This window comes from Xiphias gladius, chromosome 23 (assembly GCF_016859285.1).
Source record: "Xiphias gladius isolate SHS-SW01 ecotype Sanya breed wild chromosome 23, ASM1685928v1, whole genome shotgun sequence".
Taxonomy (NCBI): domain Eukaryota; kingdom Metazoa; phylum Chordata; class Actinopteri; order Istiophoriformes; family Xiphiidae; genus Xiphias; species Xiphias gladius.
This window is the reverse complement of record NC_053422.1, coordinates 10075588-10217894: the sequence shown is the minus strand read 5'-3', so window position 1 is coordinate 10217894 and position 142307 is coordinate 10075588. Positions and strand designations below refer to the sequence as shown.

The 142307-nt window shown below is 40.8% G+C and overlaps 9 protein-coding genes across 17 annotated transcripts in view; 5 read left to right on the top strand and 4 right to left on the bottom strand.

The window, feature by feature from the left end:
* Positions 1-7092: 7092 nt before the first annotated feature.
* On the top strand, positions 7093-50491 carry glra4a (glycine receptor, alpha 4a). The gene is made up of 13 exons (XM_040120561.1): positions 7093-7137; positions 29997-30194; positions 30507-30535; positions 30814-30944; positions 32972-33039; positions 34522-34745; positions 36349-36431; positions 40118-40255; positions 40617-40831; positions 44021-44170; positions 44277-44359; positions 46638-46737; positions 49589-50491. Exons 1-13 carry the CDS (start codon positions 7093-7095, stop codon positions 49877-49879), a joined length of 1755 nt encoding a protein of 584 aa, XP_039976495.1. The 3' UTR covers positions 49880-50491.
* Positions 50492-68459: 17968 nt separating this feature from the next.
* Positions 68460-74008, top strand: gla (galactosidase, alpha). The gene is made up of 7 exons (XM_040120444.1): positions 68460-69405; positions 70402-70576; positions 71390-71564; positions 71960-72051; positions 72245-72406; positions 72919-73116; positions 73349-74008. Exons 1-7 carry the CDS (start codon positions 69245-69247, stop codon positions 73676-73678), a joined length of 1293 nt encoding a protein of 430 aa, XP_039976378.1. The 5' UTR covers positions 68460-69244; the 3' UTR covers positions 73679-74008.
* A 29-nt stretch (positions 74009-74037) lies between these two features.
* rpl36a (ribosomal protein L36A) lies at positions 74038-77049 on the bottom strand. Its single transcript, XM_040120445.1, has 5 exons — positions 76932-77049; positions 76055-76160; positions 75898-75965; positions 75692-75814; positions 74038-74117 (listed from the first exon to the last, which is right to left on the bottom strand). Exons 1-5 carry the CDS (start codon positions 76932-76934, stop codon positions 74097-74099), a joined length of 321 nt encoding a protein of 106 aa, XP_039976379.1. The 5' UTR covers positions 76935-77049; the 3' UTR covers positions 74038-74096.
* A 307-nt stretch (positions 77050-77356) lies between these two features.
* Positions 77357-87746, top strand: btk (Bruton agammaglobulinemia tyrosine kinase). 6 transcript variants are annotated; one of them, XM_040120438.1, is made up of 20 exons: positions 77357-77549; positions 77965-78053; positions 80793-80840; positions 81112-81270; positions 81414-81518; positions 82131-82212; positions 82416-82541; positions 82637-82701; positions 82801-82988; positions 83635-83697; positions 83905-83959; positions 84095-84174; positions 84510-84637; positions 84911-84982; positions 85258-85429; positions 85627-85846; positions 85995-86059; positions 86531-86649; positions 86812-86969; positions 87597-87746. In XM_040120438.1, exons 4-20 carry the CDS (start codon positions 81130-81132, stop codon positions 87666-87668), a joined length of 1911 nt encoding a protein of 636 aa, XP_039976372.1. In that variant the 5' UTR covers positions 77357-77549; positions 77965-78053; positions 80793-80840; positions 81112-81129; the 3' UTR covers positions 87669-87746. The 6 variants fall into 6 exon arrangements, with proteins under 6 accessions (XP_039976372.1, XP_039976374.1, XP_039976373.1 ...); XM_040120440.1 differs by lacking the exon at positions 77965-78053; XM_040120439.1 differs by lacking the exon at positions 80793-80840.
* A 2977-nt stretch (positions 87747-90723) lies between these two features.
* timm8a (translocase of inner mitochondrial membrane 8 homolog A (yeast)) lies at positions 90724-93422 on the top strand. The gene is made up of 2 exons (XM_040120003.1): positions 90724-90955; positions 92684-93422. The coding sequence occupies exons 1-2, from the start codon at positions 90845-90847 to the stop codon at positions 92843-92845; spliced, it is 273 nt and encodes a 90-aa protein (XP_039975937.1). The 5' UTR covers positions 90724-90844; the 3' UTR covers positions 92846-93422.
* Positions 93423-93457: 35 nt separating this feature from the next.
* zgc:101583 (uncharacterized protein LOC494104 homolog) lies at positions 93458-99418 on the bottom strand. Of its 2 annotated transcripts, XM_040120001.1 has the most exons (5): positions 98567-99418; positions 96378-96434; positions 95984-96074; positions 94919-95079; positions 93458-94784 (listed from the first exon to the last, which is right to left on the bottom strand). In XM_040120001.1, exons 1-5 carry the CDS (start codon positions 98697-98699, stop codon positions 94150-94152), a joined length of 1077 nt encoding a protein of 358 aa, XP_039975935.1. In that variant the 5' UTR covers positions 98700-99418; the 3' UTR covers positions 93458-94149. The 2 variants fall into 2 exon arrangements, with proteins under 2 accessions (XP_039975935.1, XP_039975936.1); XM_040120002.1 differs by lacking the exons at positions 95984-96074; positions 98567-99418 and having other exon boundaries at positions 96378-97244.
* Positions 99419-100390: 972 nt separating this feature from the next.
* mars2 (methionyl-tRNA synthetase 2, mitochondrial) lies at positions 100391-104752 on the top strand. Its single transcript, XM_040119274.1, has 3 exons — positions 100391-101009; positions 102540-102874; positions 103510-104752. The coding sequence occupies exons 1-3, from the start codon at positions 100736-100738 to the stop codon at positions 104686-104688; spliced, it is 1788 nt and encodes a 595-aa protein (XP_039975208.1). The 5' UTR covers positions 100391-100735; the 3' UTR covers positions 104689-104752.
* A 1525-nt stretch (positions 104753-106277) lies between these two features.
* Positions 106278-135150, bottom strand: med12 (mediator complex subunit 12). 3 transcript variants are annotated; one of them, XM_040119273.1, is made up of 43 exons: positions 134959-135150; positions 134079-134183; positions 133778-133969; positions 131557-131716; positions 131131-131306; positions 130605-130715; positions 129976-130248; positions 129641-129787; positions 129024-129123; positions 128777-128913; positions 128355-128486; positions 127485-127611; positions 127043-127272; positions 126868-126927; positions 126495-126668; positions 125476-125620; positions 124524-124642; positions 123152-123295; positions 122879-123042; positions 121622-121753; positions 119389-119616; positions 119138-119282; positions 118695-118815; positions 117426-117536; positions 117212-117325; positions 116941-117077; positions 116040-116219; positions 115605-115676; positions 115349-115512; positions 114878-115039; positions 114450-114651; positions 113400-113509; positions 113101-113236; positions 112421-112570; positions 111583-111948; positions 111307-111448; positions 110982-111187; positions 109804-109878; positions 109282-109511; positions 108905-109109; positions 107723-107917; positions 106820-106901; positions 106278-106706 (listed from the first exon to the last, which is right to left on the bottom strand). In XM_040119273.1, the coding sequence occupies exons 1-43, from the start codon at positions 135058-135060 to the stop codon at positions 106669-106671; spliced, it is 6501 nt and encodes a 2166-aa protein (XP_039975207.1). In that variant the 5' UTR covers positions 135061-135150; the 3' UTR covers positions 106278-106668. The 3 variants fall into 3 exon arrangements, with proteins under 3 accessions (XP_039975207.1, XP_039975205.1, XP_039975206.1); XM_040119271.1 differs by having other exon boundaries at positions 110973-111187; positions 134959-135060; XM_040119272.1 differs by having other exon boundaries at positions 107723-107914; positions 110973-111187; positions 134959-135060.
* A 3370-nt stretch (positions 135151-138520) lies between these two features.
* The window catches only part of wu:fb13g09 (multidrug resistance-associated protein 5), a 23252-nt gene continuing 19465 nt past the window's right edge, over positions 138521-142307 (bottom strand). Inside the window, exons 23-29 of the mRNA XM_040119882.1 lie at positions 142235-142307; positions 141604-141796; positions 141328-141487; positions 140493-140571; positions 140267-140380; positions 139652-139816; positions 138521-138695 (exon numbers count right to left, since the gene is read on the bottom strand). The exon at positions 142235-142307 is cut by the window's right edge and continues 17 nt beyond it. Coding sequence (XP_039975816.1) covers positions 138603-138695; positions 139652-139816; positions 140267-140380; positions 140493-140571; positions 141328-141487; positions 141604-141796; positions 142235-142307 — 877 coding nt within the window. The 3' untranslated portion in view covers positions 138521-138602. The remainder of the gene's footprint in view (positions 138696-139651; positions 139817-140266; positions 140381-140492; positions 140572-141327; positions 141488-141603; positions 141797-142234) is intronic.

The window sequence follows — 142307 nt, the reverse complement described above, 5'->3', positions numbered from 1 at the left end:
GGCGGTTTCTCTACTATCATAAGATCTTCGAAAGAATGGGGGGCTGTGGTACAGCAGTGAACTATGTGCTTGCTTTGTCATTTCCTTAATGGTGACCATGTCCGTCTGTCAAAGCCTATCAGGTATCTTTTGGATTGGCTATCTACTTTGGCTGGTTGTACAAATTGAATGGATACTTTATGTATTTAGATGGATGGTCATGTCTGTCTGGATTATTCCTTCACTTTATACATCTGCGAAGACCTTGGGTACATTTACCTCTACATGGGGGGGGGATTCATCCCTTACATGTAATCGTATGATACAAACAAAATATTTATGGCACACTTTCCTTTTAAATAAAGTTTGCCTAAAGTCAAGTTTTTTAGAGCTGAAAACATGATTGAGCAAACAGCAAAGGCCATGAGGATTAGGCTGAGATGGGCTGAGTCCCATATTTATGTATGAGGAGATTAGATATGACCAAGCACGTTCTTCATTGAATGGTGGGTAGTTTTTGGTTAGGTTTATCCTTGTACCTTTTAGAAAACCTTATCTAAAAGTTTCTTTTATATACACAAGATGATGACAAAAATGACAAAATGAGCCCACAGAGCACCACAGATTGTATCAAACCAAATGTAAAACTTCAGTAAATGAAATGAAAAATGAAAAGAAGAGCTAAAGCAAAAAAGGAAAACAAACCAAACAAGAAAAACCTAAATAAAGTAAACATTGGACAAACTGAGTAACAGTTCTGTGACTTCCCCTCTGAACTATTGAAATTTACTTTGTATGTATCACTTGCAAAGTTATGGATTATTGTGTCTTTGATACCATATATGCACTCTGTACTATTGTTGCTTATTGGATTTTGTGCTACATATTATATTCATTTATATTCATTTTGTAAAGCACTTTGCTACAAACTGTAATTTAAGTTTATTTTACTTTCATTTTCCTACTGTCATCAACAATAACAACAATAAAAATAAATGTTATTTGACCTACCATTCACATAACACGAGGATAGTTTACACAAAGAAGCACAGTACTAAATGATATAAAAAATACTAAACACTGAAAGAAATAAAAAGCTTGACTAAAAAGATAATTCTTAAGTCTAGGTTTAAAAACAAATTCAGTTAAAGCTGCTAAAAACATTAAAAGCAACACAGAAGCAGTGAACAAACAACATCATCACCTTCTCAGATTTGGGTTGATGTGACTATTATTGTGTTTTTTTCAATAAATGTTGAACTAGTTGAGGAAATAAAATATCTTAAAACACATTACTGATCATTTGTAGTGAATGTGAAAGAGATGCATATTGTCACCCTGACAACATCGGCAAAACCTTGACAAATAATTTGCACATGATGCAGGTCATCCAGAATACCAATCGATAATCGGTATCCAATATTGTTCAATGACAGGAAGAATCTTGTAAAAAGTGCAAAAATATGTACATGGAAGAAAGAGCGCAGCCGGTTGTTACCAAAGTCCTAAATCCAAACAGCTGAGATACAACCAGAGAAGACGGCACGTTAACCTTGTCTCCGTGTAATTTTCTCTAACCATTTTAAGGATAATCACCTCTTTAGGCCATAAACAGCATGGACTGCTGCACAAAGCTTTTTGTATTCACCTAGACCGAAAAACCCAGACAGCCATGCAGAATGCTATTTACTCTGCAGCAGAGGATAAGAAAGAGGTTAGTCCACAAGCAGGCTACTCCAGCCACAGGTCAATCCCTCGGGGGATGGCTCAAGGCTGGGATTTGGTGCCGGGCTGTGGAGCCATTTCTCTAGGACTAAGGGGGTGAAAACCTTCTAAGGTACAAATTTTCCAGCAAAAAACTACTTCACAGCATAATGTACAAGTGCTGAATGTGATGACAACATAATGGATAGTCGATAGAGAATTACACACACATTTTGGAGCGATTTCCACTCAACACTGTTGCTGGACTTAATCAGGGCCTCAGTGATTTCCCTCTTTCTTTACAGACTTGAAGTGAAGAAACAAGCCTGTGATTCCATGTGGAGAAAATTTAGAGCCAATCTCAAACACTGTCTCCTTAGGTTACTGTGTTAAAGGTCAAGTTTGGTATGTGACCATGAATAAAACAGAAGCATGGCTCATGGTTATATTAAGGTAGGTTGGTCAAACAACACTTTCTCTTCAGTTGTATGGGTGAAAGGGAAAAAGGTTGGAGTGATCACAACAGCTGGAATCTGACCTTTCACTGGCAAGCCGGCCATTAATCTACGACGCTAAGATCAGGGCAGGGTGAGAGGTTACAGAGTGACAGACAAGATGAAAGGGTTGACATTTTCAGCATTCACTACAGATATCACTTAGGTGGCTTATCGGAAGCTCATTTTCTTCTTGCAGAGTTGTTTATCTTTAAGTCACAACATTTTTTTTTAAAAACTTAACTTTAAGTAAGGTGGAAATACAGTAGGTCATTTTCAATTAATGTACAGTCTGGCTGGTAATTATTTATATTGTCCGTACTGTCAACAACTCGTACGAAAAGACCAAAACCAACAATGTTAATAATCAGTTCAATAGACCTAACGTTTTCCCCAAAATTAGAAAAAAAAAAAAGAAAAAGAAAAAAGAAAGCCAGAGAGAGCCACATTGTTGCACTGAGGGCTGGGCACATGGGCACTGTAGTTTACTTTTAGGCAGCCCCACATACACCATCCTACTACCACGCATACTCAATGGAGCACTAAATGTGTGTTAATCCACTGCTGAAAATACTCGCCAACAAATTCACTCCTGTTTGAGAAATTTTTGCTTAAACCTGCCCAGCTCTTTTAGCAAAGGTTTTTTTTTTTTTTAAAGTGAAAATATTTTGGGAAAATGTTTGAAATTTGCCTCCTCGTTGGGAATCCGATGAGAAGGTTGATACCACTTTTAAGACCACTAATTAACATGTTACCTCTCATTTGGTTTAATCCATACAAAAAATGAAGTTTAAAAACGGCACCTTGTGCTCTTATTGGGCGTTATGTGCTCGACTATTTCTTGGACTGGTATAGTGACAACACGTAACCCCACCCACCCACCACCCACATAAACTGTCCCACTGGATGGCTATGAGACTGGTGTCAATCTTCTCACCCAACTTTCGGCAAGAACACGAACAAGCACATTTCCCGAAAATGTCCAACCTACTCCTTTAAAGATTTGCATCTTCAGTAGGAATGAATGCTTGAGGCCGCGGACAGGGTAGGGAAGTCTGTAAATATTGAGAAACAGGCTAATGTTGTTTTTTTCATGGGACAATGCCAATAAGAAAAATATACAATGATCCAATCTTAACAAATCACGTAAACTAGCTTTGTCTACGACATCTGAAAATTTTGAAAAGCCCATAGAGATATATTGCAAGTGCGTCAAACAAACATCTCAGTCTGTATTGTTTTGATTTCTTCTTCCTCTCCTCTTAATGTCTGGCAGACTTGGCACGGGAAGGTTATTGCTGCCTCCTACTGGTTAAAAATAACAACGCATTTGGTCTTTGCAAACGTAACTGATGTACGTGTTTATTTGCATATAGAGCGGGGAGGTTCGATCCGATCACAAGCGGTCACTCAAGACGCACGTGAAGATGCATTCTAATGCCAGGTGTGAACTGACATACTTGAGGGCTGTCCACTTGGGCTCCGATCCCCCAAGACGTGTCTCAATGCCAGGTATGGACAGGGCCACGCTCTCTAGCCCCAGATGTCAGCACTTATTTTAGAGCTCCACTGCTCGGAAAGCAGCAACAGCAGTCTACCCGCCAGACTGCAGAAGCCCTCATCTTTTCAATTCCCCTCTCTGTTTCTTCTCTCATACATCGCCTCCACATCTGCTCACCCCATCTCCACGTCCCCTCATTGTCACGTCCTCGCTACACTACAGAGCGCGCCTCTCAAGTTTCTGCAGCTGGCAGAGTATAAGAAGAAATGCGAGACAGTGGAAAAGAAGCAGAGCATTACACCAGTGTCTTACACTGTTACCATTTCAGCTACCATAAACCGTGGGCGGCATTCTAATAAACTGATTCAATAAATATTTCACAAATCGTTTGACTTCTACTACAGGGATGAAAGTCTGCTTGCCAGGTCATGCAGCAGAGCTAAACATATTGCCATAATTTGGCTGATTTTAATAAAAACTGATGTAAATTAATTATCAGATTGAAAGAAGGCAAAGAAGCTTATGATTTTTCAGTCCTTCATAAGAACGGAGAAATGTAATGCATTTTTAAAACCCATGTCTCAGTGAGAGAGGAACGAGGAGATTGAGTAATTGTATAAGGAAAGGTTAATCTGCTCTATTTTCCTACGCTAAGAAAAAAAAAAAAAGAAAAAGGTGACACCGCTGCCTGCTTAGGAAACACTTGAGAAGATGAACGACTGCAACAGAAACAATTTAATGGTCAAACCCTGTGAATGATGTGTCACATTGTGCTACTGCCCTGTGATCTCTAATACAGAGCTTTAATGGATACTGACAGTGCAGATACACGGATCTATAACCTGAGTCACTGCACATCTGAAAGACACCTAGCAGGTATCTAATCGACACAGAGAGATTTATTCTCCGATGGAAAGACAGAGCCCATTCCCACAAGTAGAATGACGTTGGCCTTGTTTGAGACGTCCCAATTGCTTTGAGATGTCTGAAAAAGTAGTCATTCGTTGAACAAACTTAATGAGTTGTCGCCTGAAAGGCAACAACAACCACAAAATTTCCATTAGTGACTGTACACTAAATGCTTCTCCAACACAAATATGTCATTGCTCCTAAAGTAGGTTGGGTGCAGCGAATATGCATGTCGGTGTGTAACTTTCATGCCAGAGACCCCGGGTTTCACACCCATTTTTTTTATTAATGCTTTTTTTTTTAAAAAATGTCTCTAACCTAAACCATGCAGCCCAACCTGAAATGGATTTTTATAGGTTTTAAGCATTTCTAACTTTGGTAACCGCTATTGGTTGTATCAAATAAGACACAGTGTCAGAAAGCAATGCACACCGTTTCCATCAAGATGTTCAAGGTTATGTTCACTGCTAACATAAAATTTCATTTTATTTACACAATGATAAATGGAGCTACAATCAGCCACTACTTGCATAACACACCCAAATTTCTGACTGACCGGCCGGTGGTCAAATTGCAGTATGGGTAATGTAGGTGCCAGGTTTTGACAAAGAAAAAGGATGCAAAGAATAAAATAAAGATGATACCTCTGGTTCTGCTGCATTGATTTTGCTGCTTTATTTAACCGTCCTTTGTGAATTCAGCAGCGTTGCCTATTGGCACATCTGACATGGAGTCACATTAAGATTTATATGGAGTCATGTTTTTGTCTTTTGCTGGAAACAGCTGCCTGCTGCGGCTGGAAACAAGGCCGAAGAGAGAAAAAAAAAAACGCTCGGTGGAGCTGACAGCAAGTGCACAGTTAGGAAATAAGTCTCTCTGGGTTCGTCACTACGAGAAACTCCTTTCATATTAAGCGATGTCCATAGGTTTCATAAATTGTTTATTAGTGCAGCTTCAAGTCCTCCCCACACTGGATGTACAAAAACTATTTCGACATGCTCTGCCCTCTAGTGGCCAACAATTTTTGAGCCCTTTACACAGGCTCTGCATAGGCTGTACTCCTTTACACACACAAAAACACTTCATGCTCCTGAAGGGCCTCCCCCCCCCCAACATTTCCTACCTGAAATTTTTATTATTGTTTCACTCCAGATTGGGCATCAACCTGCGTGTATTCAACACTGCAATTTAGCCCATCAACAAAGCCATCACTCCCTCCATCACAATTAAAGCTAATTAAACATGAGGAAGCCATCAAAACAAAAGCTACTGTGGCTTTAAATCTTCACCCCTTTTTAATTTTTTGGAGCGGGTGTGTGTGGTTGTGTGTGTGTGTGTGTGTGTGTGTGTGTGTGTGTGTGTGTGTGTGTGTGTGTGTGTGTGAGAGTGTGTGTGTGTGTGTTGTGTGTGTGTGTGTGGGGGGGGGTACATTAGGAAAAAAAAAAGAAACCCTGGTGAACCCACACTTTCCCAAAAAAAAACCACACAGAGTGACACGCAAACCGAGGCTCCCCTTCGACACAAGCACCAACACACTGCCCGGCTGACCAGCGCCGTCCAGCTGCCCGAAGCAGAGAGCCTGCTGTGTGGCTGTGTGCAGCCCTCCGGACTTGGTGGGAGGGGGGAGAAGTTTCCCCCAAGACGAGCTTGGATCACTGAGAGAAGACGATGCCTTCCTCCTCCAGCCCAGTCTCACGAGCTGCTGAGTGGATTTGCTGATTCCCGAATTTATTTCCTGCAAGTTATTCCACGGGACTGGGGAGAGATTTTGAGCCAGAGGATGCTCCCACGGGTCGTTCGGATTCTGTCTGTCTTGTCTTTCTGCTTTTTCCAAGGAGGCTTTATCAGGTGAGGCGCGCTCGCATTTTCCTATCCCCCTTTTTTCCCCCTCTCAGCAGCTGCTTTGGGTCAACTTTTCAGCCGTCAGAGGCGATGTCCCGCGCGGTTCGCGTCGCGTCCGTCGTGTCACGGACTTTTAAACTTGCAGCTCCTCCGGGGAGGCAAGCGTGGCACGCCGAGGCGGCTCCGCGTCGGTGCGAAGGGTCTCGGCTTCTGGGTTACCTCCAGCTATCCAACCCCCCCCCCCAAAAAAATATCGGTGGCATTTCACCAGGTACACCCTTGAATGAGAAAAACGACACGTATCCTCTAATGCAGCCGCACGTTCGAGACGAGGTGGGCCTGGTTTGACAAATGAGAATCCAGATTTTGTCATTTATTTATTTATTTTGAAAGCACACAGCAAACTCTGTCCTCTCCAACTCTGAAAATCAGAATGTGATTTCACGGTCGCAGTTTGTAAACTGGTTATTAATAAATAAATAAATCAGCAAATTGCTAACAAGCTTATGTGCACAAATGAATGATTGCAAGATAGATCACACACCATGGCCTTAAAACCTGTCCTGGTGGCAAACTACCTGTGGAATCCCTACTTGCATCGCGGGGTTGATGTCTGGCTTTGTGAGGAGTTTAAAGGGCAACGCCGGGACTCCAGTGGACGACATGGTAGTCATGGGGGTGATCGACACTTTACCAACAACGCGTCGGGTACGAAGAGCTCATCAGGAAAACAAGCCAGTCACTGCGCACTGACCGAGGCGCTGAAAGATGTCGCGACTACTAAACATTTGGGTTCATGTCTTGTAGAGGGGGCAAGGAATAGAGTGGAGCGCGCACGGCACATGCGGAGAGCAGGTTCAGCTAAAGTAGAGTCATGTAAGAAGAAGATGGCAAGCTCCAGTCAGTGTGTTCTCCCTCCCTCCTCCTGTCTTTCTGTCTTGGTTTGCACTGCCACACACCTCATGTCTCCCTTCCTCCCCTCATTCACTCACTCAGACCATCTACAAGCAACCCAGCTCCCTTCTCTCTTTTCCTTCCTCCTTCCACAAATCCCTGCCCTCTTCCTCCCTCTCTCTGTCTCTCTCTCTCTCCCCCTCCTGATGGCAAAAACTTTTATTTGCAGCGAACACTTCGCTTATTTCATGCCCTGCCAACCTCAGGTGCGAGCGGAAGCGAATTAAGATCTGCATAATCCTGGAGCAGAACAGAGCCGTGACTCCGTGAACCCAGGGGCACGGGAGAGCAGCTCTTGGCCTGGAGAGCAGTCAACTTACAGCTCCTCCTCTGAGAAATTATATACTCTCCTACCAGCCTCTCTGCTCGCCATGTGTGGAGGGAATGAGAGGGAGGAGGGCAGTGAAAGGAGGGGATCGAGGAGGGCAGGTATAAAAGACAGGCAGAATCCGATAGGGGTGTGGGGAGGTAGGGGGGGAGAGATGGAGGGTGAAAATAGGAGTGGAGCAAACTGGGACGGAGAGAAATGCAAGGGTGATTCATTTAGCTGGAAGCAGTGGGCGAGGAGATTAGTAAAGTGGAGGACGGGCTGGGAGATGGAGAGAAATGGTTCAGATAGGAAAGAGGAGATGAGACGGGGGGTGGGGGGGGCAGGAAGTGTTGTAAGAGATGTGAAAAAAAGATTATCATGTAAAATAGTCCACAAGCTGGATTGTATGATAGGTTTCCGACTGGATGGTTGTCGACGAGAGGAAATGAGAAACAGGAACGAAGGCTGTAATAAATAACAAAGTTCAAATCATAGTCTGAGAGGGTGATGGCTGAGGGGTTAGGAGGTCTGTCTCTCTCTGTGTGTGTGTGTGTGTGTGTGTGTGTGTGTGTGTGTGTGTGTGTGTGTGTGTGTGTGTGTGTGTGTGTGGGCGTGTGTGGGCGTGTGTGGTCGCACACGCTTGTTTTACTACATTTCTGAGGTCCGAAACTGGGAGTCCACTATATTTGTGGGTTCCGGCAGCTTTGTCAGAACCAAAATGCTGGACCCCACAACTTTAAATGGCTGTCTGAGGGTTAAGACTTGGTTTTAGGGTTAGGGTTAGAGTTAAGCATTCAGTTGTGATGGTGAAGGTATGGTTAAGGGGCTAGGGAATGCATTATGTCAATGACAGATCCCTACAGATATAGTAAAACAAGGGTCTGTGTGTGTGTGTGTGTGTGTGTGTGTGTGTGTGTGTGTGTGTGTGTGAGAGAGAGAGTGAGAGAGAGTGAGTTGTGTCTTGTGTTGTATTGTTGCAACACTTTAGGTCTGTTAGACCTGAATGTAAACTCAAAAGGAAACCCTGAATCTTTCTGGTTGTCTGAGCCTATTCTGCCACTAGACTTAGTTGTCTGTGGGATGTCTCAGCAGGTTTCTTTAAGTGTATTCTCAAGGAAGAACTACAAAACTAAATCAATTTAAACTGCAAAGTTGTCCATTTACATTGCACTGGCTTTGATAGCTTCAGTATGCACAGGTTTGCCGGTGTAACTAGCTGAAAATGTCCTTTTTCTTCACTTTTCCCCAGTTTATATTGAATTCCTCTTTTCTCTGTGGATTTATCAGATTAACTAGGGGCTTAATCGAGTCTAGATTTGTTTAAAGTTAGGGTTGGGCGTCCGTTGAAATTTTTAGATACCTGTGCTTATACACTACCTACGTTATGTTACATTGAGCGATAAACATGTTTTCTACAAAACCCATTTTTTCATTCAACAAAATAAATCTAAATTCAGAAATGTTTAACGCTATCACGCCAGTTCTCAAAACAGTTTTATTTATATAGCCTGAAATCAAAACTCACACTGTTGCAGCCTGGAAGAGTGTTTTTTCTTTTCTTGTTACGTTAATACCTGGGCACTATATAATAAGCACCTGTGAAGTTAGTTGGTGTGTTTGAATGGCAGGGAGGCATAATCCATGCACAATAATCCGCCACTGAAAATCCACTGCAATCCTTCGCAAGAAGTGGTCTGCCTCAGGTTAGTATTTGTCAGGTAATGAACAAATCCATTTACCATAGTGCCAGTTGGCTAGCTTAGCTGCTAAACCTTTGGACTGTTGCCAACAGACCTTTAGACCTTAGTATCGCCTGTACTTTTTTACTCAAAAGAGTCACAGTCTGGGCTTTGTAAAGGGCCTTTTAGGTACCACGCATATGCTTTTGCAGCAAAGGGTTTTGTGGAGTTGCTTTTTTTTTTAAAATCAGGAAATATCGGATCAAATAACAAGTAACCAAACATTCAATCCGAGCTTTCACTCAGTACATGGCAGTTTTTGATTCAATGCTACTGACATATTTTGGTTGGCACTAAAAATGTTTTGAGGTGCGTCGCCCAACTCCAGTCGAAGTTGTGAGCACTCAGTTTGGGACTATAAGGACATTTAACCTGTCATACACTGTAGTTATCTCTGATTTGCAAGCTCCGCCATCTGGCATGGAGTTCAAGTTGTGCTACTCGCATTTGCTCACGATGGGACGGTCAGCAGCAGTCTGGATTTGTGCAAGTTCAGTTTTGTTTCTGGTACAATGTTGCCCTGAGAACATTAGCCCTAAAAGCAGAACTAAAATACCCTAGCAGCTCACTGGGAACTTTTGTTCCCTCTAAAAGTGACTGTATGTCATTAATATAATATAAACCCAAAACAATCACAAATGCTGACTTCACACAGAAATTGTACAGATGTATCTGGGTCCCCTGGTCATCTGATGTTTATCTGTTGGTTGGCAAATTAATAGCGCGGTGCATTGAATGGCATTGAGGTGAAGGGCAGAGAAGCGCGCCAAGGATCCCTTCTGTCCTTGCCTCCAGTCAGTGAGAGATCATGAGTCAAAACTGGAATTATCAGAGAATAAGTCTCATCATCATGAATTTTTTCAAGAGGCTTTACTTCATCATAAAGTTTAAGTCATCACATCTTCAAAGTGGGTCAGTAGCAGAAGTGTCATGTTAAACAAATTGCAAATGACATCTTTGTAAATGAACTTAAGCAAAAATTGCTCTAACCCAGTTACGGATATATAACGAGGAAAGTTATTTTTTTCTTTACTGAGAGAGTCCTCACTGCATTCCGAGGCATGCTCTGTTTCTCATATTTGGTTTTAAATATGTGGAATTGTTTTAATGTAATGTCACTGGGCTTACAGAAAAAAGTCCACCCCAAAAGTGTGAACATTGTTTAAAACTATTCGAGATTTGCATTTCTGGGAACATTTTGCTGTTTGGTGGCAATTTCTTGTATCCCCGTGGATAACTGGCCTAATTAAGGTGATGTATATACCACTGAGATACTTCTATCGTGATCTAAACAATCAACTTTAAATGTCAAATTACATGATCAAAGAGCAAAGCTTTCTAGACTCTCCAGTTTGCACCAGTGTTCAAAAATCAATGCATAAGGCTGGGAAGTTATTATTTTCAGTTTCAGATCTCTTATTTGATGAATACTTTCAGTAGGAAACTTAACAACTTTTTAATGTGTGGGATCATAAAGTGCATTTTCTTCAATGAAAGCTGGTAAAATTACAATGATGAGTCTTACTAAGGGTCCATTCATACACCAAATCAGCTGCCTATCTCTTATCAGGCATCATGTCTCATTCCATAATGAGAAGTTTGCTCACTTGTTCCCCGTTTGATTTTTCTCACAGTTTTTGAAAAATTACAAGTCAGAGAGTATAAAGTGCGAGTTAGGAAGGTCTGGGAGTGGGTCTGGTCAGTGTGAAGAGCGATGGGTGATAAAATGTTGAACTAAATGACATGTCTTGGGACAGCTGTCCTTGAACACAGCTAACTTTTGTCCTGAACAAACTTCTCATTTTAAGCACTGAAGGGCAAATGGTTGCAGGCTTAGTGGGATATATACAGCAGTGGAAGATTTTTCTTCAAATGACAGACCTGCAAAGGGTGGCTGCGGTTGATACATACACTGTACAAAAAACAACCTTCCCAATTGTTAAAGTGTAGAGTGTAGAGCTTTTTAAAGTGTCGAAGGGTTTAAAACGGCAAAATGAAATCAGTTAATTCCAGTGGAATCGCCATAATCTGTGGATGTGCATATGGGGTGAAGTAAATCCATGCTATTTTTTAAATTTCCAGCTCAACTTCAATTTTGACGCGCAAATTCACACTTGACCAGTAGCATACTGACTTGACAATGACCTTTTAGGGAACAGAGAGACAGAGAGACCAAAGAGGAAGCTATTATAGAGTGTTAGCTGTGTTGCACCCTATATAAACTGACCCAGAATGGTTTGCATACAGTTATGTGAGAGGAGTCAATGGTACAAATACATCTTTTGAATAAACTGTGTGAACTTACTGTTCCACTAGCAACTGAGCTAGCAAGTTTGCTAGCTGAGAGCTGGAAAACTTGACGGGCAGTTGAAAGCGAGCTCGCAGCTCCTAATGCTTTTTCCTCTTTCGTAACTCCTTATTGAATAAAATGATCTTCAGTCCGGAGAGCAAAATGCCAGGTGAGAAAACAGCCTAGTGCAGAGAAAATACAAAGAAGCTTACTAATTACCAAGCCTCTAGAACCACATCATTTGTAAAGACGCTTGGATGAAATTCACTGTGGCCTTAAAGCTGCTGATTTAGGACCTGGATCTTATGCAGCTGTTGCACTCATTGCGTGTCAAGATGTAGCATTACAAACTTAAATTTAAATGTATGGTGAATAAGGGTTTCCTAAAGAAGAGGGTTAAGAGATACTATTTTAAACACTGTGACCATATTTTAATATTTGTTTGAAATGTCCCATTTAAATTACTTGTATTAAGAAACACCTCTAAAGCAAAAGGGGAATAAAAGTGTTCCTTGAAGAAAACATTATGGAGAAGTAAACACAATTTAGCCAATCCAAACTTCAAAAGCGCAGTTGTTGGGCAAGGACACAATCTGTGTGTAATGTGATAGTTTTTAATTAAATTCTGATGGTAGTCCCAACTGGTATAGAAGTATCTACAACAGCAAAGTAATGTCTAGAGGCTAGTAAACAGTGGAGGGAAGAGGACTGCAATGATTGTGTGGCTTCATTTTACATGTTTCACAACGCACATGGAGTTGAAAATGTGGTTTGTCCAAAAAATGTGCATGTAAAAAAACTTCCATCATGCCATTTCCAACTGCGAGTTGTTTTACACAGGATGAACCTAAATAAATCCTCAAGTGGAGAAATGCAAACCTTTTGCATACCTGTTTAAACTGAAATTAACGCATATACGAAATTAAATAGTTTAATAAAATAAAGGTGTGGTTTGAGCTCACATGTAGGGTTTCAGAACAACTGTACATGCCAGTGGGGAAAAAAACAGTCAAACAAACAAACGAACAAAAAACTATCGCATGATTTTACCTCGATTTAGAGTGACACTCTTGGGGTTCTCTTATCCTTTCTGAAATCACAGGAAATCCCCACACACTTGGCTGATACACAGACTAGGGCAGCGTGGAGTGTTGACGAAAAGAAGCATGAAAGCAGGACAGATGGGATATTTACGTGAGTTAATGACTAAAAAATGAGAGCCAAGCTGGAAACCAGAGTCGAACAGACGGTTTGCTCTCCACAGCCAGCGCCACCATGAACAGTACTGGTATACTTATCAATGAAATATGAAGACTGGGATACAAAGAAAATTCATCAAAAGATAAAGAGTTTGGATTTTTGTGCTGGTAAGCTTTAAATTCCATTGAGGATATGTTGAGTATTTAATTGTAATTTGTTAAATAAAACTTCAATACAAGTCATTATTTTTTTCCGCTTGTTCTCAGAGGAAGGTCAAGATTTTTTTTTTCCACAACTAGTTTAAATTTTGTATAGTAACTGTCTTTGCAGCCAGAAAAAAGTCATTTCAACACCTACTTTAAGCCAAACTAAGGAACCTTTTGCCTGAAATTTGCTATGAGCAACTTTTAATAAAAAAGGGAGTTGGTGAGCACACAAAGTCTGATATAAATCCCTGACAAGAAAGCAGTGTCTGACACAGACCTGCCCATTGCTTCAGTGGGCATTAAATTTGTGTGTGGATATATGGTGGAGGAGACAGCTCACTGATGGTCTCTAGCAGTCACTGGCACCTTCAGTGTTAGGCTGAAAACCCGAGCTGAAAGATGTGACTGATAGTTTTCTGCCTATTTCAATCAAACCACATATGACCTTTCCCCGTTTCTTTTATAGGAAATGTGCGTTACAGTCTTCTTTTCCAACATCTTAAGACATAGTAATTTTCACTGAGATCCTGACGCTTAGGGATAAAGATAGTGGACTTTTCCTCAGGGAATACATATCCTGAAATGTGCCGATTATCTTTATGATCTTTTCTCTTAGTTGGAATCTCACCATGAGTTTAAGAGCTATAATCACTGACATCTTACTGAAGGTTTCCATCCTAGAAGAAAAATGGGTCTCTCTCCCTGCTTTTTCCTTGCCCACACTAAACCATGTATCTGTGACATGCCTCCGGTGCCAGCTGAAATCAAAACCCCAAGCCACTGAATAATAAATGCATCATGAAGTGTAACTGATGCGCATCAGCTCAGGGTAAACTTTTAATCTCTGCAGATACGTAGCTGGCTAATGCTAAACTGGAAGAGCATTAAAATACAACATTGAGCATTGGTCACGGAGGGAAGCACCAAAACCTTTCACGCATGCGTTCACAGAGGTTCAAATCAAATGCGTTTTTGTGCTTCCAGCACTCGCTTCACACACATGTAGGATAAAAAGTTATGCCAGGGGTAAAAGAAAGCATTGAGTTAAATTTACCACCTCTTGGCCACGAATCTGCAAACTGCAATGCAAGTAGACTTAAAGAAACATTAACTGAAGAAGTAAGAAAAGGCAGTGATCTAGGTCTTTGCTATTGCAAAAATTCATCAAATTAAAACTGCTCTAATCAATAGTTTTTTATATTTACAGATACACACACACACACACAACACACACACACATATACATACACATATATTAACACACACACACACACATATACATACACATGCATATACATATACATACATATACAGATATACATATACATATATTATATATATAAATATATATACACACACACACACACACACACACACACACACACACACACACACACACACACACACACACACACACACACACGCACACACCATTCAGATGATGGATCGGTGTATATATGATTTTTTTGCTTCACAATGTTTCAGTCTGACAAACTAAAACAATGCAGTATACAATGTGAGTCTTGCCAGTATCTAGGTAAAAAAGTCTGTGACACAGTGGAAGGTAATGAAATTAAGTGGACCTCTCCACTCTTCTTCTCTGGCCCCGGCAGATTAAAATGGCCACTTATTGACTAGAGCAGCACTTTGGCTCTGAGGTTCACCACTGTAGGTCATTATGTTCTCTGCAATTAGGAACATGAAGTGGGGGCCCATTATGTAAACCTCCATCATGTCATTATGTCTGACCATACAGTCCACGTTGGTTAAACTTCACTTTCAGGGAGAAGGCAAAGTCTGGCCTACAGAAACCAGACTTCATAATAAATGGTTGGATGAGAAGAAACCATGGGTAATGGAGTCTAACTGAAGATCTGCTTTGTAATTGAATCAAACTCTCATTAACTGAAGCATTTACAATGACCATGCTGCAATCAATCAGTAATTATATAGGCCTTTAATTTTTCAGCCAACTACTGCAGGCTAAAGCCAACAGTAGTAAAGCATGCTACACATACAATATTATTCATTAAACTCAGAGTAAAATTTACACCTCGGGCCTAACCCGTTAGCTTTAATTTTGGTAATTTTCGCTGTTTTACTTGTGTGCTACAGTTCAGTATATGAGAGGATTCGGGTTGCGACACTGCAAGTTTGACTCAGGATTAGACTAGTGAGAGTTTAAAAAAAAAAAATACAAATAGACAAGGGAGACATCAGATGAAAAAATTACATGTATGGACTTTTAAGTATCAATATTTTGTCAAACCTAACTAAATCTAATGATTCATTCAGAACACAGCTTTAACTCTTTAACGCCAGCCCCCTCCCATTTTGGGTCTCTCTGCCATAAGTAAAACAAATATTATATTGTTAGACCTTTGCAAAGACTTTGGACATTAATTTTTCAAGAATGTAATTCATTTTTGGATTGCTTTGAAAGTATATGTAGAGTAGAAATCATAACCTTGGCTTTCACTGGTATACTCATCTGTGAATTGTACCAGCATTATTTTATAGTAGGATATTAGTTTTGAAAAATGACCACAATCCACTAGAAGATGAGCGCCTAATCTTTCAGTTCATATGTTGCATGTTCATATGCATGTGACTCTTTATAGCAGCAGTTTGTAAATGTTCCACATACTGTAGTGCTAGCTGCCCAACTTCACCAAAATAATCTGTCCAAAGGAGTTGTGAGGGAAATATTATCACAGAGAAGTTAGCATTAAAAAGATGTTTAATGTCATACCATTAACATTTTTTGCAACGGTGCACATATTGTAGTCACTGGAGAGCATTCCTATGACTGTAATGTAACAGCTCACTGACTAAAGAAGCCACTGTGTGGTTAATGTACCCACTGTGGTCCTCTTAGAGACGGTACATAGTGACACCCAGGTCACTCATATAAAGAAACATAGGCCTACCTGCAGTGAAAATAAAAAGCCTTTTCCTCCGTTTTACTCCAGCTGAGGTCTCACATGACTGGTGAAGCAGAATTTGTCAGGCAGTAGAGGGAGTCGAGAGGGTCGTTGAGGGGGATTACAGCTGTGTTCGTCAGATAACACAATGGACGTAAGAAGGTCTCTGCTCTGCAGCAGCACGAAATGAGAGTGCTCCATGTTGGGATGCAAAGCAAAGCAGGAGCCTGTGTAATTTCTCTACACACTGAATGAATTATTGCCTGATGTTAAGGCTCACTCTAACTCACACACACTACAGGAAGGACCAAATTAAATACACTGGCACTTGTCATAGTTTCACCCTTGAGAAGGAAAAAGCTTGAGAGATGCATGGATGTCAGTGGGTTGCTTTGTGTATGAGGCAGAGTAGCTGTGCAATTAAATGTTTACTTTATCAATATTTAGCTCCCTCCGTTGTAACAGCAAGAGATCTAATAGTGTCTTCAATGATAAGTTTCCTTAGCTTTGTCTTGATGGTAAAATACACTATAGGTCTCCATTATCTGACATTTTGTGATATAAGTGGTCTGTTTGCCATAAGTGGCCTGCAGGTGACTGTCTTTGATGCACAGTGCAAAGCTGCTTCAAGGGTAAAAACACCACAGATCATGTACTTCAACAAATCCCTCGTGCTCTGACCTCTGGCTCACTGGCAGACCTTTTTCTCCCCACATTAGTGAGATGACTAGTTGTCCTTGACAGGTGAAGTGCAGTATTCAACTGTAATGATATCATGGTGTGATCAAAAAAAAAAAAGCTGACAATGAGAATAGCTGAACCAAGTTATTCATAAGAGTAGAACAGTTTGAGCTCAGGAAAAAATGTCTTTGCTAAGCCCTGGGATATTTTGTATTGGTAATCAGCTTCATAGAGAGGATGGTTTTGAAGGGATGTAACTTTGACTATGTCTCTACCAATGAAGTTTTTGCAAAATAATTTCCGTCTTCAGTTTACAACCAGGGGCACTCCTGTTAAGTAAACCTTATTTAGATGTCAAAGTTGAGCTCCTCAAGGTCCATGAAGCCGTGATTTTGCTCTGCTTTATTGACAGATTTCACTATCTTCATGGATCCCTTAAGCTGAGAAAGAGATACTGTAAGTAAGCCTCATTTTGGACAAAAACCATTTAAATGGATCTCAGTAAACATAGCACTGTTAAGCCAAATTAGTAACCCTAGTGAGTTTATCCATTCACAGCATTTAGAGAGCAAATATTGCTGACTAGAAGTTTGTGGGTTATGTGAGAATAACAAGATAATGTCACTGTAAAAAATATTTTCAGTTCTTGCTGCCATGTTTTTCTTTTTCAAATGTGCTTATTAGTGTTGTGCAGGTTATTTATTTGCCAGTTATGAATGGTTTAACACACCGACAAATATATGGGCCCAAAGTGAACATCATTGTTTTGCACCTCTTTTAATTAAATGGATGAAAGAGGGGATAGTAAATATTTTAAGCATTACCAGTATGGCAGGGTCTGCACAAAATGTCAAGTTTCAGACTGAAAGTAGTCTGGGCCATATTTCTCACAAAGTATGTGAGTAGATTAGATTAGATCCTGAGCCTTTAATTAATTCTTCCCCAATTTCTTAATTCAGTCAATGGCCCAGTATACATTTGTCTTCCCCTGAAAGGACAGATTCATGTTAGTTGTTGAAATCATGTTACTGGGGCTAGGCTGATAAAATTGTAGTAAATATGAATATGCTATTATCAATTAGTCACAATTAACGTTTAATAGTAATATTTATATTTTAGGCCCAAGCTAGACTGAAACTCACTTATATAATTCATTAATAATTAATTTTGCGTGTTATAAAGTTCATATGTCAATCTAGACAATAAATAGATTATACTTTTCTCCATTAAATAAATTTACGGACAGGCTATCATGCATGCACTTGATCTAACAGGGATAAATGAAACGACTTTTCTTGGCACCATTTTTGGAGTTGCCTTTGTACCTGCCCGTGGTAAGGTCAAAACGAGTCTCACTTTGTTTGGATTGCCATACAGTGTATCATTTGATCACGGTAGAGTGTGCTTAATGTTTATAACCTAACATGCCTTATTTAAAAAAGTCCATCTAACATTCTCCTCTTTACTGTATTTGAAAAGCAGCTCCAAAGTCGTTGTGAATTTCAGGTGATTTTGGACATACTGTTACTGCCACATACAGGATATAGGATAACAGAATGTGGCTGCTGTTTACCAATAAAAGAGGCTTCAGTGGTCACAAGCAACTTGTGTGTTGAGATGGCAGGAAATTCAATTTTAGCCCTGGCTCGGTCAAACAGCTAAAATGGTCATTTCAAGGTAAGCCAGCTAATATTTATATGCCCTCGTCTTAATGACTTCAGATTGGAAGTCACATTGACATTGGGTAAAGATATGTTGACATCACGGTCAAGAAGACTGGACGTGACATTTTTTTATGGCTCTTTGGAGGACAACATGGACGTCTGGGCTGTGTTCAAAAGACATGATTTTTATCGTGATTTTAGACTTGGTGACACACCCTCTTTTAGTCATGCATGGCCGTACCTTGTTCATGGTTATCTCATGCCACACACTAGGCTCAGAGCTTTCACTTTATCATGTTGAACAGACACAGTGTGAGTCTGAAAATGTATTCACCTTGGTGCCTGGCCACTGAGATTCCATTCATTTATCCGCATGTTCCCACAAGACTCCCACATTGTTTCCTGAGATAGTGTTGTTTCAAAACCATGTGGTTCTCCTCTTTGGATGAGAAATATTTGCTTTTCAATGAATGGGTGGTACGCTCAATAATTGTGTCATGGACTCTGTTGAGGGTTATGCTGTTGTCATTTATTCAACTAGTAAATCCTAGGCATGTATATGTATATGCCCTGGATATGTAGGGCATATTGCACCAACTAAAAACAATTTCAATTCCAGTGAAACCTGGAAGGATTTGCTTTTCTCTTATACAACGGAGTAATTAAATCCACCTGATAGTAAGACACGGACAAAGTACAACAGCGTATGTCAAACAGGATTAGTTTGTAGTCTGCCTGAACTTGTTTTTCCTTAACAGGCTAAAGGATTACCATAGCCATATGCCTTTGTTCTTTGGAGAAACAGCAAGACATGCAATATGTGTCCAGCACCCCAAGAGGCTCTTGTGAATAAGACATCACCCTGGAAAAAGTGCACAAAGCAAATGGAGCAGTGCCTGAGTTGTCCCTTGGACCCGAGCATCTGAGGAAATCTCACAGAGCCAGTGTCTGTCTCGCCTGTGGGTTTTTCAAATCTATAAGAAAGAAAACATGCGGACATTTCTATTTAATCGTCAGCTTTGTTCCATCACAGATTTCCCTAACAAGACAATCAGTGATTTGAGAATTGTAACATCAATACTGTTGTTCACTCAGACTGCAGTTAAAGCCTCTTGTGTTTTAGCACCTGAACTGTCAGCATGCAAAATGGAATGTTTTGACTGGTGCCATACACATGGACAGATGAAAAAATATAGCCTGTCTTTCTAAATACCTTTTACCATTTGACAAAACAGTCTCACCTCAAGGTCTCTTCAATACAATAGGTGTTTCTGGAGTTCTCAATTATATCAAATGACCTTAATGAGCAGATGGAGATGGCTCAGTTGTCATGTTATTATAGATGTTCAAATTTCTGTTTTTTTCTGATGAAGATCATGTCATACAATTGAAAAATCCAGAACAGCATCTTAATGGACCATGGGGTGAGAATGTTTTGTCAGCTGCTGTTTTCCAAGGTCAAGAATGAACTTTGAAACTACATATATAACATATCTACATATATAACTAAACTACATTTAAAATTCTTCAAGAGTAATCGACCCTACCCAACGGATTCTGTTGTGGTTTCCAAAGTTATCATCTGAATAACAGTGGTGGATTAGGCCTTCCTTTTCTCTGATTTACTCTGACTCATCCTTTTGGATTTGCCATCATAACATGACATTTTCTGACACCTATTTTTCTACCACTACAGTAAAAACATCTGAAGACATTTTCCACTCATTAGGAATTTATATCCCCTCGAATAACAGAAAACCTCATCCTCGTAAAGTGAATTTGTAGACACTTTTTTGGCTGACTAACTTGCCAAGTGCTGCACATGACCAGCTAGCCTAGCAATTGTAAGGATACAAACATTCCATAATACACAGATCAGCCACAACATTAAAACCAGTACTGGTTTACAAAAGCTGGAACTTATTCCTTTCAGTGAGTACATCTGCTGTTGAACTGTTAACTTCTAGTCCTCAAATTCTCTACTTTGTCAAGCATTAAACATCACTGTGTATTTGGCCAAAACAGTGGTACTGAAAATACAATTTTGTACAAATTTGGTTTCATTCTAAGAAGCTGTATACTGTGTTGAGAAAATGTGTTAACTGCTGTTTAGTGTTCAATATTTAAAGAACTGCAAAATGGTAAAGTATAATAAAGTGCAATAATAAATACTCCCTTGTTAATGTCTATATGTACAGAATTTTCCATTCCACATATCAGTTAGTGGGCAAGGATATACCAGAACAATAACACAAAATGTCCTAAAACAGTGAAGTCAAAGTTCTCTTCAAAAGGTAAAAAAACAACTTCTACTTTTAGACATAGTGAAATTATACATTAGCAGCATAAGTGAAATGAGGAACTGACATTTCAGAAAGCATTGTTAGGCTGCCTCCTTTATGGGTATGATTCAGAAAATCCCTGGTAGACTGAGCTCCATGGTGGCTTTGTCATGACGCTGTTGGTTCCAGCCAGAAGTTTGATCAAGCGAAACAGGCTAGCGGCTATGCCTACAACTTCCTTCCTCCTCACTGTCGTGTCCAAAATATAGGTCATGGAGAGTGCAGTGACTGTCTTTGTGTGTGTGTGTGTGTGTGTGTGTGTGTGTGTGTGTGTGTGTGTGTGTGTGTGTGTGTGTGTGTGTGTGTGTGTGTGTGTGTGTGTGTGTGTGTGTGTGTGTGTGGATGTATTGTGTGTTTTGGTGGGAACATTTTTCTGTATGACAATCTGCTTTACCACATCCTCTTGGGCTGAAACCTAACTTCACTATATAGATTGACAGCAAAACCCCAGTAGCTTTTATTCTTTGGTTTAAGGCACCAGTGGACCATAACTGGGGCCAAGCATACACTGACTCACCCGCCGGCCCTTGGATTTCTGATGTCTCTCTTACAATGCAGTAACTGCTATGGTGCTATGGTCCCCAGGGCTAAATGAGAAAGTCACAAACCTTATTTCCTCCATAAGCAGCAACAGGTAGCAGATAATAACCATGAGGTAGTAGCCAAAGGAAAGTCAGAACTGCTGAAGACTAACCAAAGGCTAATACCATATATACCATGGAAACCCCATCGCATAAGCAGCTTAAAACAGTTAGCAAATGGCTAATAGAGGATTATGGCAGCTGGAAATGAGCTAGGAGTAACTATATGGGTAACAGGAAAACAACCATATGCTATCAGAGGATGTGATTTGTACGGATACTGATGGGAGCTGACACCTCTATCCAAATTCATATAAGTGCACATAGCAAATGGAAGACATTAATCATCGCAGCCAAGCAGTCTACAGTTTCTAATTACATGTTCATTGTACACTTTTAGACTGTAGTCTACTTCTGTAAGAATCCAGCTGTAGAGTTTTCCCAGTGGCCTTTAAAGCTGGAGAAGGATGGGAGGGGTGTGCGGGGATGTAGAACCCAACATCTGGAAGCACATGCAGCCCTCTTTTTATATCTTGAAAATGCACATGCACACACTCCGTACTGCTTCATTATGTCATGCAATTACCATGGTTGCAACAAAAATCCAATCTCACTTCTCTATCCACTGAATTTCATTACCTTGACTGCAGTACATGGAGAAGATGAGAGAGACAAACACGCTGCTTTGATCAGAATGTTTATACCCCCTGCATCTGAACATAACCATTCAGCTTACAGCAGGGCTTATAACGACAGCATAAATTGACATGCAGGCATACATCAGCTATGATACTTTGAAGAAACCACAAAAACTGTTTAATGTGCAGATTATAAGAAGAGAGATGAAAGTATACACATGTATATTTATTATATACATGTGTATACATACATATATAGGCTGGGTTCTATTTGCATGAATCTAAATGTGCTACATTTTGTGTTTCAACATAAGGGACAATTATTTTACTGCTTTACGGTCGAACAGAAACATGACAAAACAAACCTAAAGCTTATGTGGTGAGGAGCTGTCTACTGTATGAATTTAAAGCCGCAGTATATCTCAAGCCTCAAGCAGACACATCAAAGAAATCTTTTGCAGTCAGTACAGTCCCTTCTCTTTATCAGAAATCCTCTAACTGTGTTTCACAGAGACTGACAGGAGGCAATCCGCGCTGATATCAGATCTTAGATGTGGAAAAGGTGGCCTGAATACAGAAAGGCTTTGAGAGATAGCGGGAGGATGGGTGGGTCTGAGGATGCTCTATGCTAGAGTCATCTCCCTTGGGGGGAAAGGTCAGTTCCTCAGGTTTATCACAGAGATTGACATTTAAACTGCCACTTTTGGAAACCTTTTGTTTGTTTGATTTAGCTTCAGGGAGAGCCAACAGGAGGTAAATGCTGAACACTTCATATACAATTAAATACATATTTTTCCTACAATGTTTAATGCTAATGGCCAGTTGGAGAGGGGGCTGTAGATTAAAAGACCTTTGTTGGGTCACCATTTATACAAATGTCAATGATGACTGTAGGTTTTAGCTGAGAATATAGATTTGATACCATCTGTATTACAATAATAGTGCAAATTTAACAGGGGAAAAGTTATTAGACACAAGAAGGGCCCCTCTTCCAATGTGGTTAGCGATCAAGTATCCAACCAAGTAGTAGGCAACCATAACTCCTTGTTCCCACATATGGATTTCAAGTGGCAGTTATTGTCTCCCATTGCCACTATACCAGTGCACAATGAAGAAGTTCATTCACTGAGCAATGTGTATCCATTATTCAAAAAGGTAGCTCATTCAAGTTATATGGTAGAGAAATCAGAAGCTGTTGACCGTGACAATCAGCTCTTTCCCTCATTTTGATTACCATAGTTGAGCGGCGTAGAAAACAGCTAAATGACGAATAGTAATCTATCTAGTACGAGAATATCGAGGATATCAAAATGAGCATGGTTGGTTGTCGCCAGGTTGTCGCCACCATGCATAAAATTGAACCTCTTTCAACTTCCCCATGTTGCTCTGCTGGGATTTTGAGTCTTTGAGTCACACTGGGTGGCGTCAGCATGTTTTTTCGAGGTTAAATTCACAACGAATGGCATCCCGTTCCATCTCCATTGTCCATATGAGCAATGGGGTACATTAGCCCACTAAGGAGTCCATTTACATGGGATCTAAGGATTGGGGTGCAAAGAAACCAGGGGGCTCAAAAAGCACACAGTAGAAGTGACAATATCAGATCAAAATACAGGTTGATGGCTAAGATCACACTACTACAACCCTGATATTACTATTGTTTGACAGTTCCCGTCAATGTAATCTAAAGTAATCATGCAGTTTAACTGCAGAACTCTCGTGGATCTTTGATCTTGAACCTGTTTGACATTTCTGTATACTGTATGTCTGTTAGAAATTGAAATTCAGTTCTTTATACTCCCAACTTTAAATTTGAGAATATTTTCAGAGATTAACCCAAAAAAGAATATTTGCTAGATAAGGTGTGTGGGCTGAACAATTCATTCCACCATGGCAAATTTTGACGGCAGATGTAGAAATTATGAGTTGGCGAAAGTGAACGACCGTTCGCTTCCATTTTAATCGCACAGTGTTCAGAAACCCAGCAAATAAAAGAATTAATCACAAAGAGGAGGATATTATATTTCACACAAATATGAATGTCAAGTCACTAGAGTAGGATATATTAGAGTGCTGAAGATTACTTAAGGCTGCATGGGAAAAGCCCAGGGTGGTAGTTGGAGTTCAATGTAGTAGAAACAGGTCATCATGAACAAATCTATCATCAAGCCACAGCTCATTGTGCTCTTGTCATTACTGTGGCACAAGCCTGGAAACATCACTTCTGCTGGATACTCCAGAGATGTCAAGCCTCACTCCCACAAGATAAAAGATTGCATTATAAATTAGTACGCATGAGCGATGGCAAAAGGTTGCGATTTACCCTGGGTTAGCATGGATTAATCTAAATCATTAGACCCCAGGGTTTGCATTGAGACAGCTAAATATACTTTAGCAAGAAGTATATTCTACCATTAGCATTGGCTCATGGCTGAACTAATTACATTCTACTACAAAACAAAAGATCAAAAGATAACACTGTGGAGAATAGAAATAGTTCAAAGATAGGGATGGAACTGAAAGCAAGCCTGTAAACACCACGATATCTAGTAGGAATGAGTCCTCTGCCACTGTTTACAGTACACTAAATTCTCTGAGCATCGTTGTTCCTTTTTCAGCTCTAAAATCCTTATATCCAAACATATGCTGAGGTGTTTAAAAATAGTGATAAGGTTGCTGAAGACATCTGTTGGTGTCCAGAAATGGTTGAAAAACTAAGGAACCACACCGTTACACTGGTTGGCATGTTCCTTAATTGCGATGAACATGGGTACTGTAATTTATTTCTGGTTGATACCACGTACACCACACTGGTGCCATGTATACTTGCAAGCGCACTTGCAGATCTGCAGCTGGATAGTCCCTAACAAATGAACTGTTTACCACTGTTTGAATAACATTTGCTAAAAACTACAGTGCCCAGCTGTTTTAGGACATTATTAAGCCTTTTTTGAAAATCAAAGTATGTATTTGAGATATTTTTTAAAACTTTACATACTGTAAGTCAGAAAATATTAAGTGACAGACGAACGCATTGTTGGTTTTGGTCTTTTCATGAGCTTTACTTACAAAAGCAAAAACAAAGAATGTCGCCAGCTTTATCCTTTGACAAAAGCAGCAAAACAGAATGTAGCTCATTGTCTTATTTAGCTGCAGACAGTTTTTCATTTCACCACAGTCCTCTTAAACTCTGGCTTATTGTTGATATACAGAAAGTTTGTGTTGTACAAAGTGTGTCAGTGTGTATCTTGTCACCAAGTTATACATTTTGACTGCATCCATCTTGGCCTCTATGGTTTGTTTTGATGTTTTTACCAACCTCACAAAGTCTCAAGTTGTGATCCATGTCTCCACTTTACCTTGGAGACCCAAAGGTGGTTTACTAGTTGATGTTAGCCAGTCTCAGTGAGAAGCTTTTAACTGTAGGAAGCTCTATCCGTATCTATGTTTCCACACCTAGAGGTGTCACTGTGCAGGAGTGGCAGTGGTTATGTCATTGAAGACGAATGTGCAATGGTAAATTGCAGTGTGCTCCGAATCCCATTCCCCAATGAGCCTATTGATCAAAAAGGGGCAGCAGTAGCCATAGGCCATCATATACAGTAGTGTGAAGACAAGGGCTTCACAGGTCATTTAAGAAAAAAAAAAAGGCATTTCATTGTATTACCATAAAGAATGCTGTGGTTAGATGTATTTTGATTAAAGGCCTGTCAGTGGCAAGAGTCAATTCATATGGTCGGATTGAAGGTTGTGTTGATTGTCCAAAAGGCTTGCATTCAACCTCATAGTGAGAGCCCTTCTGAGAGCAGTGCCTAAGCCTCAAGTGGATGTCAAGGGCAATTTGACAGGTAGGAAATTAGAGCAATGTGTTTCAACAGGCGGAGAGAGCAGTTTTGTCCTCTTTCCCATTATGCTAATGGCACTAAAAAGTTGGTATGTTCATGCATGGATGTCTAATGGCCCTGATATCCCCCAGTGCTTCCTTGTACGAAAACAGGGAACAGCCATACTGCAAAATGATATGCTTTTCTGATGACCAGCTTCCTAATGAAAAAGCAATTATTAGGATATGTTTGCACTCCATTGGCAGAATCCCATCCCATCTAATTAGAAGTAATTTTGATCTGTTACTTCCAAATCTGAACAAGGATAATGTTATAAAAAATAAAAAGATAACTTACTGACAAAAATGCCTCATGTTTTTAATAAGTGAAAACCAATCAACCACTTTTGTGTATATCAACATACACCGATCAGCCACAACAATAAAACTGGTAACTGGTTTTAAGGTTGTGACTGATCGGTGTTGTGTAGAAAGTGAGAATTTTTTAAAAATTGCCATTGAACATTGAAAAAAAAAAGAAGAAAGAAAAAAAAATGTCATTGAGCATTGAGTTGTTATAGGGCTATAGTGTGTGGCTGAAGACATGTAATGTGTCTGGACCCACCCTGATTACGACATTTTACATTATGATTTTGGATTAACACCTATTACAAACAAATGTTGGCCACCATGACTATTGAAAAAGCTATCTATTGCTGAAAGAGCACTTTTCTCTGAGAAAAATTGGTAAACAAGGCAACCATAGCCAACAGTGGTCCATGCATCCATGCTGCAGAAAATGACTACATGCTGTATTTCTTGAACCATTGGTCATGTGTACACATACTTTGATTAAAACTAATGGCTGACTGAAATTTTTATTCAAGACCAGGTGGGGTGGAACAGTAATCAAAAGCTGACTAGCTCCTCAAATTATTTGCACATACAGTGGTTTCACATGGTTGATCTGCTGACAGCACAGTCCTGACAGGTTTGACATATGTAACAGCGTTTCCTTCTCATAGCTGTAGCCTACACTAGCTTGAGTTTAAGTGAGCAAAGGATGATGAAGAACTGCCATACAAACTCCATCCAGAATAAAAGTACTGAATCTTTACTGAAGTACTGAATCACTTCAGTATCTGGGCAGGATCCCTAAGATTAAAGCCGTGTTTTCAATGTCCACTTAGCCTTCTCCTCAGAGAGATTCAAGAATTAAAATGGAAATAAAATGTTCATAGAAGCAATAAAGACGTACAGTAAGACTGGCTGGCATACTGAAGTTTCAAAAGATACTAAAACATTCCTGAGAAGCTGTGAAGGTGTGTTTAAAAGTGGCATTTCTATAACTAACTTTTTCTAATACTTTAAAGTGTGTTTATACAATTGAATTTCATCTTTGACTCAACTTTGCTTTAAAAAGCCAAATAAAAGCCTTTGTTAACAGCAGAGTGCTCTATAAAAGGAAAGAAAGCCGGAGTTGTTATGTATTCTCGACAGCAGTCTGGCAGGGATGCTCAAATGAAAGAGATGTAAGGGGGGGAAAAAAAGGTCAGGCTCATTAAATGTCAGCAAAGAGCATCTTAATAATTGAATCATTCAGATGAACCACATAGTTTAGTTTCGATGGGTTCTGTGGAGCCATTTGCAGTTACACATGTAGTTTAATAGTCAATAGGAGCTGTAGATATAATTTTTGGAGTGACTATTGTACAGTACATTAACGTCAAAAGACTTAACATCCAAAAAAATTACCTAACACGCATAATATATTGTTGGTCAATAAAGACATCCATTTTTAGAATTTGTCCAGTTTTGTAACTGGCTGCAGTATATCTAAAAGCTCTCAAGAGTCAGTATTCAAGCACTGATGGCACCATACACAATAGGGAAGTGTCCGATTAGAAATGCATGAAGGCTGATGGAGAGGCGATGTAGGCCCTGAGGGAAAACAGAAAGCCAGCGCTACTCCCACAGCTTAGGGTGAGTAGTTCAGCCGCAGGCAGCACCTCAAAGAGTTTACTAAAGGCTCTTTAATAAAAACTGAACCTCCGATATGCATATCCCAAGATTTATCATCTAATTAATAACAGTTTTTCCTAAATGATGAATTTGTGTCTGTGATTGCAATTGCCATTACCAAAGAATTAACAAGTAGTCATCTGCAAGAAGCCATTTCAAATGTTAGATTGCTCACAAATAAAGAAATTAAGGATAAAAAATGTTTTTCATTTATGATGAAAGTGCTATTAATGGAAATTAATGCAAACTTAGTCTTCATTAATCAACCCAGAACCACAAAAAAGAAAGAACTACAACTGTGTCCACTCTGTGCCATAGAACAATGAAAAAGGCCTAAATGGAAATTTTCTTTAATAAAGTTTAAGATCATATCTGATCATTAACTATAAATGCATTTGGACCATAGTTTTTAATCAGTATCATGAAACGTCATAAAAATAATACTTTTTACATCTGAAGAATCTCGTTCTGCTATTTCTTGCATGTTTATTACCATCTACAAGCAGAAATGGCTCTCACACACAGCTCCACAGATCCAGGTTATATTTAACTAGAATTTTCTGTGGAAGTGTATATGTTGGTTAATAGTTTGGACTTCAGAGCACTGATTCATTGGTGTACAGTATAGGGGTAATAAGGGAACCTTGTCTTATTGACTAGACTTGCTATGCTTGGGTAGAACATACTGCTGGGAACTGCTTTGACTGTAGTGAACCCCTTTATGATTTTCACACCAGAGACGTCATCAAATGGACCCTTTTCATCAGTCTTGAGCAAGCCATGTCCAAAAGCGTTCACAAATCACTGTCAACACATGCTATTGCCTTAGCCCCTCATTCTTCTTCTGTCAATATTTCTTGAAGACTAAAGAGTTTACTCTCAAATATTTGTCTCTGAATGCTTGTGAGCACCTGTCAGAGAAAATCACACTTGAGACAAAACAGGATTTTTTTTGTTTTTGTGTTGGTTCGTAAAACAGGCAAAACCCAAGAGAGACCGTTCATTATCGATGACATACTGCAAAGCAGAAAGGTTTGACTATCAATCCACTGTGTGTGAAAGAGAGAGGGATGAAAGAGGTTCCAATATACTGTAACATCAGCAACCCTACAGAGTGGACTTTAGCCAGAAGCAGTGGAGTGGCATCTGGGGACCAGTGAGAGTTGAGCTTTATATTGTAAGAAAGACTGAGATATATGCGGAGCTCTACTGGGGAAATCAACTAAAGCTGCCGGGTGAGGTATTATTTTTAGCCAAACCAACTGCAAGGCTCCGGGGATGGAAACTATTGAATGGTTAGCAATGAAATTTCGTACGTTACAGTGATAAATGTTTGTGTATGTTATATGTTATCATGCTAATACTGTATGGTAGATGTCATGTGACATGAATTCTTCTGCCTTCCCTATGCCCGCATGGCTACTCAGCAAGCTAAACATGCTTCCAATAAAAGTTGAAGACAGGAGTTGTCCCCATTCGAAGTACAAACAGTAACAGTATAGTAAACACATAGAGTCCACAAGAGGTGTTCAGCAGTTATTCCTGGATTTATACAGATTTCTGCATTCATTTACATTCATACATTGCAGGACAGCACTATCAATTCAGAACATTGAGGAACTGACAGCATGCTGGTTTCCCTCTGAAGGCTGGGAAGCATTTACAAATCACTGGTGGACAAGGGCACTTCACGTGTAGGTGTGTCAGTACACAGACTGTGTGGAGAGCAAACAAGGAATGGTCAAAAAGTAAACTCCCTTAACAACATATTTTTGCTGGTTTATTCTGTAGAGAGGAATACTCAGCCTGAGTAGGTTTACAGGGGAAGTGGATGTCTTAAGTGGATCCAGATAATGGGGACAGCACCACTCATTCCATTATATTGCGTGTTACTCTGAGTCTAATCGTGTGTGATTAGCTGGTGAGCCCTGAGACCCATCTTGGGATATTTTACTGTAACATGCAATAGCATATTAAACAATAGCTTCATAATACATCACCGTGAAGACATCACAGTGATAGCAATCCCTACAGCTTAATTTCCAAATGATTTTTAATTGTAGTCTTCACTACTGCAAATGGAAGATCTCTTAGGATCAGCTCAGCTTTACTCTTGAAGTCCCAAACATATCCTTCGCAAATTCCCTGATCCTGTAGCCCCTGACAATGCAGTTTATGTTGCTCTAAATGCAGCTAAGCAGCCATAAGATTGGTGGATCAGAGACTGGCTCCACACACACTCATGAGAACACAGGGGATCAGCAAAGCTGTGCCTTGGAGAGGATTGAACCCGCTATCTGTACTCCAGAGTTTCAGATCATGACAGATCGTGAACTGTTAACAATTGTGTCAAAGCGTGGGGTGCAATCAGCTGTGCTACAGCAGGGGCCAGTAAGAAATCAAATCCTTAATAAACCAGGGTTTCCTGGCTTACAGAGCGTTTTCTTCTGTCTTCCTTTGCTTCTTCTGTAAGATTTTCTCCATCCCTCTCTTTACTTTCTCTCTGGCCCGTTAGTTATTCCTGTCAGTGGCCGCCTGAGCCTCACTGGAGCTTGTATCAACTTCTTCCTCTCCCCAGTGTGACATTCATAGCATTACAATTGAGCCATCTATCTGTCAAGCCTTACCCCTGCTAAGCCACGAGCAGCAGGAAGTACAGGAGAGGGACGCTTTTACCTCTGCTTCTGTTTTGCTTCTCTCTAGTTAGGGCCTAACAACCCCGATAAGTCTCAGTCAGGATGTGAAATAGATAAGCGTTTAGTTGCCAGCTGAAGCAAGACATTCAGTCTTCATTTTTCGCCCTTATTTCCCCATCAGTTGCTGGCTATTTTTTTGCCAATGACTGACTTGCTGATAGCTGTTTGCTTCTCATTCTGTTGTATTCTCATTATCCCCCCCACCACCCCCACTCCTACACCTGTCATACATATACACAGTCCTCTTCTGCCATTTCTCAAATCTTCTGTCTTTTCTCTCTGTATTTGTTCCCCATCTCCCTGGGTAATGTCAGACTGAGCTCCTGTAAGGAGGAGATAAAGCCCCCAAGCAGGGCAGGACCACAACTGTCACCTTCTGACTTCCTGGACAAGCTCATGGGGAGAACGTCGGGATATGATGCCCGCATCAGACCCAACTTCAAAGGTACAGTAGATGCCCAGGCAGACATCACAGTAGCCCTCAAGAGAATCCGATGGAAAGCACAAGCTCTAGAAAAAAAAACAAAGACGAGTGGATCTGTGCTGTGAAAGCTAAGCAGCTGACCATTCACATGTGCTCAGTGTTCTTCTGTCAGAAACTATAGTATGATTCTGATCGTTTCCAGCCTTCCAGCACATATATATTGCATCAGCTTGTCCTCATTTTCATCCTGTTTGGTTTCAAAGAGTACTATTAGATTAACATTTAATTAAGACTGTTTGTTTTGATATTGACTTAAATTTAGGAACAGATTATTTACCTCAGCTGAGGAGGTTATAAGATCACCCGTGTATGTTTGTTTGTTTGTTTGTTTGTCAGCAGCATTACCAAAAACTACAGAACAGATGTGCACCAAACTTGGTGGAGGGATGGGGAATGGGCCAGGGAAGAACCCATTACATTTTGGGGCAGAGCTGGATCATTTACTATGAATCAGATTTTTTTCCCCTGAAATCTGGTGTACGTTGTTGAAACTGGCCTTGGTGGAGGGTCTGCACTCTACTGAGCACATTTTCTAGTTTACCTTGCAGTACAAGCACATTGTCTCCTAAAAATTACACTTATATACTATTAAATTGTTTTTAAAATTATGTTTTGAAGGCGTGTACCACATGCAAGTCATAGTGAGGTAGTGGGGGTTCAAGATGTGCATACAAAGCAAAGGGCTTTTAACACCCTAGCACAGGGTCCTCATCCTGAGCCCTTTGTCTGGTTTGTTTTAGGCAGGGGTTTTCAAAGCCTGACACACAGTGATATCAAAAAATATATATACATAAAAACGTAAAAAGTTAATATTAATGGATCTTGTAACTTCTATTATTATTATTCTTTGTCTTACTTTGAGTTGAGGGATAATTATGTTCTGCGGTTTGCAACAGGGGAGTGAGTGTCTTGGTCCAGAGAGTAGACTTCAAAAATATAACACTGTGAAAGAGTATGAAGTAGTCACAAAGATTTTGGGATAATCATGCTCTAGGCTTTAGAATTTCATTTTCCAATAATTTTGGGCCTTTGGATGATATAAACAGGGAATATATTGGTGCTATGGATTAGTGAGTTAGTTGTGGGCACATGCCCAAGCCCTGTTTTTTAGCCTACATTTGCCATTTTGGCAAATTGGCACTATTAAAAGCATGCTGAATTAACTACTACTGGCTACCAGCTCCATAGTGTACCCATGGATGAAAACTTAAAAATTGTGAGGATTCTCAGACAAATTCTGGAATGATAACGAGTATTTTTTTTTTCTCTCTATGATTTCTAAGTGGATTTACGGACATTTGTGTGTGATGATATCAGATATAATCCTCGCAAATTTTAAGTGCTGATGAATCTATACTTTGCAAATACTTTTGCAAAAATGTTTCCTCATCAAAAAAAATAATTCAGATGACATTTCATGTATTTGCTGTTGCAAAGTAGTAGCACGTCAACATAATTTGGTGATGCGGTTGCACACTGATGATTTTCTCAGACACTATGCCAAAATGTGGGCAGACACATCTGTGACCTTCCTTGCTCTTCGTTTCAAGAATCCCAACGTTATCTATTTTTCCTCCGGAATTTTTCATAAATCTTTTTTTTTTTTTTGGGTTTAATTTTAGTAAATGACAGTGTTTTAGCTGTAAGTACGCTTGAAGTGACAGGCCTGTAAACACACACACACACACACACACACACACACACACACACACACACACACACACACACACACACACACACACACACACACACACACACACTTTCGCCTAGTTTCTTTAAAGAGCAGGCTCTTGAACAGCAGAACTGGAGCTGCTATGACTTTAATTGTAGCAACATTTTGAAAATGAATGGAGAAACGTCTGTAAATTTTAAGAAGCCTCAGGATATATACAGTATAATTGGTATGTTTAATGCGGTCAGCAGTGTGATCTCATAAATACCATCGGAAGTGAAAGATGTGAAATTCGGTCTGTTTTATATTCCCCCAGGTCCACCTGTGAATGTCACCTGTAATATTTTCATCAACAGTTTTGGGTCCATCACCGAAACTACCATGGTAAGAAGACCTTGGCAATTTCAAATGTTGCACATATAGAAATGCAAATGTGTTTTCTCAAAAGCAGTGTTATTTTGTTCAAAAAATCTCAGTGTAACTCATTTGTTTTCAGACATGGTTATGGATTATGATTTGTGCTGTTTTAGTTGCATCTCTCCGCTGATTTGTACAAAAATCTTGAAGCACGCCATCCTCCTTCTTTCATACCAACTTCTTTGCTAATCCACCCAGCGCCGAAGCCATTCCCTCATTTCTGTGTTTCCTGGAGCATAACAGTGCAACCTTCAGAGACCAGTGGGTCACTGACATACTGATAATGAACTGTCCGTTCTGCAATTAAAATGAAAAATTGAGAAAATGAATGGAAAGAGAGCGAGGACAAGGGGTTCAGGGAAAAATGGCTGCCCTCAAGTCTGCACTTATGCGTTATAACTGCTGGGTCAGCACAATACAGCCTTGAACTGTTTTAAGGGTGTGTCCAAGGGAGGCCCAGGAGGCCAGACCTCCGGTCAGGTTAGCCCACAGAATGACAACACTAATGATGTCATTGTATGCACTGGTGAAGCACGCTTTTTATTCCGATAAATGACGTGAACAAGCAAGCAATTAACAATCTACAATGCCCAAAGATTAATTCTGAATAATTGCACAGATTAGGATTCTAAATTAATTACTCATGTATGCTGGCTGCGGGCAGGAGTGATTATGTTCAGTACTTGTCCTTGGCTTGTATTCTACTGCCAACCCTCTGTTCACCAGCAGCACATGGCAGCAACGGATAAACAAACAGTAGTAAAATCTGACGAATATGGTCCAAAGCAGGGGCATCTCAACAAAAGTGATGGTCTTTTTATCTGGTATCACTAACGTCACTTTACAGTGCCTGTAAAAACTATTGGGCTCGCCCATTAATATTAAAAAATAAGTTTTATTTACAGAAACAACATTTTTCAAGTAAAAAACACTTATTTGCCAATTTTCTACTCACTATCAACCATTTGGCTGTTTCAAGTCATCTAAGACCACATGTTCACGGTGAACACTGCACCTCACTTCATGATGCTGCTCAGCTGCAATCTCCCAACAGTGGACATGAGTGCATCTATTTACCTATTACTTTTAGTAACGAAATTCAGCACAATGGAAAGGTGTACGTCACCGTCTATTTTCTGGTATTGAGGGATTCTATCCTTGCATATAAAGTAAACTGTTAGCTGGTTGTTGAAATTAATTTTGTATATCTAAAATTTAAAGTGATACTCAATCTAAATATGACAACTCTTTCATCGAAGCTTCATCTTTCTTTGAGTAGAATGAATTCTTGTCAGTAAGAATGGACGTGACCAGTATCAGACCATTACCAGAAACATCTCAAATCACTACAGCAAAATGATTCACTTTCTAAGCTCTCCAGCTGTACCACCAACTCGACCAATTATCTATTTTCCCATTATCCATTAACTACCCTGAGTTCCTCCACAGGACTACAGGCTAAATGTATTTCTACGCCAAAAATGGAATGACCCTCGTCTGGCATACAGCGAATACCCAGATGACTCCCTTGATCTGGATCCATCCATGTTGGACTCTATCTGGAAACCCGATTTATTCTTTGCAAACGAGAAAGGAGCCAATTTCCACGAGGTCACCACTGATAACAAGCTGCTACGGATTTTCCAAGATGGAAGCGTGCTGTATAGCATCAGGTAACTAAAGATAAATGAAGTGAAGAAAATAGCTCATGGAGGTGCAACTCTGTCGGACCTGGTCCAAGCAGGCAGATGGCAAACAAATCCCACCCATACATGTCCTCTTTACCACAACTCTAGCTGATTGCCCCCCCCCACTGCACCTCTCCGCCAACTTAGGCGCACTGCAGTTTATCAAAATACTAAAAGGGTGCAGACATGGGAAAAAAAAGCATGGAAATGTCAATTGGCAATAATGCAACAAAGTCTTTTGACTCTCTTTGTTAAAGGACACACTATATTGGATGACAAATTTGCAGATGGCCTAGGGAAACACGACATATTTTACATATTATGAGTCCCTGCTTGAGTTCCAATCTTCACAACTTTAAACTGAGTTATCTTAAAAAACAGCTGAGGAAAAAAGCCTTAAATGTAAACAAAGGTACATTTGGTGCAAAGGTGTGCCAAAATGTAGTTCTCAGCCTAAAAACACACATTTCAGGGATGAAAGCAAGCGCAACATAGTTTTTCTCCAAACTGATCATGTTGCCAGTTAAACACTTTCATCCCTAAAAGATTTGAGGCTTCGACCCTCTGTGGAAGCCCTCTCTTAGGTGCTTTTCTTTAAAATATTATATTGTTTAAAAAATGAAGTTAAAATTTTAATCATTTTTCAATATTTTCCAAAACATGGTAAAGCAAATATTTATATGTTTTAATACAGTATGATTTTATCATTTTTCTATGTTTGCTTGCAAATTGGCTACACATTAATAGAAGAGGGAGATACATATAACGCAAGTCCTACATTGTACTCAGAATAAGAGTACTGCAATTACAGATAATCACCACCTCCCTCCGCTGATTTACTTCATCCTCTAGATTTGCTTACTTACTGTTCGGTAATTATGGATTTTCTGTGCTCTAAATACATGACACGGTTTAGGCAACGTTAGCAGAGTCAGTCACTAGAGTGTTTGTAGTTTGTTCTTCTGGTGGTGAAAAAGATATTGTGTCATCATAACACTGTAGCAAATGGGTGCCTGTGTGTATACTGCTGGCGGCTCTTGTCTCGCCTCTGGGTGATGCATTACAGCAGGTAATTACACAGCTTTTCTCCAGACAGACTCCCAAATAGCTCTCCCTTTCTTCTCTGAGGATCCTTGAAGGCTTAATGCATCAACACCACAACAAATAAAAGTAAGGATGACTACACCAATTACTTTGCTATAACTGTGGTGCAGCGAGTAATCCGATGGCAGTAACATATATATATATATATATATAAATATATATATATATATATATATATACATACATACATATATATATATATATATATATATATATATATATATTTTTTTTCTTCTCTCCAATCTACTGATTTTAAAAGGAAAATATGTGTTTAGTTTTTTTCCCATATGTCCAGTTTTATGCACTGAGCACTATCATATAGACTCCTGATTCATAATTGGTAAAGCAAAGCTCCTTGGCACTGATTTATTTGACTGTTAACTTATCATTTTTGCTTGTGTTTAATGTTTTTCCTTGAGCCCTTTTGTGCGTTTTGACATTCCCTATGGCTCCTTCTCTCTTCCGATCTGTCTACCTATCTCAGGCTGACTCTTACCCTGTCCTGCCCTATGGACTTGAAGAATTTCCCAATGGACATTCAGACCTGTACCATGCAGCTTGAAAGCTGTGAGTCTTCTCTTCTTCTGCTTCCTTTTTTTTCTCACTTTCCTGTTTTTAGCTGTCCTCATTTCCCTCCTTTCTACCTTTTGCCTGGCTTGTAACTAACCTGTGTCTAACCTTGCTATATTCCAAGAGACAAGAGCTGTATCATACCAATAATATGTCTCATTTTTCGGGGTTATATTTACAAAATGGTTCCGTTGTGTTTTCTAATTGCAATAATGATATAGGGAATGCTAGTATCGAGGTAGTGAGTCATCGGAGGTTGTGGTGTTGGGTGGGGGCACAACTGACCATTTGCTAACCCCCTTCACCACCAATTGTTCAATTGTACCTTAGAAACCATAAACAGGCATGGCAGACCTGTCAAGCTTCATTCTGAAGTGAGATGCAGGGGTGGAGTAGTAGTTTTTTTACCCCTTCCAAAAAACATAAAAGAAAAAATTGTAAGGAATTGAATTGTTTGTGTTTGTCTGCTACAATATCAGAGTGGAGGGTACTGTTAACGCCTCCGTCCTGCTCCACTGGATTTGTGGAAGTCCACTCATGCAACCCCAGCCATACCTGTTATCTGAGATAGCTTTTTGTTTACCAAACGCATCGGCTATTCCTCTTCTTAAAAGCCTTATCTCTTTTGACACTGAAAGTGAAACATACGGCTTAAAAATACAAACAATAAAGAGCACATGATATTACATTTTTCCTTATCGCACTGATAACAAAAGGGGCTGTCTATCTCTACACTAAAATGCAAGGACCATACTGTTTCACTATTTACATGTCTTCCACATGGATCTTCATCTGGAGATTGTTCAAGCGTTTTGCCTGGAACATGTAGGTTCAGCCTCAGTCTTTTAGCACAATATTATGTATGTATCAAGCACATATATCGGAACCCATCACAGGGTTTTTGTCTTAACACAATTGAGCTGTAGACGTTGAGTCATCCTGAGACAACATCCAACTCACCAAGCTGATGCCCCCTTAATTAGCCAGCTAGCTGCCGCTGATCTGCTAGTGTCATTTGAGTCGGTAAAAATCAATGGTTGCAGACTATAAACAAGAAGTCTACTTTTTGCAGCCACTGTCTGAAATCAATGACACATTGTTTCAATAATTACTAATAAATATCAAATGGTTCATCTACCGCTGTTCTCACTGTAAACTGCATATGTACTGTGCGAGGATGGAAAGCTTGAAATGTGTAGCAACATTAAGTTGAGGTGGGGCTTAGCAAATGGTCAGTTGTTTACCATTTTTTACATTTATGAAAAGTGGAGAAATCAAGAAAATGTACATGATGAATCTGAAACCCTTTATAATGTTATTACAGTGATAAAACATAGGATAGGAATAATATTCTCCCTTTTCAGTCGTCCCTGGCCTTTAGAAGAGATAGTATTTGCCCTAGTGAAACCAATTTCACGGATATAAATAATGAAACTTTAATTTTGTGTCCCCTTTATTATATGTGACCCACCCCCTGTGCCTAGAGGTGACCTAATTTCCCTTCATAGGGACAAAAGAATTTAAGTCGAGGAAAAGGCAATAGACAAGAGCACTCATACCATGAAATCACTGCACTGCTTCAGAATCATTTCTCACAAACAAATAAGTCAAGCCGAGTGCTGGTATCAAGACCTATGTCCTTATCTGATTCGATAAGAACGAGAGGCATAGGTTTGTATAGAACTAGTTACTCCCTCTTTGTAAAGGAGGCGACATGATTTATTTCTGCAAATTAACACGGGGACAAACCGAAAAAAAAAGAATCCAAGAAATAGCGCAGTCGTATGCCAGCCAGCTTGAAAACAAAAATATATAAAGACATTTTACCGTTTGGGAGCGTGAGGAGAGGAGACTTTCAGCCAAACAGATGTGTGCTTAAGGCAGCAGTGTGTGTCTATACGCTTGTGTTTGGGTAAGTGTATCACATCAAACTTCAATTACAGGAGACGTAATCATTTCTGATTAAAGGCCTGGTGAGGATACTTGGCCTTGTGTTGACAAGTGCTGGTACACAACCCAAGGGTGTGATCACCTTGGCTAGAGCTCCATGTTAAGGGGACATTATAGTTTTTACTGCCACTGCTGGAGATTATGGCAACACCGTCTGTTCAGCACGAGAAAGAGAGAGAGAAAGAGAGGAGGGTGATGATGAAGTTATCTTTGGGGTTTGAGAGAGCCAAGGCCAATCTTTGCTGGCCTTTCATGCCACGGGCTTATATAGATATATAAATAGATTCTGCCTTATTCTCACACATCAAAGCCCCATATATGCAGCTTATACCACTTCGCTTTGCCTTGAGCTATTAGTGTCCAGTAGCCTCAAATCCACTTACTCACTATAAGTGAAAAGCAAGACTAAGACAGCAAATCTGAAGCATAACCGTGGCTACATTCAAACAGGGGCTCTCATCAGCTGAACTGCTTTTTTGAATGAAAAAAAAAAAAAAAGACTAACAGTCATTACTCTACCTTACTGAGATATTCCAGACGTTCTGTCTCATGAATTTCATTTTTATTGCACCTTGAACACTATGTCAATTATGTTTTGACGCCTCTGAGCTGTAAGCTGGTGGAAGAAAAAGGAGACCATTTCATCATCTCTTAAAGCAACGGTATTCCCCTTGCTTTCTTTCAGCAGGATGTCTGAAAGACAGTGAATTCTCCCCATGAACGAGATAAGTGTGTTTGAGTAGTGTTTTTCAGGCGTGCGGAACGGGAGAGGGTATAACATCTTGAATAATTGATGTCTTTGTAACTCAGGCCCCTAAAGGGTCCCAGTAGACGTCAGTATTATTCAGACGCGCGAGGAATTCTGCGTTGTTGTTGTATGCGGCATGTATTTTTAATATGCGTATAATCAGGCAGCTGTGAGGAACGCGACCCTTAAAAAGGTCATGCAAACCAACAGTGTACGTGTGTGTTTGGGTTTCAAGCAGGTAGGCAAAATAATGATTGACCTATCCTGAGTGGTCGTTTCTAAATGCTTCACTAATTGTATAGTCACCTGCAAACATAATTGACATTACAATACATTACATACGATATTGCACGTCTTTTTTTTTTAGTGGTGCAGTGACATGCAGTGCGTTGGCAAGATTACACACGCTAATCAGCTCAGTATGAGCGAACACGTACAATAGCTCCACTGTCCTAAGCAGATACGATCCTCATGTCCCCCTTACTCTGTGACCTTCAAGCAACCACGACAACATGACTAAGCTGTGGTGTGTGACCTTTACTGTGACAAACATGATGGCACAGGGTAGCTGGTAGCTGGACAGATGGGCAGAGAGACGTTACATCACCACAGTCCTCCAGTTTTATCCTCTCACTCTCCGAGTCTCATTAGCCAAGGTTTCGGAGGTTTCTGAAGCACAGATTTCATTCCATAGTAAAAAGATCCCAGTGAAAGAGGAGATTAATGAAGAGGAAGGGGAGCAAGGGGGAACACAGCAATAGTGATAATAAGGGTATGAATTTTTAACAGCTAGTGCGGCACATTACTTGACATCAGCAATGTATTGAAATCTAAACAGCATTGTCTTTGTTATTCATGTACTGAATACAAAGCAAAAGGAAATAGGTTATATCTCACGACTGATGCGAAGGCACACTCCTCTCTCTTTCTCCCGTATTTAGATGTCTTCTCTCTCCTCTTTATCTCCTCTGTTCTCTTTTCACAGTTGGCTACACCATGAATGACTTGATCTTTGAGTGGCTGTCTGAGAACCCCGTTCAGGTGGCTGATGATCTCACCCTCCCACAGTTTGTGCTAAAAGAGGAGAAGGATTTGGGCTACTGCACTAAGCATTATAACACAGGTACATTATAAATTCCATTTAAAGTGTTGAGAAACCAGTGACCTCGTGCTGGGATAAAAAAAGAAAAAAAGGAAATTAAAAAAATCGCAAATTGTAATTGAGCGCTTCAACTGATTTCTTTTTCAGGAAGGTCTGTAAAATTAATAAGGTGTTAGGCAGAAATTCAGCTTGTTCTTGTTGGGATTTAACCTATCACTTGTAAGGTTAAAAGGACAGTTGTTTTCAATCAAAACTTCATTTCTGCACATATTTATCAATTATATTTATCTTACATCTGCTCTATATTCTACCATTCCAACAGTGTAAATAAAAAAAAACAAAAAACACACAACTGTGCCTGTACTATGTCATGTGTCTGCAGGTAAATTCACCTGTATTGAGGTGAAGTTCCATCTAGAGCGTCAAATGGGCTACTACTTGATCCAGATGTACATCCCTTCCCTCCTCATTGTCATCCTCTCATGGGTCTCTTTCTGGATCAACATGGACGCTGCACCTGCCAGAGTGGGCCTGGGCATCACCACTGTACTGACGATGACCACACAGAGCTCTGGTTCCAGAGCCTCGCTGCCCAAGGTGAGTCTGGAGACTCCTACTTGTAAGTAGTGGAAGGTTGATTCTTTCGCTGCAGGCAGACTCTTTACTGAGCAAATTGATCAGCAAGAACCCAGAGGTGCAGGGGGAAATTTTGCATCCATGTATTTTTTTTTTTTTTTTTAATTTTGTGGGATATTTACAAAATTCACCAGTTTGAAAATGACACTTGGCTGTTTATGACATGTCTGAAATTCAGTGGAACAAAAGCAAAGTGTAAGTTCTCTGCTACTGTGAAAATAAATAATAAATCGTTGGTTGCGGAAATCAATGAGCATATTTTGTAACTGAACATATGCTCTCCTTACCACAAGAAACAAGTATATATTTGAAAGAAAACAGCATTACATGCAGTAATGCTAGCAGCTCAACAAAAAGGTCAGTGACTGCAAAAAAAAAAAAAAAAATCTAATAAACATAGCATGGCCTGAGTTTGGAGCTTGTAGACTATTCTGACATTTTGCTCTGACATATCCCTTTAAACTGATAGATGATTTAGAAATACCATTTTCTTTTGCACCTGAGATTACCTGACATGCTGACAAGGCAGACATAAATGCCCCATGAAACAAGCGACAGACGCACAGTGGATTTTTGGTTATTGTCAACTGCCAAAGGTATGCTGGTTTTGTCCCCCAAAGTTGGTTAAAAGATGCCTTTCGGGGGGAGTTTTGGAAAGGGACGACCTGTCAGGGCATATTTACTCATGAAATGCTGACTTTGCTTGAAGAAATGTCCTGATTCAGGACAAGGCTAGACACTAATTGGGGAGAATACAATACAAGGGCCAGGTCAGGTGAGGACACTGGACTTGGTGTGAAAGACATGCAGGGGCACATCTACTGGGCAGAGGAGAAAACATTGGAAGAGGTGAGGGACGAGGGGAGAGACATACACATCTACCATCGCAATGCAAAATAACTGTTTCTGGTTGGCTGGCAGGTGTCCGTTAAAATGTGTTTTATAATACCTTGATGAGTTCCAGCGTTCTTAATCACAAGGTACATTAGATTGTAGGTAACCATAGCAACAGTACTTCTGCCTCGTGCTAGGTTGCCAGTTGACGCTCACTGGTGCTTGTACATTTTGACTTCAACCAGTGAAGGAACACAGAGCTTTGCTCTCTTTTTCAGGAACGTCCTGTTCACATTCACACAGTTACACACATTTACACCTGGAAGCTGCCCACTACAATCGCACACCGTGTCCAAAACCACTCCTGTGTTCACTAGTTCACTCCTCCCTATATAACGGACACTAAACAGTGAGCAGTAAAGTTGAGATTCTGCACACTTATCATTTTAGCATCATCACAGGCAGCCGTGTAGAGTCATGCATCTGTAGTTTTCAAGCTTTTGGCTTGTGATCCCTTAAAATGAAGAGATGACTACCTGAGACCCCTTGTCCCAGGGGAGCGTGGATGACAGTTATTCCGTCTTAAATTTTTTTCTTTTAAACCCTGAAGAGGTCCAACTACCCAATGTTTGACAAGAAAAAAAATAAAAAGTATATGAAAGTTTTTCTTTCATATACTATGAATTCATATCCTTCATATATTACCATTACTAGTGAAAATCTGCATCCTTAAGTCATTTTGATCTATAAATCAATCCTAAAAAACTGATTTTCTTAAAATTACTGAAAAAAAAATCTGTAGGGACAGTGCAAGTTTCAATTTGTTTCTTCTAGAAATCAACTTGTTTCTAGAATTCGCAAGTAATGAGTTCTTCTGCATCGTTTCAAGAAACAGACATTTCTTGAAACAAGGCAGAAGACGACAAGTATGGATGGAAGAAAAATGAAACCTGAGTTACGGAAATATTTTAAACTAATTGACTTACATTTGAGAAAGGTAAAAAAAAAAATATATGATCACTTCACTGAATTCTTTCACGTTTTTGAAGAACATAATATTTTAAGGACTCAAGTTACAAGCAAACATGACTAGGTAAGGAGACTTTTGCAGTGATCTTGAGACCCTCTGGATTTTTCTTGGAGACCCGTGGGACCAGGGTATGGGAACCACGCCTTTAAGCCACCACTGGCTGGATAAGGTCAATACGCCTTCATCTTGTGTTCAATCATGTAGTCATGATAATAAAAGTTTTTTTTAACTCTTGCACTTTAACAAAGCACCATGGGCTTGGACTCCGTAACCTTTTTTGTTGAATGCTTTTTGTGTGTTTTTCAGCCATTCATAAATCACAATAGAGGTCTATCCTGCTGCATTGTACAGTATATAAATACTACTAATTTACACAAACTTTTTACAGTACCTAAAAAATGTTCAACCAGAAAAACATGGTCAATATGCCTGTTCAGTGTAATTGTATCAGATACTGTCCTGTGTTAAATACCTTGTGCCTCTTTCTGTGAAGCAAACACTTCTAATTTATTAGTGCTTGTTCATGTCATATGTTTATGGTAATTCTGAGGTGGTAGTTTTTCAGTGTCGATGTATTTTGTCTATTGTATTTGTATGCACATGGAGGAATAAAAAGGTATCACAAACACTTAATATAATACATTTCTTTTATTAAAAACTTCAAATGATTTGACAGAGAAATTAGTTTAGTTGTTTGAAAAAGAAATTTGTTTTGGGAAAACCATGAAGGGAAGGGATAGATTCATTTATTGTGTGGTTGAAATATTTGTATCGAGATTTTTACAAAGCCTAGTCAGTAGGTGTTAAATGGTATTTAACACAGCGAAAAAAGGCAAGGATGTGTGACAGCTCGAGTATGAGACTAATGTAGTGGAAGTGATGATTAAAACATGGTTGAGGTGTTTCCAGTGTCCACATGAGGTAACAGTTTGTACGCAACCGATGTGTCATCCCCCCCCCACTTCTCTGTATGTATCTGTAACAGTCGGCAAACTGCTGCTCAATTGAGTGAAGTTTCCACACTATGCTTGCTCAATGTGCGTTGCTGATGTGTTGTGACACCACTTCTCTCATGAACGACACGGCCAGGGCTCTCCCCAAGTCTTAGCCGTGACCTGTCTCGTGGCTGTGTGTCAACTGCCCACATCCCACTGACTCATTACAATTCTAGGTCATCCTAGAGATGTGTGTTGTTACATGCCAGAGCCGAGGAATGGGTAGATTATGAACAACCCACCTATTGTCCATGGGTCTCATTGATTGGCTACTGTCTTGTCTTTTCCCAGGTGTCCTATGTGAAGGCCATTGACATTTGGATGGCGGTGTGTCTTTTGTTTGTGTTTGCTGCCCTGCTGGAGTACGCGGCGGTTAACTTCGTCTCAAGGCAGCACAAGGAGTTCATCAGGCTGAGGAAAAAGCAGCGGCAGCAAAGAATAGTATGTGTAAATCACTCACACGCACAGACACACAGACACAGTGTCCTTGTCAGCCTCTATAACATTGGCTTATGCCTCTTGTTATTGTGGGACGGTGTATATTCAGGAACTGACAACATCAACACGCTACAGCTGGCTGTCATATTACATGAGGAAGATCTGCTCATTTCAGTTCAGCTTGTTTCCATGGTGAGCACTGACCTGTGAAGAGCCTTCGCGATCCTTACCCTCTGTCAATGCGTTTGACACAGAGCAACAGCCTTTTCTACAAACCCCCTGGGAATGGGATACCCCAACCCTGTATTTATGCTGCAACTACCCCGGTTGACATAGGCCTATTTCTATGTTCTGACCTGTTGTGGGCAGTGTGAGAGACCTCCAGTTCCTTTATTTACTGCCTTGTCATAAACCTGTCATAAACAATTTTATTTTGATGGATTATCATCATGTAGCAAGCAATGATTAGATAACTATTTTTTATTATCTTTTTTCCAGGTCCCCTCTTATACTTGTAAATCTTTGTAAACACTTTCTCCGTAATGTGCTCTAAGAAGGTATGCTTATAGCAATAGTTTAAAACTTTGGAAAATACTCTTATTTGCCATGAATTAGATGAGAAGATTGACATCACTCTCATACCCTAAAGCCAAAAGCTGAAAGACTGAAAAAGGGGCAAAATCTAGTTTTTCCTGTTCTAAAAGGAATAATGAATCCACCCAACATTACCTCTGAAGCTCACTAATTAACACATTATATCTCGTTTGTTTAATCTTCACCACAAAGTGTAGAAATGAAAATTTATGGTTTTATAAGGGTTTATGCAAGACACCCCCCACACACCTACACCCCCAAGCCAGGTTAGCTAAACTAGCCAGCTGCTGGCTGTAGCCTGATATTTAACAGACAGATGAGAGTGGTATCCTTAGAGTATTGTCATCTATCTCTGGGCAAGAAATCAATTGTCTTTATTAATGTTTATAAATAGATCAACAATGAAACCATTTGTGTTTGAGTTGCCAAATTGGATACTAAAAATATCTGACTTTCAGGAAGATATAAACAATGGAAAGTTTGACCAGTGACTCTATGGAAGGGAGCTGCAGACCATCCAAACCCAAATCCACTATTAACAAATTATTGATATTTACAACTCAGTTTTTCATGGACTATTGTGCTGTTAGAACATTTATAAATTTCTTACTATCATTTATAACTGCAGACCTGACAAAGTGACAAAGCAGTTACCCTTATATTAATGACTTGCTCATTTTCAAATAAGGCATCGGACCTGCAGTTATAAAGTAAGTGTTAGTGAGACCTTAATTAAAGGTCATGGGTTTTCATTTTCTAATACACAATAAATTCTGTAGTTGTAAACGTTATTACGATGCTATTAGATGGACGTCCAGATTGACAATTTCCCTTCTGCACAGAAGGACAAAGCAAGTTTCTCTGAAAGAGGGAAAACACCCAGACGTACAGTATGTCCGCTAAATTGTAGGATATATCCTGAATGAAGATTATCAAGGCAAACACCTTGTAGGTTGACAAATAAAGGCATTTAACAAGAGGTGCGAGAACTTCTTTGACAGAGAGAGGTTACTCTCAAGACAAACAGATGAGATGTCTTGAAAATCCCATTAAACAGTTCACAGACTGGGCAGCCTCCCAGACTCATGGCAGGGTTCCCTGTAAAGGCAGAGGAGTCCAGCGGATTTACTGGGCAGTCTGCCCGCCTGCATTGATACAAGAGAGAAAATGAGGGTCTGTAGAGGAAAGGACTTCCCCTGTCCTCCTCAGCTGCAAAAATACTCCAACCGAGGAGTTTGAGGTTGAAAACTATCCATCTGAGACGCATCGACACATGTGCTGTACTAGAGAGAGTCTGGGAATCTGATGGAGAGTACAAATCCCAGACTGACCAGGCTTAATCAGTGCACATTTCCAGCCTTGTGTTCGGCTCAGAAAACACCAGACATATCAGGCAACTACGATAAGTACTGTATATCCGCACAGCTACAAAAATAAATAAATAGACCTGTCATTCCATTTATAGGCTCTACAGAAATAACTTGAACTGGCTCCTTGAGGATTCTTTTTTCGTCTTCAAAGCCGTCTTCAAAGCCAGCTGCAGATAATGTCCTGTATTATCACATTCACAGTGCCTCTTTAATTAAAAGCTGAGAACGGCTGCTTTCGTTTGTTGTTTGGATTTGAAGTTTTCCTCTTTAATCACTTTCTTTTGGCATAGCACAGGTATTATAATTTTTTTTTTTTTTGTATTTAAATGAAGCAGAGGGAATTCTTGTTCCCACCAAATGTCCAAAACAAATACTTTAAAACACTAATGAAGTTCTCTTACAAGAGCTTTCAAACTTATTGTTTTACTTCAAAAGATGAAATAAAAAGGAGCAATAACTTTGATTTCAATTTGTCTGCCTTCCTTTCCAATGGAGGTGTTTGCCAGTCAGCCTGGGAGTGTTGAGTCGTTGCGAAAAGCGAATGATAACCCTGGTAACAACTCAAGCTACAGGAATCTGAATCAGCACTGCAGCGCCTGTGCCAGGGTAAAAATTGACCCCCGTGTCAACCCTGACCTTCAAACCTAATCTTTGTCCGTGCCTCCAGCCTCCCGGATTGATTGTGTTGTGCAACTTTCACCTCAAAACCTGAGTTTATCCTGGCATCTCTCCCACAACCAAACCCACTTTATGCTGGTCTCACCCTGTCACTATGACCTTCTTTCTGCCCCTTTGTAACAGAATCACTGACTTGGAATTCTGGCCCTTTATTCTTTCCCAATGTGTGACCTGTTTTTAAGGCTAATTTAAATTGAACATAAATTTCTTCCTCTTCTCTACTTGTTCTCAAACCCCCCAATGCTGTTGGCATTTACTAAAGACAGAGCTATTTTGTTTTTATTTTTTAAGATCATCCAATTGCCTAATTTAAAGTAATAGTTCAACATTTAGGGGAATAGGTCCATTTGCTTTCTTGAAAGGCGTTGGATGAGAAGCACGATACTGCTATTGTGTCTGTATGTTAAATTTGAAGCTAGCAGGCAGAAGCTGGTAGCTTATCTTAGCATAAAGACTGAAAATGGGGAAAAAAAACAAGCCAGTCTGGCTTTGTCAGAAGGTAGAAAAATCTGTCTACCACCATCTCAAAAACACAAATTATATATACAGGTTATATATCTCTTTTGTTTGATGCTTACAAAAACTGAGGTATAATAATTTAATTTGTTACCTCTGGTCAGAGCAAGGCTAGCTGTTTCCCCCCGTTTCCATTCTTTATGCTAAGCTAACTAGCTGCTGCCTGTAGCCTTATAATTACCAGACGGACATGTGAGTGGTGTTGATCTTCTTGTCTAATTCTCAGCAATAAAGCAAATAAGTGGACTTTCCCAAATTGTCAGGCTTTTCCTTCAAGTTTTTACAATTCTTTTAGCTGTTTGTTTGGATCATTTACACCTAAAGGGGCAAACACAGATCGGCACTGATCACTCGCCGAAAACATCAATTTTTCACAGCACAGAGCACAATCTGATAATCAGGGCTAGTCTAGACTGATCTTATGCCAACAAATCATAAAGGTGCGCCCGAGAGCACAGACTAAACACAATGAGCACGTATTGTCTTTAGAGAGACGCACCATTAGACTTTAGCACATGATGTACTGTATTGTTTAGGGAAGAGTAGGAGGGATAATTAAGTTGTGCTAGAAGAGCTACAACTCCCTACCCCCCCTGTTGTATGGTGCAATTTGTCATTGGGGCAACATATAGTTAAAACACATAGTTACTCACAACCAGGGAATTGTAAAAAGGAGGAAGTTTACACTAAATGAAGCTAGCAGCTTAGTCTTCGGCTAAACAGTGAAGGTGCAAGTAAAGGGCAGTTGGCTGAAACCAGAGGTAGGGGAAGGTTTTAAAAGGACTACATGAACGTAACAGTAAGAGACAGGTGGAGACAGGTGTGAAATACAGTACATTAGTAGCACTGGACCTTTGACAGGAGCTGGTAGTGGTCTCAGGGCAGTCAGGGCCGGGGGTCAGTGAAAGCGAAACAGAGAGAGAGAGGGGGGGGAGGGGACGCAGGGATCAGAGCTTTCAGGGCACTTCACACTGACTACTAATCGTCCAATTTAGATCCCACATCTTCACTTTCCCCCTGCTAAAGTGAATCTCTCAAAGTGTCAGAGGGCTGTAAGAGTTAAGCTGCTGTCTATTAATATTCTCTCCGGAGGGTGGGAACAGTGTCTCATTCACTGTTTATAAAAAAAGAAGCAGAAAAAAAAAGTGGCGCGCCATTCATCAAAGCATAACACCAAGTGCAAGGTTTTGTTTTGGGGTTTTTTTTGTGGTGGGGTTGAGATATGACTTTTTATTAATAGGCATTTTGAAAAGTCTATTACTCTGCAACTTGAAAGGACAGATTTAGGTTAATTCTCAGAATTATAACTTCCTTTATTTCCTCTTAATGAAGATGCCATCTGATTCCTCTCTTTGAGTTGTTTGATTAAAGAACGTTTATCTGAGGCTAGTGCCTGTTTAAGCCCCCTTCATGTGCCTCCCATGTATTACCATTACATTCAAGGTAAGCGTCCGTTAAATACATGACAATGTTTGAACAACCCAGAAGGTTGTTTAGCAGGATTTTATTAATGTTTTGAAGGTATTTTAAAAATACTCAGAGACTCTTTAAAGAATCTGAATGAAACATTATTCCATCCACTGCTCGATTAAAAAAAGTCTTCAATGTTTCCCAAGTTGTGACGTTTTTGAGCCAATTCACACCAAGATGGTAGCCGAAACTGGAATATGTCTGTCTAATTTATAAAATATATATAGCAGTTATATTTGACTATTTATTATTAGTTGGTATTATTTTATGAATGAATACATGAAGCACACTCATGTTGCTTGTGAGCAAGGACATGTGATTTCCCCCTTTTTTTATTATCGTGCAGGACACAGAATATAATTTTCAATTAGATGGTTACAAGAGTCTTTGAGGGTTTTGGAAATACATTCAGAACAGCGGTAAGTGTTGTTTAATGAGCTTCTGGGTTTTTTTGTTTTTGTTTTTTTTTTTTCTCTCCCCCTAACATCGCTGGGTTTTAATTGTTGAGAAAAATGTATACCTACGTCTGTGACTTGAATGTAATAGTCATACAGGAGAGGCACAAACCGGGAAGCACCGGTTTAAAAATCGTCCTTTTTCAAGAATGACCCAGTCTTCTTTTTTCTGTGGATTTCCTTAATCTGTTGCACTTTGCTCCTTACGCTGCCCTTTTGTGCTGTAACACCACAAACGCATTTGGGAGTCCGCCACCAAGCGGAAATGTGGAAATCCGTAAGCTAATTCTCGTTGACGGCGAGAGGCCAATCTGTTTTCCCTATGCTTGACTCCACAGGAGGAGGAACTGATGAGGGAGAGCCGTGGTTTTTACTTCCGGGGTTATGGACTGGGTCACTGCCTGCAGACCAAGGATGGTGCCGCTGTGGAAGGGGCCACTGTGTTCACCCCCCCACCTCCGGTTACCTTGTACGACGGGGAGGTGCTTCACAAGCGCTTTGTGGACCGGGCCAAGCGCATTGATACCATCTCCAGAGCTGTCTTTCCCTTGAGCTTCCTCATATTCAACATCTTCTACTGGGTCACCTATAAAGTGCTGCGACACGAGGACATCCACGCAAATTTGTAAAACGTTCTCTACCAACCCCAGATGCTACATTTTAGTTTTTTTTGTTTTTTCTCCTCAGAAAAAAAACAAACCAAAACTGCCTGTCAGATCTACATTACAGTGAGGTAATGCGTCAAGAGGCAGATCTGCTTCTTAAAACCACTGCTAAAAGCTTTGTGCTCAGGTGCGTCTTCAGGATCTCAGACGAAGATTGATTAAGAGGAAAGACAAGGTGAAGCTGCATGGATTCAGGCTGGCGTTGTCTGAGACTGCCCTCTCGTATCTGTCTGAGTTTGATTTGTCCGGATTACAACAGAGACAAAAACACTGCTGGTACTTGTGAGTTCATGAAGTTTGTTTGAGACGAGGAGAGTTCAGAGAAGTCAGTGTTGATCCTGGCTGGATGAGATATACTGACTTGAATTTTGACACTACGCATCTCTGAATGAATGTTTTTGAAAATTAAAAAAATACTGCGTTTTTTTACACCTTTAGATTATCAAATGGGTACAAACGGGTTTGGGGGAGGAAAGGGTCTTTAATATTCATGAATATTCAATAAGTGGTGATAATTCAGTTTACCTACTTGTAACAAGAGATTATATATAACAGTGTATAAAGTGTATATAAACAAAGCTGTTCATTAAACTGCACAAAGCACAAATATGTATTACCTTTTGTCTAAATTTAAATAAATTGTTATTCTGCCAGGAAATCAGAAATGATTTTGCTCCTCTTTAACTTTAAGATTCGGTTGGTTACTTCGAAAATTTGATTTATTTATTTATTTTAAATTGTGCCTGTAGTTGTTAACTGTGAAACCATACACTTCCACAATCAAAATCAGGGCGTAATCGTGGAAAAACTCGTTGAAGAAATGGCATAAGAGCTGCCATTTCTTTCCCAGTCTCAGGACTGGCTTTGAAGGCGCGGAAACAGGGACGCGGCGGTGTGAGAGCATGGCAAGCAAAGGAGGACAAATGGGTTTTTTGGGTTTTTTTTTTTTTTTTTTATTAATTTAAATGGGAAATCAGAGGGTTGTTTTATCAACTAATGAGTTTGAAAAGGGCTTGGTGTTCCACTGCTAATGACAATGAATTCAGAGAGGCAGCTGGAGCCTTCTGTCCTTTTGTCGGCAATCCTAATCAACTCCTCTGTATTTTATGGTTCCCCAGGTAATGAAAAGTGTGTGTGTGTCCGTGTGCGTGTGTATGTGTGTTGTCGCTTGGCTTTGTTTCTATTTTATCATCTCTCATTTTTTATATTGGAATATATTTTTAAGTTCTTCATATTATCTTTTTTTTTTTTTAAGAATCAAACCCCGGCTGGATCAAAAGCTGAAATAAGAACCTTCTGTCACAAAACTTTAAAAGGTTGATGGCATTTACAGCTGTGGAGCACAGATACAGAAAAACAAGAGGAGATGACTTAATTGCCTCAGATTGCTGAAGGACAGAGAAGCTTGACATATTCACTAAAGTGCCACCGACAGCTTAAGTAGATTTCTTCAACAGAACGTGAGGGCATGCAAAAGTCAAAAATATTGGCTGTAGCCTGTCACTGGCACCGCATCCCCCATCGTTTAATCCCCAACTCTTAAAGCAATAGTTCCACATTTTTGCTTTCTTGCCGAGAGTTAAATAACAAGATCAGTGCCATTTTCATGCCTGGCTCTGGCCTGAAGCTCATTAATCAACACTTTGTATATCATTTGTCTAATCCGTACCAAAAACAGTGTGTAAAAACGATACAATATGGTTTCATGGGGGGGGGGGGTTGTGTGATTTGACTATTTCAACCTCCTGGAGTCTTGTCAGCACTGTGAGGATTTTCCCACAGATGGAGCCACAGATTGAGAGACTTTATTGGTACCTGGTTAAGCAAAAGTTCAAACTGAATTTTAAAGCTCTAACTGTTGCCCGAAAAATGTCTCCCAAATCAAAAAAGGAGTATTATCACCTCAACATCTATTCTCCTCTCACTTTAAAATCAGTGATAGTATTGTTTCAATCATGAGGAGGAGGAGAAACAGCACATGGCATTTTATGGCAATATAAGACGCTTTTCAAAATCCACAAACCCTGACTGACACACGCAAAATAGGCCTGCGATTCTTTGCACATAACGCTCCTTCGCTTCTTCCACAGAACAGTGTGTCCCCTCAGAATGTGTATTAATTCGAGGGACACAGTAAGACTGATGGATTCCAATAACGCAAGATCTTAGCCCGGTCGATCAGATTCACGCACCAACTTTCATTATGCACAAAATCCCAAGAGTGTGATGACTTTAACAAACACACCCCCACAGCCCTCAACCCGTCTCCTGTCAAAAGGCACCAGGAAGAAAACCACAGCTATCAAATTGTCAGATCTATAGAGTAATCCTCCAATGGAAGGATGGACCCAATTGAGGACATTAAATATTCATTGTTCCAGCTGCCTTTAAACGCCTGTGATGCTTTGCTGTGTGTTGCATCTTATCCGAAGACCTCCTCCAAGGAATGCTTCATGTTGATGAATGACACACCTATATTCAAGTCATCTGATCGGCATACAGTAAGTGAACGTACAATGAGCAGGAAAGAAGAGGGTGCATTTGATGTAGCCGCTGGACATCATGTCCACGGCGTAGCCTGGCTGTCTCCCTTGGGCGTAATCAACGTCCTTTCCCCTTCCTCATTTCAGCTGAATGTCAATGGTGCCAGAGCTAAAACTGATGTGTGAGCTTTGAGAGAGCAGCCAAAGACCTGCAATCAATACCGCTGTCCCTTAGAGCAGCAGCTTCTCACACTTTCACGCATCTCTAGGAAACTGTAACCTGGTGAAAAACAGCTGGATGAAGAAATAGCAGCTAAGGGGAATATATTGCTTTCTTTTGACAATAATGTATTAATGAGACTATGCTACACATGTCGCCTTTAAATATATATGTGTAAACAGAGGAAACTGCTTGCTCCACACAGTATTATGGATGCAAACCTCATGAATGTCACCCAGCACGTGGAAACAGATATCCTTGTAAATTCACCTCTCTCTATGTGGCCACTTGAGACTCCACCACTGAGTGGGTTGTGCAAGGGTTTAATGCAAATGTTCTGTCTATACAGTGGTAAAGGATCTAATTATATAATGCTGGACACACATGCAATAGCCTCCCTGTGTTGGATTGGTTTCCATTAGGATTTAGAGTACAGCGGGGATGTAATGTTTGCTTTTTCCAAATTAAAAAAAAATACAATTTTAAAAGATCTGCACACAAAGATACTCAGATATATTTAGAAACACACTTCTACCTACATATACTAAGATATACATGTGTCCAAGTAAACAAGGGCTTGTGCAGGAGAGATAGGAAACTATAAAGCTTATACCAAGACCTCTCCTTTAAAAATGAAGGCAAGATAAACAAAATTGCATTAATTACTGTGCACTTACAATATTCAACACAAACTGTTCAGTAAAGGTTTCAGGTCACTATCTACATAAATAACTTGTCTTATTAGTATAATAAAGTCTAATCGCGGTTTTATGTATTTCCCCTTGCAGCATTAAAATTCAAACGTGAAAGTTTCACCCAGAAATCGGCGGCACCATGAAAGTGTTGGCTATAAGCTAACCATAACTCTGAATAATGAACTTTGGTTACTGTTATACCCATAATTACAACTCTCTGCAGAATAATATTTACGTAAGAGTGCATTCTCTACATATAAAACTATTTACGTCGTTAATTTTTCAAATGGCAGTGCCAGTATTTGCATGAGAACACACAGTATGAATTAAGTTAAAAAGGTACACATTAGCGTCATGTTCAGTGAAACTGCTCCCCACTCTGCTGTGAAAAAGATGTAATGTCATGGTTCTGATGTGGGTAATAAATACTGAGCAGAGCCATAGCAAACTGTAAACGGTGTATGAGAGCAATGCTGGACTCTTGTACCTTGTCCAAAACGAGGTAATAGCTGGATCCCTGAAATATGACTTCTCCATTTCTAAAACACAGTGCATGATGATTTTTATTGGCCAACGGAAAATTTGCAGGCAAAAGTTGAACAGCCAGAAGGTCGCCCCAAAACAAACAAACAAACAAAAAAAAACATATGCCAGAATTTGTAAGTCATACAGATGAATAGGAAACAAAGTGACACCGCGGAGAAAGAAATGTAACGTTATTGTACCTTTAGACACAGTACCTCGCTTCCAGACTGAGTGACACATTGCTCGACCACTAACACTGATACAAATGCATACAGTACAGTAGAAGCGTGATCTTTCAAAATCCAAATCAATTCTGTTACACAGTGCTCTATCACAAAACGATGCATAAAATAAAGAAAGGCAATATGAAAGTCATAATGTGTTTACTTTTCTATTTACTTCCAGAGGTTCCTCTCAGAATTTCATGCCATGTTTGGCCAAAAGATTTGTGCCAGACGATTTCTAAACGCAGAAGAGCAATTATTTTCCTAGTGTCACCTCATTTGACGAGGCCAGCACTCCCAGTGTTGGTGGCTCCAAACCCCAGGTAATTGATGGTGCTTTGAGGTAATAAAAGAAACAAAGTTTGTAACCACATTCCTGAAGCTGACTGCAGCGTGTTGAGAAAGGAGTGGACAGGATGTTGTGGCTACAGTCAGTGAAAGCAAAAGGCAAAGCCATCAGTAAACATTTCTGCTCCCGCTGCTCATATCTAGAAGTCAGAGCATCTTCACGTTTTTCCGTCTCGTCCAATTTGAATAATTTAAATCAAGAAAAACATGCATGTTCAACATGACATACTTTTGAGAACACAGCAGGGAAAACCTGCATTTCAAGCAGCCAAACTCAGACTCAACCTTTTGTATACTTGTACAGAAAATCCCATGTGGATTCATTTCCACTAATCTCTCACTGCGTCTCTACATTTCTGTAATTCCAACATCTGAGAGAAGCCTTACAGCTGGAAGGACTGCAGCTCGGGGTTTACGTGGATAATGGTTATAGACATCTACATGCGCACTGCATTTCCTTTGTGTGCAAACGGGAGGAACAAGGAATTAGTCCCTTCCCAGTCCCTTTGTAGAGAGAATAGGCACCAGTCGGAATTATGTCCACCCCTCGTCAAAAATCCCTCACTTTATTAGATATTGAGAATTTCTTGGGGAGAGCTTTGTTAAAGATTGAATTAGGTGTGACAGCAATTCTTCATACGGGATGGCATGAAACGCAATGGCTTCCTTGCAGTGCACTGTAGGGAATTTAAGTCATCTGTACAAGGCCAAAAAAAGAGATTTATTTTTAGGACTAGACCAAACACCTTCGATTAAACACCTGCATCATGCTTTTAAGACATTCACAGGTCCTTACAAAAAAAAAAAAGGCACGTCAACTTGTCATTTTTCAGATGTCGCAGTTGTTAGCACTTTCACTGAAGAGAAATTTACCCTCAAGACTGTTCAGATGGTTTCATTTAAATAAGTGTTTGAGACCCAAAGAGGTATATTTATCCATTATTTTACAAAAAGCAGAGAACCACTGGACTAACCAACCGAAATGTGTGCACAGTAGCTAGCGCCATCAGCTGAAGCAGGAAAATGCTACTTACCCCCATTGATGTATACGTGCATCCTGCCGTACTTTAGAAACTTTACCTACATTAACTACAATACTTCAGTACTTTCATTTTAATAGGATTTCAATGCAGATAGATTTTTACTTGAAATTGATCATTTTTACAGGGTGATATTGGTACTTTTACTCAAAAAAAAGGGGAAAAAAAGGGTCAGAATACTTCTTCCACCACTTATAAAAAGCACATCATTATAATCATGTCTCCTCCGAGTACCTTCTTTGCTTCAGACTTAATCCCATTTCTCAACTTTTACAGTGAAAATGTCTGCAGGTAAGCAGCGATGGACCTGAGGACTGTCATCTGGTGAGAGAATACTGTGTATGTATCTTCCTTAACACTGTGTCCATCCCTTATCAACCCTGCTCCCAGGCCTCTGCTCATCTGCTCTCGGTGCTATTTTAGGGAACTGTGGATTTTTCTCTACCTCCCTTTCTGCCCTGTCCATCAGACACGACCCACGCTAAGCGTTAATGCCCATCTCATAGATGTTTTCCTCCGCTATTCTGACACTGATTCAGTGCTGGAGGTTGGCTGGGAGAGGTGAGCCAAGGGGGAAAATATTTATAATCCCTGGGAGACCATGCATATATGTGCACATGCGCGTGCACGTGTATGAAGTTGAGGCAGCTGAAACTCTCCTTGGCTTCTAAACAAAGAGAAAATAAAGAGCTAAAATTGCAAACATGTTCTTTCTGTGGTCTTACAGAGCGACCGTGACTTTCATCACTTTTCGATATTTTCAATATAACACAAGAAAAAGAAAAGAAAACCTTCTCTGGGAGGGATCCTTCTCCTATAGTTATGAGGATCTTACAAGCTTGGTTGGTGGAACTCTGCAACTCTAACTCAAAAACCCTCATCTCTGCACTGAGGTCAGTCTCTCGGTAGTGCATCAGAATTTTACAGAGCAGCAGCCAAAAGGTTGCAGTCACACTGAAACAGTTTCCACATTTTTTTTGTTCAAAACATCACCTCAAAATGGTTCCCATACTTTTTAAAGGGCTTCATTCATCTGTGTCTGCTATACTTTTCACTGCTTATACCTTAATACAATATAAAAAATTCTTATCACAAGTCTGACTCAACTGTCTCAGCTGGTTTCGGCACAATCAGACCAACCCACTAGAAACTAAAGACTAGAAACTTCAAGGTATTTGGTGCAGTGCGAACCTTCGTCAACACAGAACAATTAACCTGACCTAAAAAGCTGCAGTATAATGGTATAATTTTTCTGTCCTGTCATAATTTCTCAGATTGGACATTTTATACTGATTATGTGGATCATTTTAACAAGGGTTGCATGGTGTAATAGTGGATGGCTACTACCTACCAGAATTGTCTCCATCGAGTACTTCATCTTTGATGGCTTTAAAAAAAACCTACCTGAGCAGCAGGTAGGTCCTGGTAGGCTTTCTGGGCATCTTCAGACACACCCGTAGCAGTGAGTCCAGCTCTTTTGACTGATGGCCAACTTCACCCAGGTAGCGGTCTTCTCAAACACTTGTAAGTACACTGGGGTGCAGTCCTCCCGTTACTTGGGGTAGCCACTGCCATGTCCTGCATCTCCTGCAGAATGCCCTATTAATGCAAGTAGTTGCTGCTGCTGCGCACGTAGCGTTGCCCCTGCAGGTTGTGTTCGGGCTACAGCCCCTGCAGACTCTGTGTTTTTGGTCATTCGGAAACGCTATTATTACAGACAGGGTAGGGGGCAGGTATATTCTCACCGTCAGAATTGTTTAGGGTATCAGCACATATGTTTACATCATACATCTCTGGAAAAAGAAACACTCCAATCTGTTGATCACTAAAACACTCTCCAGTCTTTCCTCAGACAAAAGTTAATATATTTTATATGGAATTCTCTCCATATGCCGTTGTGCATAATTTGGTAAAAGACTCCCAGGCATTTACAAAACCCATTTTGATTTGCAGCTTGCTCCTCTGTCACATGCTGTCTCATCAACCTGCTGAGCTACCCTTTATATAAACCAGGAGCAATTAAGGTAATCAGCCCCAGGTGCGATCGCCCAGCTCAGTTGTTATCAGGTTCCTGTTTCTTTCTCTTTACTTGGTAGAGCTAAAACTCTGAGCTTGGATGAACGGCAAGCCAACAGAAGCAGCGCAGATCACGCCGGGATTATCCGCAGGGCAGGTGGATGCCCCCAAAGCCCCTAGCAGCTACAGTTTCACAAGTGGATACATTTGCAGTATCTCGCAGTATCAGTACACCTGCCCGGATGTGTGAAAATTTCCAAAAAATAGACGTGTGGCTACATAAATGTACGGTTTAGAGTTGGTAACAATGTGCGGAGTGAACAACCCATTGCCACTCAAGTAAATCTTTATTATACTGAAATTCAAGCTGTTCATTATATCTATAGATATACAGTAGAGATTGAACAGATACTGCAGTGTTATGATGGTATGTGTTTAAGTGCTGTCAACTGAACATATTATTAGCACCAAAAACCATAAAACAAATGTATTTCCTCTTTGAAGTTGAGTGAGGGTGCGACAATTCAAAAAGGTCATTTTATTCCGTGCTAATTAAATGTGGAGCAAAGAAAAGTCCCTTTGTTAAATATCATGTATCTCAGAGAATGCCAAAGACAGTGTGATAATGAATGCTTGTGAGATATTTTAAGGTTAGCCTTTCCATCTTCGTCTTGCTTGTTTTCACTGGCAGGTCCAAAGCAAGTCTGCACTTGCACGACCCCGTCAGTCTGCGAATTCTTCTACTTCTTTTTTGCCTAAATTAGTATGCGAACAAAGTGTCTGACCTCATACAATTCGACAGATAATATCATAAAATAAGGGCTTTAATTGCAGAATAACAGAACCCCATACTGTTGCCATAAGTACCTGGATTGTTTACATAACCAATTGTGGTCTAAATGGACATCGCATTTTAAAATGTAACCCAGAAGTTAAATATACAGATAGCCAGACAGGATGCCAGCTGGCATACAAATGTGCCTACTCAAATGTGTGGCATTTCAAATTCTTAAAATTCAGACAGGGTGAGAAACATTTTAAAAGGGAAAATAGTGTAAGGAATGATGTCTTTATACACTGACCTAATAACAACTTATCAAAGTTTGTCTGTGTCATCCTCATTCTCTGTAAGTGGTTTGATTTCTTCCTAAAAAATTTTGAAAAGGACTTAATTGTTTTATAAGTCATTGTCTATTAGTATTTTTTCTGAATAGGGACGTGTGAATTCCAGAGAATCTGCCAGGTACAATATTGATTTTTGTTGTTACTGTTTTGAAGTTTCCCTTCATACAGACGTTGCCCTTCGGGGCCTAAATGCTGAACGCTTTGTATGCACATGAACAGGGTAAATTAATTCAACTGTGTATGTCTCGCCCCTATGTAAAGGCCAGGACAAAGGCCATTCCTCATTAACTTTTCTTCAGCACTCCACAATCAACACTACCAAGGCTGGCATCTTAGCCCAGACCTCGTGGGCTATGCATCAAAAATCCCCTAGCCCTTATCCATGTTAAGGTGACAGCAACGCTGAAAGCATTTCGAGTGCCTTCTTGATCTCCTGCAGCGATGTGATTACTGTCAGCGCGGTGGTAGGTCTCCCAAGCACAGCCCTGCTGCCCTGATATCTGATCCCGCACTGTTGACCTGCCCCCTTCCTGCTGAGTTTGACGATGTGATGCTGCTATGGTAAACCATAGATTATGACCTTTTTTTTCTTTTTCTGCCAAAATAGTACCATGTACCTCCACCACCTGCCTTGCCTCCCACAGTTAGTGAATGCATCACACTGAGATTGTTCTGTGTGCTTATTGCATGTTGAGGAAGTTAGTAAAATGGTGAACCTGGGAGATAGATTCACTGTAGTTTTAGTCTAATTAATCAGCTGTTGAGGAGGAGGTTCAGGGAGTTCAGTGTGGCAAAACAACAACTATTTTCACCCAGCGGGACTGCTATACTTCAGGAGTAGAGTAGAGTGATAATCCTTGCTTTGGCCAGGAGGGGACTTGAACTCACGAAGGGACTCTGCCAGAACGAAAGCAGCATTGGGGAGGATAGCCTCCCAAGTGTCAGTGATCACAATCACCCCTCAGACAGGTTGAGGGGTGACCTGCCTTGCGAGGTGAGCAGGTGGTGTGCGGCCTCCAGGGGTCGAGTTGTCACACCGGCCTGCCTTAACTGACAGTGGTGTTGGTGGTCCCGCAACACTTCAAACCGGGGACAGAAGAATGTGTTGGTGAGAATCTGCCACTGTACCACAGCAGCCACCATCAACAGGGTTGTGTCTGAGCTACCTGCAACAAACATTTCAGTCAGCATAGTCACGTCAAAACTTAAACGATTTATTGCAACGATATGTATTTATTGTAATGGCGGCGTGGCTGCGTTCATGTGAGCAAGCACGACACAAAATGTCCCTGAGCTCACAAACCCGCCTTCCTGAGTCTGAGATCGGCTAAATATCATCTCATGAACAAGAACTAAAATGAAAATAAACATTCAAAACTCCCATACAACTAAATGCTGATACATGAAGAAACTGGGAAGGTGGAGAGAGTCTGAAAAGCAGGCGGCGGTGTAGCAGCGATGATACAGAGCTCAGTGTTGCTGTATGTACACTGAATGAGCTCCGAGTTTTTAACTATAATTAATAGAAAGCACTAAATACAAAAGGCAATAAAAAGATTCTGGCTTTCAGGAACATTAAAGGCCATGTGCTTATTTGGTCTACGTATATGTAGCAAAAAAAAAAAAATGTTCCCATTTCTGTTGAACTTTTTATGTTAAGTTGAGGCACTTTAAAAATGCTGATTTTCTAGATTGCAGCAAACCCAACATCTCCACTAAGTCTTGTTGCCTTGGAAACAAAGGGCCTGCTGAGAAGCCAAGAGTGAATAATTCTGTGAGACCTTGGGATGGTGTTGGCGGGAAGGCAACCAGTCTACGGGGGCTGCAGCATGAAGATGTGATAATGTGTTTGTGTTCGTGCGAGCATACACAATACATATGCTCGTGCTGGAGTGAAGGCACTGTGGTGTTCGAAGGAGACGCACCAGGATCAACACCAGCGAGTTGAGCTTTCGTGCGCTTCGCTCACCTTTTTTTTTTTTCTTCCTCTCTGCTCTAAAACTACCATCGTCATCACTATGGGCAGTCTCTGCAGGAGCGTCAAAAACAAACACTGCATCTTTCTCCGTTACCTCTGTGTTGAGCTTTGCATCACAACACTCGGGGTGGAGTGGTTTCCTTGCAAAATCATTCAGCACGCTGAAATGTGAAAGACGAGACTCAGGAGGGAACACTCAGCAGGTGCTACCACACCCTTTTATTTACTGTCTACTTCCTGCTGAGTAATGATCTGTCCCATCCAGTTACCCACCACTACACACACCTCATCCAATGTGTCACTGTAACTGCGTGGGCCTAAAAATGCTGTACAAACTTCAGGCTGCATTTTTGATTCCCTGCCATTGCTCATGATATATAGATATTACATGTATAGTTGAAGGCTATTTGTCAAGTGTTCATCCCTGCTGCGAGCGCTGAAAGCTTTTCCAGACTGTCACCAGGATTTCTTTAACAGGACATATCTGTTCAACTCACAGAAAAAACTGACAAAATTGCTAATTGACGAATCCACAAAGGTTTATCACCCAGCTCTGCAGTTTTTCTCAGGTCTACGGAGCATTTTAACATCATTCAGCTCACTGTTCTGGTTTTACATTCCAACTTCACCGTTTTGGTTTCTGTCTCTCAAATCAGGAGGTATTACCAGTTTAAGAACAAGATATTTCCATCAGGAGTTTGCGCAGACCAAAAACAGACCTAAAGGGAAACTAAATGTTGGATTTCCATTCACCCAGCGAACAGAAACACTGCATGGTCCTGTTCACACCCGGCATCAAAATGCGTCTCAGGTGATCCGATCACAAGTTGACAGCTTTAAGTGCGTCAGTTCCCCACCCGGCATTAGAATGCGTCTCCAGTGATCACTTGTTATCAGATCTCACCTCCCCGCTCCATATACAAATAAACATGCACATCGTTTCCGTCTGCAAAGACCAGACGCGTTGTTGTTTTTAACCGGCAGGATGCAGCGATGCACTTCCCCGTGCACAGTCTGCCGGAAGTTAAAAGACGAAGAACAAGAAATCAAAACAACACAGACTGAGTCTATTCTTTGACGTGTTCCAGGCAAACCAAATTGCCCAAGATTTTTTACATACTCGTAATGGGCTTTTTGAAATTCTCAGACGGTGCGATTTGTACAACTTTTTTAATATTGCTTTGATGCGGCCCAGGACACATTTGTACACACACTGCTAAAAGTGGCCTTATGCCCGCACCACCTCCGAATGTGGTCTGAGCGATAAGTCATTTGAAGACAGCTGATTAGGTTAATACCCTTTTGGCTTCTTTTCTGTCTCAACAGAGAAAACAGATAGAATGCTCTCAAATTTTGGTTTTAATGTTGAAGTTCTGCTGTTGTAGAGGGCAAAGCAGACTGGGATTATTCAAGCTCAACGAATGCCAAAATGTCTCTGCATGTTTTAAATAATTTAATAACATTAGATGAATTATGAAGCCCCATACTAAAAGGCTCAAATCTTCAAAAACAGGTGAGGGTAGACCTTCTTCAGACAACCTTTTAAAAACTCACAAAAGCACACATCATTAGCAAAATTATTTTGCTGAGAGCAATAGCAGTCACAACCTTTAATCTCTGTGTCGGATAATTACAGAGCTGTGACTGGGTTTTGCTTTGACTTACCAATTCCTCATTAGCATTTAATATGAGAGGAACTGAGCATTAAAATTTTAGGATCTTCCAACAAACAGAAAATTATTCTAATAGGTTAAAATCTCATTTGAATCCAATTATGCCTTTGCCATTTGACTCAAGTGCCGAAAAGCTTACCTCTCAAGTGTAACAGGGGTAATGAGCTGAAGCCTCCATTTTAGCATGTCAGAGAGGTTCACAGGGCTGTAAACAATTGGAGAGGTGTTTAGAGCATGAGGACATGGACATGGAGTTACAATCATGGTCTCCTGAATGCACAGTGATAGCGATCTTTCTTTGGTTACCATGGTGACGGTGATCATAAAATCCTGAATTCTGCCTCACATTGACCATGTTCTTTTGTGTAGACCCTCTAAAAATTCACAAAGAACCTATATATTCTTGCTTACATGTGTATTTTTGTCCATTAAGGTCACATGTGGTCTTTTGCTGTCACAAAAGATAATGTTACTAGTGTAACTAAGGGGGGAAATACGACCTCGCAGGCTCTTTTAAAACCTTTTCCTTGGCTCTATTGCACTCTGCATGACCAGGTGGAATAATATGACTTGATAACTTGCTCCCCTTAGGCTATTTCTTATTTCCGTTGTCAAAAAGAGCAATATATAAAAATACATTTCATGTGATAACAAAGAAGCTGAATGGTGTGCGTGACATTATTTGTTTTTCCTCACAGAGTAAAGAGAATAAAAAATGTGCTCCAGGCTGCAAAACCACCCAGAGAAATCAATTTGGAGGTGTGTGGTAACCTGAGACATATTGAACTCCTATACAGAATAATTTTCTTCAGGTAATAGAGAGGCAGTCTCTCAAAGAAAACAGAGGCTGAATTTTTCAACCTAAAATGAAAAATTAAACACAGAGTACAGCCCAAAAGAAAGACAACATGATTCACCTCTTTCAGAATCATTGAGAAGTACTCAGATACAAAATGAGTAAATTAAAACTAAAGCCTCATCTACCTAATGTACAGGTGTAAGCTTTCAAGCTGCAGAATGCGTGGTAGTTTTTGGGGGGCATTTCTGGCATCACAGTTGATCTCTATGTGAAAAGGCAAGATTTGCATCCATTACACAGGCCCAACATGTGAACCATGAAAATTGAGCTTGAACTGGTGAAAGGGCTTCCTTCATCCCCACTCTATGTATGGCAACCGGGCTCTTTGTATAATGCCCATTGCTGCCATTGTACTACCTGGAATGGACACGCAATCAGAAATAACCTGCAGATGTTATTGACTCTATAAGCGAGAAAACACCCAAACAAAGGTCACTCTGTCTGGAGCTTACGCAGCAAAACTGGTGAAATAAAACACAATGAGTGGCAGTGATGGAGGACTAAAAACCTGCTCTGAACGATTCAGCAGTTCAGTAAACAGTCTTTTAAGAAATAAAAGCTTTTGACATGATTGCTGTGTTTTGAAGTTTAATTTGGTGTGATTGTAGTTTCTCTGTAACGTGCACTGCAGTTAAACCCCAGTTAAACTCCAAACTATTATGTATATGTATCATGTTTACCATCTTCACCATCTTAGTTTAGTCTGTTAGCATGCAAACATTGGCTAATTGGCGCTACACACAATGTACAGCTGCGGCTGACGGAATTTCGGTTAGTTTTGCCAAATAGTTGAACAGTGTATTGGACAAAGTTAATTTTTCACCCTCCAGTACTGGTAGATAAAAAAGTTAAGGGATCACCATAGTTTTTACGGTCTATCCTGATGGGGATATGAATGTCTGGACCAAATTTCATGGCAAACCATCCAAAAGTTGTCAACAAATTTCACCCAAAACCACAAATGTCATCGTCATGGTGGCACTAGAGGAAAAGTCAGGGAGTCATCAAAGTCATTAGGATACATTATTTTAGCATCACGAAGGTCTGTACCAAGAAATATCAAGATGTTTCTGTCTGAAACAAAATGGTGGACCAACTGACCAACCGGTATTGCAATACCAAGAGCCACGTCGCTAGCGTGTCTAAAAATCAATTACTGTTCAATCAATATAACAATAAAAAAAATAATATTCAATATTGGACTAAATGATTCAGTTACCAAAGTAGGTGAAGTGATCCAGTTCTCCTTGGAACAGCAAGTCCCAGACTTTTAGCGAAATTGGATCTGAAGTGTCCTTTATCCATCTGCTTTGACTAAAATAGACCAAGACATGACAAATGCCACAGAACAAGACTGGAACAGATGCCAAGGAGACAGCCTCAAAATATCCTTGAGTAAGTGTCCTGCATACTGACAACAAATCACTGATTTCATCAGAAATGTAATGCCTCTCTTAGCTTGTTATTGATTTTTCAATGCACTTTGTTTACCAGCTATGGCACACGATAGTAATTATTGTAGAGAACGTGCATCATCAAAGGTAGGATGAGTCCTGGCAGGTCCAGGCTGCTTTTGTAACAGCAGCCAGAGAGAAGGTCAGTCTTTGTGTACTCCCTGACTTTTTAAGGACTACAAACTGAATCATGTATCGATTATACTATTAAAATTGATTTTCTCAAAATACACTGAAGTACCCTCCGCTGAGACTCTGTAACTCTCTCTGCTGGGGTAGCTGCTCCTGAGATCATTAGTAATAATATTTAAGATGTAATCACAAAGGAGACTATTATTGAACGACATTTTCACATTGGCAATGGAGTAAAATCATGATTAGGCACATCATTTACACATCACGAATGTGACAAATGTCTGATGCACTATACTGGGCATGAGAACAGAAGACATTGGAGGTTCTACTTTCTCTCAGAAAAAAACCACACTGCTTAAATAGCAAATATATTTCAGAAGAACAACCAGGAAGAACAGGGGTGCTTCTTTCAATTAAACCCTTTCGCTATGAGGTGGTGAATAATGTAATTTGGTGAATAATTTATTATGTACGTTTAGTGATAAAAAATGACTTGCCCCCAGTACAGTGCCTACACATCTGCAAGGGAGCTACAGAGAAGCAGAAAACTAAAGTGACAACAATTTCTACATTTGAAAGCAAATTAAATCCCTGACTGTTAATGTTTCGAATGTAATTTCAAATAATTCATCAGAGACAGACAGAGCGTCACAAAGGAGAGAAAATTAACAATTCTGCAATGAGCTGGTTAAATATATTTGAATAAAGACTACATATCAGCCTTCTACTTTGCACAAAATGCCTTAATCTCTCGGTTTAGAAAATATGCAGCTACTGCAACATGAAAACTGTTGTTGATCCAGCATGCTGTGGTCGCCTTATGTGAGCCCAGAGAGAGCATAATCAGCTTCGCAGAGAAATGGCAATTCAATCTTTGCACAACATGCTTCCCAGTTGCGAGAATCTTGGAAAATGAAATTAAATAACCGGGAATAATAATATTTCACAAAAATCCTTTCCAATATATCATCTATGGCAAGTGGATTCAACCTGCAGTATATAAGACTGAGGGGACTCACACCTAAGATATACACGTTACATTTATGACTTTCTAATTACATTTTGACTTGTAAGAATGAACCATTGCCTTGTATGGAGAATCTAATTAAAGATACTGTATCTACAATTCAGTTTTGAATTATCACACAGCTTAATGGTTCATTCTTACTAGTCACAATGTAATTAGAGATTCTTTAAATTAAAAATCTGACTATCATTAAATTAGAATTCTAACTATATGGGGACGTCTGGTGGCAGTGTTTAAGATGCATACTGCTGTGCCTGCAACGTCCTCACTCTGAATCCATCCCAGGGACCTTTGTTGCATGTCATTCATCCTGTCTTTCTCTGCTATGACTGTCCGTTGTCGAATAAACTGCCCCAAAAAATACAAGAAAAATGTACTCATATACTGACACGTGCATTGCCGATATCCTGTCAATCTAATAAATGATCAAATGTGTAACAATATCTGGGATGTCATTATTTCGTAATTATGACTAATTCAAATGCAATTGCGGATGTCTAAAATGTAATTAGAGACAGTCAAGTGAAACCTTATACCTTCTACATATAACCCACTGAGAATGAAGAAGCCCTGCAAAAACCAAAATAAACTGCAGAACCAGGAAAATTTGAAGCTTAAATTAACCTATTAGCAAAACGCTTTCACAAGTTATTTTAATTATAGAGAAAAAAAAAAAAAACTGACCTGCAAAATATTGTCAATAAAGTCATTTACAGGTCATAAGCGTGCCTCTAAAGGTTATTGCCAAAAGCCATTTCAGACACACGCAGTTCAACAAGGCCCTAATTAAAGTAGCAACATCAGCCCAGGTAGGCTCCTCCCCCCTGTGACAGTCACATGAACAACTTAAGCAGCTAATTACGCGACAATAAACGATTTTCCACTGAGGGTATATCAGCCATATAGCACTACTTGTTGTATTGATGGAGGCACAACTTTTTGACGACCTTTGTCCACGCTGCCACCTGTCCCTATAGTATCAGTACAATAATGCAACTCCTTGACAAGGAGGCACAGCGTTACACGGCTTTCCCCTTTCATTTTATCACCATACACTTCATAACAAAGTTGCCAACATAAGTCAGCCATGACAGTCTCTTCAATTATGTGACACTGGCGAAGAAAGGAACGTGATGGATTGTAGTCAAAGCTCTAGGGAGCCGTATGAGCCAGACAGAAAGCACGGGCTGCCCATCTGTCAACAATCTCAATTAACTACTGTACATATAGAGGCAAGCTGCTGTTTTTATGCAGCGCTGCAAAAAAACCAAACAAAAAAAAAAAAAACAACAACGAGGGTCTCTATCCCATTTTTACTAAGCGAAAACTGCGTATTCAAGTGAGCTGGATTGGTCCATCCATCAGCAGGAGGGTGAGTCCAATTGAAATCTGACATTTAGAGCCTCAACGCCATTGCTCACCGGCACTGATATGAACTATAGCAGGTGACAAATTGTTTGTATCAGGCCTGTCCCTGGGTGAAGCCTCTGATAATGTTGAGGGTTGAAATAGGCATCCTTTACATTTCGCTGAAAGGTCAGGTTTTGTGTTCATTAATGCTCCCTTTCTACATACACCCAGCGCTGGGGATGAGGATTATTGTCATAATCTGAGTTTGTGCCTAACTCGTGAACGCTGCCTCGTTTTGTTTTGACTCCTCTCAATAATAGGACACCAGGAATCATGCAGAGCAAAGACTGACTGTCAGGAACAAGATCACAGGGAGATTTTATTGTCGTAATCTGCTCATTCAAATCCTGTCTCCTCTGTAAAGTGTCAACTCTTTTATGCCTCTGTACAAACTCTCAAAAAGCTGATCTGATTAGCAAATAAACGTTTTGCAGCTGTCTCCTTTAATATCTACAGACGAGCAAAGTATTACAATCAACATTAAAAAAAAACTCATCACTTTCTCTGCGTGTGTGAAAAGATCTCTGACAGTTTCACAAGGAAAAGTGTCCAGGATTAATTTGGTTCAGTAGCAGGGTGTCTATTTACAGCTAAATTAAGAAACCTATCTATAATTCATTTACTGGCCGCATCAGGCAAAGTAGTGTCTTGTATCCGATGTTAACAAACAGCTTGAAGCGGTGTCGATATGTACATAGTCCTAGATTATCGCTGATAGTGTGTGTGTGTGTGTGTGTGTGTGTGTGTGTGGGGCATTTTTGATTGGCCAGCCTCCTCAGGAAACAGTGGGTTTAATTGGGCCGTTCTCTCTCATCCTTGGTGTCGGTTGGAAAGCGAGTACAAACAGATATCCACGGTGTCTATCTGTGGTGTCTGCCAGGTTTTCCGCTTAAACTGGAGAGTCTCGTACATGAAAGCCTGGCTTTGTTTTGGGCACATGATGATGGGTAACTGCCTCGGTTTACCCTTAACTGCCTTATTAAAAAAGAAAAAAATATAGTAGAGTATATTTAGGAAGTCTATTGAGGCTTTTTACCCTTGGCTCTTAAAATGGCTGGATTACCAACCAGGCAGAAGAGGCAGCTGCCACAGAGCCCCACATTCCCAGGAGCCACCAAAAGTCACAGGTTTTCTGTGACTTTTATATGTATATTATAGGTATGAAATTCATATATTAAAGCTATAATATGTAACTTTTCCGCATTAAAACGTCTAAAAACAATTAGACCTGTGTTATACATTTTGTTGTCAAGCGATTTTCAAACCTAGAGAAGCCCGTCATTTTAAATCGAGGTAACGGTCCGTTTCGTCGCCTGTCAATGGCGTCATGTCCCCTTCGCGCACGCACCGGCGTTGTGGTTGTCTGCCAGGGGCTGTTACAGTTGCCTTTTCGTCCAGTTTTTTAAGCCAAATTTTTTTACATGACACTTTTTCAGTCTTGGCTGTTTTTAACTAAACGTTTTAACCGGATGAAAAGATTTTAGTCGTCGGACGTTTGGAACTCAAGTTACCAGAGACACAAGCTGAGCCCCAGCTCCCGGGCCCTCCGAGACCTCCCACCAGGGGTTTCAAGACTCTCGATTGTTTCAGCGTGCAAGGTTCCTATTCTGACACGAACCCGCCTTTAATCAAATTACCACACAGCAAACCTGGGGGCCCTGCACGTATACGAAACACAACACACAAAACTTGCCAAGTACAAAATACTAAATATGTGTGATGGCACTGTATGTTCATTTGGGTTTAACATCCCGACTTTACTGACAATGAATAAGGCAGAATATGTCTGAATATCGTTATGATTTCTGTTCCTGTATCCAGAGGAATCACGAGACACTGTCATTACCTTATCATGTCCTGTCAGCTGACCTCCCCTCATATTTCTCACCTGACTCTAGTGGTGAACCTCGGCGCTTCCTAGTTTCGTAGTGAACGAATCCGGGCGCAATGTCAGTGGACAAGCGACAGACGCATTTTGACTCTATTGGTCCGGATGTGTGTCAGTCGTCCAGGGGGCGGTCTGAGCCCCGTTTTTGCACGAGGAAATAGGATCTTGGCGCAATTACGGTCGCTTGTTGTCGTCGTTCGCGTGAAGCGAGTCGAGTCGAGAAGCGAAGATGCGCAGAGTCGTGCTTCTCCTCGGGCTCGTCGCTCTCACGGGCCCCTGCGCCGAGGCTTTGGACAACGGCCTGGCTCTGAAGCCCCCCATGGGCTGGCTGCACTGGGAGAGGTTCGTGTGCAACGTCGACTGCGACAAGGACCCCGACGACTGCGTCAGGTAAGAGGCACCGGCGCTGTCAGGTGTGGCGCTCGATCCGGTCACGGACCGTGACACGTTTTTAGAGCTCAAGCGCGAGGAAGACCCCCCCCCCCCCCAAACTAATGTCACTCGCGGGGACGCTTCACCAACACTTCAGCTCCCCTCGTGGATTACACGTAAACATCTCTCACAGCCCCATTTGTGTCCTAAACTCCCACAAAGGTGACTTCACCCAGACCCGTTCAGTGAAAGCTTCCACGTTTTTCTCTTCCACATAAATCGTAACGTACCTTCACCCACGTAAAACCCCCACTGTGCACGGGAAGCGATTTATTGTCTGCTTGTGCCCCTGTAGACAATTACATGTCAAAAAGTAAGAGGGGGGGGGCAGCTCATCGCACGTTTTCCTAGGGCCCAAAGTGATGCCTCCAGATATTCAGTTCACGAGGTTTCCCATTTGTTATCAAACGTGCCAAAGGAAAGCTTGAAAAAAAAATCCTCACTAATCACTCACTTATCACAATAGTTGCACATTAATTTTCTCACCATGGACTAATCACTCAGTCAGCAAATGGTTGCAGCTCTAGTCATAATTACAAGATAGTCAGGTCTTCATTTGTGTTTCTTTGATGACGGAAGAGCACTTCAGAAGTAATGCAACACACTGCAAGATCGTGCTCCCTGTTTTATTTTAGGGACCTCCATGCTCATTAGTGACAAGCATAAACTGCCTTTACATTTCTGTGCACGGCAGTTTTTTGTTTTTTGTTTTTCCCCCCTGGAAAAACCTGGCCAATAGAGCACTCAGAGCCCCGGGTCTTAGCCCATTGGTCGCACTGTTATCGTTTTATATTACTCAGCAGTGAACGACGGCAAAACTGGCATTGGCTGCTATGAGAATTCCTTTAGCGTGCACATGTTTGTGTCTGCCACATTGCTGTCGCACATGACACTGAGCGCTGGCATCTCACTGACGCTATCAGCCCCGCCTGTCTCCTCCTGTTGCCCTGGCAGTGAGCGTCTGTACATGCAGATGGCGGACGCGATGGCGAGGGAGGGCTGGAGGGAGGCCGGCTATGAGTACGTCTGCATCGATGACTGCTGGCCGTCCCGCCAGCGTGATGCCCAGGGCCGCCTGCAGGCAGACCCCAAAAGATTCCCGGGGGGCATCAAGAAACTGGCCGACTATGTGAGTAGTAAGTATGGAAGAGGCATGAAAGCTCTGAATCATAATAGTATTAACGCCGTAATTCCTCCATACACATCAAAGAGAGAGGGGTTCACAGAGAGACCGTAAGCAAAGGCAGAAATTCTTTGATTTGACTTATTTCACTAGCTGGAAGGACCAAATGAGAGTACGTGCTGGGATATGACTGTTTTATTATAGTTTCCAGCCATTTGGCTGCATTATGAATAGCATGGGGATGCGGTATTACAGCATCAGTGGTGCAATGCATCTAAGTTTGGAAATCTTTGACGAATTAAAACTTTGCGAGGCCCGGGTTTAATAACTCCCAGAAGTAAAAGTGATGGCACAGTCGGATTACGTATTCATTATACATCCATCCAAGCCGACCTGCAATTATTTACATAATGAAGGGGAAAGGACCGGATGTAGAACCCAGGCCTCAGATTTCATACCGATAGACATTCAGCACCTGGAGCCCAGGGAGATACCTTACCCTTTAAATCGTCTCAGGAAGGAGTATGCCGGCGCTCGCCCTATCTGCTACAGACAGCCACACTGGAGAGGAGTTTCCAGCGTTGTAGACCACTGTGACAGGCTGATTGCTACAGAGGCAGCTAAAAAGTTATGTTCACCAGCAAAAGGGATATATTTAGGCCCACTGAGGCCGAGCTGTGTCCTATAATAGAAGCGTGGAGTTTTTAGCTGTGCAACGTCGCCGCCTGCTGGTACATGCTCACAACCTGTCAAGAACAAAACTGTAGCCATTACTCCTAAACTAAATCGATGAATTCCATTTTATTTTTGTGTCTTAAGGTCCATTCCAAGGGCCTGAAGCTGGGCATCTACGCAGATGTTGGGAAAAACACCTGTGCTGGATACCCTGGCAGTCTGGGCTACTATGAGACGGACGCTCAGACTTTTGCTGACTGGTCCGTGGACCTGCTTAAGTTTGATGGCTGCTATCTGGACTGGACCTTGCTGGGAGAAGGTGAGCTTTCGGCATCGGTCCCCAGATGAGCTCGCAGCTTAGGTCCTGATCAGCATGTACTAAACCTGAGGCAAAAGTTACCTAGTACGGCCCAGTGATTTATAGTACCGTGCCAAGGTTTTAGGCAATAAAAGTAAGGTGAGGATACTTTCGTACTGCATGATGGATAGGGATACTAACATATTAACTGCCTAAAATGTTTGCACAGTACTGGATATTTGAATAAACTTGGAAATATGGTATCGTCATGTGACATAACTTTTAAATTACATCTTACCTCACCTTGTTCTTGGGGTAATTTTTTGGTTCTTCTCTCAATCAGAACCTCAATGGACCCAGTAGACAAGGTATTATCAGGGCTTTAATCTAACTACTTATTATTTATTTTGGTTAAGGCTACATAAACATGTCGAAAGCACTGAACAAAACCGGAAGAAGTATCCTGTACTCCTGTGAGTGGCCTTTGTACGAGTGGCCTTTCCAACAGGTGAGAAACAACTTGTTTGTCTTTACATGCCTTTAAATTTCAACAAACACTAACAATCACTGGTTTATTTTCCAAAATTCTACCCACATAACGGCACAAATGAAAATAAAAGATTCTTACTAGGGATTTCCACCGCACGATGAGACCATATGCCATATGTTCGATACATAAAAGAGCATTCCTTTGCCTCCAGCCTAACTACACTGCCATTCGTGAGACGTGCAACCACTGGCGCAACTTCAATGACGTCTACGACTCATGGAGCTCTGTCAAGTCCATTTTGGACTGGACTGCTTCTCATCAGGACATCATCGTCCCCGCGGCTGGACCTGGGGGCTGGAATGACCCCGATATGGTACTGTGCTCTACTCAAGCTCTCCTCACTGACCTCAAACTAAGCATATAGAACCAGTGGCCGTCAAGAACCGAGCTGTTTTATTATTATTTTTAAAAACATCACTGAATGACCTGCCCACTGCTACATTTTGAAAACAATGGATATTGTTTGTTATTGTATTGGATATAGGTGGATATTGTAACCTTTGGACAGAGCCAGGGTAGACCGCATTTGTGCTAAGCTAACAGGCTGCTGGCTGTAGCTTCATATTGACCATACAGTCGTAACAGTGGTATGGGTCTTCTGATCTAAGCAATTAATTTCTCAAAATGTCAAACTATCTGTTCAGGTTTTACACCCTTTTTCATTTCTATAGAGCTTTATTTATAAAAGGGCTCAACTGAATTTATGTTAAGTACAAAAACTACAAGCAAATTTCTCAGTAGTGTGTTGTTGATGTAGTGCATATGGGCAGTAAGCCTAAATTCCCTCGTTATTTACATATTTATGATACCAGTCCATTTCTCTAGCTGGTCATCGGTAACTTTGGCCTGAGTCACGACCAGCAGGAGTCTCAGATGGCATTATGGGCCATCATGGCATCCCCTCTGCTCATGTCCAATGATCTGAGGGACATCTGTCCCCGCTCCAAGGAGCTGTTGCAGAATAGACGCATCATAGACATCAGCCAGGACCCTCTGGGCAAGCAGGGATACCACACTGCCAAGGTGGGTGAGAGGGGTGACACAAAACATGTTCACCGTCTGGAATGACAGCTGTCAGCATTTATAGCACATTTAGTTTATATATAGAAATGCTAAACGCTTTGTGATCATCCTGACAGGGTCTAGTAGTCGCAGAACTTAAGACTTTATGGTAATGATTGTAATGAAATCAAAATGGTAATGGCAATTCAAGATATGGAATAGATAAATTGATTAAATATAACTTGTTCTACAGGTGGACAGTTTTGAAGTGTGGGAGAGGCCTCTGTCCAAGAACCGGCTGGCTATCGCCATTCTGAACAAACAGGAGATCGGTGGTCCCCGAGGGTTTCTCATCAGAGCGGTTCCGGGCTGGAAGATCTGCGACCCCCAGTGTAACGTCACACAGATCCTGCCTCAGTACAAGGAGATGGGTGTTCAGACGCCACGCAGCAAAGTGGTTGTATCCGTCAACCCTTCAGGCACCGCTCTACTAACCGTCACTCCCATCAGCAGCGACTTCGGGATGCACAAGCTGCACTGGCGGGATACGTCCGTCAAACACAAGCACGCCACCATTTTGTAGTCTTCGGGGGGTTATGCACTTTATCTGCCTAAACTATATTAAGTGTAAAGTCATTGGATCTTTGAAATTTTAAAGCTCAGTTGCTTTTGTATATCAGTGCCTACATTTAAAAAAAAAAGGGAATTTTTTTTTTATAGTCTAAAGAGTTTGCTTGAATCAGCTTTGATACTGTGACTACAGTATACTGGCTACATTTTATCATGTTGAATAAATCACTGGTGTGTATTTGGACACAATGTGAATTGTCCAGACTACACTGCTAATAGAGGTTAAATTATCTTAAAAGAAAGCTCGAATTTTGTACATTCAACAGAATATGGTGAAAATAAAGGTAAAAACAAAGGACTTGACTCCTAGGGTTGTTTTAATACATTTATTGAAAATAGTGACAACTTCATCCAGAAGACTGGACCACAGTTTAGAACTGGATGACCTGGCCCTGTAAGAGAACAAAGGAAAACCTTAGTTAAAATGTGACTTAACGTGATACCAAGTGTCAGTGGTTTATGGTCCACCTCAAATGCTGCTGGTTATTCCCATAAATGTATAATGTATTATGAGGATTATGAATCATTTTTATATCATGTTTGAATAAAAACAGTTCATCTTCACATTAACATTTGTTGGCTTAACACTAAATCAAAAGCAGAACCCAATCGTGTTTTTCATCTGTACTATCTTATTCAAATCAAAACATGTTGGGTGAGGGAAGACAAATTAGACAATACACACATTGTCCATTAATCCCTTTATGATTCACCCTAATTGCCAAGTGGGATCAACCACAGGTTGATCACAAAATGTACAATAATCAGTCTTTTTACTCAGCTCTCACAGCAGTTTGTGTATTAGGTCAGGAGGAGGCAGCCAATCCCAGGTAATTTGAGTTTCACAATTTGTAGTAATGTTTCAGTGTTGGTGTAGCATTGATCTAATGTGGAAATGCTGTATTTTATATCATTCACACATTAATTTTGGCAACCGGATCAATACATAACTGATTTCTTCTCAATGTATAGAGAAGTGGACACAATGACAACATGTATACTAAAATGCAAACCAACCCAAAAACCCTGCAAATAAACACCAAAAATACAGCCTCTAGAAGTTCTTGAATTCAGATCAGCACCTTTGTGACCATTACTTTTTTTAAAGTCATGTGATTACAGTTAAAAAATGAATGCAATTCACCCACAATATTCCAAAAAACAAATCAAAACAAAAAAAACCCCCATCCCAAATCCTGCTGCCTACTATGAAACTTGCTCTTGTAAAAATGTAAGACAGGTACAATTATTTATTAAATGGCATAAATAACCATTCATGATTCTCAAGGACAACTTTTGATTTCATGCTGCCTCTTTCACATTAGGTTTGAGAGCTCACTCCAACTTAGCTATTTGTCCTGCCTTTCGAACACTGTCCCCATTCCCGCCCCCCTTTTGTTGTGGATTTGAATGTTTTACACAAAAGGGTACAACTCATTGATTAACATGCAAATAGTTGCGGTGATTAAAAATAAAATAAACTATCAGGAAAGCAGTGTAGCTAAATCCACATACTGGTGCATATGCCTCCTCTAAGAGCCATTTATCCCACTGTAGCACTGCGCAACACTAACATATACATTTTGCTGATACTTTGTCAATGTAAACTCAATCGATGCGCTGAGCTGTCAAATGTACTTTTTTTTTAAGGATAATTTTGTAGCTGCTGAGTCAGATTGACTCAAATTTCATCTCTCTGATCACTGCAATGTCAAGCATACTGATAATAGGATGTCAACATGTAAAAGGTCAGCAGATCCAAGATTGCCAACTATGAATCCACAGGTAGAGCACAGTGTTGGCGGCAGAAGGGTTACGAGAAAATTTCGGGGTTTACTGCATAGATTTAGACCCGACACAAAACTACAAAATTCAGAGCACATTAAAGTATTCTGTATCACACATGAAACACAGTACACTGAGGGACTGAACACACAAATATTACAAAAGCGCAAGGGACACCTACCTTTCTCTTCTTGTCACCACCCAACTCGAAGTGCTTGCATCTCTTGATGGCCAGCATTCTCTTGGATCTGCAGTTGGGCTCCACACACTCAAGCCTCAACACAATTTTCTTTGTAGTCTTAGCCTGTACAGACAACGACAGTTAGATTCCCCTTCTGCTACAACAGTGGGCATGCCCTGGTCAGACAGAACCAAGGTTTTACTTGCCTTTTTGCGGAAAATTGGCTTCGTCTGACCACCGTAGCCGCTCTGCTTTCTGTCGTATCTCCTCTTACCTACAGAAGAGTTACAGTTCAGCTACATCTCATAACGCACGGAGCGTAACACACACACACACATGTACCAGTCATAACAGAACGTTTACCCTGTGCATAGAGGGAGTCCTTTCCCTTCTTGTACTGGGTAACTTTGTGGGGCTGGTGCTTCTTGCACTTCTTGCAGTACGTCCTGCGGGTCTTCGGGACGTTCACCTGAACAACATAGAAAATAAACTTTAAAAAAAAAAAAAAAAACCCAGAAACTTTGAAAAACAGAAATAAACATTGAACAGACGTTCAATGAGCCTGAAAGCAGGCTGACGAATATGCCGAATTAAACCGGCCTGACAATGTGGAAGATGCAGTTAAACAACGCTGATGAGGAAAAACCAGCTACTGTCATTTGGCCTTGCTAGCAGCTGCTAACCGACGTCTAACGCATTAATTAAAGTTCTTGGGTGCCGATTCACAGACCAAAAATATAGCTGAAATCTTGTTATGTTATAGACGTTTTTAAACTTGCTGTTAATGGCTAGAAAGCTCATGCTCATCGTTCCCACTGTTGGCGCTGCGGTCGGTGTAATGGGAAGCTGACGCTAGCTAGCAGGCTAACACTGCAGCTATTAAACCGGACCAGTGGGAAATGGATGTGTTAACATGTCACACTCAATTTTTAAAGAAAAAAATTAATAAATAAAAGGCTGCTCTTTGCCAGTACGGTTACTCTGACATTCAACTCTAAATTTCCCCTAAAATAAAGGCCGGTTCATGTGGAGGCACGACCAGCGTTTCACCAGTAACCCAGCAAGCATCGTTTAAGGACAATCTAACAGCGTAAAGTGACCAAAAGATGGCCAATACTCCCATCGTTGCGTGTATCAAAACATTTATCGCGTATCCGAGTTGACTAGATGCAAAAATAATTCTTAAATCGGCAGGATTGGGTTTGATTGAGCAAAGCGTATTCGTGGGATAATTTCGTACCATGGCTGCGACCCGATGCAGAGGAAAAGAGGGAGGCAGAAGCCGGAAACAGTTCTTAAAGTAGACCTCAGCTGTGCACCGGCTGTAGTCCCAGTGTCTGCCCCCTAGCGGCAAGGAGTACGGGAGAGGGGGGGGGGGCGGCAAAAATTGCAAATAAGCAAAGAGCTCAAATTTAAATTAAATGCAAAGAGTTATACATTTAGTCTTTGTAAAAAACACAATGAGTACAATTTCTAATGCCTGCAAAAGTCACGAGTTTGAAGTGTGCTTGCCTCTCGCCCCTGCAATTGTCAAATTTGCAGTAGCCTGAATAGCAGATACCCTCAAATAAGTGTAGGAGTGTAAGAGCCTAGTACCCGAATGTGGCCCTGTGTTAATAGTTACCCTGTTTCCACTTATCACCAAAACTGTCCAGAGGGCTGATATGAAAATGAGCAGGAAGAAAAAGGGGAAGTAAGCAGAGTCGATTCCTCTCTGCGGGTGAGTTTAAGCTTCTTGCATCACAGACCTACACATTTAATGGAAGGCGAGCAACTGAGGCGAAGGTTTCTGCCATCGCGACAAGCTTCAGCATCTGTAGTCGTCTGTCTGATGCTTGACTGCCTCGGGGTGTCTTAGGTAAGTGACACCGCTCTCTGAATATAGCCTGTGGGGTTAAAGAAGTAGTTTTTAGTCGTGCATTTCATCTGAGAGAATGTGGAAAAGCTTAAGTCGTAGGCAGCTTTGTGCAAGTACCAGTTTGAATGCAAATCCAAAATGAAGCGTGTACTCACCACAAAACTGCAAATACATAAGTGAAATCCTAGTGACATTATCTGCTGAAGATGTTATACTTGTTTCTGAATGTTTTGTTCACAATGATGCACAGTGGTGTATTCTGCTATACTTATAATGCTATACAACTATGCAATGATATAAACTCTTTTTTTTTTTAAACCTTTGTATTGACACATCTTGCACAGCTAGCATGGTTTACATCTTTTGGTGGGGTGATAGTTTCCCTAAAACTGACATTTATTTACATGCCTCACAGGAAATCGTAATAAAACCGACCTCAACATGAAGACCACAATGTTAAACTGATGCGGTATCTTACTGTGTGGAGGGGGAATATTCTTTGTGGTGAGATTTAACTCTTAATATTTGCATTGAAAATACATGCATCTTGCTCTCTTTTTCTCCCTTTGTCCCTCTCTCATACACACTCCAACACACATACACACATTGTCTTGCATATACTTCTTATCTGTCAGGAAATGTCAGGAAAAGAGAGCATCTTAACAGGTTCCTGTTAAACCCACTCTTTCATTATATGGTTGTGCTTGCTGTGTCATACAAAGCAGGCATCAGGCAGTGAAACAAATAATTGCACGCCAGCCTAAAACATGTCCACCAGTCTTTATAACTAAAGTTAATTGGAGCCTTTTCATTTCAATGCATGTATCACTGCCTTGTGCGCACTGACATAGTGACACAGTTGGCGATATTTACGAGTCACAAAGATCAGTTGTCCATCACTCTGACAGCCACCCAAGTCGGAAATGGCTAACATATTTCCTTGTGATTAGATGATTCTATGAGATTAAAACAGTTATTTTTCACTTTGGCTACTCTTGACTTTTGAGTCGCTGAGAAGTTATGAGTGCAGTTTTTGAGACCACGGTTTGTTTGTTTTTTTTAAATTTCATTTCGTGGAATTTGATGGATAGATGTAGGATATGTAATTTCACAACGCAAAACCACACAAGTAGCTGAAAAGATAAGCACTGTAAACAGGAAAAAAAAGAAAAAAAGAATTTCTCTCTGCAAAGTGTTAAAGTGTTGTTGTGTTGTGCAGAAAAAGAGGGGGATTCTGCAAAATCTAAAAAAAAAAGGGAGTGTTGTATATAGCTGTAAGTGGAGAAGTGATGTGTAACAGCAGGTTGCAGGTATGTAACATTCATTTTAAATGTGCCACTGATGGTTTACCATATTTGAGAGAAATGTAATGTTAGTTCGAAGTACTGCAGGGCACTTGGTTTCTTTCTCCCTTCAAATTGCAGTGCAACACTGATGCAACTTCCCTATCAGTTTGTCTGTGTCAGCCACCATGAGTCAACTCCCCTCAAAAAAGAGAAAAGAAGATCTCCTTCTGGTGGCCATGATGCAGTAAAATATGGACGTACAGTTTCAGTCAACTGGTTCCAATTAATCAGACAACGAGAGAGAGAGAGGGGGGGGGGGGGGTAGATCGGTGTGTTGATTATCCATTATCAGAGTTTATTGCCCTCTTTTCAAGTAAGTGATGTGAGAAAACATTGCGGGATTGCGACAAATGAGGAATGAGTAAACAATGTTTCGCAGAATGGGGAACACGGCTGTCTGTGCATGACAGCACAAACAAAACCTATAGGTATTGTCACTCTAGTGTGAAGAAATGTCACACTCCTGGTTAGCAGGGGGTGAAAGAAGCTTCTGGTAGTGTTACAGTTCATATGATAGGAGGAAGTACTCACATACTGAAAATAGGCTGAGCTGAAGTGCAAACACATCTTACAGAGACCAAAAGTCAGTGAGCATTCATCTGCGTGACAAGGGTGAGTTTGAGCATCTGATAGTCCATGTTTGACCTGGCAATATGACTTCCTTCCTTTAGTGCCTTGTGTGCTTTTGCTGTATTTTGGAGTAATATGTGTCCAGAGCACAGCTTCTGTGAATAATGCTTTTTTTGGTAAAAGTGGTGGTTGAATGGGATTTGGGTTGTAGTCCTGCATCAGCCCGCTGCAACTAAACATGATGTTATTTGTCTGTTTGGTACTAAATACGACCTGTACACACTGGCCTGTCGCTGCTCTATCTACTGACATTAAATTCAGATAAATGATTCAACATCTCAAGGAATTTTTTCACTTTTTTCCCGCATTTGTGGTGCTTTTCTTCCTCTACAGCCAGTTCATTCTGAATGAAACATCATCATCTACTGTGTGTAGTGAATCATGTTTCACATTTGCCAACCTGGATTAACCAAAAAATGTAGCTATGGTGTCGACAGAGGCCTTGTCTCTGTGGGAGGTTTCACTTTATCACCAGTGGTTAGCAGATGCTGAAAACAAGAAACAATAAGCTTTCATAAACTAAGAAGAGACAGGTTTTTTTTTACTTGTCTACTTATCTAATAATGCAGGTAAAATGTATTTAAGTGTGTGAGCGGGTGAGCGAAAGGCAGCCTCGTGACGGTGAGATTGTTTGATATCTTATATAATCAGTTTGCCAGTAAACTAATTTAATTTATATGATTCCTAATCTACGAGCATACATTTTAATGTGTTACATTAATTTAGCTAACTGGGCCAGTGTATCAACGACCAGGTTGCTGGACCCTAAAAATAGCATTGAAAATCAGGTTCAAAAAAGTAACGTGTGTGTGCATTGCGAGAGAGCTCGTGTTTACATTTATGTGACATGATATACAACCACCCCCTCAAAAAAAAAAAAAAAAAAAAAAAAATTACAGATGCCGGTTATTGTGCCATACCCCAGACAAATTCTCATGTAACAACAATCTAAGAAGTGGATTGGAAGAGGAAGAATAATGTAAACCCATCATATAAGGAATACATTTGCAGACCAGGGATTCGGTGGACACTTTTATCCAATATTTCCTTACCCGGCTTCCCAGTGCAAAAGCATACTGCACATTTGGGTCACCGTGTTGATGACCAGGATATAATAGCTGAGAGAAACAGATGTGACACCGGGGGGGGGGGGATTTTTAAAACAGAGGATGTTGCTGGCATGAAAAGCAGGGCTCATGCAAACTACAGCTAATCACGCACTGATACTTACTCACACTCATGCTGCATGTCTCTCCGCCCTTTCCAGATCTCTAGTCTCACGTGTTGTGGTGGCATTGCTCTGACTCTGTAGTGGGTAGGTATTAACTTCAACTCTGTTAAAATACTTTTCAAAGGAAATGAAAACACCGAATAATTAAGTCTGAAGGGCAACACAACCCGAGGCTGCCTTATAATGCTAAGCTTAGCACAATGGTAATATGTGAGTCAGCCACAGCTTTCAACAGGGCGATTGCTGCCTGCGAAATCGTTGCGGTGCGCATGTTGTTCTGCCACACGGAAAACAGTGGATGTTACACTGTTATGCTGCTCTAAAAACGTATTCATTATTCCTTGTTCCCGTGTAGATTATTTCTGACTGAATCATGTCAGACAGTATACTGGAGGAAATCTTCATTAAACGATCTCAGCAGAAGAAAAAGACGTCCCCTTTGAACTACAAGGAGAGGTGGTTTGTTCTCACCCAGGAAAAAATAGCCTACTATGATTTTGATCCTGACAAAGGGGTACGTATATGGAGCTGCAAGAAATCCTGTATTGAAACAGCATCACACTGGTCTCAGATTAATTCTGCTGGCAGACCTTGCGTCTACATTTGTTTTTTTTTTTATCCCTGAGTCGCCTAACTGTTTCCTCGTCTGTGAAGCAGAAGCGAAAAGGTTTGAGAGGATCAGTTGACCTTGAGAAGATCAAGTGTGTAGAGACGGTCCAGCCGGAGCCCAATTCCCCGCTCGAGCGCATGTATGCTTTCCAGGTAGACCTTTTTGTCAAGTAACTTCAGATACCGCTTCTTGCAAAATACAGACAAGCCTGCAACAATGTAATTAACCAAGAATGCCATGTATCATATGTACCAATATTATTTTAGGGCAAGTGTAGAGTAATAATAAATAAAGTGGAATAAACTCCTTTTTTGACTGTGTTTCCCATTTTCTGTCACCTGTCACTATGTACAAGCTGCAAGAAGCAACACATGGGAGGCTTGTAACATGAGGCCAAGTTTTTCTCCTTGACAGACAAAACCTGTCCAGTCCTCCAATAGTTAATAATGTGAGATTCCATTGTTAAGAAGTGAAACCATCTCTCACACTCAAATGACCTAGGGGCTTTCAGTGACTGTGCAGGTGTTTCCATTGCACACGTGTTAAATCGTGAGGCAAGGTGGCAGGTTACAAATGTGTCTGGCTGCCGTTGGCCACCAAAGAAAGAGCAAGTAAAACAGTAAACAGTTTCTTTAGCGAACTGCAGTGGATACATTTGAATGCAGCTTTTGTCACATTTTTGCATTGTCCCACAATACAGTACATAACAGAGGCATCACGTGCAGTTGCTAACCTCTCTGTTTTCTTTTTCATTTTTGCCACAGATCATTTACGATGAAGGGCCTTTGTACATCTTTGCAAAGACTGAAGATATTCGCGCTCATTGGATAAAGAAGCTGAAAGAAAGTGCGTATATGCATGTAGATTTACAAATCTATCTAGTGTTTATGTATCTTGTCAGTCACAGTATCTTATATATGCAATGTTAGACCATATCTTAACATCACCTGATGCCTAAACAACAGAGGAGTTGAATGCCTATGCAAACGCAATGTTGATTTAATGTAAATGCCCTGTGTGTGCGCGTGTGTGTCAATACCCGTGCTTAGTGGTGCGCTTCAACAAGGATCTGATGCAGAAATACCATCCTTGCTTCTGGGTCGACGGGGTGTGGCTGTGCTGTCATCAGGAAGTCAAACAAGCTATGGGTTGCAAGGTGCTGGACAGTAAGAATGGTGAGAAAAAATTCCTTTTGGCTTGAAATCTGCGACAACCAGCAAGTAAACCTTTTCCATTAATCGTTGTACGTATTAAATAATGTCATTAATAGGTTTTACATCCAAACCATCTCGGCGAAGGGGATCCAGGAAACCTCTTCCTCCTACCCCAACAGAGGTACACACCTAGTGCCTCTAGATTAATATCCACGAATTACAGACAGACTATTCTGTTCTGTAAATACATTCACTAATCATATCAATCATATTGTTTCAGGAGAAGCCTGGTCGACCTTTACCTCCCCAGCCTCTTGGGCCACCTGCCCTCTCTGCAAGCCTGACTGTCGTAGCTGAGTATAACTACACACCCATGACAGAACAAGACCTGGAGCTGAGGAAGGATGAGGAGTACACCATCCTTGAGATGTCTGACACAAACTGGTGGAGAGCCCGAGACGCATACGGGTGAGACGAAAAAAAAAAAAATGAACGCAAGAGGCCAGACCGATTACTTGAAACAGTGCAACGGGAATCTGTTCATTTTAAATATGAGGTCAAAGTTGACAAGCTTAAGTTTAATATGCAGTAGATCCCACATGGACATTTACACTCCTGCGTCAACATCAAAAACAGTGGGGAAAATGCTGGTCAAATAAAATGCTCCTCACTTGCAAAAGGGGAAATATTCATTGATGCCCCTGAAGCTCATCAATTGAAATAAAACAAGCTCATAAAGAACAGGAGGCAGCGTTAAGAGTAGACATGCAGATACAGTATGAAAATGTACTGTGTATTTGCATGGATGTTTTTTTCACCGTATTTGACCAAATTAATTTTCCAGGCTGCTTCATCCCATGTGCCATATAAATAAGAGAACAAGAGCATTTCATAGTGTGACAAGGAAAACATAATGAATCACTGATGGCCTCTAATTTGGATGAATTAAATTTGCATATAGAGTTCTAGGAGAAATAATTTGTTTATGAGATGTTACCAGTGTAGCTAACCAGCTACTAGAGCTCCATTGTCCAGCCGAGATGCACATTTGGTTGTGTATTTGTGTGAATGCACGTAGACACTGTTAATATCTGTGTTTTGTTTTCTTTTGCAGCAAAGAAGGATACATACCTAGTAATTATGTTGTGGAAGCAGAAACTGGGCTAGAAAGATATGAGTGAGTATGGGAACTATTGTTCTGGCCTAAATTGGTGAATTATTTCCGCATATCGTTGTAAATATGCAATTTAGAATTTTATGTTGGAGGATTAATGCTTGGCAAAGTTCCTTGTCTGTACATCAATATATTTTTGGTTAGTGAGGCAATGAACGATGCAGAAAAAACAGTATTCAGGGAAAATGATATTCACATATGTTTTCACAGCTGGTATTGCAAGAATATGAACCGTAGCCAGGCAGAAAAGCTGTTAAAGACTGAGGTAAACTCAATGGCCGACACACACGATGTTATAGGAGGACAGCTTTGACACCTACAAACTGGTGGAACTTAGCTGGACTGAATTTAATTTGAAAGTTATGAGATATATGTTTTGTACGTTGTTTCCCGCCCTCAGAACAAAGATGGAGGCTTCTTGGTCCGGGACTCAAGCAAGGCCGGGAAATACACGGTGTCTTTGTTCAGTAAGGGCGGCGGGTGAGTAGGCTCAGTGGCTTTAAAACCGTGCACCCCTTATATACGTTATCCACTGGCTCCAGTCATGTGTGAACGCATCAAAAGAAGAGCTGTTTGTAATGAAAGCGGAAACAGTGGGCGACAGAGGGAGAGAGATGTAAATTTTTCATGCAAAACTTGGGACTAATCTGCCTGCAGACGTTTTTCATCGCAGAGCTCTAAGACTGAACTGCGCGGTGGATAACACTGAGGAGATATTGTCTAGTCATGCATACACGATGAATGATAGATTCCTGTGTCGGTGACAGCCTGTTGACTGAGTCTACTTTAAGTTACTCTTCCTTTTCTTTCCACAGGGAAACAGGTGGAAGCTGCAGACATTACAACATCTGCACCACGCCACAGGGCCAGTTTTATCTTGCAGAGAAGCATAATTTCAGCAACATCCCAGAGCTCATCATCTACCACCAGCACAATTCAGCAGGTGAATACAGTAGCTCAGAATACATGGATATCTAGATAAATTGAAAAAAAAAAGAAAAAAAATTCTGATTCTAATCCCCCCGTATTTGTCATTCAATAAGATATGATTAAAATTGGGTTGTAACAGCAGGAAAAAGGAAATAACTCAGCGGGGGAAGGCAAGAAAATATAGTCACACAAACAGAATATTAAAAAAATGGAAACAGTCAAAATGTACCCATCAAAAATGTCGATCTTAAAGGTGATAATGTGGTTTTGTTACTTCCCTCGCTAGGTATGGTTAGCAGGCTGAAATACATTGTAACCAACCGGACGCGGCCTCCATCAACAGCAGGGCTTGGCTATGGTAAGAGTATGACTACATAAGGATCAATATGATTCGAACTACTGACAGAGTTGGAATGAACCCGCTCTCTTGGCTTCTTAATATATTCTCTTGTTCATCACAATCTCTGGCGATTATCCTGTGGTTTCCGATTAAAGATTTCATGCTAGTTAAACGATTATGGTTACGGATAGTGGTGTCAGTCAAGCCAATAAAAGCATGTGTACCGAACTACTCCTTTAACGCGGATGCCGCAGGTATAAGAGTGCTCATCCATTCTGTCTCGTTTGCTCCAGGCGTGTGGGAGATTGACCCTCATTACCTGACCTTCATCAAAGAGCTGGGCACCGGTCAGTTCGGCGTGGTGAAGTACGGGAAGTGGCAGGGCCAGCACGACGTGGCCATTAAGATGATTAAAGAGGGCTCCATGTCTGAAGATGATTTCATAGAAGAGGCCAAAACCATGATGTAGGCAAAACTAAGAGTCTTAATTTGGACTACGTTCACTCAGCTCACATTGATCACTCAGCTCAGCAAGTCTGTTGATTTGAGGCCTGTGACTCAGAAAACGGATGAGCCACGCTGGGAAGTGCAGGTTCTGTGACTTCTGTGAGGAAAAGCGACTCATAGTACTTAACTTCCTTCTCCTTTTGTTCTCAAACCAGGAAGCTTCGCCATGAGAACCTGGTCCAGCTGTATGGCGTCTGCACCAAACAGAGACCCATTTACATAGTGACCGAGTTCCTTTCGAATGGCTGCCTGCTGAGTTACCTCAGGGAGGGCCTGAAGCAGCACCCGACAGCCGTCCAGCTCCTAGAGATGTGTAAAGACGTCTCTGAGGGCATGGCCTATCTTGAGTCAAAGCAGTACATCCACAGAGACCTGGTGAGACACAAAGATACACTGTACACGACGTTCCTGCAGCACTGCATCACGCTGTGTGGAGATACACTGGGAGTGCGTGTTTGAGGAGAGGGCTAAAAGTGGAATCATTACACCTGAATCAAGAGTGTCGTTTGTTTTCCATTTCCAGGCTGCCAGGAACTGTTTGGTAGACGGCAATGGCACTGTCAAAGTGACTGACTTTGGACTGTCAAGGTAAAACGCTTCGCATGAATGACAGGACACACAGAGGAACATTGGTGCCTAGCAAAGTATAATACTAAAATCCCCTCGCTACACAAGTACCATCTGTAGGTACTTTACTGGAGTATTTACATTGTATTCTAGTTTATACTATGACTCCACTACATTTTAGACAGAAATGTTGAAATTTTTACTACACTACATTTAATTTACAGTTTTAGATATTAGTTACTTTTTATATTAATGTCTTACATGTAAAGATCAACTTAAACATTAAACAGTAAATAAAGTAGTTGGACTAAGCTCCGCCTCACAACACTCCCAGGGGCCGTATGTTCTTCACTATGCAAACTCTAATTTTGATCCAAAAGTCTGTACTTTTTTTTTTTTTTTTTTCAAATGAGAAACTTTTGCATGTATAGAGCACCTTTGACACTGTGGTACTGCACGCTTTAAGCAAAGGATCTGCCACCACTGCCTTAGGTACGTCTTAGACGACGAGTACACAAGCTCGGCAGGTTCCAAGTTCCCCGTCCGCTGGTCGCCTCCTGAGGTCCTCCTCTACTGCAAATTCAGCAGCAAGTCGGATATCTGGGCATACGGTGAGTAAACATAATGCGCGGCGTATTTTTCAGTTTCACCTGTCAATTCCCTACTGCATTTCTGGTCAATTCTAAGTGTAATCTATGTTTGATACCTTCACAAACGATGAATTCACATCTGTATTAAAGCAGCATGACAATTTTTTTTCCCTAAATACCTAGGGGTGCTCATGTGGGAGGTCTACACTTTGGGGCGGCTTCCATACGAACGCCTAAACAACACAGAAATCGTGGATCAGGTGTCCCGAGGCCTGCGGCTCTTCCGCCCCCAGCTGGCCAACGAAAGGGTCTACAGCATTATGTCAAGCTGCTGGATTGATGTGAGTGAACTTGGTGTCGTATTGTGGGCAGTGGTGGAATGTAACTGAAAACATAAACTCGAGTGCCAAGTACTACCAAGCACCAAGGTACTTGTGCTTTACTTGAGTACTTCCAATTAATGCTTCTTTACACTTCCGCTCCACTACAGTCTGGAGGAAAATATTGTACTTCTTACTCCGCTACATTTATTTGACAGTCTTAGTTACCAGTCACCTTACAAATTCAGCTTATCAATACGAAATATAATCAGTTTATAAATTATGATATATAGATAAAGCTACCTGGCAATGTATAAAGTAGTAGCCCCGCCTTTACCAGCTCCAACATTAGTGTTGCTTACATATGAAGTTATCAATAATTGTGAACCAATAATCTAACGTATATTATTCTGAAATGGGACATCCATAATGAGTTCTTTTACTTTAGACACTTTACTTGATGCTTATATTTTTGTATTTTTACACCGGGGTATTTCTTCTTCTTCTTACTTAAGTAAAAGATCGGATCACTTCTTCCACCACTGCCTGTTGCCTGTGTTATGACAATGACCTTGCACAGACTGATGCTGGTATATGAAAATATTTTGGCAACATCAATCCCAGCGCTTCTTCTTGCTCTGTTTTCAGAAAGCAGATGAGCGGCCCACCTTTCAAGAGCTGGCACTGTCTGTTCAAGATTTGCTGTACGAGCTCCAGTAGATCTCAAAATAATCAACACGCACACAAACACACGCACACACACACACACACGCGCACACACACACACAAACACACGCACACACACACACACACACACACACGCACGCACACACACACACACACACACACACACACACACACACACACACACACACACTCTTATCCCCACAGAGCAGCATTTCTGAATGTCCCTGGAAAGTTAACACAATCTAAAAACAGTTAACAACTTGAACATGAGACAGCAGAGCCAGACTTAGGTCCTCTGTAATGTGAATATGTGTAATGTGAATGTCATAATAACTCAGTGATTAGAATAGCTTTCCTAAACACATACAGTAAGTACAGTCTTCTAGATCAGCATTTAAAATGTGTATATTTTAATGAAGGTTATTGGATTAAAAAATATTGTACCTGTCTTTATTGTATTCTTCGGAATGTAGACAACTTTGCATGTGGAAACAAGCTTTGTAAAAGCAGATGTGTTGCACAAATAAAAGCCAAGTATGCCAGGCTTGAAAATGACTGAAACATCATGTGAAATGAAAATGACAAAACATCTAATAGGCCTGTTCATCAAATGTGAACAGTTTTAGTGTAACAATCATACTTTTGGTTGGTATTAGCTTCATTTGTTTCATTAACTAATGTGAATTTTTTAAAGAAATTTTGTCACACATAACAAGGGTGACATGACAACTGCAATCAGACATCAAAGTCATCTTTTTTTTTTTGCAGAGCGAAGTATAAAAAATGAGATGAACATTAGTAAAGTGCAAAAAGTCTGAACGTACAAAGGTCATACATCATGACACATTACAACAGAGAAGTGAAAAAGAAAATAGATTAAAGAGTGAAAGTATGCACACATTTCTTATTATTAAAGTTTAACAGATGTTTGTATAATAATTTCTAAATCTAGCAATGGATGAGTGAGATTTAGAAAATTTGGATTTAGGAATATTTAAAATTTTTAAAAGGTTAACAGTCTATTGTTTTTGTTGGTTCTTGTTTTCATAATATAGGACGATATATATGGCTTCTATAATAACTGTATGGTTTGTTTGATTAGCAAAATATTCCTGTAATTTCCTCTGGAATACTATTGTAAATTGGCTCTCATAAAATAAATGTGTTATTGTGTCTTCTTCCTCTTTAGAAAAAAAAAGCACGATTGTCGATAATATCTATAAATCTTGAGATGAAAGAGTTTGTTTTTATATTGTACTTCTCTTAATTTGTTGGAAAAAGCCATGTTTTCCACATGAAGTGGTTTTTCTTCTACTGTAGTTTTTCTTCCACTGTAAAAGTAATTCCTTATGTTTATTAGTACATTTGTGGCTCTTATGTCTTCTCCTTTTACAGAAAACAAAGGTCCTCATTTTTGCTCTTGCTGTTCAAAGTTGCATTTCATCAACTGCACAGTTACGATAGGAAAAGCATTTTTAATCATTTGATATTCTTTACATGCAACAGGAAAAAATTTAGATCTAAGAAATTTCTTATAACAGAGAATTTGAGCATTTTCATTTTGTAGGCCTGCAGGGAAGATGTTCCTGTCACTCCAATGCTCTAAGTACAGAGATTTATTCTTTCTGGTTATGTATTCATTCTTCAGTAAAAAGCTTTTGTGGGGAGAAAAAATATGATTTTCTGCAGTAAGAACTTGTCGATGGGATTTAGACACATTTTTTCAGTGATTTTGTGTCATCGTAGTCACATAACAATATAAATTGTAGGGCTCCTGTCTTTCTAACACCAGTTTGTGGTATAAAGTACCGAAAAGATCACAGAGCTTTCAAATGTTCTTCTATCCATTTGAACGTAGTGGTATAATTCACATCCACAAAGTCCAATATCTCCAAGTCTCTTCATCTCTCACATATCTTTTTTTTTTTCAAAAGACTTTATTAATCAAGAAAAATTACAGTCCAAGTATTAAACAAAATGGAAATTAAGTCTCATGAGAGGACAAAGAAAATAGAAAGGACAAGGACAATGACACCTAGAATTCAGTTGTGTTATGGTATTTATCTATTTTATTTTTAATTTAAGTGTTTTCAGAAATGTAGTTATAATAATTAATTGTGCATATACTCTTTGTTTTGATGACATTTTAGAGGTTATAAAACATGTAAAACCATGAAGAAATAATTGAGAAGTAGAAGCAGAAGTAGGAGTAGAAAATATTGGTAAGCTACCCATTATTGTGATCATCACCTTTGCAATAAAATCAATCTTGGGTTCTTTACGTTTTTAACAAAACGTTTAAAGTTGTGTTTATAATGCTGGATATCGCAATTAAAATCTGACCAAAATTTGGCCATAAAGTTACACCTGAAAGAGAGATGAATGACTGATCCAGTTTCTTTCCCACAAAAAGTGGAGTTAACATCGACATCAGCGAAGCATGAAACAAAAACAATTGTGGGGTATATGTTATGTAGGATTTTTAAAGGTATTCCTCTGGCCTTATTGGGTATACAGAATTTATATGGTAATGACCGATTGTTATTCTAATTAATATCTTCCTAAAACAATAAAATATTGCATTAAGAATCAGTAATATCTAGACCTCCTATAAAAAGTTTGTGGTTTAAATTCTTAATATGTTTATACCCAATATGGCTTTTCATCAAGTGACACAGACTTTCTGGAATAGCTTTAGAAACAATAGCAAATTCTCCATATGTGAGTCTTAGGCCATTTTGTCGTCCAGCTCGTTGCAAGTACACAAATGCCCATTATCATTAAACAAATGAGCTATAAAGTGATACCATGAAGGTGCCACTCTCTAAAGAATATGGTTCGTTTTTTGGACAAAATAAATGAATCATTCCAAATTTTCACTTTATGAGGACAAAAGCTGTTTACAAAACATAACTCTCATGCAAATGGTGCTTGCTCGTAGTTTCACGGCTATTTTAAATGGGTAAAAACCATGGGATAATAGAGAACTTCAGCCACCCAGTTACAATAAATTATTAATTTAAAAAAAAGAGTTTTAATGAAAATTATGCACGTATGATGACAAGCGACGTAAGAACGCGCTCTGTGATTGGCTGATCTAATTCCTGTTTCCGTCTCGTCCGTTCACACACACGTGAAGGTCAGCGAGACAGCCACAAGGCTTTCGCAATTGGAAAAATATTGCCCTCGCGACGTCGTTTCAGCTAAACATGGACGGCCAGGGAGCGACAGCCGACCCCCAGCTTCAGCAGTTCATTGAGATCGAGTCTCAGAAACAAAGATTTCAGCAGCTGGTGCATCAGATGACGGAGGTTTGCTGGGTAAGATCAGCTCCAAGCTAGCGGTGCCGCTCAGCTACTTGCCTCTCACTCGCGTGCCAGCGGCTGCCACCGATAGCCAGCTCGTCTAATATACACGTAAAAGTTGTACACACGGGGTTTTTAAATTCGCTGCTGCCAAATAATGACGGTCGAATGTATACACCGGGCCACACCTAGCCGCCTCTTGAGACCCCAGCAGTCTGCATGTTACTCCGCGGGTCGGTCGCGTCAGTGTTTCCTGCGCGAACCTTAACAGTGGTGAAAGAAGTACTTCAAACCCCTGACTTCAAAGTACCTATAGTACACTGTAAAAAAATACTCCTTTACAAGTAAAAGTACTGCATTGAAAATGTAAAGTACGTAAGTGTATTCAGAAAAATGTATTGTAAACGTATTAAAAGTACACAATGCAGAAAATGGCTACTGTGACTGTTACTGTTCTGTTTATATTATTTACAGTACCTATCATTAGATTATTATTACTCGTGCACTAACGTCTAACGTGTATTTAACTTTACTTTTGAGGTGGAGCTATTTTACATTACTTTATATAAGGCTGCAACTAATGATTATTTTCATTTTGGATAAATATCTTGATTATATTCTCGATTGATCGTTTGTTTGTTTTGTAAAAATTCACAAATTAGCGAGAAATGCCCTTCACAGTTACCCTTCATAACGCTTGTTTTGTCCAACCAATAGTCCAAACCTCAAAATTATTAAAAAACTGTTTAAGTAATTAAAAAATATTTTTTAAAAATTCAAGAAAAAGCAGCAAATCCTCACATTTGAGAAGCTAGAACCATGAAATGTTTGGAATTTTATCCTGGAAACTGACTTAAACCAAATAATAAAAATCTGTCAGTTGACTAATCATCGATTAATCGTGTCAGCTTTACTTGTACATACTGTTCATCAGTACCAAAGCAACATATTTTACAAGCTCTTTACAAGTGCACCTCAAACTTGTACTTTGAGTACAGTGCTTGAGTAAATACACTTAGTTACATTCCACCATCGAAAATCAAAATGTTGTTTTTACCTGTTATTAAGCCGCAGGTTTTATCTTTAAATGTTTTCGTAATCCTCAAGATTATGGCACCGGACTGAGAGTAGACGTCTGTGATATCACAATTCGATACAAACGTTTGAAGCAGCAGCCCACTGCTGGATGATGAGTTTTAAATTGCGTTTTAACTCTCCCCTTTAATTTTTGCATTTTGAACGATATGTGCCCAAATCACGAAGAAACATACGGAGTCCTGCAGCTACTGTAATATACCAGGACTTTATCTCACTCTTTCACTCTCTCAACTGACCAGCTCTTGTAGTATGTGATGTACTAACATTTACAGCTGAAACAATTGCTCGATTAATTGATAGAAAAAAATTTTCAACGATTTGGATAATCTATCAATAGTTTCTGTCCTTTTTTGAGCAAAAATGCCAACATTTTTGTGGTTCCATCTTTTCTCTGGTATGAGAATTTGGCGTCTTACATTGTCATAAACTTGAATATCTTTGGGTTTTGGGACAATTGTCAAACACAAACAGCTATTTGAAGATATCACATAGGGATCCAGGAAATTATGTTAATTTTTCACTATTTTCTAATGTTTTAAAGAACAAAGAACTAATCGGCGTATTATTGCCGCCCTGCTAATGTTACTTGTAATACCATGTATGATCCATTGGACCTCGCCTAAATTGTTCTATCTCCTTCTGCAGGAGAAATGTATGGATAAACCCGGGCCAAAGCTGGACTCCAGGACAGAAATGTGCTTCGTTAACTGTGTGGAGCGATTTATTGACACCAGCCAGTTCATCCTGAACAGACTAGAACAGACTCAGAAGAGCCGGGGCTCATTCTCTGAGACCATGTCAGACTAAAAACGGTCCCTAAAAGGACCGACGAGACACACGGCCCCTGGTCTCTGACAAGGCCGTTTGGTCCTGACACAACTGTCTGAATGTTGCAGAACTGTCAGATCAACAGGAAGAAGGAACAAGATACAGTTTTACTTTTGATACAAGTGCCTGAGATTAACAGCATGTATACACTCATGCAGAAGTCTAGGCTTTATTTGTCCTCCACTTTGTGGGATATGAGTGTTGCAAAACGCTTATGTTGTGGCCGGTTGCTAGCAGTGACCTTATGTTGGTTTTGTCAAGTCACTGAAATCAAGCCATTTCACTGGTCAGTGTAAAACTCTGAGCTTGAATGTGTTTTATATCCACTGCTGTAACTTCTGGATTAATTGTGGGAGACTGCAGGAAGATGGATGCATTCCACTGGCCAAATGTTTGACAGCCACGAGGACGTCACCACACACACACACACACACACACACACTCACACACACACACAGCTGTAATTTATGAGAACTAACGATATCTTGACCGAAGAGGCGTGATCAGCAGCTAAAGGTTCTGGACTGTACATATGCAATAAACAAAATGCCAAATACTTTTGTCCATCTTTTGGAAAAGTGGAGTCAAATGATGTTATAGTTATGTTTTAATCAGCATTAATCAGACCAAAAGTACATTAACACACAAAGTACAGTTATGTCAGATGTATGTTACAGCTTGGCACATGTTGGGAATTAATTCATACAGGGAAATAACATTCTTTGGTGCCATTTGTATGAGGTATTACCAGTAACTCAGAGGAATTATTCAACTTTGTTCAACAAATGACAATGCATTCAGGGCGAATAATGTTTTTGCCGTAACTGATCATAAATCAGTTCATACATTTCCACAATACCTGATCCAGGTTAAAAGTGCAAAACTATGACTAGGTTATTTTCAGTAAAAGAATGCACAACCTGGCTTATGCAGGTTGATGTTAAATCTTCAGTAAATTTCACTTAATACCCGGGTTTAAGAAAGAGAAAGAAAGGAAAAAAAAAAAAGTGCACTGCAGTGTAATAGACATTCACATGGATATAAATTATCGTACCAACCAAAGGTAAGAGATGCGGATGTACGACAAAGAAATTTTATATGGATTCCAGTGTGTTGATAGCAAAGTTGGGCTCATTTTAGGGTAACATTGTTTGTTCAGTGCGTGCTGTATTGTGTAAGACAGACTTGAAATACAGATTTAGTAAACGAACTTGTCAAATTGTGAAACTGATGTGCATTAAAGCTTCGGAATTGCTATAAGCAACTTTTGTCAGTGAAAAGACTTAAAGAGCTCTCTGGTGTGTACCCCGCACCGCTTTTGAGCTTCCTTCTCTTGGCAGCTTCATCGCATCTTCTGCTTGGCTGTCGTGGCTGGGAAGAGCCACATAAGGCTGGTGGCCAAATGGAAAGGCCTGAGGATCCTTCCTCAGGTACAGTGGGAGGGAATCCCAGCTAAATGTAATGTCCTTGAAGGCATGGAGGAGGAAAATCCCTAAAATGATGGTGAGGAACCCGCTAATCGTTCCCACTATTTCGTCAGTGCTCATACTTAACCATTCCTTAAACAGGATAGCTGAGCAGGCCATGACAGACGTGGTGAAGAAGACGTAGTAGATGGGCGTGACTATAGAGGTGTTAAAGATGTCGAGGGCTTTGTTCAGGTAACTGATTTGAACGCTGACACAGATTACCAGGCAGATGATTAAGGACCAGAAGAGGGGTTCCTTCAGCACTGCTGTCCCAGCAAACAGCTCCTTAATGCCAATGCCCAGGCCCTTGACACAAGACACAGAGAGGGAGCCAATCACAGAGCAGATCAGGATGTAGACCAGCACATTCTTCTGTCCGAACCGTGGAGCCACAGCAAAGATAAGAACCAGGCTGCTTCCCACAACGCATACAGCAAACACAATGAAACCTAGTGGGAGCATTCAAGAATGAGTTAGTACCCTGAAAGAAATATCCATCCAACCGTTATCAGGGATTTAGTTTTCACAGCATGGTTAATCAGATCAGACAGGTAAATTCACACCGATCAAGCACTGTCTCTACCTGGGTCTCTGAGCTTCTCTGCCATGGAAGAGAGGGAAGCAACCTCCTCTTCCTGCGGGGCATGGATCACCATCACTGTGGAGCCCAAGACGCAGAGCAAACAACCAATCTTCCCATGCACATTCAGCCTCTCATTCAGAAAGTAAGAAGAGAGCACAGCACTGGAAAGAAAAAACACATGTTGCAGTGACGGAGTGCGAGCACAAATGGTAATACTGCTACTTAAAAGAATATTTTTTATCATCATCAGCAAATCCCTAGAAAAGACCGAAACGCATGATGTGTTCTTCCCCAGCCTATCGGTGGCTCTCAAGAGGTAAATCCTTAAAAATTACTCACAAATATATACTTTTCATTTTTAAGAAAGGCTAAATTATTTTCTGAGACAGCTGGACACTGTAGTTTTAAGCAAACACTCCTCAAATAGGAGTAAATGCTGTATTGGTTTACTATTTTGAATCAGATTTGATGCTCCATAGCAAGGGTTCTCAACCTGATGATCTGGACCCCCAGAGGGTCCCAAGATAAATCGGAGGGGTCACAAGATGATAAAAGTAATAATAAAGATACTTTGTTACACAAAATTAGATCTATTTTTTATGACTTATATAATGTTTGCTTTTTCCTTATGAAATATTGGATACTTTCACCTCTTTAAGACTCATTAGAATGAAGTGGTCTGAAAAAGAAACAACAGTCTTTGGTACGTTTGCTCACAACACGTCCTCACTAATGCAATAACCTGTGAAGAGCAGTTGCAAGTAGACATTACTTTGACTATGAACACATTAAGCCAGTTAAATTTGTGAACATCTTTTTCTCCCCGTTTCAACTAACTCCATCTAAACTAAAACAGTTTCTCCCCCCAAAATGGAACTTTTCCAAAATAGTTTCCAGACTCTGTAAATCTGAAAACGCTGGCTTGGTGTTTCCATCTGTACGAGGTAAACGTAGCTTTTTCCAAACAATGACCAACGGCAGCCTAGTGATGGTCAGGGGCTATGTGTAAGTTGAGTTAAGACAACCTTTAGTACAGTATAAAAATAAAAATCTTAAGAAAATTACCTTACAAGTACACTCAATGCTCCAAGGGGAGTCACCAGTGTGGCGGGTGCAAATGCATATGCGGCAAAGTTAGCCGCCTCTCCAGCTCCCACTAGAACATATTAACATCATTATCAGTTTGCACACATTAAGAGCTTATGCAGCTGATGAACTTAGTCTCTTCCAACCCACGTGCAAATGAGTTCTTTGGAGGAATGTGCACTTCAAAGATGGTGTGGGCGCTAGATCTAGTGCAACATCACCAGCAAAAATACCAAACCCACAAGAGCCTCATTTCCCCTTGAAAAACAAAGGCCACAGTGTTTCTGGGCATTGCTGGTAGGCAGTGTAACGAAGTAAAAAAACATGTCACTCATTTTAATGGCAGAATATTGTCTGGGATTCTTTCACTTACTTGAAATTAAGCCTGCCCACCACAGCCATTCCTTTAGGTAAGCATACCCCCCTTGACCTGTGAGATATAAAAAGGAAAACTGGAGTAGATGTCACAGTAATAGTCATCGGCTTCTCCCTTAAAATAACTGCTCACTGACTTTAGGTTGGAGGGTCACTAGCTTATTTCACCAACAATCAGCTTTATATAAACCTTAGTTTTTCCCAACTGATTTCCTGTAACTATTTATTAGCCTTAAATGGTAAGTTTACACAAGCCTTATGATACTTACATCCCCTGCTGAATACTTTTAATATTCATATTGACATGCCTTCTTTTTCAGTAATATCTATAAAGTTTACCTTACCGTTTGCAGTGGTGGAAATGGTACAACTAGAAACATTTACTCAACTGCAGAATTTCCATATTATGATACTTTACATTTGTACTCCACTACATTTCAGGAGGGGAAATTTTGTACTTTTTACTCCGCTACATTTATCTAAACAGATACATGTAATAGTTTCAAGAGATTACACACAGGATTGAAGTGTAGACTTTCAGCTTTGATTCAAGGGGTTTAAGAAAACTATCACATTAACTGTTTAGGCATTACAGCCATTTTTATACAGTCGCTCATTTTCAGAATCTCAAAAGCAATTGGACAACTGACTGACAAATCAGTTTCATGGCCTGAAGTGGCCTGTTCGTTTGTTATTTCATGATAAATTAAGCAGTTAAAAAAAAAAGGTCTGGAGTCGATTCCAAGTGATGACTTCACATTTGGTAGCTGTTCATGGGAACTCTCACTATGTGTTTCAAAGAGTTGTCGATGTAAATGATGGAGGCCATCATTAGGCTGAAAAAACAAAACAAACCTATCAGGCAGATGGCTGAAACTTTAGGACTGCCAAATCAACAATTTGGTACATTCTTAAGGAGGAGGAGTACACTGGCGAGCTCAGCAACACCAAAGGGCCTGGAAGACCACGGAAGACAACTAAAATGGGCGTTCAGAGAATTCTTTCCTTGGTGAAGAGAAACCCTTCACCACGTCTAGCCAGGTCAAGAAAACTCAAGGAAGTAGTTGCATCTTTGTCAAGGTCTACAATCCAGAGACACCTTCATGAATATAAATACAGAGGGTTTTTACCACAAGGCGCAAACCACTGGTGACACTCATGAACAAAAAAAGAATGATGTACCAGAATGATGGGAAGAGAAGAGTTTGGAGAAGGAAAGGAACAGCTCCTGATCCAAAGCATACCAAATCATGTGTCAAACATGGTGGAAGCAGTGTTATGGCATGTGCATGTATGGCTGCCATTGGAACTGGGTCACTGGTGTGTATGGATGTGACTGCTGATAGAAGTAAGAGGATGAATTCTGAAGTGTACAGGGCTGTACCATCTGCTCAGATTCAGCCAAATGCAGCAGAACTGATAGGATGGTGCTTCGCAGTACAGACGGATAACGACCCAAAAGATACAGTGAAAGCAACCCAAGAGCATCTAAAGGCAAAGAAATTGAATATTCTTAAATGGCCAAGTTATTAACCTGACCTCAACCCAACTGGGCATGCTTTTCACTTACTGAAGACAAAACTGAGCGCAGAAAGACCCACACACATACAGCAACTGAAGGCGGCTGTAGTAAAGGCCCGGCAAAGCATCTCAAAAGGAGAAAACTCAGCGTTTGGTGATGTCCATGGGTTCCAGACTTCAGGCAGTCATTAACTGCGAAGGATTTTCATCAAATAATACTAAAAATGATCCTTGTGTTTATAATTATGTTAATTTGTCCAATTAATTTTGAGCCCCTGGAAATGAGCTACTATGTATAAAACTGGTTGTAATTCCTAAACGGTTGTGTGAAAGTCTTCAATCAAACACTTCAATCTTGATGGCTTCGTTTCAAAACCATTGTGGTGGTGTAAAGAGGCAAAATCCGAAAATTGTGCTACAAATACTTCTGTACCTAACTGTACATAACAACACTGCTGCATGGTGAGTACTTTTACTTTTGATACTCTGCATTTTTGATTATGACACATAATCATACACATGCTGACTGCAATGGAGTGCTTTACATAACGGTATTTTTTTTTTAATTACTTGTTACTTAACTAAAAAGGTTCTGAGAATATCTTCCACCACTGACATTTTACGATGGCTAAAGTTGAGTTTTCTTTCAGTAAAAGCTTACAGTACCTGCTCGCATTGAACCCTTGCTGGCCAATCGCAGCAGGCCTTTCTTCTTCAGGATGAAACTGGCACCGATAAAAACGCTGGAGCTCACCGCCAGAGAGAGACCGATGTAGAAGTCCAAACGGTTCACTTCCATCTGGGACAATGGGTGACGCAAAATGGCGTTCCTGCGTTACGCTAAAATAACCGAGCTTCTGCGAGGATACGAAGCTTTTGGGAAACTTTTTAGGAGTCGAGCAACAGGCGGACCCATGTTTAACATCACATGATTAGGCTGACGCTCTACTGCCAAGGAGGTTGAAACTAGCTTCTAACACGGCTATAGACGCCAAAAAAAAAAAAAAATGTTAGACTTGACGGCTTCTCCGACGTGGTTTAGGTAAAGTCAAGACCAATAACCGATTTAACGGCCGCTTAACCGAAAAGTCTGTTAGATGTGTCACCTCCGTTGCCGTTGACTGAACTGCAGGAAGTGGAGTAGCTGATTGGCTGAGCCGTCACCCTCAGGAGGGAGGACCCTTTTTCTCCAAACATGTCCCCGTCCGAAAAATAAATAAATACCACAAGTCAGTCAGTCCAGGTAGAGGTAACTAGCTGGTGGGTTAGGGGTATGGTTAGGTTCAGCTTAAGGCGACGAAGAAACAAGTCTTCGACGAAAACACCACTTACTCCCGAGCCCATGGCCGGGTTAACCTCCCAGAGGAGCCCGGGGTATGGATGGTGTTGTTGGGCCCCCCACGGCTGTATGTACATGGCGGTGTCATAAAGTCCCCAAAAACGCACTCAGAAACCAACCAGTGCTCAAGAGCCGAAATGATTGGTTGACAAGTCAATGAGCTGATTGGGTGATAATTTATTGACAAAAATTGTGACAAGTATTTGGGGTTTTTTTTTTTAAGTAAAAATGGCAAAAAGCATCTCAGTGTGAATATTTGCTAATTTCCCGGTTTGCCATTATGGCAAACTCAGCATTTTTGGGTTTTTGACAGTTGGTCAAAAAAAAAAAAAAAAAAAAAAAAGGAATTAGAAATGTTACCATGGGCTTCAGGGAATAACAATGGACATATTTCACTATATTTTGTCATTTTATACACTGAATAAATCAATTCACTATTAAAATCCGTGTAAGGCAGTAAATTAATACGTGTTCAAAGTTTGTCACACCAGCGAAAAAAATATGTTATTAACCACGCAGCGAAATTTGAGTGATTAAAAAAAAGTTTGCCAAGTATATAAAATAAGTTTTGAAAGTCGTGAAAAAAATAAGTAATATTTTCTGCTCTGAAATGCAGGGGGCATATCCGGTCAAGGCGGTGGGTGGCGGGTGCTAACATTAACTTTTAGTGTACTTAAGAGCCGAGCTTGTCTGACATCCTCAGTAACATGAGAGGATGGTGATGATGGACCAGCGACCGCTCATCCTCTGTTGCTGTTTCTCACACCGAAGACAATGCTGCTTTATCTCTCAGCAATATGACTGTTAAACCACTAGCTAGCCCTGTTAAATATCAGAATTAAAGCCACCTGAAAAACACTGCGAACAAGTTCCTTTCCTTCTGATTGGTTTCATTTAGACGGACGCAGGTAGACAAGATTGACTGGAATAAAAGTATGGTCCCTAAAAGATATTTGGTTACTAATAAAGTGAACAAAGCGATGTACATCCACGGGCTTCTCCCGTAAACATTTGCTACGTGCCCAGTTTAAAACTTCACGTCAAGAGCGTTTTAAACGTCTGGAAAAGAAATGACACCAGATGACTGCGACTGAGCTTTACGGAGATCGTTCTCGCAATCTGATTGGCGACTGGGCTTTTGTGGCACACTTTGTGCAGCGTTTTGATTGGACGAGCGACTGTTGTTTACAGAAACCGGAAGAAGCTCTAACCTTGACCATAAAGCAAAAATCACATGTGCGACAGGGTTAGGGGGAAAAAAAGCCTAAAATTCAACGATTCTTTTGTTTTTAATCTAAAAACCTTACCAAGACTAATTTAAGAGCGTTCATTAATTTTTCCGGTAGTGGTTCCGTTTCTCCGTGTACCCGTTTTTCTGCGTAAACTAAATCTTTTAGCTAGCTAAATGAACGTATAGCACTTACCAAATCATTTCGGGACGCCTGGAGTAAATATCGTTGGGTGGCCTTCATGTGGGCGTCGTCTGCTGTCCAACGATGAGGTTCCCTTTTCTTTTTGTTACCAGAAGCTGTAAGGTTGTTCACAGACTGCAACGGAGCACGGTTTTATCACCAATTTCAGCTCTGTCGGGACATCAGAGGATCGCCGTGTTGAGCCATCTCTGCAAAGACGAGAGGAGTTACTACATAACCACTCCCATCTTCTATGTTAACGCTTCTCCTCATTTAGGACACCTGTACTCAGTTGTGATAGCCGACTGCCTACACAGGTATAAGCTGCTTCGGGGCTTCAACGCAAAGTTTTCAACAGGTGAATCATCCATTGAGCAAAAATATGCAGGGGCATGTTGCTATTCTTGCCACTGGTTGCATGTGATAACCCCAGTCTTTGAGTGGAGGCTTCTGTCACAGTGTTAATATCTTTGTTATCTGTCATTTTAATGTCTGTGCACAGAAAGTTATATTCCTAATAGAGCTGTAAATACCAATCAAATGCTGGAAGAGTAATTCCCAACTAACTTGGTAATCAGTTGATTGTTTGTCATTTTTTAACCAAAAATGACAAATATTTTCTGGTTCCAGTTTCTCACAAATGAGGATTTGCTTTTTACTTTCCAATATCATTGTAAATTTGGATATATTTGGGCTATGGGAAATGTCGTAGACTAAACAATAATAGTACTTTATACAACAAAACAGTACACCCCTGTGCAATATGACTAAAATGTTAAATGATTCAAAACTGTGTCATCTTAATATAACTTATTTTTAAGTGTAGGGTATTTGATCTCATGTATAATTAAAAATGAGCAAGTCAGACTACATTGAAAATGACAGGTCCCTAAGTACAACCTCAGTGCAACAAAAGTGAGTACACCTGTGACTACTGCAACAGAAGTCAGTTTACCTTTTGATCACTGGAACAACTTTGATTACACCTGTGATTTCCATTTAAGGTTAATTGCATGAACAAGGATATAAAAGAACCCATGAACACAACAGCTTCTTAAACTTAGCCCTGGGTTGTATCTAAGGCGACTAGTTAGAAACCAGACCTTGAGACTTCATAAACGGCACAAAACTGCAAGATTAAACTCTGACAAAGAACATGAAAGGAAGTCTGATGAATATTGGCAGCACATTCTTTGGTCAGATTAAACCAAAAAAATAAATTTGTTTGGATCAGATGGGGTCCAGTATGTTTGGCGTGGACCTGGCCAGGACTACCACAGTGACTCCATAGTGCCTGCTGTAAAACATGGAGGCGGGAGTGTGTTGATAGGGGGCTGCATGAGTGTAAAAAGTGTAGGGGAGATGATATTTATTGATGGCACTATGAATGCAAGCTTGTATACCCAAACACTGAATGAAAAGATGACTCCCTATCTCAAGAAGCTTGGTAGGAGAGGAATTTCCCAGCATGACAATGATCCCAAACACACTGCAAAAATCATACAAGAGTTTCTAAAGAAGAAAAAATTACAACTGGCCAAGTATGTTCCCTTGACTTGAATCCAATGGAAAACCACTGGAGTATTTTAAAGCAGAAGGTAGAGCAACAAAACCCCTCCACCAAGGAGAGCTGAAAAGAATTATCTGAAGAATGGCAGAACATCTCTCCACAGAATTTTGCAAGACTGGTATCATCTATGCCCAGGAGAATGAAATCACTCATCAAAAAGAAGGATTTGGAATTAATTTGGAATTACTTAAGCTGTGATGGCCCTTTTCACTTTTTTTTTTAACATTTTATAGACTAAATGATTAATTGAGAAAATAATTAATGGATAATGAAAATAGTAATTACTCGCACCCCTAATCCTGTTACCTTGCATTTCAGGCACAGATGAACATGGCTTAAAAATCCAACAAGCTGCTGAAGCTGCTGGAAAAGATCCCCTGACCTTCTGCACCGAAGTGTCTGAGAGATTCAAACATCTCTTCAGCAGCTGCAACATTTCGTACACAGACTACATAAGAACCACTGAGCAGAGACACTGTCAGACTGTGGAGCATTTCTGGTCAGTGCTCTGGAACAAAGGGCTCATCTACAAGGGGAGTTATGAAGGCTGGTACTCCACACAGGATGAAAGCTTCCTCACGCCGTCGCAGGTGGGCGATGCTTTGGACTCATCGGGGAAGGAGATCAAGGTATCGCTGGAGAGTGGACACAAGGTAAGTGAAGTGAAACTGAGATAATAAGATTAATATCAGTGAAGATGAATGTTAGTTACACACTGTACACATTATGGTCAGTTTACTTGTGATGAAGTACTACTCAGCTGGTGAAAACAGTTGTATAATGTCTTTATGTGGATTTGGAGGAGCTTTCTAGAGCCTATAAATATACCTGCCTGAGCTCGGAGACTTGGAGACACACTGCAGGCATGGATTTGGAACAACACAAGCATTTACCAGGCAGGGAGGGTGTAATGAAAAAGATGGTGTCGAGTGGCATCAATGCAAATGTAGGATCCAGTATTGTTGGGGCTTGACCAGTATTTGGGGCTTACAGTGGGGATATCTTGGCCCCTGATGATTTTGGAAGTTGTTTACCTTCAGATAGAGCCCAGCTAGCTGCTCCCCCGTTTCCAGTCCTTATGCTAACTTACACTAACAGTTTTCTGGCTCCATCTCTATATTCAACAGACAGATATGGGAGTGGTATTGACCGTCTCATCTAACTCACCAAGAAAGCAAATAAGCTATTTCCAAAACTGTTGAGCAGAAATCAAGTAACACCATCACAGGTTGTGCAGTTTTACTGCATCGACAAAACTACTACAAATCTGCTCTTCACTGTTTTGCAGGTGGAGTGGATGAAAGAGGAGAACTACATGTTCCGTCTGTCTACGTTTCGGTCTCAGCTGCTCGACTGGCTCAGAGGAAATCCCCGGGCCATACAGCCTGAGCGTTTCTACCAGGCTGTTCTCCAGTGGCTGCAGAACGACCTTCCTGACCTCTCGGTGTCCCGTCAGAGAAGCCGCCTTCAGTGGGGCATCTCTGTCCCCGACGACCCCGATCAAACCATCTACGTGTGGTTAGATGCTCTGGTGAATTACCTGACAGTAGCTGGCTATCCAGATAGACACGAGCGTTGGTGGAATGTGGTCCACCACATTGTAGGAAAGGATATCTTGAAATTTCATGCCATCTACTGGCCAGCTTTCCTTCTAGGGGCTGGACTGCCGCTGCCACAGACGATACATGTGCACTCTCACTGGACAGCAGGAGGAAAGAAGATGTCTAAGAGTTTGGGTAATGTGGTAGATCCTCTTCAACGCTCACAGATGTTCACAACTGATGGCATGAGGTACTTTCTACTGCGTCAGGGTGTCCCCGACTCAGACTGTGATTACACAGATCACAAAGTAATCAAGCTGCTCAACGCAGAGCTAGCCGACTCTCTGGGTGGTCTGCTTAACCGCTGCACAGCTCCGGCTCTTAACCCAGCTCAGGTCTACCCCTCGTTCTGCCCTCAGTCCTTCCCTAGAGAACAGGGAGGCAGGGCTGTGGTTGAAGACTACCAAATGTTGGACGCTGTGAAAAATCTCCCTGCTGTGGTAGAGCAACACTACGAGAGCATGCATGTATACAAAGCCCTGGAGGCCGTCACTGCTTGTGTAAGGCAGACCAACGGGTTTGTTCAGCGCCACGCACCTTGGAAGCTGGACAAGAGAAACAGTAAAGAGCAGCACTGGCTAGACACCATCATCCACGTCTCCCTTGAATGCCTGAGGATTTATGGCACACTGCTCCAGCCAATAGTGCCAGAAATTTCTAACAAACTCCTCTCCAGACTCGGGGTGCAACCAGCCGAGAGGAGCTGGGCGGCTCTGAACTTCCTGCCAAGGTATCAGGGAATGGAGTGTCCCTTTGAAGGGAGAGCGCTGGGATCTGACTGTGGAGTACTTTTTAGTCGCTTGGAAAGTCAGAATGTAGATAAACAAAAACCTAACAAAGCAAAAAATGCAGCAAAATTGAAATGAAGAAATTGTTGTTCCCTGTAGATGGATTCAGTTAGTAAGAAATAAAGGTCCTGTGGCTCACGTCTACAAGTGTTTTTTTCTAAAGGCTGTGAGGTGTACCGACAGTGCTTCATTAACATCGTCCTCGCTTTTTGTTATTTTTGCCGTCAACTTGTTAGGACGGAACAACTTACACCTTTACCGGTCATATGCTGAGTTTGGCGACATCACGTATTAAGCCTTCTTACAAGCACACATTTTGATTTGTCATAGCAGGAAACGCAGGGGTGGAGATCGTACAGGTAACCATGGACCCGTTAAGGCAGTGAGCGAGCACGCACGATTTCCGGACTCTGGAGCTGCAGCATCTAATACAGCCTTTGTTATTGTTATCAGTTATGCCTGTGCTTTTTCTACTGTGGCAGGGTCTGCTGTGAAGAAGACTTGTTCCCAGCGTAGATTCACCCCACGTCCACCTGAGCAGAAGTCTAACTAGGCAGAAAGTGAAAACACCTGTGTGGGCCTTTAAATTTTTGCTTTTAATGGTGTTTTTTCAAATTATTGTTTGTGTTCAGTTATTGAAGGGGCATTTTTAAAAATAATTTTACATACATATATTGTATACAAAGCTCTGATCCTGCAACAAAAATGGTTTGTTGCCCTAAAAGGAAAACCTAACTCCACCACACGGGTAGTATGATGGTGAATGATGTATATGTCAAAGCATCCTTCAATACACTCACCAAAAATATGTTGTTCCTCAGCCACTGCAGTAATGGTACAGACATTATTTCTTCGCGGTAGTAACACTCCCACGCTGAATTTCGAATTTCAAAGTTGTCCTATTACCTATAGATTTTTTTTTTTTTTCCATGAACATTTTGACAAGTCGCAATAGGAAAACCTCAAGTGGAAATAAAACGAACGATGGCTGAACACCACAGGGGCATTGTTAATGTTATTAGTAACACCTGTGCTTTTCCTGCTGTGACAGGTCAAAATGGCTGCTGTGAAAAAGGTCCACTGTACTAAAACTTCGGGCATTTTTTTCACTCGTAATCTTGCAGCGCTATGTTGAGGCACACACTGAAACTGTGATTGTAAAAGTTGTCCAACCACTACGTTAATTAGTCTGAGGTAAAATGCCTCCAGCCTTGAGTTACCTTGTTGAAGAAAACTGCAGAATAAATCTAGGACTCCTTTGTTGTTAAAAGCGGTCATTTACCTCTGTGCATCATGTTGGGTTATCATCCCTTCAGCTATATCTATTGATGTAATACATTTTCCCAACTGATGTTTTTTTTTTCCCTCCAGAAATGGAGAATGAAATGCTCATGTACATTAAGTTGCCGTTTAAACACCTTAATTTGAATTAGTTATTGGACCAATTAATCAAAGGCCAACACAATCTCATCTCATCTCAACAGGAGATATAAAAGTTACTCAAAACACAAGGACTATAATTTATCCTTTGGATATTTTTGTTTGTGGCTTAACAGCAGCCTTATTTGATAGAACAAATCCTTTGATCCCCCTCTACTTTCATCATTAAATGTTTCATCGGGAGGTTTTAAACACGGTATACAGGCACCCAACACAAGTACAAGACATAAAAACTGACATGATTTTTTAATGAGAAATACACGAAACTGAAAAAAATTGTACAAATTGAAATAAAATAAAAAAATTGCATTATTCTTATAATTTCTGGTAATTTTTTACATAGACTTTTCCCATTATTAACCATCATCTGTTTACTCCAGAAGGAGTACGCAGGATCCCTCCTTTGATAATCCATAATTACATGACTAAAGTCTGATCGTTGCCTCAGTGGTCAGGATGGGGTTTGGTTCATCTGTTTGGTTGTCCTTTGTGCCTTGGAACAGTCTTCCCTCCTAACAGCCTACACAGGACTGGACACATTCATCTGCCCATCTACAGAGCTGGGCCTCCCCACATAATCAGGGCCTATTCTCTGCACACTACTGTGAACAAGCACTATCAGTAATATGAATTGGTGCCTTGTCCTGGTTGTGTATCTGAAAAAAAAGTAGAACATTTCATTATAAAAGTGGAATCTTGACAACTGTAGGCTCACGCATAAATGGAGGGAAAAAAAAAAAAAAAAAGTCTGAAGAAGTTTCTGACTTACTTGAAAGTTGCTGTTGCAGCTGCCTGACCAGAGCTGCAGTCTGCTGTTGCTGTTGAGTCTGCTGCATGCCCTGTCGTGGGAACTAAAACAGAGATTCACAAAGTGTTAGAAGAGAAACTCCATAGGCTTTTATAAGTTTGCACTGTTGTTTTGCATATTTAAGCCCATTAACTACTAGATTCATATTCGTAACAATACCAACCAGTTTTGCAAAATGTGTACCCAGTTTTTAGACTGATTTGAGTTTCCTTTATTTTTAAAAAATCTAAATTATGTTGTCAGTTGGTAATGCAATTTTAATCATGGAACATACTGAAAACATTAAAACCTCTAGTGGTGCATGCAAGAAGACAACAATGTCCTCAATTTTAAAGAGTTGGCTACCAAAAAGCAATTAATTAACAAACTAGATGTGATGACTTCAGTCATTATTAGCTTTAAAAAAGTAGCTGTTGCTCAGCTAACGCTACAATTCTGGGTGTCAGAAAGTCTTCAATGCATCAACAGGAGGTTTCAAAAATGATGCCAAAATGGTCAATGTAAAAAAAAAAAAAAAAAAAAAAACTACTGTAATTCCCTTGAAACAAGAAACTCAAGCTAAAAAAAAAAAACAGTGACACAGTAATGCATACAAAACTGTTGTTAATTGGCTAAATCATGCAAAACTACTGGCATGATAATTGAATGCAAAACAAACATTAACTTTCTCTTCAATAACACAAAAGTTGTGAGGATAGGTCTCCTTGTACTACACTACGTATTGCTAGATGAATCTCTCTGACACAGACTGTGCTTCTACAAACGACTGCCAAAGTCACTGACTCCAGGTCTCCTTACACACGCTCTAGACCTTGCTAACAACTGGACTAACACTCCAGCCCCTGACATCTGGATGGGACCTACCATGGGCTGCTGGGGGGGCAGTGGCTGCATACCCAGGCCCTGGTTCTGTGGCTGGCCTGGTGGAGGCACCGCTGACACCTGCTGCTGCTGCTGTTGTTGTGGAACCTGCTGTTGAGGAGGAACCTGCTGCGGCTGGACCTGCTGCTGCTGCTGCTGTTGCTGCTGTTGAACCTGCTGGGCCTGTTGCTGCTGCTGCTAGGGATAACCAGGAAAATGATAACAGCTGATATAAGAGGTAAAGACTTTGACTTTTAATTTATAAATTGCGGTAACGCCTGAATTTCTCAGCCTGAGGCCAGTGCCTTTCAGAACCTCCTGCAGACTGGAGTCAAGCTTGAACGTGATTATGCTTTTATCAGTCATTTACACTTATGCATTGGCTCTACCAATCACTGCAAAACTAAATAGTGTTGTAGCATTCATTTTATATCTTGTTTAGATTCCCTTACCTTCACACTGTGATTTAAAGAATTAACAATGACAGCAGAGGGGTCTGCACAAAGCAGCTGAAGCGGAGCAGTAACACAAATTGCGTGGTGTCAGTCTATCTCGTGTTTCCCCTGCTTCTAGTTACAGTTTTGAACAGGTCGTCTTAAGCAAATGCCTCGCTCTTAGAAGCACCTCAACACAGCGGGACACGCCCTTTGGGGAAACGAGCTTTGCTCATTTAGTATCATCCTTCAAAACCACTTTTTAAGTAGTGCTTTTCATCAAATGTCTGTCATTTCGATCATCTGTGGTTTCACATTGTTTCTCTTGGTATTATTTATGATTTGGGGAAATAAGCTAAACGTCTAATTTACAATTTTTAAGGCTACACAAGGCAACTTCATTCAGCGGCAAATACAGTGAGAGCAAAATGCAACCCAACAACCTGAAATTCAAGTACTCATAAATCAGGTGAGGTAACAAAGTAAGTCAGCCCTCTCATGTTCACAACCTGACTTGTCTATGTCTCCAAATACTGATTTACTTTACAGCATATCCACTTGTATTTCAGTAAAAAAAAAAAATCTCTTAAAAAATAAATTTCAATTGGGAAACACTGGGTAGCTTCAGCATTACATGATTAAAAAGGCAGTGCACACAAACAGCCTCCTTTTCACTTAGTTACTCATTAAAAATGGATAAACCTAGCAAAAACAAAGACCTGGATAAAGTAATGATGATCAAGTGACATACTCTGAGTGCTTGTTGTCTGAGGTACTGCTGCTGTTGCTGTTGCTGTGCCGCTTGTTGCTGCTGCTGCTGCTGCTGCTGCTGCTGCTGCTGCTGCTGCTGCTCTGCCAGCATCTGACTGGGCCTCAAGCCTAAATGGACGCCCTGGCCTCCCATGTGACTGAGACCGTGCATGATGGGATTCTGCTGGAGGGGCTGGTGGGCAAACCTGAGGTTTTTACAGGGCAGGAAGAAAAAAAACCATGTGGGCAGGTAGTAATGTAGCTTCAAACAATGCAATGCAAACGTAAGTTATGAGATTAATGTCAACCGTATGGAATTGGACTTTATGAAAAACAAAAACGTCAAAGCAGCAGCCTTCCTTACAACACTTTACTGACCTCTGTGTGTTCTGCATATTGTGTGCGTAGCCTGGAGCCTGCTGGTGAACATAACCACTGGGCCTCTGCTGCATTTGCCTAAGAGGATCCACCACAGCCGGGTTGGCTCCGGGATGGGTGCCCTGGAAGTTTTGGTTCCCGTAGGAGGAAGGAACTATACCACCACCTTGGGACGGATGCTGCTGCATCCCCATGTGTGATCCGTACGTGGTATAGCCCTGAGATATGTTCTAAACAAACAGAGACAAGGCTGATCATCAAAACTGAGACAGAGAGGCAGGCCGTTACTGAGCGATTGTGTCTATGTGAGGATTATTTATATATTGAACCCAAACAAGACAACGAAAGTGCGTGTTTGCGAGCATATGTAACTGCAAGGTAAGAATGCTGGCATGGTGAACGGAATCCAGATGAAACATGGAAGCAGCTTTTTAAAAAATTCTTCAGCATTAGTTTGTATAAATTGAGATGATGTGCATGGATTTCTTAACCGGAGAAAAGAAAAGCAACAGAAACATTTACCTGAGATGCCTGCATCGGAGTGTATGGTTGGTTGGGCGTTATCTGTCTCATCTGCTGCCCTATCATGCTCTGATTCTGAAAAGAGAAACAACAAGTCAGCAAATAGCAAAGATTCAATGTCCTCTGCCTGTAGTAAAAGAGGATTCTTAGTACTGATTCAATAGCAACTTTTTTCACTTCAAACAAACAATCAATCAATCATTCTCGTCTGAAGCGCCATTCGGAAAGGTTTTATATCTCTAGGGGAGGTGGGGTGATTTTAATATTACCTGCCCTGGTCATTGATTTTAGTTCAGTGGGTATGTGGTTAATTTTTCACCCCCTCTCCTGTAACAATTTAAGCCGAAATTACTGTTTTTCAGCAAACTCACTGTAATCTAAAACCTGTCCGGACCAATGTTCTTGTATTTTAAATTTGGTCTCTCATTCTTTTCCAAGGGAAGATCTTCTCTCCTTGTCCTGCATTTTACCAGCTCAGTGCAGTTTAAAAATTCAGCTTTTGTGTAAAAATGGATGAATTCAAATAAATGTTTCTGCTAATCTGATAGATTGATATAATAATTGACATAACACCAACACACAGGCCAAGTTGGAAACAAAAAACAGTGATGGAGAAAAAAAATTAAGAGTCATCAGGAGAACAATTGATGGGCTCTTCAGATGGGCTGTTGTAATGTCATTACAGGTAAGCGCCAGTACGCTCTTGTGGTTAGCCCACCCTCCTGTGCTTGATTTTATATAGGATATAATAGCCTATGTCCCCAGCATAACATCATCACTTCACATAAACCAGTGCCCAGTACCGGATGACAACTCTAGAGTAAAAGTAAAAATACCGCATAAAAAATATCTATACCTTATTAGTAAAAGTAAAACAGGGTTATACAATTTTGCTGCGGAATGTCCAAGTCTAGTACAGACCACACGCATCCTGTAATTTTACAAAGTTTAAAATCCTGTGTGGAACGATGAGTTAAATTACCAGGGACTACAGGGAATTTCTGATCTCCGACTTCCCCCTATGATGTTAATCCTGTCTAAATGGGGCTTAAGCAACCAAAAGGGGAATTAACTATCCCTAATTCTGTTCCATGTCACAAGCTACTCAGTTTGTTCAACTCTACGTGACTACTAGGCGTTGCTCGAGCTGTCAGTACAGACCGACTCACCAGTCTGACCTGTAGCTGCTGGCGCAGTAACTGGCTCTGCGGCATGCTAGGCTGGGGCTTATAGCCCATTGGGTATTGCTTGTCCAGGCCAATCATGGCGGGCATGCTTCCCTGCATGCCTGGCATCATGCCTGGGTAGCTGGGCCGGGCAGGCATCATTTTGTTCATCTGCGGGTTGCGAGCGGGTCTGTATGGAGGTTCTAAACCGGGACCTCCTGTGGAAAAAAAAAAAAAAAAAAAAAAGAACACAACGCAAATGAAGTAAACCACAATCCCAGATGGTATTTAAGATTTTTTTTAAATTTTTTTTTAAACAAATACTCCGTGAACTGACCTGGAGGTAGAGGCTGGTTTTGTGTGTAGATGCTCATGGCCGGCTGGCTGTACGGCAGCCTGCCATACGGGTGGTTCTGCATCAGCTCAGGTGGCACATTAGTCCCATAGCTCACACCACCTTGTGTACGGTTCACATAATCCTGGAGATAAGAAGCGTAAAAAAGTTACTTTTTAAATCTGATTGTAGAGATATCAATCCAGGAACAAATGTATCAAAAATGACTGTCAGCGAAACCATATCACTCTCATATCAATGACAGCAGACTTATCTGACCTCAGTCTTGGTGGAGGGAGTTTTCTTCTTCTTGTTGGATTTCTTCTTGTTTGAGTCAGAGGGCACAGCGGGTACATTCTTCTCCGGCTTCACTGCCTCCATCATCTTCTTCTCCGGTTCCTGCGAGACGGGCGTCAGGGGCTCCTCCTCCTCAGGGGGCAGAGGGAGCGGCTCCAGGTAATAGCTCCGAGGTTTGGGCTTCAGGTGGGTGTGGTAGAGCAGGAAACGCTGCTGCTCCTCAAACTTGGTGACCTTGCGGTCCACGCGCACCGTACCGAACCAGCCCCAGGAGAGAGGGGCGGAGTGTTTGAGACCCTCAAAAACATCCCAAGGAGAAATCTTTTGTTTGGTTGATACTTGAAGGCCCTGATGGAACAAAGACACAGCAGTCTTATTTAACTCAAGAGAAGCATGTGCATCTTATGTTGACCTCAATTTATTTCAGGTTTGACACTAAAAAAAAGACACAACTTCCCATATTTAAACACATTCACTGAGTGAAAAATCCCTTTATAGTTAACAAGATGTAATGTTGCTGATGGTCTATGACTGTACGGCATAAACACTTGACCCAAAGGAAAATTAGCACTGTTTTTTTTCTGGTTTTCTTACCCCCCCCCCCAAAGTCTCTTCTAAGTACTTGTGACCGCATTGTGGCAAAATGTTAACATGTCGGTTTTGTACATCTGATTTTGTTGATATGACATGAGCAATGTGATAAGCACACGAGATGAATAGCATCCTGTTTCGACTTGTGAGATAAAAATCGTAATGAAACTTCACTTGTAACTTTGCAGCTAGACATCAGGGAATATGAGCACGTGATAAGGCCACTTACCTCCTTCTCAAAGCCAGCAATCTTGTTACCCTTTGTGTCTATGAGCGAGCCCTGAGGTTCACAGGTAATTACATCGCGCGTCTGCTTGGGCAGCGGCAGTAGCTGGCGAACTTTTTCCAAACTTTCTGACTGCCGGTCTCCAAGCTCTTTCTGCAGAAATGAAATGGGTACATTGTGGCGAGGAGCGATTATGAGAATGTAAATTATTAAAAGCAACTTATCTGCCGCATACACGAGCATATTATTTGAAAACTTTGTTTTAGGCTGAACACACATGCAAAGTAATCTGCCAATCAAGACGAGTGTGGTTACATTAATCCTGACCATTTTCTTCCACGTGTGTGAAAGCCCGTTTCACACCAGATGATTTACGTCATCGTTTAATTCTAGATACTGTTATGGTCGGTCACATTTTCACCTCTGCACAGTTTTTTTTTTAGGTGACTATTTTGGCAGAAGATCTTCTACTGTGTGTAGTTTAATTTGAAATTGTATTATTTTTAACTGCTGACGCTATAACCTTTTGATCTTTCTTACTTCAGAAAAAGAATTAGCAAAAAGCTAATTATTTTTTCTTTATTCGTTATATGAATACAGGGATAATATCACATTTTACAAGTCGAAGCACATCTTCGGACTCCGCGCCCCGGCTATGGGTGAGAGGGCGGTGCTGTTCTTACCCTGAGCTTCTTGACCAGGTTCATATAGGCTCTCTTATTCTCCTCCATGCTGCCCTGAGAGATACTGGACATGTCAGCAGCCAGTGTGCCGTTAATCAGCACACTCAACATGTCCAACACTGTTGTGAAGAGCTCACTGTTGGGAGAGAAACAAACAAGAGTCAGGCAGATCAAGTGGCTGATAATTGTACTGGCTAAAATTTGTGTTTCGGAAATAATAGCTCAAGTGTCCAATTAGAGGAGCAGTGTGTGGATTGCAATTTGGATCGGGGCTTTCCAATAAGTGAGTCAATACTCACTTATTGGACTGCATATCCACTGTGCCGCTGCTGATGATGTCGAGGAGTAGTACTGCCCACTCAGTTGTCTGCTGGGTGCTGCGCTGCACCGTGTCAAACATACCGCCCACCTTTGTGAGGAGAGGAAAGAACACCGTTAGTCTCCTCGTGGCATGTTTAATCAAACCCAACGCTGGATTTTGAATAGTAGAGTAATAACGAAGTGAATGACTTTCGTCATTAAATGTTTTGAAAGATTAACGTCATGAAATGAGGTCCATTTTCTGGACTTCGACAGTTTTGCAAGTAGTCAGTGTAATAGTCAGGGTTTCTGCAGGGTTGACCAAGTCAAATTTAACACTTTTAAAGACTAATTAATAACACATGGGATTAGCTTTTATACCCTTTTTGTGACTGGTTAGGTTAGTTTGTCCAAAGTTTGTTCTGTACTCCCCAGCAGTATGTAACAGTAGTCCCTAGAGATATAATTAATTCAATGAATGCAACATGGACCCAGATAACCAATAGAAAAGGGATTGATTGATCAACCAGTCAAACTGAAAAACTGAAGCTTTTGCATTAGAATAATTTTTTTTTCTTTTTAAATCGACATCTGCTCATTATGAGTGGATGACCTTCCTATCTACTGTAGTTAGAAGAAGTGACTGTTGGTCTGATGACGCTGACCGAAACTCCACAAAAAAGGAGTAAGTAGCCTCCTGGGCGCACAATCAACCGACAAAACAATTCCACTTTTAGTTTATAGGCAAAGGTGTAAAATCTCGCAACAGCCCGCAATCCGATACAAAAACAATTCAAAACTTACATTACTGCCTATGGCAGAGGAAAATATTTAAGAGTTTTTGAAATTAAATTTAAGACATTTTTAATACCTTCTAAGGCTTTTTTTTAAGGAAACTAAAGTCAGTGCTTTGTAAGACTTTAATATATGGTAGTGCTGGAATATAAATCTAGAAAAAAAGTCAACATGCAAGGGTACAGAACTATTTATAGATGGACTTTATATAGCCAGGGATTCTGTACTGTAAAGGTGGTTTGAGAAATTCTTACAAGATTCAGGCGTAGTTTCAGAGCCTCATGCATCATTTGCTTTGCCTTGCAGTCATCCTGGTACTGGTCTTCTCTCCAGTTGGTGACGATCTGCTGCACTTGGCTGTAGAGCGAGGTGAGAAGGCCTTCCCTCTGTTCATCCTGCCCCTTCAAGCAGGTCAGCACCAGAGACAGGAATGGCTGCTGGCTCAGCAGAGACATACTGAGGACGGAAAAACTGAATTTAATACAGATGAAATCATGTTAAGACAGCTGGCTAATTTTGTTTTTCGTAGCTTCCACAGCCTGTGAGAGCGGCACCAAATGGAAACATCCCTCCAGTCATACAGTTTGCCAGATGCTGGCAAAGGTTTTTATCTTGTAGAACAACCAGAATAAATGAAATCTCATCTGAACTAGTATCAATGAAGAATGAGTTTGCCACGTACCTTTTCTGTTTCTGCCTGTCCCTCTCCTTACGCGAGGAAGAGCCCAGGTGCTGTCCCTTCTCCAGCTCCTCTCCTGCTGCCTTCAGTACATGGCCCTGAACTGAGGTGGGCAGCTTGGCTATCAGGGGAGCCACCAGCCAAACACCTGACCGCTCTGAGGAGCTGCAGATCAGAGTGCACACAAAAATCAGAAGACTTCAGCATCACTGAGAGCAAACCACAGAGACGAGGAAATGAAGGGTATTAGCATGTCCCCTCTGTGGAATTATAAATCTACGTATTTGTGTTGGGTGAGTTTATAATAAGAATTAAGTGAATCGCAACGAATGTGAAAGTAGACTAAGTGCAAGGGTTTAAGCCCGAACAGTATTATCTAGACTTCAGAATTAAAGAACAAAATATGTTCCAAATTCTAATACGAAGAAAGAGGGAGAAAAAGAAATTAAGTAATCTCCTAGAAGAAGGACAAACCTTAAAATTGGTTTCATCTTGCTTGTGGTGCTGTTGTTGTTGGATGCGGAGCCAACTTGGACCGCTGCTCCGTTCCCTGAGGGGTTACTAGAGTTCATCTCAGCTGATTTCTGAAACACCTCTATGGTGGCCTTGGCTATGTTCTCCAAGAGTGAGTAGAGCTCCTATTGACAAATAAATGAGGACTATTCAGATTATTTTGACAAAGACTACACATTCATGTTTCATGTTAGACGCACTTCAAACAGCAGCTTACATTGTTTGTGCTCTGTTTGATCATCAGCTGCAGCTCCAGGGACGACTGCCTCATTGTCCATTGGTCCATGTTCTATGAAAGAGAAAGGATTACTGTAAGTTATATACATTTTTTCCCCCCTCTTGTCGAACGCCAGTGCCGAGTCTATGGCACTGGAAAGACGCTCCCTCAACCCTGGATTCAGCCAGGAGAGGGCAGCAAAACCTAACAGCTGTGATTCAAGAAAGACGAGTTATTATTTCTAAGATAATAATCAGAGATGCTCATGACCCACCCACTTGTTAAACCTACTCATATTTCATATATGTACACACACACATATATATTTGAACTTAACAGTCTTCATTTACCGAAAAACAGAATTCGATTTACTGGTTCAAACAGAGAGACAAAAGTAAAGTTAAAGTACGAGGACAGATTGTGTGTTTCTCCTACCTGTAGGATGCGTTTGATGCGCTGCCTCTGTGGGTTGTCACCATCATCACTGTCCAGCTGGCGGTGAGGATAGCAAATAAGCTGCAGCAGCCGTTGGGCCTGAATGTTTACCAACACCGGGTCCTGGAGGGCACTGCTGTCCTCAGACAGAGACTTCAGGCAGCGCTCTCCAACCCATTCCTGCAGGACGGAACCAGAGGAGAACAAGGGGAAGGAGGGAGAAGTGGCGGAATGGGGAATGTGAAAGTGGTCAGTAAATTATATCTCCTAATATGAGGACCTGAATTACAGCATCTTGATTTAAGGAGCAAGACTTCATTGATACCACACTTTAAGATACAGAATCATGTAAGCTCATGACTCATGCAAAAAAAAAAAAAAAAAAAAAGCTTAACCGAAGCTGGGTGGGTGGTGATGAAAACAAGGCAAAGATTCATTTTTCAGGAATAGCACTGCACATGTCTGAGGCTTGCGGGGTAGGAAACGTGTCTGAAGTCTCTTAGGGCCTCGGAGCGTGTCCAGCCCTCTGAGCTGCTGCCAGCTCTCTCTTGCCTTCATATCCATGTGGCATAAGTAACATCTGGTGCAGAAAATGATCTCATTCGCACCTTTGGCTTACTGCGTTTACAAGTAGCTCAGAAAAGCAAGGGAGCTTATTTTATTAAAAATAGAAAGTTTACTGTTTCTAGGTGCATTCACACAGAAGCTTTCAGACAAAAAAAAATACAACAGCACAGGTAATATTGAAGCACTGGTCCTCACGGTAGAAAGCCATTTGTCACTCATTAGTTATCTCAGTACCTTCATTGTCACTTTTTCCATTATACACTGGCTGTGTTAACAGTGGTACTCCATTTCGCTGCTTTCATAATGTTCAACTCATTTCAACTCATGTTCTCACCTGCTGGCAGATCGTCTTCAGAACATACTTTGCATACACATCCAAGCTGGCCGTTTCTATAGAGACATTGCGTCCCTCAGATATGTCGTCGAGGCCAGCAGGGTGCGACAGGCCGGAGCCTCTTAGCTCAGCGTCACCTAAGACATGAAGAGACCCGTAAAAATCAATCAGTGAGATCTATCAGTGGCACCATGAGCAGACTTTTGAGCAGGAAAACTAACAGGTCCTGACCTTAAACTTATTCATATGACGGTGCTACACAGACTCTTACCCAGCATGAAGACAGCTTTTAGGACAGCAAATACTGCTCCGACAACAATGCTGTTCTGAGAGGCAGCGAGAAGGTGGCGATCACAAGACGACCGGATACCAACTGAGGATTTATCTGCAAAGTCAAAACACCCGTATGAGATAAGAAGTCACAATACGGTAGAAACAACAATGTGCAGAAACAACAGTAAATGGTTTTTGGTTGTGTTGACTACCTGACTTCACACCATCTTGGGGGACGGGGTTGCGCTGTGGCGTCTTGAAAAGGTGCAACAGAATCCTGCAGGTGAGTCTGGCTCCTGGCTCAGAGTCTTGCTCACTGCAGGCTGAAGGTAAGTTCGGACACATATGCATTGATTAGAGTTGAGTTTCTTCTCATCACATGGCTCAGGTTCATATTGTTTTGCATAGGCTACACAATCCATAATATCAAAGTCACCCATCTAAATTTAAACCTTGTCCTAGATAGACTTCTCATAAGTCATGTTGAAGTGGAATTTTCATAGAGCTGTTGTTGTGAAAGATGGAGTGAGAACAAAGCATTTACCACAGGCCAGAGCCGTTAGCATTTGGCATTTGTAGTTGTGTTATAAAATGAGCCAAACCCAACCCAACACCATGGCTGAATGGGGCTTTGTGTCTAAGCTGGGAAAAGAAAGATTAGCAGCGGGGAGAGAGAGGCAGTTCTCTGGCCTGTGCACACAGCATATCGAGGTTCCATGGACCCAGATCAAATACACTGCGTTTACTCTCCTTTCTGAGAGAAGTAATGCATCATACAGATTGGCATTCCTCTCTATGAGCCAAGTAGCAATGTACTGTTCACTCATTTATAGAAAACCTAATGGCTGTGAGATTTTATAGAGATGCTTTTTCGATTGTTTTAAGCAGTGGTTCCCAATTAGGGGTATTCGTACCCCATGGTGTGTTTCTGCAGTTTACAGTGGGGGGGGGGGGGAAATATATATATAAAACTTACACACACACACACACACACACACATTGAGTCAGCTGCAATACTTGAACACTACATGTTGCAACTGAGAGTGCATTTAAGGTGGCAGCAATATAAAAATAGTGGATAAAAGGGTGAAAGAGATAGCTAAAGTAATAGAAAAATGGTTGGAATAAATAGCTGCAAGCGATGAATAAGTGGTTGCAACATATTGCTAAAAGTATCGGGAAAATCGTGAAAAAGCTCAAAGTGGAAGATAAATAGAAAAAAAAAAAGGATAAAAGTTGTGGATACGTGTTTGAAAAAGCTAAAACGAATGGATAAATAGCTGAAATGTCAAGCGTCTCCCACTCAAAGTGGCAGGATTAATGCAAACTTGACCAAACTGAGCTGAAAGTCAACAGTGTAAACGTATGAAGAAATATGATTTATAGAACAATGATTGGACAACTGTTCTTCATTTTGCACTGATTTAGTTGGCAATACATATTTCTGTATACCAGGATGCTTAAGGTTAAATAATCCTTACCTGCATTGAGGAGGGAAGGAATGGCCACACAGCGAACCAGGTCTTCTAGGAGTAGGCACTGTCTAGCTATGAGAATGGCTACGAAGGTTGCCAGGGAATCATGGAAGGACAAATCGCTAACCTGAAGGACACGGGCACAGTGATCATCTTTCAAATCAATTCCGTATGATGAGAAAAAACCTGCTGTAATTTAGAGAACAACTAAATAAGAGATTTGGAAATACTGTAAATATTAAAATTAAGATGAGATGTAGGTAAGTCTAAAAACATATTTAATCATATTATTATCAAAAATGCGACATACAAAGAAAAATTTGACAGAACAACTATTTCAAAAGCAAGCAGCGGTTGAAGGACCAAAACCATGGTGTCTGGAGAGTAAATGATAATTATTGATTTAACAAGATAAGTGCTAGACAGACAATTATGAAACCACAACTTACATCTACGTTACACAGTAAATCATTGAAGCCGCAGTTGCCATTGTTAGAGGAACAGCAGAGAGCCTTGAGGATGCCAAGCCACTCGGCACTAAGAGAGCGACAATACGCTGTCAGCTCTGCACACAGGATCCCAATGTCGTTCACCCTGAAAGCACATTACACAGTATCAACCACGGTCCAACGAGGGGTTGAAAACTGTAGCAGTCTGAGACATACACGCACACGACATAATCGTATCAAGAGTATAACACCTCTCAGGGTCTCGGTGGTCCACGCACACATCCATGAGCACATTACAGACGAAGCTGTAGCGGTTGGCTGGGCTGTCGTTGAGGATCTTGCCCACCATGGAGTGGTTGAAGTTGTGGGCTGAGGGGTTGGCGATCGCCTCCATCATGAACACGGGATCCCAAAGCATGTTGGAGTCTGACGGGTCAATGTTGCAGTAGATGGAGTTCTTCACTTTGGAGCAGAATTCACTGAGAGAGAACACAAGGCGGAAGGAGAGAATAAGAGGTGACAAAAATAACATTTAGTGATAGCTGATTTATCGTACACGACTGCTGGATTTTTCTGATTGACAGAAGCAACTAAAAAGGACACTGGGATGGTAAATGAAACTGGATGCAAATACTATAAATGTGTGTACTATTATGTGTACTAATAATGAAATATAGTGTACTATATACATTTTAGAAGTCTGGTTTAGTGTGTTCACTATTCATTCCCTTAAAAAAAAAAAAAAAAAAAAAAAAAAAAAAAAAAAAAAAAAAAAAAAAGACTTCTGTCCTTGAGAGATTAGTCAAAAAAGGCTCTGGAGTGGAGCCAAATACAGCAGCATGAAAAGGTCTGGGCACGCCCGGCCAAAATTTCTCTTACTGTGAATAGCTAAGTAAGTAAAAGATGAACTGATTTCCAAAAGGCTTAAGGTTCAAGACATATTTCTTTAATGTTTTAAGCAAGATTACTTTTTCATTTCCATCTTTTACAGTTTCAAAATAAGAAAAAAGAAAAAGGGCTTTAAATAACCCTGCATGGTCAGTAATTAGTAACTCCCCCTTTGGCAAGTATCACAGCTTGTAAACAATTTTTGTAGCAGCTAAGAGTCTTTCAGTTCTTGTTTGAGGGATTTTCACCCATTTTTCCTTGCAAAAGGCTTCTAGTTCTGTGAGTTTCTCAGGCCGCCTTGCATGCACCACTCTTCTGATGTTTGTCCGCAGATTTTCGATCATGTTTAGGTCGGGGGGCTGTGAGGGCCATGGCAAAACCTTCAGCTTGTACCTCTTGAGGTAGTCCACTGTGGATTTTGAGGTGTGTTTAGGATCACTATCCTGTTGTAGAAGCCATCCTCTTTTCATCTTCAGCTTTTTTTATAGACGGTGTGATGTTGGCTCCCAGAATTTGCTGGTACTTAATTGAATCCATTCTTCCGTCTACCACTGAAATGTTTCTTGTGCCACTGGCTGCAACACAAGCCCAAAGAATGATCGATCCACCCCCGTGCTTAACAGTTGGAGAGGTGTTTTTTTCATGAAATTCTGCACCCTTTTTTCTCCAAACATACCTTTGTTCATTGTAGCCAAAAAGTTCTATACTAAGTTAGGACATGTTTCCAAAATGCATCAGGTTTGTTTAGATGCTCCTCCGCAAACTTCTGACGCTGAATTTCGTGGTGAGTACGCAGGACATGTTTTCTTCTGACGACTCTTCCACGAAGGTCCTATTTGTGCAGGTGTCGCTGCACAGTAGAACAGTGCACCACCACTCCAGAGTCCACTAAAACTTCCTTGAAGGTCTTATGCAGTCAAACGGGGATTTGGATTTACCTTTCCAGCAATTTTACAAGCCGTTCCCTCTGTAAGTTTTCTTGGTCTCCAAGACCTCAACTTGACGTCCACCGTTCCTGTTAACTGCCATTTCTTAATTATATTGCGAACTGGGGAAGCAGCTACCTGAAATTGCTTTGCTATCTTCTTATAGCCTTCTCCTGCTTTGTGGGCATCACTTATTTTAATTTTCAGAGTGCTAGGGAGCTGCTTAGAGGAGCCCATGGCTGCAAAGTTTGATGAGTCAGATCATTTATAAAGCTTTGAAATTTGCATCGCTTGGCCTTTTGTAACGATGACTGTGAGCAAGCCACAGCCCTAACAATCTAATTAAGGTCTGAGACCTTGGTAAAAGTCATCTCAGAGCTCAAATCTCTTGGGTTGCCCAAACCTTTGTATGGTGCTTCTTTCCTTTTTTCACCCTACATTTGTACAAAACAAAAATACTAATACACTAATCTTGGTTAAAATGTTGAAAAGAATGTTTCATCTTTGACTTTATGCCTTTTGGAGATCAGTTCATCCTCTACTCACTCAACTAATCCCGGTAACAGAAATTTTGACCAGGGGTGCCCCAACTTTTTCTTGCCCCTGTATGTTTCTTTGTTTTTAGCGATGGAAAACATTCATTTTCAAATAGCTGAATGTTCATTCTTACCTGAATATCTCGCCAAACTTGTTCTTGAGGTGACTGCAGGAGGTGTAGAGGTCATACAGGTAGGCCAAGATGCAGCGCTCAGCAGAAGAACAGTCTGCCGGGTTCACACCCGATTTCACCACGATGCGCAAGCTGTGAACACATTTACACACATGATTCACCAGCACCTACTTCAGAGCCATATTTAAAGGAAAAGTCAGATAGTTTGGGTGGGCTCATTTGCTTCCTTTCTGAGTGCTAGATGAGAAGACCGATACTGCTCTCATGGCTGTACTGTAAGCAGAGTACAGTAAGTACAGTTTGTGCTAGCAGCTGGCTATCTTAGCTTAGCGTTACAACTGGAAACAGGAGGAAACCCATTGCCTGGCTCTGTCCAAAGGTAACAAAATGCACATACCAGCACCTCTAGAGCTCAATAATTAACTACCTGTATCTTATATGTTTAATCCACTGGTATATTTCTTGGCCAGCATCACTAACATCTTGGAAAAATAGTCTGGCACATATTCCCCCGTAAAACCACAAAAACGATTTTTGTACAAACGGAGCAAGCTTTAGAGATGCAATTAGGAGTCTTGTGTTACCTTTGGACAGAGCCAGGCTAGCTGTTTCTCCCTCTTAAGGTAACCCGCTACTGGCAGTAGCTTCATATTTAGCAGACAGTCGTGAGAGCGGTATCAATCTTCTCGTCTAAGCCTTGGCAAGCAAGCAAATACCCATATTTCCCAAAATATCAAGCTATTACTTTAACAGTCTTTTTGTATGAGCACAACTTTTATATTTAATTTCGTTTATTTTAATTAGTGGCTTTATATATCAATGTTTATCTTTAACACTCAAGGCATTAAGCTAATGCTTTAACCAAAAATGACCTTAAAACTGCAACAGCGGAATCAGCTAGAATTCCTCAAGTAACAGCATCACAAACAACTGAGAACAGGCGTTCAGGAACTAAGTGCCCTGTCAGCAGTCCTTTGACAATAAAAATCCTCGTTAAAAACAGTAGAAAGATTCTTTAACTTGCTTTTGCAACACCATACTTCCTTTTTACTACTTTAATTATAAGTTTAAATGATGTCTTTACCCTGCCAACATCCCTTTGGGGTTGGGATCCGGTCTCTATTTCGGTTAATTGCACAGGAACGACTACTAAACCATACAGTCCCAGGTTTGGGCCCCTCATTAAATATCTAGTCCAGTCTTGATTTTGATATCTGGTATCCTTTTGAAGAAACTCACGGCTTATAAGTCACATACCCGTCAAAAACCTGCGCCGTCTGCTCAGGATTGAGAATGAGGCAGGAGTGGTACCTCCTTAGCACAGCTACAATGCACAGACACAGGCTGGTGGTGTAGCTGCCCACCAAGCTGGATGACTTCAGCAGCAGCTCGGCTTCCACCAGACTCAACTCATTCAGAAGCTACAAAACACGCACACAGCCAATGTGTTATTTACAAACAGTGATGATTAAAAAGACATTTATCTGGATTTGTCCGAGTTGAGTTACTTTAGTGATCAGCTGCCCCTACCTGAATAGCAAAGTCTATGAGGCCACTAATGTTGAGGGAGTACTCCATGAGGTCAAAGATGAACTGAATGTGCTGGACGAGAGGCAGGTGATAAGACATCCCTAAGGCAAAGCTGGTGATCTGTTCCAGTACGTTTCTAGACACCTGCACACAAACGTAACATCAGACATCATTAACATGCAAAAAACAACAATATTTCCAGCCTTGGCTCCGACTCTGAGCTGCGATATAAGAACAATATGTTGCCATTCAGCAGAGCTCCAACAGAGACGCTTTATATTTAAAATGAGCAGAAACATTCAAAATATGCCAAAATATTTTGTCAGCCACTGGAATTTTTGTTGTTTGGGAGGGGGGAGCAAGTCAGACAAATGGAGGCAAAAACAACCAAAAAGGAATTTTAACCACTCAGACTTTCTTACAGTCATAAAACTGTGAAGAAATATCTCACCGCTCTTACTCTTTAAACTGACCTAGGTGATTAAACAACATGATTTCCATTACCTGATGAAATTCAAGTGTGAACAGAATGCAAATCAAATGAGAGTTTATGGGAAACATGTATACTTCACTTTAGTGTGAAAAGAAATGGGAAATTAATATATCTTTGAAGTTTCTAACAAAGAGTATGATGAATAAGAAAGAATATCGATACCACACTCAGATCTGTCCATTAAATATGAGGCCACAGCCACGACCATTATTTTAGCTTACCAAAAACACAGGAAACAGAGACAAACAGCTAGCCTGACTCTTGCCTTTAACAGACAGATATGAGAGTGGCATCCATCGTCTCATCTCTTAGCAAGAAAGCAAATATGCCTATTTCCTAAATGTCAAAATATTTTATATAAAGAGGGATACCAACACAACCATAATGTTATCGGGAAGTTGCTCTTACATGTGAAACTGACTATTAGCTGACAAAACAGGGCAAATCCCTGGACATCATATAACACTTTTAAATATGTTATAGTTTGATGCGGACTTGACCCTTTGGCTATTAGCTATACTTGAATTAAAAGCACTTAAAAATGCAAATGAAATTGTAGGTTGTTTTCAAGTGCAAAGTGTTTTATATTTTATCATCTAGGGGATATTACTGACTTTATTGCATTCGGGAACAACTGCATTCTCCATTACAACCTGTACTATCTAAACTTCAAATAAATTATGTTCTGATGGGTTTTCAAGTTACAGCAGCCCGACTGCATTATCCATTCAAATTGTATTCAGACATCTCACAAGAGAAATCAAATCAAGCCAAAATTACATTTACATTCAAATGCGTTACCGTGGGAGGTCTCGTCTTTTAGGCTGCCAAAATATTTACATTAATAAACCCTGTCTCCGTGAGGTTGACTGGTCTTACCTGCGAGGTGACCTGGTGCTGGTCAAAGTGGGAGAGGTGCTGGAATTTGGAGAAGATATCCTCTGCAGTGGGAAAGGCCTCCGGCTTACTCCTCTTCCTCTTTTGTCCTTCCTCCCCTCCTGCGTCAGTGGGAAAGAGAGAAATAAAAAATAAAAAAATAAGAGAGGAAGCAGCAACTCATAACTGGTCAGCGGTATTCTTTCCAGTCTGCCTAACAGGCCAGCCGTGAAATCAAGTTAACTCAGTGGCCTGTTATCTTATTTCCATCCTCCTTTGATTTGAAGTTTTACTGCAAAAGACAATGCTATAAAGTCACTTAAATCAAAGGAAAGTGGTACTTTTCATTTAAGAGAAACACAATTGTGAGCTGAAGGTCATCATGAGCTCGCAGGAATGTGCTAAGTTGACACAAAACACTCCAATCTGTGCAATTATAACTCTGAAAACCTTAAATCACATTAATAAGGTCACATGTATCTAAGATAAAGTGGCTATGAACAGATGAGAGCTATTAGCATAGAAATTGGGTGGAAAGATGATTGAGTAATGCCACCCCCCAGGGTCGATAAAGAGGAAAAAAAAAAAAACAGCTTGTTCTCTTCAGAAGGGCAGGAGGAAGGGGATACAAATGAAAAGTACTCAAAGAGGAGAGTTACGGGCCACGGTAGTAAAGCAAGCAGTCAGTGCGCGTCTGAACAATGTTTTACAAACATCCAAGCATGATAAAGCACCTGCTTTCCACCAGGCAAAAAATTATATCTAATATGATATAAATGGATTCTTCTACAGAGAGTTGAAGGAAAAAATCCACTCCATGAATAAAACATGAAAAGTAGGTAATATAAAACAGATGAAACGTGATCTTAAATGGCAGCTAGGCAATGTAAAATATCAACTAAATGGGAAATGTAGGACATAAAGCATCAGTCAGCAGCTGATAAAATTGAGTTACCTGTTTCTGCTGTGCTTTTGCGGTTGAGCACCTTCAAGATGTCTTTGGTAATTTTCTTGATGGTGTGTCGCGCCTCATCTCTCAGTTTGCCCACACCGTACAGGACCACTAACCGCTGGTTGCACTCGTGGCTGGCGCTTTCCTCCTAAAGGCAAAGACAAAGAGACAGAAAGATCCTCACGTACTGGAACCACTTGATAACCTGAGCAGCACAGCACGAAATGATATGAACCAAACAACGGGAAAAAAATACATATTACGGCATAAATTGTTTCACAATAGATGTGACCATGTTTGAGGAATCATTTTTTACAAATTTTACTTTTCAATTGTGAACTATAAAAACTAACATTTTTTCTCAATTGTTGTTATTCCCACTGTGGGAATAAAATAAGATCTAGTTGAACAGCAATGGCTGAAATTGTATTTCAAACTGAAATTGTATTTCAGCCATTAGTAAACATACAAATCCTCATTCATAACATTTGCTCTAAACCACTTGAGATAACTTGGTTTCATCTTTTAAGAATACTCATGTGACTCATATGTATATTTGCTGTATTTAACAGATTAACTTGGCAATGTTAGTCTGGAAAGGAAAATTAAGGCTGGGTTATGCTTAAAAAGAACTTCAGTAGCTTGCCTACTTTTCCCCTCGATACACCTGAACAATTGCTGTGTGAAGTGGGCGTGAATAACTGTTTCTGAAAGTTAAAGAAATTGTCATGCAGACAACCTCAAATTCCGAAGTCAGGAAGGTTTGGGGAGGAGAAGAGTTTCCGAAGCTTTTCAGCCATCTGACAAGCACTTCCGATAAATCATACTTGCTCCTTTATTCTTCACTTCACCACAATATGCAGGAATACTGTATATTCTATGTATGAGGACTGAAGATTTACTAGACTTTAAGTCAAAATAGAATCTGGTATGTTCTAAGGAAACATCTGCTCATCCATAGCTACCCAGAAGTGTAATTTGCTGGGATTTCTTTTTAAATGCCAAACTATGAGCTTTCTCACCTGTGGAATGGGGAAGTGAGTGGCATACTGAATGTGGCGGGGTTGCTCGTACAGTTGAGGGAAGGCCGGGTCCATGCCCTTGTCCTTACAGCCAGCCTTGCTGTCCTGGTCTGGAACTGGCTTCTCTGGAGAGGGGCTGCCCTTAGACTCACAGTGCATTGGAGGAGAGAACATCTGCAAGGCAAAGGGGAGGCGGAAATGACTCCGTGCGAGGCACATGAGCAGTGACAAAATGTTCAAGAGAAAATTGTTACAGAAATGATTAAAATTTGTTAAAAAAAATAAAATAAAATAAAAAAATAACACTTGGTTCCGAACGATATTTATCCATTCATTATGGCAGGAAATGTAAAAGGTTAAATACTGTGTTTACCTCGTCAAAATTAGCACTGGAGTTGTGATCGATTTCCATCGACTCTGACAGACCGGTATCCTGTTGAACAAACCATAATCTCATGTTACCCTTTAACACCACACTGTTCCTCTGCACTGCTGCACAAATGACTCATCACACCCCAAAGCACTAACAACAGATGCGTCCAGCATACCTCCATCTTGACACTGCTGCCTGCGTCCTGCTCCTTGCGCTCTGATTCATCGGAGGGCTCGTCGCTGGGGGATCGTGGGCGCGGCAGGTGGGAGTCAGAAGCCAGGTCACCACGGGATATGAGCGTGCACATGTAGATGTTGTGGGAAAAGACGTCGTGACGGATGAGCTCACAGAAGAGCAGGACCAGGTTGGAGAACTCCACTCTTTCACTTTCATTCCCAGGCTCCGCTACAGAGGGGAAAATTGGATTTGAATAATTGAATAGCAGGTTTACCTTGCCAAATCATTTATAATAAATATGAACTGTGTAATGAAATAAGAGGCAAAGACAAAATCATATAAAGTTACTTCACTATTAGATTGGGATCAAGTTTGACACATTTGAGATGTAAGACACAGCTGCGGGAAGTGAATGAAAAAGAAAAAAAAGAAAGGCTCACTCAGTGTGGGGGCCTGAGTATCAAGGAACTGCAGCAGAACATCCTGAAAAACTGGTAGCGTGGCAGCTGAGAGGGAGCCAGATGACACAGAGCCCTTCTCATCCACCACCTCCGACTCACCACACCTCTGCAAACAGACACACAGCAGACAGACAACACTTATCAAACAGCCTCCGAGTGCTAAATGTAGAACTCGTATTTAAAAACTGTCCTTATTTGACGCATTCGTTTGGGTTTACAGTAGGTCTACACCTGCCACAAAGTATGAATTATGAATTTTAAACGTTATCTTAATGTTGAGGGGCATGGTGGAGCTGTAGGACCTTCCCAGCCGTAATTCATAGTGGAGGAAAATCAGCTGATGATTTGTAAAATATAAACTTAAGAGCTATGCAGATCGATATCAGAGATGGATATTCCAACATGACAGCAGGGTTACTGAGACTTAGGTCAGTGGTTTCCAATTTGGGGGTCAGGACCCCCTGCTGAGGTCCCAAAATAAATCTGATTGGTCAAAAGCTGATTAAAGGCATAAGAAAGAAAAATAATGTATTTGTGTTGATTGTTCTGTACAACTTTTCTCAAATGTTTGCTTTTTATTCTGGTAACATTCTGACTACTTTCATCTCTTCGGGCCTCTAAAAATCCTTTAAATGAAAAGCTGAGCAGGAAAACTTACTCTCTAGTCACAGGTGGACATTGCTCTATTTTTAGGGGTCCCAAGTCAAAAAGGCTGGGAGCCAATAACAGAGAAGATGTAATGAAGGTGATTACTACTAAAACTGTGGGAAAATTCGTTTGGACTTGTGTAAAACAAGCACGAGTTGGAAATATGTATCAGAACTCAGCTGGAGGTGGCGTGTCTCTTACCTCTGCTTCTATTTCGGCCTGTCTCTTTTCCAGTAGCTTGGCCACCACCATGGCCCTGTGTCTGCCAGAGCGCTTACAGCACACCGCCCATTCACAAAGCAAGGTCACCACCGCATCGTCATCTGGTGACATCTGGACAGAGGCATACGTGATTGGCCAATACGGCTAGAAACGGAATCGCTTGGTGCCAAATTCTATGATCTGATGATCAGTAATCACACGGTGTCACCGCAGCAAAGATTCTCGCATCAAAATTACACCTTGTCAATCAATCAATCCAGTTCCAAGAGATTAAAAACAATTTGTTCAATTTTATTGTTCACAGAGTATTTTCACCTTGTTTGATCTAATTTACAAGATTCACATTTTTTTCATGCTTTACGCATAATAAGATAGAGAGAATAAGAGGAATCAGTTCTTACTTCATGGCCATCTTTACTCTGGCCTGACCCAAATATCCTGTTGTACAGCGAATCCAGTGAGTTGTTAAAGTCAGACTTCTCAAAGCTGTGGTTGTCTAAAACCTCCAGAGTGTGAAGAACCCTTCCAATGGTGAACCCTGGCAACAGATTACAAATATCATCTTCAGCACTGACCTTGATTTCCTACAAACCCGTTCACATGAGCTGCAAACAGGTGTCTGCAGAGATGAAGGAACAGTTTTCGTACCTGCTGTGGTCTCCTGGCACTTATCAAATGACCACCTGAACTCCACTGCCTGGCCTCGCTCCTTAATTTGCTCCTCGATTTCTCTCAACTTTGCACGGACCTGTGTTGAAAGAGGGGTTCAGAGAATGTCTTCCTGTCATCTGGCAAATAAAAAAATGCCCAAAAACCAAACGGGAAAACCAACTAAGAGTGGTTACACATAAGCCATTGCCAGAATCTCCCCAGCTGTGTTTATTAGGAGACAGGTCTCTCCGACCATCTGGTATGTCCAAAAAAGAATATGTATTTGCACTGGCAAGCTTTAGTGGTACTTCAAGAGGTGTCCCTTTTCTGTCAGTTTACTGGTTTGTCTTATCTTAGCTACTTCTATGTGCTCAGATTGGTTTTGTTCTGTTCCCCCGTTCAGCAGTCATTACTACAATATTTTGTCTTGTGTTTCATTTTGTTTTTTAACGTACTGTAAAAGCTAATAAAAAACAACTTAAACTGCAAATAAAAGGAAAAACTACTAAGAGGCTTTTTGTGCTGTACACACACACACACACACACATTTACAAGATGTCTTGAAATAAACAGACAGAAAAGAAAGAACACTATATCAGTGCTGATGGAGGTACCTGCTGTGTAAAGGCAGTGTTGCCTCCTGGCATTGGCAAGCTGGATGGGGCGATGGGCAGGAGGTCCAGAGGGGAGCCAGTCTTGTTTCTGCTGTCTGTTAGGGAGTAATGCCACACCAGAGCACTGGGACAACACAACACTATGCTCTGATGTGACAAGAACAAGACACAAACAACAAGGGAAAGGAGAAATGGAACTAGAGAGTGAGGTATTTTAAGTCTTGTCTTACATTTTCAAAACCCTTTTCAAACTAATCTATCAGAGCATGATGAAAAAAGAAGTGTCACCTATCCCATGTATCAATTATACATCAGTCAAAATGAAAGTATAATACCTGTAACATGCAGCTGAGGCCAAACACCAGAGGCCTGTGCTGAGGGCAGATATAGAAATCCGTGAAGGGTGTCTGGGGCTGGTTCCCGCCTGCTGGCTGGGAGGTCGGGGTGGGGGGCAGGGCGTTACTTTGCTGCGTCAAGATGCCATGCGCTGGATGTCCTCCTGTGCCGGGGCCCAGGCTCCCGTCGCTTAGCAACAGGTTGAGGCGGCGTGTGCAGAAGTAAGCCAGTCTCCGTGACAAGTAAGCCGACTGTACAAATTCCCCTGAGTACTGCAGGACGGGGGAGAGATTCACAGTGTTACCCACAGCACTCAGCGTCCATTAACATCAGTCAGCTTTGGAAATAGAAACAAAATATGAGGCTGTGGGCCTCACAGGCCACTGCCGGCAAAGGTCAACACCGCCAAAGTGCTGGGGACGAAGACACACAACTGGTTCAATGTAAACTGTTGACAGCCCTAGAAGCCTGTTGTAACACAGACCGGCTACTGTTTGTAACAGCGTACAGCTGTATGAATGTTAAGTAGGACTGCATGCTTCCCAAATGCAGTCCATCAGTGCACGAAGGATGTTGTGAGACTGATGTAGAGATGCTGAGATGACAGTAAATGGACAGAGGGGTATACCTGTAGTAAAAGGGGCAGGAGGAGTCTGAGAAGCTCATCTTCACCAGGTCGGACCTTCTCAAAGCACTCCAACACCCATGTCAAAAACTCATGTCTGTCCAACATACCGTCCTGAACACAGAAACAAAACACAAGTGCATCTTAATATCAAGTAGATACAGTAATCATAATGTTTAATTCATTCATTCATGGATTCATTAATTGAAATACGCAATGACCTCCATCTTCACTTCAAGGAATCAGGTAGGACAAATTTCAGAAAAAGTAATCAATTACAAATTCCTTGCCTACATTACTCTCCCTGAATGTAATGCGATGATTATTTCGTGTAACTCAGAGAAAAACAATCATATTATTTTGATGTTGTACGTTGTTCAGAATTTTCAGCACAGCAGTAACTACTGTAACCACCACAGATCCACTGTTGCGCATAAATACTACTATGTCACTGAAAAAAATTAATGTGATATTTGTGACAGTTTAACGCCAACACTGTTCAGCAGTAGACTTATGAGAGTGAACTGACCTGAAACATGAACATGGCCAGCTTCTCGTTGTATTCCCACTGCTTCATGGCCGTCTCGACGTCAGCGGGAGTGGCCGGTAGGGGTGAGCTACAGCCCTGACTGGGAAACTGCCTGTAAAACTCGGCCACCTTCTGAAGCTGCTCCCACAGGTACTTAGTAATGATCTGGGTCCATTCTACACACACACACACACACACACACACACACACACACACACACACACACACACACACACACACACACAGAAAAATTTAATAACCGGCAAACACATATTCTACTCAAGAATAAAATAAAAAAAAATCACTTAAATGTCCCATAGAAATACGTATAATTGTTTTGTTTTTTTTTGCCAAAAGATCACAAGAAAAAAAGCCTCAAACTGCATCAATGTTTCCTTACAAAAAAAACCTGCTTCACTCGCTTACCTATACAAGGATCAATCACATGCCTCTTCTTGACTTTAGTTTCTGTGATGGCTGCGTGATAAGCACAAGTCATCTTGATCATCCATGCTGAACGCATGACGGGGACTGAGTACTTGGCCAAGTATCCAAAAACCTCCTCCTTTTTGCTAAAGATCGGAACCTGTGACAAGGGAATTTCATGTGCATCAGTAATGTTGAGTGAAAAAAAAAAAAATGCACACACCGAGAATACTTCTACCAAAACAGCAAAAATGGCAAGAAAAATAGAACTCTGCCAGAAAACAAAGGTCAAATTACTTTATTGATTTTTTTAAATAATTTTCAATATGAAAACTGTAGTGTTACATTTTCCAAACAGTTGAAAGTCCAATAGACATGTGTTTAACAAGGATTAAACTACGCCAAAATCCCGTCAAAAATGCCACTCTCTGTTCGTTTTCAAAAATGACTGCACCGGAGGAACTGCATGCATGAAGTCCACAATTTCGGTTATGTTTTCCTGATATTAAGCAGCTGAGGGGAAACCTGGAACTGGTGTACTTCTAGAGAAGTGACAGGTCAAAAACACAGTTAGAAAACATTGTTTTTAATGGTGAGAAAACAATGAAATACGTATGCACCAATGCAAGCAGGGATAAAAGAAAATACCTAACAAACAGGAGTTGAACTGTAAATGATAAAGAGCTTTCATAAACTTATGCACAGAAAGCTCATCAACCCCATGTACCTATTTGCTACCATTTGTAAGAGCAAAAAAATCTCCCCTCACAATCCATTAAGAATAGATTTCCAAGTTTAACCAAATAAAACCCCACTAACAAAGACATTCATTGTGTTTGACTTGGTTTAAACAGAAGCATCAGTTGGGTTGTTTTACCAAGGAAATTAAAAAAAAAAACCAACAACCACACCATTAATTACCTGAATTGTTCTTGTTTCGTTATGTTGGACTGATTCACCCAGGATATTCTGCACAGTTTGGGGGCTGTTCTGACTCCATTGCCATTCCTTTTGTTCTACTGGTTTATTCCATTCTATTTGTTCTCTTCTTGGCTTTCACAGAACTGACACATAAATGTCTCTGAGCAGCGAGGCATGTATGGATCTATCCATCTGTTTTCTGCCGATTATCCAGGGTCAGGTCAAGGTGGCACCGGGCTAAGCACGGTAGTCCAGGCGTGTCTCTAGCTAATGCTACGTTTTCCAGCTCAAATGAAAATAAATCATCTCTCCAGCTTGTTCTGGGTCTACCCCAAGTTCTCCTACTTCTGCCCAGGATGTCCTGGCAAAAAAGAAAATTCTATCGAGCCTTGTCAGACCACGATAAGTGTCGTTAAAATTGCAGGCTCACACTGCAAAACTCTCGTACTGGGAAAAGTCGGCTTTATAAAATAAAATGTATATAGCAACGTTAGTGGCTCTGTGAGGCTGTAGTAGAGACACCCCGGCTTCTCAAGCTCAGCGCTACATTGCCAGACTTGGCCGACTTTCTTCAGTCTAAGCTGTACTTTGGCAGGCTCACCTGGATGTAGTCTCAGCTGTGATTTGTTTAGGCTTGAGTACTCAAAACTGAAGGGACAGCTGAGGCTAGTAATGTCTGGTAGCATGTTACAGTTACAGTTAGGAGCAGAAATATGCTAACATTTAGCTGTTAATTTAACAAGCTAACGTTCAGCAGGTGAACAACCTATGGTAGAATTAATCCTAGTTCAAAAGTGGGTGGGTAAAATAGTTGAGCCTGAAGAAAGACCGTTGTGCTTTCAAATATGTGTTTAATCACGTGGTCGCAATAATAACGGTTTTTAATTTTTAATTTTATACTTCAACTACGCAACACGCTTTGCATTTTCGGGGGAAATCCATTTCCTTTCTTCTGGGCTTGGGTAAAAAATGTTCGGTTTTGGCCTAAAGAAATCCATACCAGTGCTTCAGAATGTAAATAGTGGGAATCAACAAGGAGGAAAAAAACAAAAACAAAAACAAAAAAAACACAAAAACAAACAAACAAAACAAAAACCGTGCACAGGAGACTGAGGTGCAAAGAATTACACTGACCATCCAGCTAACCACAACACAGTGCAGAGGTTGAGGCCAATGTGGAGAAAAACATTTCGTATGTAAAAAGCAGATTTCTCCAGCACTCATCCTACCAGTTAAAACACCACGAAGAAAAACATCGTTTAGTAAAGAAGGCTGTTAGTGACGTACACTAGGGTCTTACCTTTTTAGCCAGCTGTGTTAAGGGTTTAGTCCCAGCTAAATCCGTAAACCAGTTATTGATGGAGCTCTGTGACCTTGCTGTGACGAGCCAGAAATTATCCTTCTGGTTGACCTGTGGCTTACGCTTCCCTGTGTCTGGGAACGTGTTGCAACGCAGCTTCTCTGCAATAATGCTGCTGAAGTTCGAACTGATCTGCAAGGCATTGAGGGAAAGGTGTCTGACGGCCAACTCAGTCACAAGCACTCAGACAGAAACACCACGAGTAGCAAGGCAGGGTAGCTGAAGCGCAAAAGGTCATTACCTTAGAAGGGTTGAAGTTGACATTTTTGGCACTGCCATGTTCATCGCCAGACACAGCTGGTTGGTTATTGAATCCTTGCTTCACATTCAGTGCGGTCAACTCGTCCTGAAACAAATGCACATTTCAGTGCGCACTGATACCAGTGTCAGTCTACAATATCTCATTATTTCTGATCCCAGACCAGCTAGTGGTGGTCAGAGAAAAAAAACCAGGACGTTGGTTTGATTGGGTTTGCTGACAGCAGGAAAATTCGCCTATCTATGACGAAATGTTACTAAGTCATTATTAAAGATATTTGCAGACGCGGTGACAGAATACCCCAGAGGTAAAGCAGCCAGTTTTCCATCTACATCAACAGATGATCTTGGGTTAATAATAGATCAGGAGCCAGCAGCACTACGAAGCCAGGCCAAACTCCAATTTTAAAAACTGGTCATAGATCATTTAGTCTAAATTACACTCGTATAGATCATAGAGGTTAGCTGTGCGGGTTTCGCTAACGTTAACTCGTTGTGCCAAAACATCAAGCCAACAAACAATTACCAGTCACGAACAATGTAAAAAGCCAACGCATATTGTTTTCCATCACAAAGCTAAACACTGGTTGAAGTTTTATTTCACACTGGACAGAACCCGCCAGCATATGAGCTAGCTTAGCAAACAGTTATCTAACGAACCGGTTGTTTTCCAAATAGGCTGGCGAGCTAGCTAACAAACTGACAACTAGGTGCTGTTCATTGTTATTGCTAGGCCCCAATCGTCTAGAGGTCTTGCTAAACAGGCTAGCTAGTGTTAGCTCGCACAGCCTCTCTTGGCTCAAAATTTTCGTGCCCAGAACATCGCTGCCGGCCTTGCAGGCTGCGGATCGTAAAAATCTGACCTCTTTTTGTTTCGGATCTTGAGGATAAACGTCCGGAGGTCCGAGCCGGGGCCGCTTTAATGGCCGGTGTTCGTAACTTAGGATCCCGAAAGCAGCCATCATCCAGCGGCATCACAGCCAGAGCTTTCCTCCGCCTCAGCTGCCTGAACCGAGCTACAACAACCGAACACACTTCCGCTACGAACTTCAAAATAAAAGTCATCCAGAATACTTCATGCGCTTAGACTGACCCTTTCCTTTTTGACTTGTACCAATTTCTATATATATATATATTTTTCACTTTACATTAGTTTTTTAATTGATGGTACTTATACTCCACTACAAGAGATTGAAATCCTACTTGAAAACACATATGGTAAGATTATAAAAGACAACGTGTTGTTAAAGATTAAACCAGAAGTTCCCAACATTTTCAGATGGTGACCTGATATAAAAAGGCAGTGTTGGGTATGTTTCAGATGTCTCTGATTTACCAGTTCCACCAAAGAGACACTTACCCTCTACACTTTTCAGATGGTTTCATTTTAATAAGCTTTTGAAGCCTAAAGCGGTAAACTTATCCAATATGTCACACGAATCGCAAAGATTATAGAGAGCCTATAAATCCAAAATCCCAAAAAATGTATACATTCATTTTTGTGGCAGACCTTTTTTCCCATCTCCCTCAATGATCTCGTTACCACTCAGATTAATCTTGTGAGCCTTTGGGGGGGCCTGACCTCTTGGTTGGGAATCACTGGACTAAACTAATTTACTGTAAATAAAGTAGTTAAAACTGGCTCCACCTTGAGCAGTTACACAGTAAAATGCTGCTTACATATCGACACAATGGTATGAACAATCTAGTAATATCAGATAAAATGATATGTAATTGAAGGCCTATTTTTCTGTACAATGGGCACTTTTAAATTTAATACTTTAGGTACATTGGGCATGCAGTGGCTTTACAAAGGGTCTTACACAACCACTGACTTGTTATTTGTGAACATCATTCCACAAGACAGAAATCTCAGTGACCCTTATGTGATCCTATGTGAACGAAGTAAGGAGACAGGCGTTAAGGTGGGTCCTGCTTTATTCACTGTTACTGAAGCCCTGTCTTGAAAAGGGTTCCCGTGTCAACATTCAGTTTCAGGACCTTCAGTATTTCAGTTTTGTGCATATTCCAGAATTAATAGGTTTAATCAAAATACCACACAGCAAATTGCGTTATTCCAGCAAAGAAATCTGTAGACATTGCCTGGCAGCTCATTTATACCCTGGAACAAAGTGAATAATGAACGACGGACGGGTATTTCTTTGTAATCTCTTTAATCGTAGTTTAAAACATCCAACAAAGCACTTCAGCCGTTTTCTCAATGCAAATTTTAAAACAAGTCTTTCCAGTTCAGATGTTAATCCGGGAAGGGTGGTAGACTGTTTAATACATTCGAGTGTCAGACAAATTAGCAGGGGAAAACAAATTCAGTCAGTCAGACAAGAGCAGAACATATCAAAAACAATTCTCACAAACATACAATACATGCACACATCCGTGTACATTGAGGAACATTCAGTATAGAGGGCAGGTAACTGCAAACTAAGAAGATAAGGTTATGTAATGCTGTTTCAGAATATAAGGTCAAGTCAGTGAACCCTGGACAAGAAATACAAGGACTGAGTTGTTGACCATCTGATATAAAATACTAATCAGTGGATGATTACAGTAGGGTACTGATACCGAGTCCAGTTGTTTGTGAGCACAATTGTTTATTTCTTCTCTCTCTCACACACAAACACACACACACACACACACACACACACACAGATGCCTGCAATTTCTATAAATCCTTCACGTCTTGTAAATAAATTAATAATTTAGCATAATCTTCCACTCCTTTGCAGCATGAAGAACTCAAACTATTCTCCTACCTTGTAAAGCAATGTGTATGTTGTTTGCTAACAGCTGACCACTTTCCACAGTACACACAATGGGCTGATAGCAGCACATTGTCAGGTTTTTGATTTGCAGGAACAAGGTCACAGACTGGTAGTTCACAACAATTAAGTGGTTCTCTTTTGCACCGCTTCACTTACTGTTGATCTCAGGACTAAAACATTATCCATTAATGTGCATGCGATCAGACCCTCGCTGCAGCCCGAGCTTGGGAACAACACTTTTGGGCAGGCCGACGCACGTCGCTTTAACCCATAACCGGGTTACACGCGTAAAAGATGTCAACAATGCCCCATGAGCCAGGGACGGGTACTTGTTTCAGTGTCATGTTCATGCAGTGCTGCAGGGCTGTTCTGACAAGTTGACGACACTGATGTTAAACCCCTGGATAGCGTAATGTCTATGAAGCCTATAAATGTCTCCATATCTTATTCAATATAGTTAACGAGTACAATATATTAGACAACTGGACATCAGCATATACAAAAAAATATCTTTATTGAAAAGAAGATTGTCTATAATAAAAATCAAACATTTACCAAAAAATATTGCAATATAACAAACTCAAGTGTACAAAGGCAATGTTCAAACTGTATTAATGCAATAGAAAGATATTGCACTAATCATGATTGTTCAGCACATACTTGATTATAAGGCAGAAGTTTACAATCCCCTGCTTTTATGAAAACAAAACATTTAAAAACACATCCTGATGTTGGTCAGTCTCAGCTTTGATGCAAGTAACATACTGTACCATGGTTTGAAACCTGTATAATATAGTCTGTTCCACACCAGAGTTAGCTTGCTGGTAAAACTAACAAACAAACAAACAAACACACCAAGCAAACAAAAAACAAACAAAACAATAACAGCAGTGTAAAATGTGCAGATTTTAAACTTCAGCATTTGGATTTAGAGGAAACGTTAGCTAATTTCTGAACACAGTCCTTCCTTGCAGTCTAAAAAAAGCATGCTTGCATGGCTAACTCCACTATCTGACCTGAAAATGTCGACAGCTATAGGCACATATTGCATCGGCAATAACTTACTGAAATGACTGCATTATAATATTCGACTAGATGCATCAAACATAAAAAAATAGCGAAACATTTTTAGACAGTGCCTCATAGGACAGGTTATTAGGTTTTTTTTTTAAAGATACATTGTATTAAATAATCAACATTAACTACTTAATTCGTCATCAGTAATGCTATGAAGTATAAATATTAAATTTTAATATGATCTATACCATTCTCTCCTTAACAGTAAGTTCCTGAACTGCGAGGTTTGGAGTCTCACTGATTAAGTGACTTCCAGAGGAAAAGGAAGCACCACATGTTCTTCAATGTGTCCACATGAAAAATAAAGTGCTAATGTCAGAGTCAAAGCTCTGTTTCACTTAGAGTTTATCATTTCGCCTCCAAGAAATAACTCTTTTTAGATGGTGGCAAAGAACTGGAAGCTGTTTCATCCCTCTTTGCATTGTTAGATTTGAGGAGTCCTTCAGAAATGTGGTCCCTGGGTCTTTGGTGTGGGAATAAACAGACATTGTTACACGAAGCACCCATCACAAACGTCTCTGTATTTCTTAACACATCACTTTCACACCCTGGCAGGATTGTGTTCTTTTTTTTTTGTGCAATTCACGTATTCCACTGAAGATTTTGTGGTGCTACAGCTCACGTCTCAAGTTCAGCTCCTGCACCTTTTATCTGCTTTGGTTTTCTGATGCCTCTATCATGGCTCTGAATCTTGAGTTTTCATCTGCCAGCAAGGAAGTGGGACTGTCAAACTCCAAAATCTATGAGAATGAAAAGGATAAAAAAAAATAAATAAATAAAAATCAGCAGCAGCCCATAAAATCAAAGATTCAACGCTCTCATTCCATGAACTTGTGTTGGGTGAAAAAAAAAAAAAAATCAAGCCATATTTTTTTCCCTGTAAATATTGCAAAGGAAGTTATTTCCTGCAGGCAACATATGACATGAATTTTAATGTCTGGAAAATATTGTTCTCAGGCAGGCAGCCTTGTTACGCTTTGTTGAATGACACAAATCGATGCTAATTGATTACTAAAAGGTAGTTTACACTCTAGCTGGTGACACACATATGGTGATGCTGTTGACGTGGCTCAAACTCATTTCTGCAATAATGGATATTGATATTATACAGACAAACAAGACCGGAGATGATATACAACAAATTAAAAGCTTGAATTGAAAGCTAAGCTGTCACGGCTATACGGTTAAACAACATAGCAAAATAAGCAACTAACTATCGAAGCTGAGTATGTGCCATTTAATGCAACAGCAAGTATTAGACCATTTAGGGCTCTCTAATAACTGTAAAATAATTCAACCTCATTAATGTCTGAGTAGAAACTGTGTGTGTGGCACCCCACTGCAGGTAGGCCAGGGAGCATTGTTACATATTCACAACAGCTATGAATTAGTGGCAGATTCACAACGTGGATGCATCTATCACGTTTCACTCACGCTGACGAATCCTTAGATTAAAATAAACTCAATTTATTAACAAGGTCGAAGAATGACACTGAAACTGATAATCATTTGTGCGCATTCCACGTTCACTACCCGCATTCACTACCACCTAAGTAAAATATACGCTGTCTTGTCCATCACCTCAAAGGGACCAATTCACACGGCAAAGCAGGGGTGTTTTCAACTTAGGATTGAATTTCAACCGAGGGGCCAAATTGCGCAGTCGTGCAGTCAGTCATGTTGCATGTGTACACACCTTGCCACTGTCCAGGACCATGACCCGGCTGCAGCTCATCACTGTGTTGAGACGATGGGCGATGATGAGGGTGGTGCAGCTGCCAAATGCGCAGCGAATGGTCTCCTGGATGAGACGATCTGTCTCAGTGTCGATGGCTGCCGTTGCCTCATCCAGTATAAGGACCTGAAAAAAAGAAAAAAAAAGAAAACAGCAGATGTGTAGATGTTACTGGAAGAATACCAAATAATGAAGACAAGACAATAGACATCAAAACAGGCAAACAAATTACACTAGCCTTACACAGTCTTGGTGCCTGTGCTTGCTGTATAAAATGATAGAATATTTTCTTTTAAACACAATTAAGAACAACAAACTATATACTGAATGCTGCTCAAGCATTGTCCTGCTCTGACAGTTCGTGATGTGCAGTTCCAATGCACTCCAACAGGTGGCAGTGTTATCCCACGCAGGGATACATGCACAATGGCAAGCGTGAGAAACGCAGAGGTCCGTTTTTTTCATTATAAAACTGAGGAGAATCTCTTACTTTCGTTAGAATAATCAGCACCCATACCAAACAATGTTCCACATGTAAATAAAAAATAAAAACAGCAGTGTTATACAAATCTGCACCTTGCTGTTCCTCAGCAGGGCCCTGGCCACACAGAGCAGCTGCCGCTCTCCCACCGAGAAGTTCTCTCCGTTCTCTGTCACCTCTGAGTGGAGGGAGTGAGGCAGCTGGCTGACCTGAGGACGGGCAAAGATATAGAGGTATGAGGGCAAGTGATAGGGGCTAATTCTATTCAAGTAACGCATCATTTGGCATAATGTGACATTGTTCAATCATCCTGTCACTTACCATTTCTTTAATGTGTGTCTTCTCAAGAGCTTCCCATATCTGAGAATCGGAGTACTGATCCCATGGGTCTAAATTGGTCCTGGCAGAAAACAAACCATAATTTTGACATTCATTAACAGGATTAAACATTATGACAATTACATATTAAGACACGACGTTTGGTGGTGATACTGCACTCCAAAACCCTCAGCTGACCAGGATCAATCCTCATCTGAGGTAACTGGCATCTGTAAAGCAACCGGGAAGTTTCTATTAAAGCGAACCTGAGGTTTTGTTTTTCAGTCAGTCTTGGCTGTCAAATTTAGATTATCTCTCCTTTCATTTCTTTCTGCTCAGCACCATTGTTGTTTCTGTTGCAATTTCCCTCTGGTATGGCTTTATACTCACACAAATAGTCACAGAAGTAAATATATTACCCAAAAACTGTCAGAGAGCCAATTTCAGGCAAATGTTGGAATGTATTCATGTACTGTACGTAGACAAGATTGTAGACTGACCACGTGTAATCTATACTGTACTTTTTTGATGTAAAAAAACAAAAAACATACTGTATATTGTACTTTAAGGCACACCCCTGTTTGCAGGAGGGAGTAGCCAAGTGTGCGGAGAGGGAGTATGACAAACAAACAGACATTTAAACAAATAGCAGATTCCCATTTAGACCACACCACTAAACACTGAGGATTTTCCATGAGAGCAGGTGCATTAATTGCCAAGTAGTGGGTGTTTTCTTCATTTTCTCTGCTCTGCTTATTAGTCAAAAATTTACTTTTTAAAGCCAAAACAACAAACTACTTACAATTCTTGTTAATAAAAGTGATTATTTTTGGATTACCTGACGGTGCCAATGAAGAGCACGGGCTCTTGAGGAATGATGGCCAGCTTGCTCCGCAGGTCATCCAGACCAATCTGTGCAATATTGATCCCGTCAATGATAATTGAGCCTCCTGTCAGCTCCACCAGTCTGAACAGAGCGACACCCAGAGAGGACTTTCCTGCAAACGCACACAGAAAAGATACTGTGTCACTAGATGTGTGCACAAGTCGAAACAGAGATGTAAACACGAGCTGAAAATGCTGCCGACCGGGGAACAGAGAACGCCACTCGTACCTGATCCTGTGCGGCCCACAATGCCGATGCTCTCTTCAGGCTGGATAGTGAAGGACAGGGTCTTGAGCACCAACGGCAGATCATCACGATAACGCATCTCCACATTCTGGAAGTCGATCTTTCCCTGCTGAGGCCAGGAGGGGGCAGGAGCGTCTGCCTCAGGACTTTGTCGGGGCGCTTCACTCTGTAGACACTGAGATAAGGAACGGTGATGGTATCTGGTATTAATCTCTAAATCTCTGTTGAGGTGCATGCCCCTGAACTGATTTACAGTGATTTTCCCTCTATGAGCTTTTTTTTGCACTTGAAACAGAAGAGAAAGAGTTGTGTTGACATTCATATCTTTGTGGTGTGAAGGCTGTTGTGTGAAACAAGCCCTGTCATGTGCTCTGGAGTGTGTAAAGACCTCACGTTGGGTTTCTATCTGCTTCCTGCTGTGTTTATCACACATATACAATCAAATGCACACGACTAAAACACACACACGTCTGGACTTGACAACTGCCCCTGAATTCAACAGCTCTGTGTTAGCGAACTGGACTGTGTTTGATGGTGTGACTCTAGACAGCGTCCCAGTCTCTGTGACCTTGTGCCACATAATCCACCTCACTGTGCGAATCGGTGCTCGTACCTTTATATAATGATTGATCCTCTCAACTGATGTGAACCGAGCTTCGGTCTCTGTGAGCAGCCTCACCGTGAAC

Excerpts from the sequence above, each read along its gene's own strand:
- glra4a (XM_040120561.1), top strand. The coding sequence starts at position 7,093 with ATGGTAGTCATGGGGGTGATCGACACTTTACCAACAACGCGTCGG. Across the intron at positions 7,138-29,996 it reads CTTTACCAACAACGCGTCGG|CTAAGCAGCCATAAGATTGG; the intron begins GTACGAAGAGCT and ends CTCTAAATGCAG. Across the intron at positions 44,360-46,637 it reads CAGTTCAGCTTGTTTCCATG|TCAGCCTGGGAGTGTTGAGT; the intron begins GTGAGCACTGAC and ends GGTGTTTGCCAG.
- rpl36a (XM_040120445.1), bottom strand. Across the intron at positions 75,966-76,054 it reads GGACTCCCTCTATGCACAGG|GTAAGAGGAGATACGACAGA; the intron begins GTAAACGTTCTG and ends ACTCTTCTGTAG. Across the intron at positions 75,815-75,897 it reads AGCCAATTTTCCGCAAAAAG|GCTAAGACTACAAAGAAAAT; the intron begins GCAAGTAAAACC and ends TTGTCTGTACAG.
- timm8a (XM_040120003.1), top strand. The coding sequence starts at position 90,845 with ATGGACGGCCAGGGAGCGACAGCCGACCCCCAGCTTCAGCAGTTCATT. Across the intron at positions 90,956-92,683 it reads AGATGACGGAGGTTTGCTGG|GAGAAATGTATGGATAAACC; the intron begins GTAAGATCAGCT and ends CTCCTTCTGCAG.
- gla (XM_040120444.1), top strand. The coding sequence starts at position 69,245 with ATGCGCAGAGTCGTGCTTCTCCTCGGGCTCGTCGCTCTCACGGGCCCC. Across the intron at positions 70,577-71,389 it reads TCAAGAAACTGGCCGACTAT|GTCCATTCCAAGGGCCTGAA; the intron begins GTGAGTAGTAAG and ends TTGTGTCTTAAG. Across the intron at positions 71,565-71,959 it reads CTGGACCTTGCTGGGAGAAG|GCTACATAAACATGTCGAAA; the intron begins GTGAGCTTTCGG and ends ATTTTGGTTAAG.
- med12 (XM_040119271.1), bottom strand. The coding sequence starts at position 135,060 with ATGATGGCTGCTTTCGGGATCCTAAGTTACGAACACCGGCCATTAAAG. Across the intron at positions 123,296-124,523 it reads AGCACCAGGTCACCTCGCAG|GTGTCTAGAAACGTACTGGA; the intron begins GTAAGACCAGTC and ends GTTTGTGTGCAG. Across the intron at positions 114,652-114,877 it reads GACAGGCAGAAACAGAAAAG|TATGTCTCTGCTGAGCCAGC; the intron begins GTACGTGGCAAA and ends TTCCGTCCTCAG.
- zgc:101583 (XM_040120001.1), bottom strand. The coding sequence starts at position 98,699 with ATGGAAGTGAACCGTTTGGACTTCTACATCGGTCTCTCTCTGGCGGTG. Across the intron at positions 96,435-98,566 it reads CAAGGGTTCAATGCGAGCAG|GTCAAGGGGGGTATGCTTAC; the intron begins GTACTGTAAGCT and ends TATATCTCACAG. Across the intron at positions 96,075-96,377 it reads GTGGGCAGGCTTAATTTCAA|TGGGAGCTGGAGAGGCGGCT; the intron begins GTAAGTGAAAGA and ends AATATGTTCTAG.
- btk (XM_040120440.1), top strand. The coding sequence starts at position 81,130 with ATGTCAGACAGTATACTGGAGGAAATCTTCATTAAACGATCTCAGCAG. Across the intron at positions 81,271-81,413 it reads ATTTTGATCCTGACAAAGGG|AAGCGAAAAGGTTTGAGAGG; the intron begins GTACGTATATGG and ends TCTGTGAAGCAG. Across the intron at positions 84,175-84,509 it reads TTGTTCAGTAAGGGCGGCGG|GGAAACAGGTGGAAGCTGCA; the intron begins GTGAGTAGGCTC and ends TTCTTTCCACAG.
- mars2 (XM_040119274.1), top strand. The coding sequence starts at position 100,736 with ATGAGGTTCCCTTTTCTTTTTGTTACCAGAAGCTGTAAGGTTGTTCAC. Across the intron at positions 101,010-102,539 it reads CAACGCAAAGTTTTCAACAG|GCACAGATGAACATGGCTTA; the intron begins GTGAATCATCCA and ends CTTGCATTTCAG. Across the intron at positions 102,875-103,509 it reads CGCTGGAGAGTGGACACAAG|GTGGAGTGGATGAAAGAGGA; the intron begins GTAAGTGAAGTG and ends ACTGTTTTGCAG.